This window comes from Motacilla alba, chromosome Z (assembly GCF_015832195.1).
Source record: "Motacilla alba alba isolate MOTALB_02 chromosome Z, Motacilla_alba_V1.0_pri, whole genome shotgun sequence".
Taxonomy (NCBI): domain Eukaryota; kingdom Metazoa; phylum Chordata; class Aves; order Passeriformes; family Motacillidae; genus Motacilla; species Motacilla alba.
Window position 1 is genome coordinate 837,288 of NC_052046.1, and position 140,295 is coordinate 977,582.

The 140,295-nt window shown below is 53.2% G+C and overlaps 4 protein-coding genes across 6 annotated transcripts in view; 1 reads left to right on the forward strand and 3 right to left on the reverse strand.

Annotated features, from left to right (window-relative positions):
• Nucleotides 1–8,592: 8,592 nt before the first annotated feature.
• MAPK4 (mitogen-activated protein kinase 4) lies at nucleotides 8,593–63,503 on the reverse strand. Of its 3 annotated transcripts, XM_038125213.1 has the most exons (6): nucleotides 63,259–63,497; nucleotides 33,143–33,861; nucleotides 21,255–21,399; nucleotides 13,679–13,840; nucleotides 11,412–11,613; nucleotides 8,593–9,415 (listed from the first exon to the last, which is right to left on the reverse strand). In XM_038125213.1, exons 2-6 carry the CDS (start codon nucleotides 33,686–33,688, stop codon nucleotides 8,728–8,730), a joined length of 1,743 nt encoding a protein of 580 aa, XP_037981141.1. In that variant the 5' UTR covers nucleotides 33,689–33,861; nucleotides 63,259–63,497; the 3' UTR covers nucleotides 8,593–8,727. The 3 variants fall into 3 exon arrangements, with proteins under 3 accessions (XP_037981141.1, XP_037981142.1, XP_037981143.1); XM_038125214.1 differs by lacking the exons at nucleotides 8,593–9,415; nucleotides 11,412–11,613; nucleotides 13,679–13,840 and adding an exon at nucleotides 19,512–21,057 and having other exon boundaries at nucleotides 63,259–63,503; XM_038125215.1 differs by lacking the exons at nucleotides 8,593–9,415; nucleotides 11,412–11,613; nucleotides 13,679–13,840 and adding an exon at nucleotides 19,512–21,024 and having other exon boundaries at nucleotides 63,259–63,501.
• A 24,176-nt stretch (nucleotides 63,504–87,679) lies between these two features.
• SKA1 (spindle and kinetochore associated complex subunit 1) lies at nucleotides 87,680–103,494 on the reverse strand. The gene is made up of 7 exons (XM_038124706.1): nucleotides 103,204–103,494; nucleotides 102,164–102,267; nucleotides 101,396–101,520; nucleotides 100,344–100,435; nucleotides 96,682–96,819; nucleotides 91,863–92,032; nucleotides 87,680–88,025 (listed from the first exon to the last, which is right to left on the reverse strand). Exons 1-7 carry the CDS (start codon nucleotides 103,479–103,481, stop codon nucleotides 87,877–87,879), a joined length of 1,056 nt encoding a protein of 351 aa, XP_037980634.1. The 5' UTR covers nucleotides 103,482–103,494; the 3' UTR covers nucleotides 87,680–87,876.
• A 2,599-nt stretch (nucleotides 103,495–106,093) lies between these two features.
• On the reverse strand, nucleotides 106,094–123,122 carry LOC119695884 (tetraspanin-36-like). The gene is made up of 7 exons (XM_038125106.1): nucleotides 122,987–123,122; nucleotides 111,164–111,355; nucleotides 110,210–110,284; nucleotides 109,663–109,758; nucleotides 109,236–109,388; nucleotides 108,208–108,291; nucleotides 106,094–107,369 (listed from the first exon to the last, which is right to left on the reverse strand). The coding sequence occupies exons 1-7, from the start codon at nucleotides 123,044–123,046 to the stop codon at nucleotides 107,283–107,285; spliced, it is 747 nt and encodes a 248-aa protein (XP_037981034.1). The 5' UTR covers nucleotides 123,047–123,122; the 3' UTR covers nucleotides 106,094–107,282.
• A 9,932-nt stretch (nucleotides 123,123–133,054) lies between these two features.
• CFAP53 (cilia and flagella associated protein 53) overlaps nucleotides 133,055–140,295 on the forward strand; it is a 20,397-nt gene continuing 13,156 nt past the window's right edge. Inside the window, exons 1-3 of the mRNA XM_038125638.1 lie at nucleotides 133,055–133,409; nucleotides 135,703–135,932; nucleotides 138,091–138,267. Coding sequence (XP_037981566.1) covers nucleotides 133,311–133,409; nucleotides 135,703–135,932; nucleotides 138,091–138,267 — 506 coding nt within the window. The 5' untranslated portion in view covers nucleotides 133,055–133,310. The remainder of the gene's footprint in view (nucleotides 133,410–135,702; nucleotides 135,933–138,090; nucleotides 138,268–140,295) is intronic.

Genomic DNA, 140,295 nt, shown 5'->3' on the forward strand with positions numbered 1-140,295 from the left:
AATCAAACAAAAATCAAACAAAAATCAAACAAAAATCAAACAAAAATCAAACAGAAATCAAACAAAAATCAAACAGAAATCAAACAGAAATCAAACAAAAATCAAACAAAAATCAAACAAAAATCAAACAGAAATCAAACAAAAATCAAACAAAAATCAAACAAAAATCAAACAGTTTTAGGCAGGAAACACAGCTATTCCCACCTGCCAGCGGCCGGGAAAGGGCTGCCTTGTGGAGTGGCAGCCCTGGCTCGAGGGCATGGCCCAAAAGGAGATCTTTGGCTGCAGTTCTGCACCCCGACTCTTCAGCTGGAGACAGGCTCCTGCTGGCACTCCGAGTCCACCACCCTGCTCTGCCATGGCTTCCCCCTCAGGATTTCTCCTCCACACGTTCTTTTCTCTGTCCTCAGAGAGCAGATCCTGGCTCTTCTGCGGTGGTTGCTGAGCAGAGAGCTCGGTGGCTCCAGAGGAACCCCAGCCAGGGGTGAGCTGGAGCAGCCAGGGTCTCAGTGCCTGCCCTTCCCTGGACCAGCTGCTGCACAGGGGGGTTCCCTGCAGGCTGCCCCTCGTTTTAGCTTCAGTGCCCTGAGCCAGGTGTAAAGGTACCTTCCCTCCCAAACCGTTCCATGATTCTCTAAAAGCTTCACTGTTGGAAAAGAAAACCAGATCACACCTCACTCTTTTCATCAGTCAGCCTCAAAGCTTTTTTTTTTTTCACCCCCTCCCTCCTATTTTGCAAGCGAGATGGAGGACACGCACGCAGAGCTCAGCAGCCCTCAGGGAGGAGCAGGCTGCAGAGCCAGTCCCGGGGCAGCTCTGCCTGGCTCCAAAGCACAGGTTGGGAACACCAGGGCTGGCTGACAGGAGCTGAGTGTGGGCACAGTGTTTTCACAGGAGCACAGTGTTTTCACAGTGATGGTCCTGTGAAAATCCAGCAGCACGCAGAGACCCCGTCGCTCCTGGGGGAGCGGCTCAAAGTGGCAGACGAGAGGAGGGAGCAGCTCAGCCTTTACTGACAGCTCCTGTGTTCCAGGCACGTCATTTGGAGTGACACAGCTGTGGGAACAGCCTCTTGCCAGCTGCAGAGGTGACACACAGGTCTGCCCACATCTGGCTCAGTCGGCGTCAAATGTCACTCGGTGCCTCTGGAGACACGGAGTCACAGCCAAAGGAGGACACCAGGGCTCCTGCTGTTCAGCTCCTCTGGCAGTGCCTCCCTGGTTAAACATCTCAGCGTGCTGCCCAGCAGCTCATAGGCTGACATTTCTGCTGCCTTTGGGTCCCTGTTTGTTTCTCCATCAGAGGCTGAGGGACGGCACAGCCTGTCTGAGGACGCAGGGGTGACACGGCGACTGCCACCCACCTCTCTGCCGACCCCACTGCCACACCCCTGTCCCCAGCTGGCCTCTCCTGCTGCCGGGGCCGTGGGGCAGCTCCCCCAGGCTCCGGTGGCACTCAGAGGGTGCTGGGGCACGGCTCTGGAGGCAGACGGCGGGATGAGGTGGACATGGCTCAGAAACGCCATGGGCCGTGCGCGGGCAATACCAGGCCCTGATCTGCTGCTCATTTTGGGCAGGAAAGCTGATTCCTCTGCATCCTTTTGTAGGAAGGGAGTGATAAGCTGCCTGGGCTGTGGGACACAGAGCAGGCTGAGTTAGTGGCAGGAGCACTCCAATGTGTGGCCTTGTTCTGCCGCAGTGACAGACTTTTGGGCCTGTAATGAATAGACATCATGCCACCTTCTCTGGAGACAGAGGATTTTCTTCTTCCTTCCTTTCACAGAGGACACTTCCACGGGATACACAAGGAGCATCTGGGGGTCCCTCCAATTCGTATTTAACTGTTCCCAGGGGTGTTCTCTCTGGTTTATGGACATCCCTGAGGACTGTGTGCCCACAGTGGGCAGACAGCAGCAGTACAGGTGTCCCTCCTGCCCTGCGCAGCCTTCCTCACACCCAGCATTGCCCAAGCATTGACCCTGGAGCCTGAGGAGGTGCTCTCAGGTGAGGCTGTGCTCTGCCCCTGCAGGGACTGCTCTGGGGACTGAGGAGTGTTCCTTGGGAGGATGCCAGTGCTGCGCATCCACACACATCCCATGCACCCAGCTCCTACAAAAACATGGACTACTTGCTCAGGGATGGAATAACTCCACCAACAACCACCTCCAGCAAGCTGGAAAAGCAGGTGTCAAGTGCGAGGGGAGCTCAGATCCTCTGTGCATTTCACTTGCGCTCTGCTGACCTCGTGTCTGTTTTACCCCTGCAACAGCACAGAGAAGTCCTCCTAAGGGAGGAGCTCCCATCTCCTCGGGTGAAGGAGGCTGGGAAGACGTGGCTGACCCTTGTCATGAGAAGGCAAGATGGAGCTGTGAGGTTGGAAACTAATCTTCCCCGGTCTGGAGCCCTGATCCAGGAGCTCAGCAGACGAAACACGCGTGTTTATGTGCCCACACACAGAGGTGAGTCCTGCTGTGCCTGGCTGGGTCCAGGCCATGCACACGGCAAGTCTCCACTCCCCTTTCCCCCCCTAAACTGCCGAGTGCTTTGGGGAAGGACTTACCTGGATGACTGATGGCTTCCCAGCGTCCAGCAGCTCCTGGGCACAGGGATTTGCAGAGCACAGCAAGGACACTTCGGGCTGAAAGCGTTTTCTTCCCTCCCTGCATGTTGCTGCTTCCTGGGGAAATGTGGCTGCCTCTGGATCCTCCGGTGGGAGCCGCCGGGAGCTGCGGCACCGAGCTGGTGCCATGGGTCACACACATCGTCCTCACTGAACCTCCTGCTGGCTCTGCAGTGGGTTTAGCTGGCAGGGTGTAGCACACACATTTTATTTCAGCACTAAGCCGCCGTCCTGTGCCTGTTTCAGCCCACGCACAGGGCACCAAGCCTCCGAGAGCAGCGGGCTGAGCTCACAGGCAGGCAAGGCACGGCCGGCTGCGCCCCATTCCTGCTCACAGCCACACGGCTGCTGGTGCCAGGGATGAAGCTCCCCTCGCCACAGCACCTGGCCAGGTTCAGGCTGTTCCACTGACCCCCTCTCCCCTCCTGAAGTGCCCGATGGACGAGCAGGAATGTCCCAGGGGTTTGGAATCTCTGGTGGACACAAACACTTCATGCAGCGTTGACATACACAGGAGTTAACTCTGTTTTTCAGAATAGCCTGTGCTATCAAAGATGTTCTTGGGCATATTCTCTCCAAAGCTCCATAAAAACTCATCTAAGCATCCCAAACCACCTAATTTTCAATGCAACATTAATGAAAGCAACCATTCAGAGATTATTTACTTTATTCCACCACATCCCAAGAGCAGGCAGGGTAAGACCGTGTATGAAAGGGTTGTGTTTTAAGACGGAATATTTAAAATTTAATAAATAAAAACCTACTCTGAATTTAGCAATATGATTGTTATAAACCAGCTTCCCCAGTGCCCAGGTGGCAGTTTAAAATATCGGGGTGAGCACAGCTTCAGAAAGTGAAGATGCACTTTGAGGGGACTCCATTCACCCAAATATTGTACTGCTTCAGAGTCAAACCCTGCCTTTCGAAACGTCAAAGGCAACAATTCACAAGCAAACACCATATGGTGTATTTGTTCTCTTCAATTCCTCTTAGAACCAGCTGAAAAAGAAAGAACATTTCAGAGCTGAAATGTCTGCACGCCACACTATGCAGTGTTCTCCCTGCAAGCTCCCAAAAACTGTAGATGGTGGCATGAACTTGCTCCAAGAGACAGAGCTGATCATTTGCAGTCCAGTCTCCAAAAAGCCCACTTGTAAAATTCACTGACACTACGCTGTGGTTTTGCTCTGGGAGCTGGGAGGGATTTGCACAGAAAAAAAGCTCCCAGGATGTCCCCAAAGCCCCTTTTGAGAGGCAGCTGAAGTGTGTGTTTTTGTTACTGCCGTGGTGAAGCTCTGAAGGCCTGGTTAGTGCAGCTCTGCGACGGTGTAACAGCTGCCGAGTCCCAGCACGATTAAAAATAAACTGCAGCAAAAATAGCCACATATCTGTGACTGAGGAAGAACAATCACTGGCGAAACGACAGAACCATTGGAGGCATCTTTCTGACATTTAAGGGAGTTTTTAAATCACCTTCCTGATGGGTTCCCAGGCTCCAGCCCGTGGCCAGTGCGTGGCTGTAGTGGAAGGGCAGATCCCAGCAAGGAGCCACCAGGAGCGGCTCCTGCAGCTTCAGGGAGGGATTTTCTGCTCCCCGTGTTGCTCTTTAAATTAAACCCAGAACAGCTGGGGCCCACGTCTCTGAGCCCAGGGTGTGCACCCATCCCCGGCCGCCACGGTGCTGTCATCAGCCGCAGCAGTGCTCTGTGTCTCTTTCAATGCATGCCCTCTGCAAACTCACTGAAATACCCGGTGGGTGATCTTGCACCCATCCAGAAGTGATTCTTCAGACTGCATGAGACGCAGATGGCGACCAAAATTCCTCTGAATTCCTCTAAATTCCCTCCCTGCAACCCTGAGTGCTCAGACAGCCTGAACCTGCCAAAACAAAGCTGGGTGAGAAGCAGTCCAACACCAAGAATATTCATGTGGTGCACATCTTCATGGTCATTTTTAACCATGGTCACTCACTTTTCCAACCAGAGTGAATCCTATGATTTGCGGAATTCTGCGGATTTTTACTCCACCACTGGAGTAAACACTTCACAATAAAAACAATAATGATTTATAAAATAATTACACACTGCCACGCAAGGAAGGCTCAGGCCTTACATTTTATTTCTGCAAATGAGAGACAGATCTGGCTTGTGATCAGCTAAGCACACTCAGGTAACAAATTAAAGCCATCCCTCTTATCCCCTTTTCCCAGCATGTGATGCTGAGGTTTTAGAACAACATTAAATAAGAGCTCACAAAGCGAGATGGAAAATCCAGAGTGGCAGCAACACGCTCCGTTTGCTTGCTACCGAGTCCGTTTTACACTTTAATTGTGGGCCCACGAGACAATACTCAAAAGCAAAACTGTTTCTTTCGTGGCCATAAAGAATAGTCCTGCAGGCCTCTGGAGAAGAAGAGACAGCCCATGGGAAATGGCTTCTGCTTTCAGGGGACGTGGCCAGCGCTGCCAGGCCAGGAGAGCGCGGTTTGTGCGGTGCCGAGTTCTCGCGTTCAGCCCCACGGGCTGCTCCAGCTCCAGAGGAGTTCCCAGCTCACCGAGCTGCTCTCCTCCTGTGGTCCGGGCTCTGCTGGCTCCCAGTGCTGGCTGCCAGCTGGCTGCCCTTCTGCAGCGCTGCCCCTCTCCCACCGGGATGGGCTCCGGTCCAGAGCCATGGGCAGAGGGACATGGGCAGTGGGACATGGGCAGTGGGACTGTGGGCAGCGGGACATGGGCAGCGGGACATGGGCACTGGGACATGGGCAGTGGGACATGGGCAGCGGGACATGGGAAGCGGGATCGTGGGCAGTGGGACATGGGCAGAGGGACATGGGCAGCGGGACATGGGCAGTGGGACATGGGCACTGGGACATGGGCAGCGGGACCGTGGGCAGTGGGACATGGGCAATGGGACATGGGCAATGGGACCATGGGCAGTGGGACATGGGGAGCGGGATCGTGGGCAGTGGGACATGGGCAGAGGGACATGGGCAGCAGGACATGGGCACTGGGACATGGGCAGTGGGACCTTGGGCAGAGGGACAGTGGGCAGCGGGACATGGGCAGCGGGACATGGGCAGAGGGACCGTGGGCAGTGGGACCGTGGGCAGTGGGACATGGGCAGTGGGACATGGGCACTGGGACATGGGCAGAGGAACATGGGCAGAGGAACATGGGCAATGGGACATGGGCAATGGGACATGGGCAGTGGGACATGGGCAGCGGGACATGGGCAGCGGGACATGGGCAGTGGGACATATGCAATGGGACATGGGCAGCAGGACATGGGCAATGGGACATGGGCAGAGGGACATGGGCAATGGGACATGGGCAGTGGGACATATGCAATGGGACATGGGCAGCAGGACATGGGCAATGGGACATGGGCAGCAGGACATGGGCAATGGGACATGGGCAGTGGGACATGGGCAGCGGGACCGTGGGCAGTGGGACATGGGCAGAGGGACATGGGCACTGGGACATGGGCAGAGGGACATGGGTAGTGGGACCATGGGCAATGGGACATGGGCAATGGGACATGGGCAGCAGGACATGGGCAGCAGGATATGGGCAGTGGGACATGGGCAGTGGGACATGGGCAGCGGGACATGGGCAGCGGGACATGGGCAGAGGGACATGGGCAATGGGACCGTGGGCAGTGGGGTTGTGGGCAGTGGGACCATGGGCAGCCAGCTGTGGGCAATGGGACCACGGACAGCGGGACCATGGAGAGCAGGACATGGGCAGCCAGCTGTGGGCAGCGGCACTGTGGGCAGCCAGCTGTGGGCAGTGGGACATGGGGAATGGGACCGTGGGCAGTCGCACTGTGGGGAGCCAGCCGTGGGTAGTGGGACCGTGGGCAGCGGGACATGGGCAGTGGGACTGTGGGCAGCAGGACTGTGGGCAGTGGGACCACAGGCAGCCAGCCATGGGGAGCAGAACCACGGGCAGTGGGACCGTGGGCAGCAGAACCGTGGTCAGCCAGATGTGGGCAGCCAGCTGTGGGCAGCAGGACTGTGGGCAGCTGGGGCCATGGGCAGCGGGACTGTGGGCAGTAGGACTATGGGCAGTGGGACTGTGGGCAGTGGGACTGTGGGCAGTAGGACTGTGGGCAGCTGGGGCCATGGGCAGCGGGACTGTGGGCAGCTGGGGCCGTGGGCAGCGGGACCGTGGGCTGCCAGCCGTGGGCTGCCGGGCTGGTTGGATCTGCTCCAGCGTGAGGGCGGCTGCTCCTGGCATTGGAATGTCCCCCACCAGCAGTGAAAGTGCTGAGCTTTAGTTGAGGTATATCAATCATCTGCAACACACCAGAAGCCAAACCTCTGCCTGTGTCCTGTTTCCCCTTTCTAAACCACGCTGGGGGACATCCAAACACTCAAAACAAAGACCAGAGACGAATGGCTTTGCCTTTCTGAGCCCTTGTCCGTCAGCTTCGCCTTCCAAATGCCTTCCCCACCCCTGCACCTGGCTTGGAGCCCATCCCATCCTGGCTGCCTTCACACCAGGGCTGCTGACCGGCTGGAGCAGCGGCGTTTCCATCACCCCGGTGTGAGATCTTCACAGCAGGAACACGTTTTTGGGCTTGTCAAGGCCTACCACAGCTAAAACTGTGCCTGGGCCCAGCAAGGACAGAACCCAGGGCACAGTGAACACTGCTGTTAGTTATCTGAGCCTCATACGAGTTTCTTCACATCTCAGAGCATTTAGCGGATTGCTGGTTAAAAGGGCAGAAATAATGAGCACGGGAGCAGTTAAATGCGGGCCTTGCAGCGCTAAATGCAGCAGTTTCTCTTGTACAAACGTAAGCAGCGCCGCTGTGCCGGGCAGCAGAGCAGCAGGGTGGTGAGGGAAGCAGAGGCTGCCTTGTGTGGCACTATTTACACATCTCCGTTTAAAAAGCTGCCGAGTTGGGTTAAATATAAGTATAGAACATTTCTTCCATGTACAAACTCTTGTTAGCTGATTAATTATTAAGGTGCTCGGAAGTGTGGATGAAAACAGAAGGTACAGTAGATCAGTTGTGTCTTCACCTATTTACACACAGGTGCCCGCTGGCACCAGCATCTTCCACAGAGGCTGGGACAGAAGTGGCCGCTCACGAACCTCATGCCACAGGAACTGTTGTTTTCTTCACCAGATCTTTGCCAGGAGGACAGCCAGTAGTGCTGTGCTTCCTTTCCCAGCAGCAGAGGCGGGCGGGAGCCCTTGCTGGGTGCGTGTGGCAGTGTCACTCCGTGGGACACCCTGCTCCCAGCTCCCGCCCAGCCCTCCCCTTCCCAGCTGGAATTCTGCTGGTCTCGTGGCAGCTGTCCGAGGCAGGGCTCGCAGCAGCACCAGGCTGTGGCACTGACGTGCATGCCAGGGGCCCCCCCGAGCGCTCGGAAAGCTCAGATCCCCGTGCATCCCCTGCTGCACCCCGCGCAGCCAAAGGGGAGATTTTGGTGTGAGAAACCACAAACCAGCAAAATGCACTTAGCAAAAATTTTGTCTTCTCCTCAGGAAAAAAATAAGATAAATCCCCAACAGCCCATCCTTCTTAGGTCAAATGTCTTCCCCATTAATGTTCTCAGAGAGTTATTTTTTTGTCTGATGGCCAAACTCTTCCTCTAGTTCCGTTCTGTGCTGACTGATGGCTGGCAGCACTTTGTTCCATACCTGTACTCACACAGGTGCCTCAGAGGGGCTCAAAGTTTGGCGTTTTGGGAACCTGTCCAACCAGGAGGGTGTCTGACCACACTGAAAATGTTAATTTTTGTCCTGGTCATTTCAAGTTGCTATAGAAAAAAAGAAAGGAAAAGAAACCTATTTGACTGCTGTTTGTAAACCTACCATGTACTGTCGTTTCTCCCCTCGTACATTTAAGTTTCAAACAGGTCCCAGAGATCACAAGGCAAGATTGTTAAGGCAGTGTAAGGAACTCAGTATTTCACTCGCACCTCTCGATCCCCTTAGAAGCACTTCTAAGGCATCAAGGGGGATGGTGTGGTTTGTGCTTGCCTTTCCTAAAAAAGGCTTTTGGTACAGTGTGAAAAGGGGGACACTTGGGCAGTGGCTGCACCGCCCCAGAGGAAGAGGAAGAGGAAGGTGCAGGGGGCTGCGCGGGCGCGGGGCCCTCACCACCGCTCCTTCTGGTACACCTCTGCCTGCACCATGTCCCCGGGGTGCTCTGAGATGCAGGCCCCGTTGATCTCGTTGAGCTTGTTGTCCGGGAGGTCCTCGGGCTTTGTGCAAAGTTTCAGCGCCCTGGAGATGAAGACGTCCAGGTTGAACTCGGGGTCGGTCTCGCCGCTCACCTCGGCGGGTTCCTTGCGGAGGCGGTGAGGGGAGGAGGGCAGGCTCCGCTCCTGCATCTCCGGGAGGGAGCCGGGGCACTCCAGCCCCGCCTGCGTGCTCTTCACCCACTGGGCGATCTCCAGAAACAGGTTGGAGGGCTCCTCCTCCAGCGACAGCTCAGCTGCGGGCGCTATGGTTGCCCTTTTCCAGTGGGATAAATCCAGGATGAGCTTGGGCTCTGAGTAGTGGTGGGGCTTGCTGTCCCTCCACAGCAACTTGTCCAAGTAGGAGGGCGACCCCACTTTGTAATCGCACGATTTCCCGCAGTCGGCGTCAAACACTCGGTCCATGGAGGAGTGGGACAGCTCCAGGAACCTCTCCGAGCTGCTCTGCGAGTATTTCCGCGGGTCCACCTGCGCCTCCTCCGCCGCGGGCTCGGAGCCCGCCCGGGGGTCCCGCTGCACCTCGTCCATGTCGTGCTGCTTGTCGTGTCTCCAGTCCAGGTCGGACGAGAGGCTGATGTGGTACCTGCAGAAGACACGGGGCTGTGAGGCGCGGGCAGCAGCAGTGCCCCAGCCAGCCCCAGCCCTGCTGCGGCTCGCTCGGCCTTCTGCTGGCTGATTAAATGTCCTACTGACAGCACAGACAGCCTTCTTCTGGGTTAGAATGTCAGGGCGTCAGTAATTTTTATTTATCAAGAGCCTGAGGTGCAGGAATGAAAGCTCAACAACCAAACCAAGCGGCTCCTTCCTTTAGATGTCGATCACCTCCCCTCCACTCGGGATAAAACTTGATTAACGCCAATTAACAACCAATCTGCCCCTCAGCCCACAGACAGGGACCTCGGCCGAGCCCTTCCTGTTTGGTGACAGAACAGTAAAAGACATGAACTTAAAACTGACAGAACCAGAGGACACGGTCTCAAGCTGTGCCAAGGGAGATTTAGGGTGGGTATTAGGGAAAAGCTTTTCATGGAAGGAGTGGTGAAGCTCTGGAATGGCTGCCCGGGGAGGTGGTGGAGTCACCATCCCTGGGGGTGTTTAACAAAGCCTGGATGTGGCACTGGGTGCCAGGGTTTAGGTGAGGTGTTGGGGCTGGGCTGGACTCGATGATCTTGAAGGTCTCTTGCAACCTGGTGATGCTGTGAATTCTGTAAATTCTGTGAATCTGTGAATTCTGTGAATCCTGTGAATTCTGTGAACAGCCCCACTGAGGCTGGGCATCGCCAGTTTGCTCTGAAGTCAGGGACCCAGAGCATTCCTGGAGGGTCACCTTGCTCAGTGACAGCTTCTCCAGCCAGCTGCAGCCCCTGACTCGCAGCTCCCTGGCAGCACCCACGGCTCTCCCAGCGCCACCGATCCCCTGCTCCTGGCTGAGCTGCCTGCAGGACGCCTTGTCCCAGCCACTGGGGCCCTGCCACAGCAATCAGCTGCTCTTCAGCTGTCCCGCAGCACACAGCCAAAGTCACCTCCTGTCCCCAGAGCAGCTGGCTCGTGCTGCAGAGCCTGTTTTGGGTGTCCCCAGCTGCGGGCAGGACAGCCTCACCCTCAGCCTCGGGTGTCACGCCGAGGAAGGCAGCCGAGGAGAAGGTGGCACGGTGCCTCCAGCAGCTGGGCTGCTGCTCTGGGGCAGGGGTGCTGGGGCTCTGGGGACACACTGAAGGTAGATATCCTGCTTCCAGCCTTCCTCCCCACCTGGCTGAGCCCCCAGCCCCCACTCATTCTCACCCAGGCAAGGAGAGAGTGAAGGCCAGGGGAGGGGGTCCTGTAGGTAATGTTTTCAACGCTGTGAAACCCAGTGGATCAGGAAGGCGAGCAGATTTAATGCTGCAGGCATCCTCAGCCAGCTCATCCCCCACAGCTGGAAGGAGCTCTACAGAAAACTGAAGCTCGTTGATTCTTAGCTGCTTGTTCTGTCCTGCCTGCTCCAGCGCTGGGACTGGCCCAGTGACTGGGGTAATCACCTGGAAGGTGAGAGACCTCAGCTCAAGGCTTTGAGCTGCTCTAAACTTCCAGCACGGCTTCCAGCAAACCACTTAAACGTCAACACGATTCAGGATTTTTAACCAGGCCCCCAGGTGTGTGGCCTCTGGGGTTACACACCTTGAAAAGCGGTGAATATAGCCCTCCAAGCCAGGCCCTGTTCCCCAAAGGTACAAGAATGACACCATTTTGTACCTGTACTACAGGCACAGAGGGCACAGGGAAGGGCTGCAGAGCCACCTAGGCCCGCATGAAGACAACCTCAGCTGTGAGAAAAACCGAGAGCAGAAAGGTGCTCAGCCATGTGCAGGCTCAGCTTCTGGAATCCAGGAACCTGTGGAATCCAGGATGAGCCTCTGGGCGGCTTCAGCGAGGCGCCAGCTTGGGCTGGAACTACAACATGGCATGAAGAAGGAAAAGCGGGATCTTTCACGGGTCTGGAACAGGCGTGGCGGGACCCAGCCACGTCAGACTCACCAGCCCGGCTCTGCCTCACGCCCCGCAGGCAGGACCTGCTCTGCAGCCCAGCCCTGGCACGGTACCTGTCCCAGTTGGACATCTGGCTCTGGTTGGCTTCCATCAGCAGGATGTCATCGATCTCGTCCTCGATGCGGAACGGGTGCTGCGACACCGGCTCGTCCTCGGGGCACGAGTAGGGGCTCATGTAGGGGTGCTGCAGGCCCATCTCGGCCGTCAGTCGATCCATGGGGTTGAATGTCAGGATTTTCTCCAGGAAATCAATAGCTGCCAGCCACAGACAGACAAGCTCAGACTCCTCAAAGGCTTCCTTGCCACGACGAGCCTCGTGGAGCCCCCCCAGCAAATCCCCCCAAAGGAAGGGGTGAGTTAAAAGCCACCCCCAGGTGGACCCAAACCAGGCACTACTGTCCTTGCTGCAGCCCCCAGGTGTCACCTCCTGCAGCACGGCCACCCCCCCAGCTGTGCAGGACAGCACAGGGGTCACACACACCCAGAGCCACGGCCCCAGATCTCAGCTCAGAGCTGAATCTCAGCCCAGCTCAGAGCTGAATCTCACCCCAGCACTGAGCTGAATCTCACCCCAGCACTGAGCTGAATCTCAGCCCAGCTCAGAGCTGAATCTCACCCCAGCACAGAGCTGAATCTCACCCCAGCTCAGAGCTGAATCTCACCCCGAAAAGGCCCCTGGAAGGCTCTGGGGTCTGACTCCACGCCCTCAGATCCATTCGACAAGCACACTGCGTTTCAGAACTGATTTCACCTCTCAGGCCCAACTGAAGTGGATTAGATTTACTGCAGCCTTTGAAAGCCTTTGGCGTGACCAATGCCACGAAGGTATTTTACCCATTGATGTTTGGAGAATTCTGAGTGGCTAAAATCATTTTAGAAAGACTGTGGTGCGTGAGCTCTTTCTGTGAGGACAGGGAATTTAAGTGCAATTAAACCTAAACGTAGAGGGCCTGCCGTGATTGCTTTGATGATTCCTTCTACTGAGGTTATGTGAAAAGGTAAAATCCAGTCGCTGAAGGTGTTGCTTATCCAGTTGATCCTTTCACGGGAAAGCCCCTTCGAGTTCAGGCAATAAAAATAAAAATAACGCCTTTCTTCAGGTACAGCTTTGTATTGAAACCTCCAGGAGCATCCCCAATAAAGGTGTGACTGCGTGAATGGGACAGTTTCTGCAGGGGCAGAACCCCTCAGCGGGAAGGACAGCCACACGTGCTGCCCCAGAGCTTAAACATTAACCAATTTCTTAAACATTAACCAATTTCCCACTGTCTCCTGTGAGATTACCTCATGGCTCGGGCTAATTAAGCAGGAAGGAGTCAATTGCTCCATAGGGTCACAACAGCGCATTGTGGATCATATATTGTGATGCACCCCGGGTCAGAGAGGCAGGAAAATGACAATGAATTATGTGAGGGGTGTGGGTGACCTTTCCTCCTGCAGCCAGGGCAGGGAATAAATCTGCTGCTGCCTGCTGGAGGCTGACACAGCCCCGGGCACCCGGGGCCCATGGGCAGCGTGTCACCAAGGGCATGCGGGAGACACGCAGGATGCACCTCCAATGCTCCCGAAGCTTTCAACACGAAGCTGTATCTGAAGAAAGGCATTATTCCTATTTTTGTTGCCTGAACCCGAAGGGACTTTCCCATGAAAAGATCAGCAGGATTCAGTCACAGGATTTTACCTTTTCACATAACCTCAGTGCACCCCCGGGCCCACGGGCAGCGCGTCACCGAGGCCAGGCACGGCATGTCTCACACCGAAGAGTCACTCCAGCAAACGTGAGCCGAGCCTGGCCCTGGCCTCTCCCCAAAATCGAGTGGCCAGGCCTGGTTTAACCCTCAGGGGGAGCTCAGGGGAGCACTGGTCAGCGTTCCTGTGTGTGACACCTCAGGAGCGGGGTGTTGGTGAGGGAGCAGTCCCTCGCTGTGCTGCACAGCTGAGCTCAGGCCAGAAGCACAGCGAGGGAACAGACGGCGTTTGGAAAGAACCTCTGGGCTGAGCCCTCGCTCGCAGCTCGGGGAGACACACGGGAAGCCAGGGATGCGCCTCCAAAAGGCCTTGGAAGCGTGTTTCACCCTCAGGAGCTGCCTGTGAGCAAGCTGCAGCATCATGAGCGCTGTGCTGGGACAGGCCACCTGTGCGGGGACAGCAGTGGGGACATCTCAGCTACAGCTAGGACAGCCAGGGATGTGCATGCCCTTTTCCAGCTCTCAGGCCCTTGGCCCTGCAGGACAGCTCCTGTGGCACTCCCAGGAAGCAGCTCCGAGGGCACGGCGGCCGGGAGAAGCCCCGGTGGCCGAGCTGGTGGCCGCCACGGTACCTTCACTGTCCACCTCGGGCAGCAGCTTGCGCAGCGGCTTCCGCACTTCCCACGTGCTGTTGATGAACATGGGCATCACCTTCAGCAGCTCCTCTTTGTCCTCCTGGTGGATAACGGGGATTGTCTCCAGAATCAGCTGCATCTGCTCCAGCTCGTGGCCCCCTGAGCGGGAAGAAGGCAGCAGTGAGGCGAGACACAGAAGTTAAATTGGGGTGGGCGTGGGGTCCCCCAGGCTCCACCTTTAAAGGAATGCGGGTGTCCAACCCCAAGAGGAAAGGTTTTCTGACCGTCTCCCAGCGGCTGCTGGGAAACAAGTCATGGCTCTGGTGGTGACAGTCCCCACGGCTGCCCTGTGCCATTTCATGTTTTCCATCCTTTTCCCTCAGGATGTACTTATCCAACCCCGAGCCCCGCTCAGTGAGGGGACAGCAGCAGCAGAGCCAGGCAGAGCGCTGCGTTAGTGAGTGCTGTTCCCACTCTCCAGACTCTCCTGGATGTCTCCACGGCCTCTGTGGGATTTCCAGCCTCCCACACGGGCAGAGGAGCCTGGCAGGAACACAGAGCCCCGGTGCTGAATTTCTGCCTGCCGGGGGCTGGTTAGAAATGCCCTGTCCTCAGAGGCTGTGGCAGTTCCAGTTGTGGGTTTCTCTGGGTCTGGGTTGAAGGCACTTGAGATGGCAATTCATGTTGGGACTCAGGTGTCTATCAGGAATGGTGTGGCCAGCAGGAGCAGGGAGGGCACTCTGCCCTGTGCTCGGCTCTGGTGAGGGCACACCTCGAGTGCTGTGCCCAGCTCTGGCCCCTCAGCTCAGGAGGGACATTGAGACACTGGAGAGCATCCAGAGGAGGAATGGTGAGGCCACACCTCGAGGGCTGTGCCCGGCTCTGGCCCCTCAGTTTAGGGGGATGTTGAGAGGCTCGAGCGTGTCCAAAGGAGAGCAGTGAGGCTGGAGAGGGGCTGGGAACACGAGCCATGTGAAGAACGGCTGAGGGAGCTGGGGGTGTTCAGCCTGGAGAAAAGGAGACTCAGAGGTGACCTTGTCACTCTCTGCAGCCTCCTGAAGGGTGGCTGTGCTGAGCTGGGGTCGCTCTCTTTCTCCAGGCAACAACAGACAGAACAAGAGGACACAGTCTCAGGCTGTGCCAAGGGAGATCCAGGCTGGAATTGAGGAGGAAGTTTTTCACAGAAAGAGTGGGCAAACACTGGAATCATCTGCCCAGGGAGGTGGTGGAGTCACCATCCCTGGATGTGTTTACAAACAGCCTGGATGTGGCACTGGGTGCCATGATCTGGTTGAGGTGTTAGAACATGGGTTGGACTCGATGATCTTAAAGGTCTCTTCCAACCTAGAAATTCTGTGATTCTGTGTTTATTATTTCTTATCAGTGAAACAGTCTCACTGCTGTGAGTTTGGCAGCTTTTCATTAGAAGGCACAAAATGGCCAACAATCTCTTGTGACAAGGTCTTTTAAGACTAAACTATCCAATTAAGAACTGACACCTGGATTATTTCCCTTTTAACCCAATAACTGATCCCAAAGAGCCCCAGTTCAGACTGTTCTGCCCAATTACAAAATGCCACCCAAACCCATGGAGAAGGAGGAAGAAGCAGCATGAAGAAGAAACCCAGGACCACACCCTGTGCCCTCCATCTTGCTTCCACCCACAACACACTAAAAATCCCAAACCCTCAATTTCTCCCCAGGTGACACACCCACACTGCTCTCTGTAATCCATTTCACACTTCAGTGGATTCCAGTCCATCTTGAAGTCTGGGAAGCTTTCTCCATGAGTGAGGGTCACAGTCAGTGCTCCCATGGGGGTCAGGGCACCCCAGAGCAGACAGGGAAATATTCCCGGTGCCCTGGGTTTCCACAGGAGGCAGGAGCAGCACGGAGCAGCCGGGGGCAGCCCAAACAAGGGGGATTTTCGGGCTGCCTGCCGGCCCACTCACGAATTTCAGGCTGCTTCAGTGTTGAGCTGCGCCCGTCCCACCCACGACGAGGAGAGTCAGCCTCATGGATGGCCAGCTCTTCTGGCCAGCCAGCAGGGAGGGAGGCTCACAGGACGTGGGACAGCCTGCCCTGAGGCAGCCCTGTTCCTGTGGAGTCCCGGGTGTTTGCAGGGGCTCCCCTCCGCAGCCCAGAGCTCCCGTGGGTCAGCACGAGTTCTGCAGACTCACACCCGTGGAGCTTGTTGGAAGCCAGGGCACAGGGAATATTTCTCTGGCTGCTCTCAGGGGTCCTGACCCTCAGGGAAGCACTGCCTGTAGCCTTCGACCATGGAGAAGACTTCCAAGACTTTGGGATGGATTGGAGTCCACGTATGTGTGAAATAGACAATAGAGAATAGCGTAGTTTGTCACAGGGTGAGAAATTTACAGTTTTGGGGTTTTCGTATAGAGGTAGATAGGAGGCAAGATGGAGGATCTTGGGCATTGTCTGAGCTTCTTTTTCTTTTTCTTTTTCTTTTTCTTTTTCTTTTTCTTTTTCTTTTTCTTTTTCTTTTTCTTTTTCTTTTTCTTTTCCTTTTCCTTTTCCTTTTCCTCCTCCTCCTTCTTCTTCTTCTTCTTCTTCTTCTTCTTCTTCTTCTTCTTCTTCTTCTTCTTCTTCTTCTTCTTCTTCTTCTTCTTCTTCTTCTTCTTCTTCTTCTTCTTCTTCTTCTTCTTCTTCTTCTCCTTCTCCTTCTCCTTCTCCTTTTTCTTTTCCTTTTCCTTCTTCTCCTTCTCCTTCTCCTTCTCCTTCTCCTTCTCCTTCTCCTTCTCCTTCTCCTTCTCCTTCTCCTTCTCCTTCTCCTTCTCCTTCTCCTTCTCCTTCTCCTTCTCCTTCTCCTTCTCCTTCTCCTTCTCCTTCTCCTTCTTCTTTTTCTTCTTCTTTTTCTTTTCCTTTTTCTTCTTCTCCTTCTCCTTTTCCTTCTCCTCCTTCTTCTTCACCTACTCCCTTTCCGCAGTGCTGGTGGCACCGGGCGATCGGGTGGGGGAAGCCGCAGTGCAGAGGTAGAAAGGTAGAGATCAGGCACATTTTAAGGGCTGATTGGATAAAGCAGCTTTAAAAGACCTCGAAACCGTGCCTCTTGTCACCATTTTTGCTGTGCTTTTCTGCGCGCCAGCTCTGGTGCGGACTGCGTGTCGGATTCTGATAAGACAACAAGGAACAGCAGCCTCGAGTCTGAAAAAAGTCCCGTGCACCTCTCAGTGCTGGCACAGAGCTGTTAAAAGGAGATTGCCCCCCACCAGGGGAGCCCGGGGGGCCCAACAAGAGCAACCCACACAGAGCTGGCCCCCAGCACAGCCCCCGTGGGCGAGGGTGGGGACAATCGCGATGTTGGCGAACCCTTCTCCCATGCTGGCCACTCTCAGGCCACATGGCACAGCTCAGGCAGCCCCAAAGCCAGGCTGGCAGAGCCCAGCTGGTCACCACCGCACACGGCCGCTCCACCGACGAGACAGAGCAGCAGGAAAAGCAAAGAGGACAAAGGGAGGGACGCCCTTGGAATCAATCCCGGGCAGATTAATTCATTTTCCTACAGAAGAACTAATTTTAGGTCGCTCAGAGATTCACAGCGTGACTCCAGGGGAACTAAAGATATCTAGCAGGAAATGAACACCTTGTTAGCCAGGCTAATTCCCCAGCTGTGATCAAAATTACAGGGTGACAAAAGTCACAAAGCCTTCGTGGCTTTTCTCCTCCCAGAGCAGCCCCAGCCACTGCTCTCTGAAGACACCTGGCAGCCAAAAGACACCTCTGTGTTTAGCCACACAAAGAAGCTGCTAACGCAATGCTGGAAGCCTTGAATTATGGCTCTCAAGAAACCCCGTTCTCTCCCATTATCCTCTATTTATGGAATTCCCAGGGACCTTTTTCTGAAGGTATTAACTCCTGAAAAGGAGAACACCAGCCAGCGGCAGAATAAACGCAGCAGGCTGCTGCTACCCAGGGAGAGAACGAGGAGCTCTGCACCACGCCTTGGGAAAGAGAACCTTCTCCAGGCTCGCAGCCAAGCCCCAGGGAAGCACCCAAGCCCTGGGAGCAAGCCCTGATCCCATGGGACAAGCCCCTGTGCCATCTCTAGCTCTGGGTCACAGGCACAGCCCCACTTGTGAACTGTGGGGTTTCAGCCCCGGATTGGGGTGAAAGATGGAAAAGTCTCTCCTCCAACCCGTGCCTTCAAAGAAAGACTCAGTAGTCTTCTGTTGTCCGGTCTCCAGGTTGTTTATTGTTGGTTATCTAAAAGATTCTTCTCCTGAGCTGCTGTGGCCCGTTCAGCAGCTCAGACAAAGGCACACTGCCCTCCCAGGGGCTGCTGCCATCTTTTATATCACACATTACGTGTTACATGTTTATATTTTTCCCAATACCTACTATCCATATTGAATGGTGACTTTCTACTCTAAACCAATCTGTGAGTGCCAACATCACCAAAGACATGGAGGCTGGGAAGGAGAAAGAAAGAGGACAGGGCACACCCAAGTCCCTCCATCTTAGAACTCCTGACCCCCATGTACAAAACTTGGACCCCTGCATTCAAGGCTTAAAACCCCCCTGTACAGCACTCAAAAATCCTTCCTTTCACTTCGTGACTACTTCTACAATACCTAAACTTGTGTGGCTTGTATTTCTTCATACAGATTTGGTAATTTGCTCCACGGGCTAAGATCAAAACCCCACGTGTGTCTTTGGCTGCTGCCAGGGTCTCAGAGCCCCCTGCCAGTGGCTCTGGCCATCCAGGGCACCCAGAGGGATGTCCTGGGGTCCCACAGTGAACCCCACGGAGATCTGCAGGGACAGATCTCTTTTCCTTTTTCCTCCTTTTCCCCCCACTTACTCCTGCTTCCCCTGCTGCTTTCAGTGGGAGAGACACTGGAGGGAGCTGCAGCTGCTCAGCCAGGGACGCTCTTCCCTGTTTTCTGCACTGCTGCTGCAGCTCTGCCGAGGCCTGCAAGCCAGGCTCCAGCTGCTGAGGATGCGCTGCTTTCTGTGAGCTGTGGGACAGCCAGGCTTGCCGCGGCCCCCCGAGCTCTGCCAAACCCGGGGCACACAGGGAAGGGCCTCTGCGAGGGGCTGGGCTCCCCGTTTGCTGCACGTCCAATAACTCGTGCGGGAGAACGGAAGCAGTGAGTGACATCCACTCCAAATAACCAACCACCTTCATTCACCTGCCTTGCTTGAGCACCCCGGACAGACTACCGAGTTAATTATATTGATTTATGCTAAGCACTCCATTTAAACTGCACTCTCAAGAAGCCATTTACCCAGGGCAAGGCGAGCTGCAGGTTGGAGGCTTTCTCTGAACTACTCTGCTGTCATTTCCCACGGGCGCTGGCTGGCCACGCACGGCTCTGTGAGGGTCTCACCCTGCAGGAGACAGGCTGCAGCTCTGTGAGGGTCTCACCCTGCAGGAGACAGGCTGCAGCTCTGTGAGGGTCTCACCCTGCAGGAGAGAGGCTGCAGCTCTGTGAGGGTCTCACCCTGCAGGAGACAGGCTGCAGCTCTGTGTTCTCACCCTGCAGGAGGGAGGCTGCAGCTCTGTGTTCTCACCCTGCAGGATGGAGGCTGCAGCTCTGTGAGGGTCTCATCCTGCAGGAGAGAGGCTGCAGCTCTGTGAGGGTCTCATCCTGCAGGAGGGAGGCTGCAGCTCTGTGAGGCTCTCACCCTGCAGGAGAGAGGCTGCAGCTCTGTGAGGGTCTCATCCTGCAGGAGGGAGGCTGCAGCTCTGTGAGGGTCTCACCCTGCAGGAGAGAGGCTGCAGCTCTGTGTTCTCACTCTGCAGGGAGGGAGGCTGCAGCTGGCTGGGCCGAGCTCCTTCTCCCAGGCCAGGAGGAGAGGAGCTGCAGCAAAGGCAAATCCGTGTTGCTGTGCTGGTGTTTGTGAGTTTTAGCTGCTCTGAGGGGCTGGGCTTTACCTGCCTCCTCTCTGGACAGCAGGAGATGAAAGACACCATGGGCACCCTGCCTGCTGCCAGGCTCCTGCCCTGGCCCTGCTCTGCCTGCTGGCACAGGAGGAGGCCAGGAACAAGGGGCAGGGGGCCAGAACCTCCCCTGACAATGACATATTTTCAAAGCCACCCGAAAGGAGCTGATATTTTGAGCTTGGTTTTGATCCACACCCTCTAACCAAGCATCCTGCCAGCGCCCGGGGATTATTAAGTGATTTCACTGGGCTGGAAGGCAGAGAACAAGGGATGCTCGCAGCGTGTGCCTGGCTGAGCCCAGCCCGCGGTGTGCCAAACCCCACCTCTGATCACCAAATCACCTCAAACCACCTCTGGACTCCACCTGCTGAGGGCTCTCAGGAACCGCCTGGGGAGCCTCCTGCGTGGCTGCTCTGGGGCAGCTCGCCCGGGCAGAGGACAGATCAATCCCACCCCAGGGCTACTTCTGCCCCTGCCTTGGCACAAAACGAGCTCAAAGCACCACCCTGGAGACCTCAGTGGCGTCAGCCAGCGTCACTTACGCCGTGGGATCCGCAAAGAGCAAAAAGAAACCCAAGCTGGGGCTGGGAGAGGGGTCAAGCACAGCAAGTGGAAAGCCAGAAATGCTTGGGAGCTGTGCTGGGGTGGCCCGGGGAGCTCAAGAGGCAGCTCTTGTTTTGCTGTTTGGCGTGGGGAATAAGAGCATGCAGCGTCTCCCAGCAAGGTCAGACAATGCCTTGCACGTGCAGACGTCCCTGCTCCTAGAAGGCATCCCAAGGAAACACCAGGAGCTGACAGGTTAAACACACACTTTTCAAAGCTGAAACCCCCGGGCTGGAAAGCTTTGGTGAAACTGAGGGCGAAAATAAGGAAGGAAAAGGAGGCAATTTAAACCATCTCTTCATAAGGGTACTGACTGCTTATTTTTAAGCTTTCACAGAAGAAATAAGGAAGCTGCAAGCAGGAGTGGGGAGGCAGCAGCAGAGCAGCTGCAGCCGAGCCTGTGGAGCTCAGCGGCACGCTGAGATACCTGTGAAGGAAACGTCCTCCTCCATTATTAACGGGTCTGGTCATTTATTTACACAACCCTGCAAAGAGCTGCTCGCAGGTGTTAAACCTTGTCACTCAGAGCACCGACAGCACGGAGACGGCCCGGGGGGAGCTCTGCTGCTGCACCCCTTGGGCTGCAAGGGAGCAGCTCCTGCAGCAGGCACAGGGCAGCAGCTCCTCAGGGAATGGGTCCAGGTCCCAGCTTGGGGGGAGGCACTTGGCTCCCGACACAGCATTTTTGGGACCCTACTGAATGCATAGTTTCTTTTCAATGACGTCAGAGCAGAGCTTCAAATGCTGCACTGGTAACTCCTCTCTGTGCTTTTGTCGTCTTCTTTTCTCACACTTCTCCTTTACAGCTGCAATTCGTGCTTACAGGTGAATCCTAAAAACGGGTGGCGGCATTCAGGTGTCATCCCTCAAAGGAAAGAAACAGCTTGGAGACCCCAGTCACCATCCAAATCCATGGCATAGAGTACAAACCCCCTGGAAAAGGGCACCGGTAGCTCCCCTCCTCACACAGGGGAATTCCCTCCGCCGGGCTAGAAAGCCTTGGAATTGGGTAGCAAGGAAGGGGGAAGGAGAAAAGCGAATCAACAGGAGACAGAAACCTACCAGCGAAGAGCATCCTCCCGGTCAGCATCTCGGCCAGGATGCAGCCAGCTGCCCACATGTCGATGGCTTTGGTGTAGTTGTTGGGCGACAGGAGGAGGCGCGGGGAGCGGTACCACTTCGTCACCAAGCCTTCGGAGAGGTAACCCTGGAACAGCAGGGACAGGGCTCAGGACAGGAGCAGGCAGCAGAGCTCCTCCAGCCTGAGCAGGGACAGGAATCAGGACAGGAACAGGCAGCAGAGCTCCTCCAGACTGAGCAGGGACAGGGCTCAGGACAGGAACAGGCAGCAGAGCTCCTCCAGACTGAGCAGGGACAGGGCTCAGGACAGGAACAGGCAGCAGAGCTCCTCCAGACTGAGCAGGGACAGGGATCAGGACAGGTACAGGCAGCAGAGCTCCTCCAGCCTGAGCAGGGACAGGGATCAGGACAGGAACAGGCAGCAGAGCTCCTCCAGCCTGAGCAGGGACAGGAATCAGGACAGGAACAGGCAGCAGAGCTCCTCCAGCCTGAGCAGGGACAGGAATCAGGACAGGAACAGGCAGCAGAGCTCCTCCAGCCCGAGCAAGGACAGGGATCAGGACAGGAACAGGCAGCAGAGCTCCTCCAGACTGAGCAGGGACAGGGATCAGGACAGGAACAGGCAGCAGAGCTCCTCCAGCCTGAGCAGGGACAGGAATCAGGACAGGAACAGGCAGCAGAGCTCCTCCAGACTGAGCAGGGACAGGGCTCAGGACAGGAACAGGCAGGGAATTCCGGGGGAATCCTGCCTTCCCCGGGCGTGTGCTGCTGCTGTGGCCGGCTGGGGCTGCCTGCCCCTCGGGAAGCAGGGACCTGGGGCACAGCAGTGGGGACAGAGGCTCTGCCAGGCAGGGCTGTTTGTCACCATGGTATTGCAGCACCAACTGCAAAGGACAGATGGCTTCGGCAGCACAGACCTGCGGATCACACCTGCCCGAGTCATTCCAGGTCACCTCTGGAGGACTTGGATATATCCTACAAATCCCAATCCCCTTTCACTTGAGACCTTGTTCAGGAAAACAAAAGGGTGAGGGAGGATTGCTGGCACAGCTCCTCACCCCAGCCCCACTGTGCTGGCAGTGAGGATGATGAAGGCAGCTCCTCACCCCAGCCCCACTGTGCTGGCAGTGAGGATGATGAAGGCAGCTCCTCACCCCAGCCCCACTGTGCTGGCAGTGAGGATGATGAAGGCAGCTCCTCACCCCAGCCCCACTGTGCTGGCACTGAGGATGATGAAGGCAGCTCCTCACCCCAGCCCCACTGTGCTGGCAGTGAGGATGATGAAGGCAGGGCAGCTCCTCACCCCAGCCCCACTGTGCTCACAGTGAGGATGATGAGGGCAGCTCCTCAGCCCAGCCCCACTGTGCTCACAGTGAGGATGATGAGGGCAGCTCCTCACCCCAGCCCCACTCTGCTGGCAGTGAGGATGGCATTTGGGATGCTTTACCCCCTTCCACAGGAAGCATCCGTGGGACAAAGGCCGTCACCTTTCAGAAGCAGAGCCCTCCTGCTCCTGAGCCCACCAGCAGATTTGTCACAGCCCTGCTGTAGCCAGGGGATGTGTCCCAGCCTGGGAATAGCCCTGGCACCTCCAGGGGCCCCTGACTGCCACACTGGGGCTGGGCATGGATGGTTGTTGCATTGGCATGGATGGTTATTGCATCGGGATAACATTGGAATATTCATAAGCAGCCCTTTCTATATTAAACATAACACATTAACAGCAGGAGGTAGATTGAAATGCAGCAGGAGCAGCAAAATAAAATTAAATTACAAAGCCGAATTGCATTTAAATGCCACAAAGCATTTGGAGGATGTAAAAATGCAACGACAGCATGAACACAGTTCACATAAAAGCTTATTTGGGAACTCCATCCCTACTGATTCGGTTCCAGAGATCGTTTTCAGCTGCACTATACCCGGAGCTGTGCTGTACAGCATCTCCTGGGATGCTGTAGGATGCATCTCTCCACCTAAACACGAGAGCAGTGCACCACCACAAACACCACGAGGCTGATCACACTCCTCTTCCCCCAGTGCAGGTTTTTGTGCCAATTCCCAAATGTGCGAGTCATCAAGCTTTTAATCATGAAGGGCTTGCTTTTAAAAGAACATTTTAATTTCGGCCTTCTCATGATAAGTTGTAATGGAGACTGATTAAGCTAAGAAGTCTCCTTTAATGCTGCTGTATTTTCGCTAATGCTGCTCAATCAGAAGCAGCACAAAAGGCCCCAGGCATTATCCGATCAAACCACCACTTCTCAGCTACTGCAATAATTCCCAACAACGGAGACGCTGGTATTTATTGGGGAATCCCAGGAAAATAAACTCTGAGGCTAGTAATCCAGGGCAATTCTTAGCTGGAGCCATTTCTTCCCTCTCCCCGGGAAGGAGTGCCACCCTCCTTGTGGATTTAACACCGCTCATGTCTTTCTCCTCTCTGACAGCAAGAAGGATCTGAGTTCTCGGGGGTGTCTGCGCCATGCAAGATGCATGAGCAACACACTGCAAATATCTCCAAGCCACAACAAGCCAAACATTTCCCTCCCCTCACATCTCGGAGAAAATTCCTGCAAAAACTCTCCCAAATGGACACACCTTCGACCTTCCTGCTGCCACGTGAGGCTCCTGGTGGTGGTCAATTCTCACCGCGATTAATCCTCCCCTCTCCTGCTGCCCCTCACGCCAGGTCTGACTGCCATCTGCCCACTTCCATCTGCTGGAAAACCTTGGATTGCCCCCAGCATGCCCAGGAAGGACCCACGGAGAGGAGGAACCTCCAGCTGCTCTCCATTCCCCCACTCGTGCTCCTCAGAGCCGGACTCCAGCACTGAGGTCCCCACCTCGTGCACCCCACCATTGACCCCACCTTGTGGACCCCAGCATTGAGTTCTCCACCTCATGCACCCCACCTTGGAGTTCCCCACATCGTGGACCCCAGCATTTTCCCCACCTCATGCACCCCACCATTGAGGTCCCCACCTTGTGGACCCCACCACTGACACCACCTTGTGGACACCACCATTGAGTTCTCCACCTCGGGGACCCCATCACTGAGGTCCTCACCTTGGGGACCCCAGCATTGACCCCACCTCATGCACCCCACCATTGAGGTCCCTACCTTGTGGACCCTAGCATTGACCCCACATTGTGGACCCCACCATTCAGGTCCCCACCTCATGCACCCCACTACTGAGGTCCCCACCTCGTGGACACCACGATTGACCCCACCTCGTGGACATCAGCATTGAGTTCTCCACCTCATGGACCCCACCATTGAGTTCCCCACATCGTAAACCCCAGCATTTTCCCCACCTCGTGGACCCCATTATTGAGGTTCCCAGCTCATGGACCCCACCACTGACCCCACCTCACGGACCCCACCACTGAGGTCCCACCTTGTGGACCCACATTGACCCCACCTTGTGGACACCAGCATTGAGTTCTCCACCTCAGGGACCCCACCATTGAGGTCCCCACCTCGTGGACGCGAACACTGAGGTCCTCACCTTGGGCCCCAGCATTGACCCCTCCTCATTGAGGTCCCCACCTCGTGGACCCCACCACTGACCCCACCTTGTGGACCCCATGATTGACCCCACCTTGTGGACACCAGCATTGAGTTCTCCACCTCAGGGACCCCAACACAGAGGTTCTCACTTTGGGGACCCCAGCATTGAGGTCCCCACCTTGGGCCCCAGCATTGACCCCACCTCGTGGACCCCACCATTCAGGTCCCCACATCATGCACCCCACCACTGATGTCCCCACCTTGTGGACCCCACTACTGAGGTCCCCACCTCATGGACCCCAGCTCCACCTCATGGACCTCACCATTGATGTCCCCACCTTGTGGACCCCACTACTGAGGTCCTCACCTTGGGGACCCCAGCATTGAGTTCCCATGTCGTGGACCCCAGAATTGACCCCAACTCATGAACCCCACTACTGATATCCCCAACTCGTGGACCCCACCACTGACCCCACATTGTGGACCCCATCATTGACCCCACCTCGTGGACCCCACCACTGATATCCCCACCTCGTGGACCCCCCATTCATGTCCCCACCTTGTGGACCCCCATCCAGGTCCCCACCTCATGGACCCCACCACTGCCTCCCGGGGCATTCCACACCAGGCTCTGCGTTATCCCTCCCCTTCCTCGGGGTGGGAGGGATACAGGGTGGAGCGATTGGAGGTTTGGAAATCGAGACTTTTGCGACCTGGCTCGAGGTCCTGCTGGGGGCAGCACAGCCTCGAGCAGTGGATACAGCCCTGGCACATTTCCCTGGCTAAAACCTGGGCTAGATCCCTATTTTCAGAGAATGCCCGGGCGCCTGTCCTGCCGCCTGGAGGAAGCAACTGCAGCCCCGTGGACGAAGAGGTTCTAGGGAGAAACGGCACCGCAGATTTGGGATCCAGGATCGCCAGGTCACTGCCACGGGACCAGGACCCACCTGCACCTGGGCTGGGCACGCACTCAGCCCCACCTGTGGGGCCAGGCTGGGCAGCCCCGGCGCTCCTGGCCATCGCCTGAGCAAGGCAGGGCTCCAGCACAAGGATTTCTCCTTTATGCAGATTCAAGCAGACAGAAAGACTGAGAGCCGAAGCCTATTAATTAGCACTAATTAAGATGGAACATACATCTTTGTGACAATATTCGGCACAGCGCTTTCTGCACTGAAGAATCTCTTTAAGAAACAACATAATGGAGTTAATTGAAAAATAGAAGTAGTTTCAAGTCTAAGCCCTTCCATGCTATATTGTTGGGTTTTTTTTTTGCTTGCGATTTTCAAGTATCATTTTCCTGCTTCTCCTCTTGCCCTCCCGGGTGTGTGGCAACAGCTCCGGCAATCTATAAAGGTGGTGAATTCACTACAGGTAGGATTAGCATCAAGTCCTATCAAGCAGCACAGCAAGGGAACTGGGGAGCAAAGAGAAATGGATGTTTTTTCAAATTCTTTACGCAACACATACTCTGCGTTTTGCTTGTAAACACCAGAAAGATAAACAATTCTGGGCAGGGGCTGCTGCATCCCGGTGTGGCCCTGGCGACAGCACACCGAACCTGCCTTCCAGGGGCGCTGAGGGAGTGGCAGCACACGAGGAGCACGGAGCTGCTGGTGCTCCAAACCCACCCCCATCCAACCCCGGGGCTCCTCTCCGGAGCCGGAGGGATCCAGGGGCCATGGGAGTTCAGGATGCACCTACTGCAAACCGAGCAGCCCCCACGCCACAGCGCAGGGCTTCCTCCAGGTGTGTTCCACACCAGAATCCGCCTTCCTGCAGCCAAAAAGGCGCAGAGGTGCAGACCAGGTGCTCTCAAACTGGAGATCCATCATGATCCGAGCACAGCCTGCGTATCCGTGCCGCCAGCCACAAACACGGTCGGGATTTCTGCTGCTGCGCCCGTGGGAGCCGGATCAGCTCCTGGTGCAGATGGGGGGGCTGAAAATAGCAACAAAGCCCAAGCTTTTGGAATAATCCTGGAGCAGCAGCAAGCTTCTGCCTCTTCACAGCAGGGTTTTTAACCTCATTTTATAAAATGCAGGTCGGGCAGTTCTAGGAGGGGCTGTGGGAGACGCCGGGTTTGCGGGAATGCTGTTCCACAGGAGGACAGCCGAGCGGCTGCTGTGTGTGGCCCCGGCAAAGTGACGGGCTCTGGTTTTGGGAGGGCAGAGGGCATTCATCCAGCAGCATGGACCGTCACCGGCCTTGGAGGCAGGACAAACGAGCTGGGGTCACAGCGGGGAGGTCAGCACGGCTGCACGGGGGGCTGCCAGGGCCCAGGAGGTGTTCCTGTCCACAGGAGCACACAGCCCCGCAGCCTCACCTCCTCTGAACTCCTCCTCACCACCCCCCAACTGGGAATTCTGTCATTCCACCGGATGGACTGGAAGCGATTATGGTTGTGCTGAACAGCAAGTACGGAGCTTAAAGGAGGACTTCAAAGCTTTGAAGGTGGTCTGCGAAGTATTTCCCACAGTAACTGCCCCTAAAAGGGCTGACACACCTCCATGGCGTGGAGCTTCTGCCAATTCATGGCGGAATGAATCCTACCAACAGGCAAAGGGAGAGCAGGTCCCTGGAACGCCGTGCCGCTGTCCCCAGGTGCTTTGGAGCACTCGGAAGGGACAATCTATCTTGCACAACACAGGGATGATTTTGGTTCGTGGTCATGTCACCCAGGGAGGACACGCAGCGAGTCTCTGTGTCCCCCTCAGCAGAAATCTCCTGTCCTTCCCAGGCAGGGCCACCCCAGGCTCTGCCCGGCGCTGGGGGTCCAACTCAAACTGTCCACGTGGGATGCACAGTGGATGATGGATGGATGGATGATGGATGGATGACGGATGGATGGATGGATGATGGATGGATGATGATGGATGATGGATGGATGGATGGATGATGGATGATGGATGGATGGATGATGGATGATGATGGATGTATGGATGATGGATGATGGATGGATGGATGTATGGATGATGGATGATGATGGATGATGGATGGATGATGGATGGATGATGGATGGATGGATGGATGGATGATGGATGGATGATGGATGGATGGATGATGGATGATGGATGGATGATGGATGGATGATGGATGGACGATGGATGTGATGGATGATGGATGATGGATGATGGATGGATGGATGATGGATGGATGATGATGGATGATGGATGGATGATGATGGATGATGATGGATGATGGATGAATGGATGGATGGATGGATGATGGATGGATGGATGGGATGATGGATGGATGATGGATGATGGATGGATGATGGATGGATGATGGATGGATGATGATGGATGATGGATGGATGATGGATGATGGATGATGGATGGATGATGGATGATGGATGATGGATGGATGATGGATGATGGATGGATGATGGATGATGGATGGATGGATGATGGATGACGGATGGATGATGGATGGATGATGGATGGATGGATGATGGATGATGGATGATGGATGATGGATGGATGATGGATGATGGATGGATGATGGGATGGATGATGGATGGATGATGGATGATGGATGGATGATGGATGATGATGGATGGATGGATGGATGGATGGATGGATGGATGGATGATGGATGGATGATGGATGGATGGATGGATGGATGGATGGATGGATGATGGATGATGATGGATGATGGATGATGGATGGATGGCTGGATGGATGATGGATGGATGGATGATGGATGGATGGATGGATGGATGGATGGATGGATGGATGATGGATGATGGATGGATGGATGGATGGATGGAATGGATGATGGATGGATGATGGATGATGGATGGATGGCTGGATTGATGGCTGGATGGCTGATAGATGGTGGATGGATGGATTATGGATGGGTGGATGGATGAATGGATGGATGGCTGGATGGATGGATGCATGGAGGGGTGGGAGATGGGAAGCAGGCCCAGGAGCCTCTGCAGACACACAGGCAGGGACAGGTCCGTGGGTACAGGCCGGGCCCCTCAGCTGCAGACAGAGGGAGCACTGCAGAGGATTCTGGTGGGGAAGGCGGGATGAACGCATTCCCCAGGGGGATGAAGCGTTGTGAGCAGGAAATGCCCAGCTTTGCCTGTCCTGCACTAGGATAAGGACCTCGTGGAGGCTGGGAATGCTCCTTTCCTCACCTCCAACCCCCCTTTGCTCACCATTTGGGCACTGAGGTGCAGGGCCAAGTGTTCAAACCACAAGCAGCAGCAGCCAAGGAGAAAGGCAAGAATGTGGAGATGTTCCAGAGGGATAAACTCCCAGGGATAAAGAGCAGCGTGGTGGAAAAGAGAGGAGCCTGCACACCTGGCTGGTGAGAGCTTTGGGAGCATGAGAGAGAGACATGGATGAGCAGGATCAGCTCCTGCTATGCCTGCTACTCTGTGTCTAAAAGAGATCTCTGCAAGTACCTGAGCCTAGACCCTCACCTGCCTGAGACAGGGCTAAGCTTTCAGGCCTGAGCAGCCTGGGAAGGTGCAGACCAAGATCTGGATGTGACCTTGGCAGCTGGAAATCCCCTTTTTTCCCTCTGGAGAAGTTTCAGACAAAGAGATGTCCCCATGCTGCTCTTACCACATGGAGAAAGGTATGAGCAGCAAAAACAGCCAAAGGGCAGGAGAGACAGAGCCAAAGCTGCTCTGCTTTGCAGCTGGGGAGGCCAGCTCCTCGCTGTGCCTCAGGACACCCCAGGGCTGGGGAGCTCTCCCCTTCCCACCACGTTATCCCAACTCAGTATTCCCAAGGGCTGGGGAGCTCTCCCCTTCCCACCACATTATCCCAGCTCAGCATTCCCAGGGCTGGGGAGCTCTCCCCTTCCCACCACATTATCCCAACTCAGCATCTCCCAGGGCTGGGGAGCTCTCCCCACCATGTATTCCCAACTCAACATTCCCAAGGGCTGGGGAGCTCTCCCCACTATGTATTCCCAACTCAGCATCTCCCAGGGCTGGGGAGCTCTCCCCTTCCCACCACGTTATCCCAACTCAGCATCTCCCAGGGCTAGGGAGCTCTCCCCACTATGTATTCCCAACTCAGCATCTCCCAGGGCTGGGGAGCTCTCCCCTTCCCACCATGTTATCCCAACTCAGCATTACCAGGGCTGGGGAGCTCTCCCCACCATGTATTCCCTACTCAGCATCCCCCAGAGCTAGGGAGCTCTCCTCTTCCCACCACGTTATCCCAACTCAACATCCCCCAGGGCTGGAGAGCTCTCCCCACCATGTATTCCCAACTCAGCATTCCACAGGGCCGGGGAGCTCTCCCCTTCCCACCACGTTATCCCAGCTCAGCATTTGGCTGAGGAAAGTCACATAAACAAGACATCCTACCAGGCAGGGGCTCTTAGTCAGGGGGCATGTGTATTCCAGGCTGTGTTTAAAATTCTGCTCACGATCCAGCGCGGCTCATATTTGCCATTTTAACACTCAGCAGGACGGTTTGGGGCTTGAGAAACATCAGGTCAGAAGAGTTGTGACCTTTGAGACAAATAACACCACAACCTGCAATCGTTTGTGCCAGCAGAGCCCGGCCATTAGTGTAAGCACATTCCAGACACAAAACATGCCAAGAGAAAAAAATCCACACGCTCAAGATGACAAAGAGCTCTCAGGAAAGGCTCTCAAGAAACCATGGGACAGAGGTGCAGCTCTGAGGTTTGGATCTGCTGGGTCTTTGGGGTAGTTAATTGCCCAAAGGGTGCAGGATTTCATCTGTCTGGACTGCGAGAGTCCCTGCTCTGCTCGGGCTGATGCCTTGGGGAGGCTGCCTGGAACAGAGGCTAGCCAAGAGTGAGAGAATAAAGTGGGTATTTGTTAACGACCCTCAATAGGTGCACCTTGGGCAGTCAAAGCCTCCTCGAGGCCTCACCCAAGGTGGGCGACGGTCACGAGATTTTCACACAACTTCAAGTTTTGTCTATTTACATATCAGGGGTTAACCCTCCAATTACAGCTTCAGGTAATGAAGTCACACACCCTCAGTTTGCTCCCCTCTCCCAACTGACTTTTGTTTTTACTTTTCAGGGCCTGAGGCTGTAGGGCATCCTTGGCTCTCAGGCCTGGAGGGATTGCTCTGCCTGCCCAAAATGTGAAGACGGCACCCAACACTCTGTATGGAGTTTAGAGCAATGCACTGAAGCAGTACAGCATTTGAAAAATATAAAAGATAAAACTCTAAGGCACTGGTGGGGCCCTGGGGTGGAGGCCCTACAGCCTCAGACTCGGGATGCTCCACTGCTCTGCCTCCTGCTGCAGAGCACGGAGCTCATCAATCTGAGTGACTCTTGCAGGAGAGCGGAGCTTGAAAGAGAGACACGGAAAGGAATTGATTTCCCCGAGCCATCTCTGAAGTGCTGGACATCAAAGGCAGGGCTGACCCACACCCCATCCCGCTGTAGCCCTGCCTCTGCGGGCCCTGGCACCAGCCCTGGCAAACCCAGCCCTGGCACCCCCAGGGATCCCCAATGTTATGACATTGTCTGCTGCTTCCAGCTCTGCTCCCGAGCAGCATCCAGCTTTCTCTGCTGGGTGCTGCAGCATCCAGCTTTCTCTGCACACTCAGAAGGGCTTTTTTGTGCTGATGCTCCAGCCTCCCACCCCGTGAGGAACTGGAGATGCTCGTGCAGTGGCGTCTGGCAGAGTTAAACACCAAGATGAAGCTGCAGCCCTTGACAGCTCCTTCCACTGCACGGGCTGTTATTGAGGCAACAGAGAATTGCTAAGAAATAGCAATAATTCTGCAGCAGACGCGAACAGATGACTCCTACCCTGATCCCACAGTCCTTGACAGAACAATGTTCCTTAAATCAGAGACTTTCTGTGTTCATGTAGCCTGCCTTGTTTGCAGGGTTTTATCTGGGAGTTACCTGACTTTGAACAAACAAATCACACTTTTGAAGAGCCGGGAGCCTCTTCCTGAGCTGGGCCATAAATAATGAGTGAGGAAGGGAGCACAGAAAGGGCAGCCAGAGTGACAGGGACCCTGTGCTTGCTTCCTGCAGCCTCATTCCTTTTCCCCAGGCTCTGTTTCTCCCCACAGCCCAGACTAAATATCCAGAATAAATCAGAATAAATATCCAGATATCCAGAATAAATCAGCTCCCTAGGATCATGAGATTGTCGTTTTGCCATCCTCTGCTGCCTCCCCTTCCACACCTCCCTTCCCAGAGCAACAGGCAGGAGCCCACTGGAAAATGCAAAGCACATTTAAACCTGTCAAATCTGCTGTGCAACAACAGATCCATGGGGGACCCCCCCAGCCTCGCCCACGGACACACCCAGCTCTAGGAAACAGATTCTGCCCCATCTCACCACACTGAGCAGTAGCTTTAACCAGAAGCCAGCTGCAGACCACGCCGTGGCTTTGTGTTCTCCCAGGAACACGTGCAGCCACGGGCTGATGGAGCCTCCGCCACGTTCCTGCACTGCTCAAGAGCCCCAGCCTGGAAGGCAACCTGCACTTCCCACCTGCATCTCTGCTCAGGATCCATTAGCACCAGCACTGTGTGTTACGGAGCCTTCTCACCCACTGTCCCTCCCTCCTTCCCTCCCTCCCACGCTGCCTGCCCGCTGTCAACGCTGCAGGCTGTCCTGGCTGCTCACGTTATTGTTCCTTCCTTCACTCCACACCGAGTGCCAAACAGCAGAGAACTCCGTGTAGTCATTTGGATCCGGACCCCGGATGAAAGGATTTGGCTGAGCCTCAAAGACCCGCTCCTCTCCCACTATGTTAAACGAATGTAATTCAAGGGAAATTGGGTTTTTAAGAAGCTGGTTGGCACCGAAGCGAGGACAAAGCCCAGCAGAGTGGGTGTGGACATGCCAGGTCCCCTCTCCACCTGCTCCCAGCAGCTTGTGCTTTTCAACAGCAGCGGAGCAAGAAACACAGGGCTTAGTCATTTGGGTAAAGCAAGCAAACACACGCCTCCCCTCAGTCCACCGCTGAGACAGAGCGGAATACCCGAGCGTGTGTTTGATGCACACAGTGCAAAGCAATGCAAGGCAGCTGAAGGGCACTCAAACCCTTCCCGTGCCCTCTTTGCAGAACCCTGCGGACCCTGGCAGAGCTCAGCACATGGGCTGTGCCCAGAAAACACGGAAGGCCAGGCTGGATAGGGCTCTGAGCAACCCCTCCTTGTGGAAGGTGCCTCTGCTCGTTGCTGGGGGTTGGTCTGAACGAGCTTTAGAGGTCCCTTCCCACCCAAACCGTGACTCCCTGGACATGTGTCACGGCTTGGGGCAGACGACCCAGCAGGGCTCACGGTGCCCAAAGAGGCTCCAGGACCAGCTCCCCCAGAAGATCCACCAGGGCCCATCCACATCACCCCCCTGTGCCGGCCCGTAGGCGCTGCCCACCTTGTGCGAGTAGTGCTGATCCACGATCCTGGCCAGGCCGAAGTCGCCGATCTTCAGCACCAGGTCCTCCGTGCTGATGAAGATGTTGGCCGGCTTGAGGTCGCGGTGCAGCACGTTGGCCGAGTGGATGTACTTGAGCCCGCGCAGCAGCTGGTACATGAAGAGCTTGGCGTGCTCCTCGGCCAGCTTGCCCTGCTCCAGCAGCCGCGCCAGGTCCGTCTCCATGTACTCCTGCACGATGTACACCACGTTGAACTTGAAGAAGTCCCCGCGCAGGTGGGCGCCCTTGGGGCCCAGCACCTCGTAGACCTTGACGATGTTCTCGTGCTCGAGGCGGCGGATGATCTTGATCTCGCGGAAGGCGTGCTTGACGCTGCGGGCATCGCCCAGCGTCAGCTTCTTCACGGCCACCTTGCGGCAGCTGCGGCTGTCCAGCGCCGACAGCACCAGCCCGTTGGCCCCGAAGCCCAGCGGGCGGAAGTTGACGAAGCGGCAGCCCAGGTCGTAGCCGTACATGCTGGCCAGGCAGTCGCACTTCTCTGCCATCGCGCGCCCTTCCCGCTCCGCCGCCCTCGTCACTCGAAAAGCCGGGAATGTCCCGGGGCTTCCAGGTCAGGGACGCGGCGGGAAGTCGGGCGCCTCATCATTGCTCACGGGTGCCTGGGGAGGGGGCTCGCCCGGAGCCCGGCGCTTCGAGGCGACACAGGGTGGAAATAAATCTGAGGGCACACAGAGAGAGAGAAAGAAATTGTTTTAAACTGGGTGAGAAGTCAAGAGAGTTTCCAAGCAGCACAGTAGAGAAGCACAGCCCGGAGATGTCTGTCAAAGGAGAGGGGTTCTTTTTCTTGAGATTAAAAAATTAGCACTACTACATCTTTGAGCTCCTGCCTTGCTTCCCTTCCCCGGGAGGGGAGGAGAGGAGAGGAGAGGAGAGGAGAGGAGAGGAGAGGAGAGGAGAGGAGAGGAGAGGAGAGGAGAGGAGAGGAGAGGAGAGGAGAGGAGAGGAGAGGAGAGGAGAGGAGAGGAGAGGAGAGGAGAGGAGAGGAGAGGAGAGGAGAGGAGAGGAGAGGAGAGGAGAGGAGAGGAGAGGAGAGGAGAGGAGAGGAGAGGAGAGGAGAGGAGAGGAGAGGAGAGGAGAGGAGAGGAGAGGAGAGGAGAGGAGAGGAGAGGAGAGGAGGATCCATTTGATGCCTGTGCTGCCTGTGCCTTGCCCACGTAACAGCTCGCTGACCATGAGCAAAACCGTGACCTTTCAGAGGATCATCAGTTATCCTCTCCCAAGGCACGCAGCACCACCAGCATTTTTCAGCTGCTTAATTTTCCCGTTTCCATTTGTAAGATGCAGAGAGCTGTAACTCTTTCTTTTCCCCTTGGCTGACCTTTTTTTTTTTTTCCCTTTTTAAAAATTTTCTTGAAAACGCTAGGGAGCAATTTGCAGTGGCTGCACAGCGCGTCGCGTCAGCGGCTGCCCGGGCGAACCACACGGCAAAAACAGCACAGAAACGAGGGTGCAAACCCTCCCTCCCGGGCAGCTGAGAGGGCCACGGAGCTTTTGGGTTTGTAACAACCAGAACTGCTCAGGCAAAGAAGGAGATTTGTGCAAAAAGCTTTCAGAAGTGTCCGTGGGGATGCGACACCCCCTGAACTCATGTCCCGCAGCACACATTGGCAGCAGCTCCAGGATGCCATCCTGGGTTCTCTGAAATTACAGCTGAGTTGCAGGGAGGATATGAAGTGTGTTTTCTCCCCCAGCAGGGCGTTAAGAAGCTGTGGTTGGTGCACCCAAGAGGAGCTGGGTGAGCAGCGGCAGCCGGCTGAGCCGTCTCTGGAGCCCGGTCCCAGATCGCAGAGCTCTCTGCCTTTCAGCTGTGCCAACAACTCCTCCGAGCAGCCGAGGAGTCTCTGGCCCAGCTGCAGAGGCTCTGGAAGGAGCCTGCTGGCACCACAGAGGGGCAGAGCCTCGCCTCCACGGGCAAACACCAACATCTGCAGCCAGAGGGTCCCAGTGCTTGGGGATCTTCCTGACAAAACCTGTCTGGCGGCAGGTGACCACGCAGAGGTGGCCGTGGGCAGGGGATGATTTCCCACAGCTGCTGCAGCTGGGAAAAGACAGCTCAGGACCCTCAAAGCGCCCCAGTTTCCCACTGTGGTTTTTACAGCTCGTTTGGGAACAGAACGGGATGAAAGGTCCGAGGCGGGAGGGAACAGCTGGGCTTTCCCCCAGAGGATGAGCGCAAGGCTCTCGGCGCACCACGTCTCCCTGCAGCTGCTCGAGTCTGGAGGAGCAAGGACGCCTGTCCTGCCTGCGCCCGGGCCCCGTGCTGCTCCCAGCCCCTGACGCCTTGCTGCACCCCAGCTTCACCCTTGTGACACCCCCGAGGGTCCCCCCAGGCCGGGGGGAGCTGTGGGACCAGCCGGCTGCACGGGGGCCGTGACCTTGCACAGGGGGGTCCCAGGTTACCAGAGGAGGAGCATTGAAATAATAAAATAACATGAAATAAAATATAAAAAATAAAAATTTAAACAAAATAAATTAAAATAAGGTAATAATTAAAATGAAATAATAGTATAAAATAATGATTAAAATAAAATAAGAGAAAATAAAATAAAATAATAAGTAAAATAAAATAAAATATAAAAATTAAGCCAAAATAAATTAAGATAATAATTAAAATGAAATAATAATATAAAATAGTGATTGAAATAAAATAAGATAAAATAAAATAAAATATTAAAATTAAAACAAAATAAATTAAAATAAGAGAATAATTAAATAATAATATAAAAATCATTAAAATAAAATAAAATAATAAGTAAAATAAAACATAAAATATAAAAATTAAAGCAAAATAAATTAAATAATATAATAATTAAAATGAAATAATAATATAAAATAATGATTAAAATGAAATAAAATAATAAGTAAAATAAAATAGAATAAAATATAAAAATTAAAGCAAAATAAATTAAAATAAGATAATAATGAAAATTAAATAATAATATAAAATAATGATTAAAATAAAATAAGATAAAATAAAATAAAATACAAAATTAAAACAAATTAAATTAGAAATATTAAAATGAAATAATGATATAAAATAATAAAATAAAATAAAATAAAATATTAAGTAAAATAAAATAAAATAAAATAAAATAAAATAATTATTAAAATGAAATAATAATATAAAATAATTATGAAATAAAATAAAATAAAAATGAAAACAAATTAAATTAAATTAAAATAAAATAATCATTAAAATAGAATAGAATAGAGTAGAATAGACTAAAATAAAATAAAATAAAATAAAGTAAAATAAAGTAAAATAGAATAGAATAGAGTAGAATAAAATAAAATAAAATAAAATAAAATAAAATAAAATAAAATAAAATAAAATAAAATAAACTGTGGATCTGCTCCTGTTGTATTCTTCAAGCCAGAACGATGTCTCTGTTAGAGCCCCCGATCACCAGAGCTGCTCCATTAACCTGGCAGAGGGCTCACAGCCTGGTCCTGTGCCCTGCGCTTCCCAGGCCGCGCTGCTGGGACCCTCCTGCTCCCTGGCTGAAGCTCCCAGGAATAACAAAACACCAGGGAAAACATCAAAGGCTGAGCAATCACCCATTGCCGAGGGTGGGTGAGGAAGGCGGCGCTCCAGGGCAGCAGCGACGCGGGGAGGCAGCCGGCTCACAGCTGAAACGGAGGCACACGGAGAGGAGGCAGGCAGGGCAGGGATACCCTCGAAAGAGCATCTGCCAGCAGCTACCGAGCCGCTTGGCAAGCGCTGCCTGCTCCTCCAGCCGGGAAGCAAAAATAATTACAGCCTCTTTTCAACCCAGCAATTATCTAATGCTGGCTGCTGCACGCAAGGACCCAGCAGAGGAAGATGCTGCTGCTGCTGCCAGGGAGCGGGGCAGGCACCAGGGAGGCAAACCTGGGGGACAAAACCAGCTGGGGAGCAAGGGAGCAGCGAGGTGGATAGATCCTGAGGCTCTGCAGGGAAGAGCAGGAGGCTGCCCCAGCGGGGTGACGAGGCCATGGAGAGGGAGAAGGTGCTGCTGGAGGCTCTGAGGACCACGGCAAGGCTCAAGGGCAGCCTGGGAGCCGGCGAGCGACCAGGGGGCTGCAGCAGCAGAGGGGCTTTTCCCCTGCTGGGAACCGCCTGGGCTTCCCCAGCCCGCGCTGCAGACCTGCACAGCTCCTGGGAGAGCGCCTGACCAGGAGGAGAAAACAAATAAAAGTATCCGAAACAAATAAAAATAACCAAAATCTCCTGCTGGCGAAGGGAACTCTGTGAAATAGGGCTGGGATTGGTGTGCTTTAACACGGCGCCATGGTGGCTGTGAGACCCATCTCGGTACCTCACGGTGTCCCCAGCCCCAGCCCCAGCATCCAGCACCCAGCCCCATCATCCAGCACCCAGCCCCATCATCCAGCACCCATCCCCAGCATGCTGCTCAGCTCTGCCATTCCAGGTTTGTGGTGATGGGACGGGATGATCCCAGGCAGCCCTTCCCACCAAACCCTCCTGCTCAGCTCTGCCATTCCGGGCTCGTGGTGATGGGACTGGATGGTTCTGGGGAGCCCTTCCCACCAAACCCTCCTGCTCAGCTCTGCCATTCCGGGCTCGTGGTGATGCGACGGGATGATCCCAGGCAGCCCTTCCCACCAAACCCTCCTGCTCAGCTCTGCCATTCCAGGCTCGTGGGCTCTGGGTCTGGATGGTCCTGGGGAGCTCTTCCCACCAAACCCTCCTGCTCAGCTCTGCCATTCCAGGCTCGTGGGCTCTGGACTGGATGATCCTGCAGAGCCCTTCCCACCAAACCCTCCTGCTCAGCTCTGCCATTCCAGGCTCGTGGGCTCTGGACTGGATGATCCTGCAGAGCCCTTCCCACCAAACCCTCCTGCTCAGCTCTGCCATTCCAGGCTCATGGGCTCTGGACTGGATGGTCCCACCAAACCCTCCTGCTCAGCTCTGCCATTCCAGGCTCGTGGGCTCTGGGACTGGATGGTCCTGGGGAGCCCTTCCCACCAGACCCTCCTGCTCAGCTCTGCCATTCCAGGCTCGTGGGCTCTGGACTGGATGGTCCCACCAAACCCTCCTGTGGTTCTGGCAGCAGAACCCCGCGGGGTGCTGAGCCCAGGTAGCGCTGGCAGGACCCAGAGCGAGCTCCCGCGCTCGCTCCCTCCTTGGCTTCCTCCAGACGCAGTGGAAAGAAACCAAGTTCTGCCTCGTCAGCCTAATTATTAATAATTAGTAGAGCTCTAGAAGCGCTGAAAGGGAAAGCACAACCTATGAGGGGGAAAAAGGGAAGAAAGAGCCATGGTTTTTCTCACAAGCAGAACGAGGGCCTTGGTGCTGCTCCAGGCTGTGTCTCACCCCCGAGCTGAGCCAGGATCCTGCAGGATCCCACGGGAGCGGGAGAGAGGCAGGCCAAGGGAAGGGATTGTGCCCCTCTGGCCCTGGGCTCAGGTGAGAGCCCACCTGCAGAGCTGCCCCAGCCCTGCTCCAACAGCACAAGGACAGGGAGCTGCTGGAGCCAGCCCAGAGGAGGCCACGGAGATGCTGCCAGGGCTGAGCCCCTCTGCTCTGCAGCCAGCCTGGCACAGCTGGGGCTGTTCAGCTGCACCAGAGAAGGCTCCAGGGACACCTGCGAGCCCCTGCCAGGGCCTGCAGGGGCTCCAGGAGAGCTGCCCAGGCACTGGGGACAAGGCCTGCAGGGCCAGCAGCCAGGCAATGGCTTCCCAGGGCCAGAGGGCAGGCCCAGATGGGATATTGGGCAGGAATTGCTGGCTGGGAGGGTGGGCAGGCCCTGGCCCAGGGTGCCCAGAGCAGCTGTGGCTATCCCTGCATCCCTGGCAGTGTCCAAGGCCAGCCTGGGACAGTGGGAGGTGTCCCTGTCATGGCAGGGGGTGGAATGAGATGACTCTGAAGTCTCTTCCCACTCAAACCATTCTGGGACTCAGTGACCAGCCTCTGCCTGCCTCTGCTCCTATCGCTGCCTCCTCCACCCCAGGCAGCAGCAAACCCCCCGGACCAGGCTGAACAGCCTCCCAAGGAAGGCCTCAGATGTGGTTTCCCTGCCTTCCCCATTCTCCAAACCCCACCTGGCTCCTGACAGCCCCCAGGAGCGCCGAAGAAATGCCACCAGCAGTCCCAGTCTCCGCCTGGCCGTGGCTGCTGGAATGAAGAAGTGTTAATTTCCTAATGGGAGCTGCAGTGCCCAGAGTCAGACAGGAAAGGTGCCCAGCTGTGTGGAGCTGCAGACCAGAGCCCAGCAGCTGTCAGGCCAGCCAGGCTGGGCTCTGATATCCACCCAGGGAGCCAAATCCAGCGGGAGCTTCTGGGGAGCTGCAGCAGGGCACGGCCAGCAGCCCCTGCAGCACAGCAGGCAGCGAGACAGCAGAAACAGAGTGTGGGAGCACCAAAGGGGTGTGCAGGGATCAAACCCCACCTGCGCACACCCAGCCTGCTCTCTGTGCCCCACAGAACACAGGGACACCGGGGATCAAACCCAACCTGTGCACACCCAGCCTGCTCTCTGTGCCCCACAGAACAGAGGGACACCAGGGGTCAAACCCAACCTGTGCACACCCAGCCTGCTCTCTGTGCCCCACAGAACACAGGGACACCAGGGACCAAACCCCAGCCTGCTCTCTGTGTCCCACAGAGGCCAGCAGAACAGAGGGACACCAGGGGTCAAACCCAACTTGAGCACACCCAGCCTGCTCTCTGTGCTCCACAGTACACAGGGACACCGGGGACCAAACCCCAGCCTGCTCTCTGTGCCCCACACAACAGAGGGACACCGGGGACCAAACCCCAGCCTCCACAGAACAGAGGGACACCGGGGACCAAACCCCAGCCTGCTCTCTGTGCCCCACAGAGGCCAGCACAACATAGGGACACCAGGGATCAAACCCCAGCCTGCTCTCTGTGTCCACAGAACAGAGGGACACCAGCTCCAGGGATCAAACCCCACCTGCGCACACCCAGCCTGCTCTCTGTGCCCCACAGAGGCCAGCACAACATAGGGACACCAGGGATCAAACCCCAGGCTGCTCTCTGTGCCCCACAGAACAGAGGGACACCAGGGATCAAACCCCAGCCTGCTCTGTGCCCCACAGAACAGAGGGACACCAGGGATCAAACCCCATCTGCTCACACCCAGCCTGCTCTCTGTGCCCCACAGAACAGAGGGACACCAGGGATCAAACCCCAGCCTGCTCTCTGTGCCCCACGGAGGCCAGCACAACACAGGGACACCAGTTCCAAGGGGTCAGAGGGAGTGCTAAGTTCACTCCCAGCCCCTTCCCCCAGTTGCTGTCAGTCCCCGTCGGGAGAGGGGACAGTTCTGGGTGCCCCCAGGAGGCTCACACCAACGCTGCAGGCCATGGATCCCCTAATTTAATAAATACCTGCCATGGCCATCACCCAGACCTGCACCTGAGGGAGCAGAGCCCCGTGGTGCCAGCAGCCTGCCCCGCGGCCACCGGGCACGGGGAGGGACCAGGAGAGGATGGGGGAGCTCACACAGAGAGTCGAACCACCCAGCTAAACAACAAACCACTCTGCATTTAGGAACGGCGCAGGAAACGTGGAGCTACTCCCCGCCGAGGAACACCGAGTGTATTTCACAGACTCAACTCGCCTCTCACTCGATTTCTCACCCGGGGCAGCTCCAGCAGCTGCCTCAGATGCAGAGATGTCATGATGGGTACCCTCAGTGCCATAAAATGCAAAGATGGGGGGGAGAATTGAGAAGATTTCTTTCCTCCTTCCATCCTTCCTCTCTCTCCCCTGTGGGCAAGGGCAGCGTTTGCCCTGGCGATGCTGCGGGGATTTGTGCTGACCTTTCTGCTGCCTTCCTCCTCTGAGGGCTCGGGGTGCCCTCACAGGGCTTGGGGGGCCCTGGGTGCCCTGATGGGGCTCGGGGTGCCATCACAGAGACTCTGGGTGCCCTCACAGGACTCTGGGTGCCATCACAGGGGCTCTGGGTGCCCTCACAGGACTCTGGGTGCCCTCACAGGACTCTGGGTGCCCTCACAGAGACTCTGGGTGCCATCGCAGGGGCTCTGGGTGCCCTCACAGGATTCTGGGTGCCCTCACAGAGGCTCTGGGTGCCCTCACAGGATTCTGGGTGCCCTCACAGAGGCTCTGGGTGCCATCACAGGGGCTCTGGGTGCCTTCACAGGACTCTGGGTGCCCTCACAGAGACTCTGGGTGCCATCACAGGGGCTCTGGGTGCCCTCACAGGATTCTGGGTGCCCTCACAGAGACTCTGGGTGCCCTCACAGGATTCTGGGTGCCATCACAGAGGCTCTGAGTGCCCTCACAGGGACTCTGGGTGCCCTCACAGGGACTCTGGGTGCCTTCACAGCGAGTCTGGGTGCCCTCACAAGGACTCTGGGTGCCCTCACAAGACTCTGGGTGCCCTCGCAGAGGCTCTGGGTGCCATCACAGGATTCTGGGTGCCCTCACAGGGGCTCTGGTTGCACTCACAGGGACTCGGGGTGCCCTCACAGGGACTCTGGGTGCCCTCACAAGACTCTGGGTGCCCCCAGAGGGATCCTGGTTGCCTTCACAGGGGCTCTGGGTGCCCTGACAGGGACTCTGGGTGCCCTCACAGGACTCTGGGTGCCCTCACAGGGGCTCTGGGTGCCCCCAGAGGGATCCTGGTTGCCTTCACAGGGGCTCTGGGTGCCCTTACAGGGACTCTGGGTGCCCTCACAGGACTCTGCTTGCCATCACAGGACTTTGGGGGGCTCTGAGTGCCCTTGTGGGGGCTCTGGGTGCCCTCACAGTGACTCCCTGTGCCCTCACAGTGTCTCTCTGCTGTCACACCCACCCGAGGGTGACACCTGAGTCAGCTTTTCCTCGTCCCCAGCCCCGCTGCAGGGCAGTGGCATTCTCCCCGGCCGGGTGAATCCATCGAAGCCGGGCTCCGAGCCGGATGTCTGTCATTAAGAGGGCCCCACAGGTGCTAATTAGGGCGAGGTGGCGGTGATGTCGAGAAGGGCTGGACCCCAGGGGCCATTACACCTCCTGCCTATCTCGGGTGCCTCTGTCAGCAGCACAACGAGGTTCATTTTCCCCTTCTTCTCTCCACCCCAGCATTGCTCCCCCTCAGCCAAAGCCTTCCAGGCACCTTTGATTCTGTCCCACTGCCCCCGTGGTGCCTTCAGACCTGCCTGTCTTCGGGAAAGCTCTCCAAGCTCCAGCGCAGCGCCACTGAAGCAGCAGCAAACCCTGCAGGACAAGGCTCCTGCTGCTCTTTGCTCCCACGCCAGCCACCGCTCCGAGGCTGAAATTTAATTACGGCAGCCCATCAATAAGCGTGGCTGCTGGTGCCCAGCTCCGCAGAGCATCCCACAGAGAGCCCCGGGGATGGTGGAGTGCCGGGGTGGAGTGGGACAAAGCTCTGCTCCCCTCCTCTCCTGCAGCTCCCGCTGCAAACCGCAGCGCCCGGCTCCCCGCTCTGCGCCCTCCTGCTCGCCCAGGATCTGCCACGGGGCTGGGGGTGCCTGTGCCCCCTTCCCGTGACCCCCAGACCCCGGCAGCGAGGGGCTGTGCCCTGCTCTGGCACCGGGAGCACGGCGGGACACCCCGTGTGGCACAGGGACACATCGTGGGGTGAGAGCCCACGCCAGCAAAACCGGCCTGACCGCAGCAGAAGAAGCTGTCCAGGGAATCACTGAGGCTGGAAAAGGGCTCTGAGGTCACCCAGCCCAAACATTGCCCGAGTGCCACCACGCCACGGCCCCACATGCCACATCCACGCTTCCCAGGTCCCCAAATCTGCTGGCAAAGGCAGCCAATGAGCTGCTCGCCTCTGGAGGATGCTGAGGAACATGGGATGCTCCTGAGCTGCGTGTCCCCTGTGCTGGAGTCTCCAGCAGGGACACCCTGCCCTGTGACCCCAGGGACCCTGAGGGCTCTGGGAGCTGTGTGAGAGCCAGCTGCAGTCACTGGGGACACGCTGGGAGCTGTGTGAGAGCCAGCTGCAGTCACTGGGGACACTCTGGGAGCTGTGTGAGAGCCAGCTGCAGTCACTGGGACACTCTGGGAGCTGTGTGAGAGCCAGCTGCAGTCACTGGGGACACTCTGGGAGCCGTGTGAGAGCCAGCTGCAGTCACTGGGACACTCTGGGAGCTGTGTGAGAGCCAGCTGCAGTCACTGGGACACTCTGGGAGCCGTGTGAGAGCCAGCTGCAGTCACTGGGAGCCATGTGAGAGCCAGCTGCAGTCACTGGGACACTCTGGGAGCTGTGTGAGAGCCAGCTGCAGTCACTGGGACCCTCTGGGAGCTGTGTGAGAGCCAGCTGCAGTCACTGGGACACTCTGGGAGCTGTGTGAGAGCCAGCTGCAGTCACTGGGACACTCTGGGAGCTGTGTGAGAGCCAGCTGCAGTCACTGGGACCCTCTGGGAGCTGTGTGAGAGCCAGCTGCAGTCACTGGGACACTCTGGGAACTGTGTGAGAGCCAGCTGCAGTCACTGGGGACACTCTGGGAGCTGTGTGAGAGCCAGCTGCAGTCACTGGGACACCCTGGAAGCCGTGTGAGAGCCAGCTGCACTCACTGGGACACTCTGGGAGCTGTGTGAGAGCCAGCTGCAGTCACTGGGACACTCTGGGAGCTGTGTGAGAGCCAGCTGCAGTCACTGGGAGCCGTGTGAGAGCCAGCTGCAGTCACTGGGACACTCTGGAAGCCGTGTGAGAGCCAGCTGCAGTCACTGGGCTGCACTGGGACTCACCCTCGCAGCCTCACTCACGGGAGCTGCAGGGCTGATCCCAGCAGCCTGCTCTCCCAAAATCTGCTCTCAGGGGCGCGCCACTCCCCTGGCAGCCTGGATGTGCCCAGAAACAGCCACGCAGGCTGCTCAGGGGGGATTCTCCTCCCCTGAAAACACCACTTATCAAAATGTCTGCTGCCAGGAGCCATGCAGAAACTCATCAGCAAGATGAGCTGCCACCTGAACCCCAGAGGGGAGCAAGCAGCACTGTCACAGGAGGGCGAAATCCTCATCAGCCTGGGGGAGAAGCCAGGGGGAAAAGGCAAACTGAAGGGAAACAGCACAAAACGACCCCAAATCCTGGTGTGACCAGCAGTAACACACCGCTTTCCCATGCACTGTGGACAAGCAGAGCAGCATCACTCAGCTCTGCAAAGCCAGCTCTGCTGCCCAAACCTGACTCAGGGAAACAGGAATTCTCCTCCTTAACAGCTAGGGCAATTGTGGACAGGCCAAAATACACTCAGAGAGAAAAAAAAAAATAAAAGGAGAAAGGAAAATCAGACAACGCTCATTAGCTCACAGAAAGAACAGAAAACAAAGAAGAACTTGCTGACACTCACAGGGCTTTAGGCAGTGTGGGAAAGCCACCCATGTGTCCCTGAGCAGGCAGCCAGCCCTGGTCAGTCAGCCGTGGAGGGGCTGAGCAGAGCCCAGGCGTGGGGACAGGCCTCATTTCCCGCTGGGACCCAGCACGTGGAACAGCTCTGGGCTCGGCTGTCTGCACCCAGACAGCCACCAGACAGACTGTGCCTGAACAAACACGGCCAGGCCAGCCTGCCTGGGCCAGCAGGGCCACCCTGCTGCCTGCCACCTGCCCTGGCACGGCCCCGTGCCATGGGGACACCCACCTGTGTCCCACATACACACACACACACAGAGGGCTGCACGGCCCAGCAGATTGCTGTCCCTGTGCCTCAGCCCCAGCCCCTGGTCAGCCCCAGGCCCTTGGCAGCCCCAGTGCCCCTCCCTGGCCAGCCCCAGTCCCTGTTCTTGGTCAGTCTCTGTCCCTGGCCAGCCCCAGTCCCTGTTCTTGGTCAGTCTCTGTCCCTGGTCAGTCCCAGCCCCTGTTCTTGGTCAGCCCCGGTCCCTGTTCTTGGTCAGTCTCTGTCCCTGGTCAGCCCCAGTCCCTGTTCTTGGTCAGTCCCTGTCCCTGGCCAGCCCCAGTCCCTGTTTTTGGTCAGTCCCAATCCATGGCCAGCCCCAGTCCCTGTTCTTGGTCAGTCTCTGTCCCTGGTCAGTCCCAGTCCCTGTTCTTGGTCAGTCCCTGTCCCTGGTCAGTCCCAGTCCCTGTTCTTGGTCAGTCCCTGTCCCTGTTCTTGGTCAGTCCGTGTCCCCGGTTAGCCCCAGCCCCAGTCCCTGGTCAGTGCCTGACCCTGGTCAGCCCCAGCCCCTGTCCCTGGTCAGTCCCAGCCCCAGCCCCTGTCCCTGATCGTCCCCTGTCCCTGATCATCCCAGCCTCAGCTCCAATCCCTGTCCCTGATCATCCCCTGTCCCAGCCCCTGTCCCTGGTCAGTCCCAGCCCCTGTCCCTGATCGTCCCCTGTCCCTGATCATCCCCTGTCCCTGTCCCTGTCCCTGGTCAGTCCCAGCCCCTGTCCCTGATCGTCCCCTGTCCCTGATCATCCCCTGTCCCTGTCCCTGGTAAGTCCCAGCCCCAGCCCCTGTCCCTGATCATTCCCTGTTCCTGGTCAGTCCCAGTGCCTGGTCAGTCCCCTGCCCCTGTCCCTTATCATCCCCTGTCCCTGTCCCTGGTCAGTCCCTGTCCCTGGTCAGCCCCAGCCTCATCCCCTGTCCCTGATCATCCCCTGTCCCTGTCCCTGGTCAGTCCCAGCCCCTGCCCGTGTCCCTGATCATCCCTGTCCCTGTCCCTGGTCAGTCCCTGTCCCTGTCCCTGTCCCTGGTCAGTCCCAGCCCCAGCCCCTGTCCCTGATCATCCCCTGTCCCTGTCCCTGTCCCTGTCCCTGGTCAGCCCCAGCCCCTGTCCCTGATCATCCCCTGTCCCTGTCCCTGGTCAGTCCCAGCCCGTGTCCCTGATCATCCCCTGTCCCTGATCATCCCCTGTCCCTGTCCCTGGTCAGCCCCAGCCCTGCCAGCTGCGGTTCCCATCCCGCACTTTTGCTGACTGACAACACATTGATTTAAAACCAGCAGAATTATCTCCGTTACCAAAAAAAAGCAGTTCCTGGAACAGATGACTCAGAAGCCTCTCCCCTTGCCGTAAATCAGAGCAGAAACATGATACCTCATGGGGGCAAATCACTTTGCCCTTTTGGTTTGGCACCTACAGCCTTTTCTTCCAGAAAAAAAAGATATTAGAAATCCACTCTGAGCCAGCACTTTGTCCAAGAGCTGAGCCTTTCCTCCCCGGGACGCCACGGTCAGGGCTTTGCCTGTGTTATCACTGGAGGGGCTGGACGAAGATAAGCAAAAGCAGGATGGATATTAAGAAAATAACTTTTTGAAAAAACATGCAGAAACAGCCCTAGAGGGTTTCTTACTGTCTCTGAGAAGCCTGTGTGAGGAATTTGCCCCAAAGGAGGTATGTGCAGCATGTGCCAGCAAGGCAGAGCCATGGCAGAGCGGCTCCTCCAACCCTCCATGGGCCCCAGAGATAGGTATCTCTGCAGAGAGAGCCCTGTCCTCTGCAAACGCTGCTCTGGGATCTCGCAGGAGTGCCTGCACAGCCGGGCTGTGCCTCCCTTTAATCCTTCTGCTCGCTGACAAACCTCCCCAGCTCGCTCTGGGGCGGGATGGCTCGCAGATCCGCACGCTCGGCGTGGGCAAACAACCAAGAGGGGCTTGATGGAGAGGGAAAAACCCGCATTTGTCTGCACAAACCGTCTGGAAAAGGGTTCCACCCTGGCTGCTGTGCCCCCCCAGGATGGCCCCCGTGCCCTCTGCTCTCCCAGGAGCCGCGCCGGGGCTCGGTGGAGCTGCAGCCCAGCGTTGGTGCCTCCCGGGAGCAGCCGACAGCAGAGACACCCACCTGCAGTCAGCCCTCTGGCCAGCTGTGGCCAAAGGGACCCTCCAGCGAGGCCACCGCTGGGCAGCAGGGCCATGGGAAGGGACCTGGGTGTCCTGCTGATGGCCAGCTGGATCTGAGCCAGCAGTGCCCCAGAGCCTGGGGGACAGCCCCGTCCTGGGGACAACAGGGACACCAGCGAGGAGGGGCACGGTGCCACTGCTCTGCACTGGGGCTGCCGCAACGTGAGAAGGATCTAAAGCTGTCAGAGAGTGTCCAAAGGAGGGACACGGGGATGGGAAGGGTCTGGAGGGGCCATGTGAGGAGGGCACCTGGCCCATTCGGGTGGAGGAGACAGAGGGGAGAGCTCGCTGCAGCTACAGCTTCCTTGTGAGGGGAAGAGCAGGGGCAGACACTGATCTTCCTTCAGGGGTGACAGGAACAGCACCCAGGGCACGGCTGGAGCTGTGCCAGGGAGGTTTGGGTGGGATATCAGGGAAAGGTTCTTCCCCAGAGGGTGCTGGCACTGCCCAGGCTCCCCAGGGAATGGGCACGGCCCCGAGGCTGCCGGAGCTCCAGGAGCCTTTGGCCAGCACTGCCAGGGATGCCCAGGGTGGGATTGTTGGGGGTCTGTGCAGGGCAGGAGCTGGGCTGGGTGATCCTGGGGGGATCCCTTCCAGCTCAGGGTATTCTGAGATTCGATGACGATGGGACAAGGCCACAAAGCACAGCCAGAACCGAGCAGAGTCACAACCAAGCCCAGCCAGCACTGAGCACACGGAGCCCTGTACCCCACACTGCCCAGCCAAGGCTGCCCAGGCCTCGGGGAGGACCCTCAGCAGTCTGCCCAGATGCAGCAGGGCACAGGAAGCACAGCAGGGCTTGGCCACTTCAGCCAGTCCTTGACCCGAGCACACGGAGCCTCTCCTGGGATGTGCCCTCTCCCGGGACGGGCTGGACCTGCCTTCCCAGCCCAAACTGCCCCGCTGCTCCTCGCTCAGCCAGCTTTTGCGTTCCACACCTCCAGCCTGCCTGGCGAAGCTGGGCAGGTCCTCCTTGGGCATCACTCAGCACCCCAAAATCCGCCTTTTCCTTGGGCTGAATCCCTGGAGAGAGGGGCTGTGCCACAGCGGGACAGCGGGAATCCCACTGGACGTGTGGCAAAGCTCCCCCTCCTCTGCTCTGCTGTAAGAAACCATCCCTGCTGCTTTAATGCTGCCCAGTAATTTTGGGAGACCCTGCTGCACAGGCATGGGGTGCCAGTGGCCAGCAAAGCTGAGGCACGGGGGCAAAAACGCGCTGGCGTCGCCACAAACAAAGCAGGACATCTCCTAGGGAATCAAAACAAAAATACTGCTAGGTCCTGCCCCTAAAATAGACCGGCCAAACCCAAAATGTGCTCCCAGCGACTTTTAGCCACCCACATAACAGGCAGGGAATAAAAGGCTTTGCTGGAGCGCTGCTAAGGCTTGCTGTCAGTATAATCACCGACTGCTATAATGAGATTACACGGATTAGCTGCATTTTAAGGAAACATCAATGAGCCGGACAGCCTTTCTAGGCAGGTTCTTAGAGCTGCACAGGATCATACCGGAAAAACCAGGAGGCTATTTTTAGAAAGCATTTCTCCAAATAACCTGGCAGGGGTGGGGGGGGGGGGGATCACAAGGCAGCAGAGGTGTGTTGATGCGGGCAGGAGCTGAAGGAATGAACCCTGCAGGGGGAAACACGTCCACCCCTGCTCTCCCTTGGCCGAGCTGCACCAGAAATTCATTGGGCTGGACACAGGCTTGTGTTCCTCCCGTGCTGAGCTGTGGGTGGGATCAGGGCTGGAGGGGAACGGGAGCACAGGAAATCCCAGACCCTCGTACCCACCCTCATCTTCTCCCAGCAGCCCTCAGGATTTAAGAGGAACTCACGGGCAATCTGTTTTGTTTTTTTTTTCATTGCTTTTTGTCCTTGGAGCTTACTGCTACAAAATACCCATCAACCACCCAAAACAAACTGTGCACTACGTTTTCCAAAGTCCCCCACTCTTCCTTTCCAGGATGGATCCAGCCCTGGAAGCCTTGGGGAGCTGCAGCCCGGATATTTTGCTCCCTGTGTTCTATCCAGCCATAACCCTGCACCTCGTTATGACTCAGCCAGGGCTTGTGAATAAAACCCAATTAGGGATTAAACATCAGAGCAGCACAGCAAAGGGATGGCCCCTACCCCAGGCAGCTCACAGCCTGGGATCTTTAGCTCCCGCCGTGGTGAAGTGACAAAAAATAACCCATTAAGAAGTCACTTTAATTGCCTTGCCAGTGGTTTGCACAAACTCCAGCTAAAGCTGGAGGTAAAAATGAATTAAAAGCCTTAAATAGAAAATTCTCTTTCACTACTCCCACCTTTACCCTTAAATTTTAATGGGGTTGTGGTGAGGGAGGAAGCACATCCGGCCAGTCCTCCAGCTCCCCTGCAGGATGGACCAGGCTGGGTTCTGCGGGGTTTGCTCCACCACGGGCTCCTGTGCAGGCACCCAGGCTGCCCTGGGACACCCAGGCTGTCCTAAACACACCCCAGGCTGTCCTGGGACAGACACCCAGGCTGTCCTAAACACACCCAGGCTGTCCTGGGACAGACACCCAGGCTGTCCTAAACACACCCCAGGCTGTCCTGGGACAGACACCCAGGCTGTCCTAAACACACCCAGGCTGTCCTGGGACAGACACCCAGGCTGTCCTAAACACCCAGGCTGCCCTGGCACACCCAGGCTGTCCTAAACACACCCAGGCTGTGCTAGGACAGACACCCAGGCAGTCCTAAACACACCCAGGCTGCCCTGGGATACCCAGGCTGTCCTAAACACACCCTGGCTGTCCTAGGACAGACACCCAGGCAGTCCTAAACACACCCAGGCTGTCCTAGGACAGACATCCAGGCTGTCCTAAACACACCCAGGCTGCCCTGGCACACCCAGGCTGTCCTAAACACCGTGGCTGTCCTAAACACACCCAGGCTGCCCTGGGACACCCAGGCTGCCTTGGGACAGACACCCAGGCTGTCCTGAACACACCCAGGCTGTCCCAGGACAGACACCTGGGCTGTCCTAAACACACCCAGGCTGTCCTAAACACACCCAGGCTGCCCTAAACACACCCAGGCTGTCCTAGGACAGACATCCAGGCTGTCCTAAACACACCCAGGCTGCCCTGGGACAGACACCCAGGCTGTCCTAAACACACCCAGGCTGTCCCAGGACACCCAGGCTGTCCTAAACACACCCAGGCTGCCCTGGGACACCCAGGCTGTCCTAAACACACCCAGGCTGCCCTGGGACACCCAGGCTGCTGCCAGGCACAGCTCAGGCAGCCCTCAAGCTCGCATTCCCCAGGCCAAGAGAGCCTTAACCAAGAGAACAGCATTTAGAGAGTGAGCCCTGCACCAGAGTCCCCCAGAGCCCTGTGAGTTCTGTCCCACCTGAGGTTTGTGCTCCTCAGCCACTCCCAGGGCAGAATCCCAGAGCACTGGGGGCTAATGTGTCCCAAACACCAACAGCTGCATGGTGTGGAGCCAGCCAAGGATTTTTGGGAATAACAAACAAGGGCTTGGTAGAAACACACCAGAGGAGGACCAGGAGGTGGCTGGATGAAGGGGCCATATGGAGGCAGGGCAGCGTTTTCTGGGACAAACCTCCTGGGGCTGGCTCCTGCAGAAAAGCACAGGGGGGAACGAGCCCATCCAAGACCCCAAAGCCTCCAACCCGTTTCCAGAAAGGTCTGAAAGAACCACTGGGAATGAGAACTGACTTGCACAAAAAGTGGGAAACTTCTCTATAACGTTTTTGCCCGGGGGTTTCGAGCTGATGAGCTCCCAACACCCCAACGTTACACCCCAGAATAGCTCAGCATTCTTTGGAGGGCATAAAAGGAGCAGGAGGCTGATGTGACAGCGTCAGGAACAAAAAAGGTTTAATAAAGGCAAAATAACAAACTCAAACCGATCCAGGTGCCACAGATTGTGCTCCTGGTAAAGACACCTCACAAAACCCATTTGGTTTCTTTGTTCTGTCCTTTTCTACTCAATGGCCCAGGCGGGACCTTTTGGCTCATGGCCAATTAGCTGTCCCCAAACTTGAGGTGAAGTCCCCAAGGTCCTATCAGTGATTTTCCTACCTGATCACCGGGAGAAAGTTCTGGGCTCTTTCCTTTTTGGGGGACAGAGGAAGGTTCTGTCACTCTGTCCACAGGGGGCACATTCCTACACTTCTCCCCAGGGAGTGGAAGATTTAAATGAGCCCCACGAAGCCCAGGGCCCCAGGACATCCCATCAGCTGGATCCACACAGGAGTCTGGACTGCTGATCCCTCTCTTCTTCTGCCTCACTCTCTCTCTTTCCTTCTTTAATCCATCTCTTCCCTTTCATCTTAGCCCTTCATCCAACCTCCTCTGCAGATCAAGCACTCACACACCAACTCCCATGCCCAGGGTGCAATCCACCCAAAATCTCTGCGGGTTTTTGTCGCTCCGTTCAGCCTGCCAGTCCTGGGTGCTCCCTCATCCCCCGCGGCGGCACAGCACGCACAGCACTTGGTGTCCCAGCTGGCTCGGCAGGAGAAACCTTCCACCACCACCCTTCTGGTGAAGAGAGGGACTCCAGCAGGAGGTGGGCAGAGGTCTGGGAGCCCAAAGATCCCTCAGGGGATCGCAGCCCAGCGCTGCCTGCCCGCTGCCAGCTGCACAAGGATCACCTGAGCCGGCCTGACCACGCTCCCCACCCAGCCTGGAGCCCAGGAGGGAGGAGGGAGCGGGGCAGCAGCTCACAGCACAGCTGGGAGGGAGCTTGCTGGTGGTTTTGGGGTGATCTGCTCTGCTCCCAAACCTGGTGGTTCAAATGCAGGCTCAGAGCACGGCCTTGCTAAGAGCAACGCAGTCTAGCTCAAGCTCCAGACCCACAGTGCCCAGCGTTTATTTAGCTAATAAATAAACTCTGAAACGTCCCTTCTGCTCTGCCCAGCACTGTGAAAGAGCTATCAGGATGGAGCAGCTTCACACCTTTAATCCCTTCCTTCACATTTGGCTCCAGTGGGCAGCAGCAAGACCATTTTGCAAAAGGAATCGTGCCAAGGAAACCTGGCTCAGGGGTTTGCTTTCTAAGTCCCAGAGACTCATTTCTTTCCTCCCCTTTTAATCTCTCTTGCTCAAAAAATCCTCATGTTTCCGAAGCATTTTGCAGCTCTCACGGCACTTTGCTGGGATGAAGGAAAGCTGACACACATATCACGGCAGCAAAGATTATTTTTTGCTGTCTGAGTAGTAGCAGGCACGTGAGATTTGTTCAGATAAAGGAGGTCAGAGTCGGAAATGAGCTTAGATTCCAGGCTGTGAGTCCAAACCATTGGGAGATTTGGCGTCTCCAGGGGGCCAGGCACTGTGCAGCCCCAGCAGGAGCATCGTGTGTCAGCATCGCCCCGCAGAGAAGGCTGAGATGAGCACAAGCACCAACCCGGGCTCCTCCACGGGGAGCAACGAGCTTCCCAAACTTTGCTGTGGCTTTCTCCTCCCTGTCTGACCCTGCCACGCCAGATCCTGGGATCTGCTGGAGCACACAGCATTCTCACGTCCTGGAAAGATCCTGCCAGCGTTATCCTCCCTGTCTGATCCTGCCACGCCAGATCCTGGGATCTGCTGGAGCACACAGCATTCTCACGTCCTGGAAAGATCCTGCCAGTGTTATTACAATCGGGATTTCCTCCCAGCTGCTTCTCTTCCTCCACAACACGCCCTGTGCTTGAAGCAGGCAGCAATTAGCTTTCCAGCTCAGAGAAATATGATTTTTTTTTTTTAACCTTAGACCCATCTTTAACAGAAGAGATCGGGGGAGGCGCTCCTAATGACTCCACGAGACAAAGGCTCTAAATGCCTTTCCGGAGAGCAGGCTTGCCTGCAAGCACAGGTGTTAAGGAGGCTGTTGGAGCGCGGTGATCCCGCTCCAGCCCTCCCCGCAGCCCTCTCGCCCTGCTGATCGCTGGTATTTACCGAACGTTCCCCGGAGCAGGGAGGGACAGGCCGTGCCTGTGCAGCCGCGGGGACGCGCAGGTGGCCGGGCACCTGTCCCGTCCCACCCCCAGCAGGGATTTTGGGAGCAGGTGCAGCCAGCAGGGATTTTGGGAGCAGGTGTGGCCAGCAGGGATTTTGGGAGCAGGTGCGGCCATCAGGGATTTTGGGAGCAGGTGCAGCCAGCAGGGATTTTGGGAGCAGGTGTGCCCAGCAGGGATTTTGGGGGCAGGTACAGCCAGCAGGGATTTTGGGGTTGGTGTGGCCAGCAGGGATTTTGGGGGCAGGTACAGCCAGCAGGGATTTTGGGGGCAGGTACAGCCAGCAGGGATTTTGGGGGCAGGTGTGCCCAGCAGGGATTTTGGGGGCAGGTACAGCCAGCAGGGATTTTGGGAGCAGGTGTGCCCAGCAGGGATTTTGGGGTTGGTGTGGCCAGCAGGGATTTTGGGAGCAGGTGTGCCCAGCAGGGATTTTGGGGTTGGTGTGGCCAGCAGGGATTTTGGGGGCAGGTACAGCCAGCAGGGATTTTGGGAGCAGGTGTGCCCAGCAGGGATTTTGGGGGCAGGTACAGCCAGCAGGGATTTTGGGGTTGGTGTGGCCAGCAGGGATTTTGGGAGCAGGTGTGCCCAGCAGGGATTTTGGGGGCAGGTGCAGCCAGCAGGGATTTTGGGAGCAGGTGTGCCCAGCAGGGATTTTGGGGGCAGGTACAGCCAGCAGGGATTTTGGGGTTGGTGTGGCCAGCAGGGATTTTGGGGGCAGGTACAGCCATCAGGGATTTTGGGAGCAGGTGTGGCCAGCAGGGATTTTGGGAGCAGGTGTGCCCAGCAGGGATTTTGGGGGCAGGTACAGCCAGCAGGGATTTTGGGGTTGGTGTGCCCAGCAGGGATTTTGGGGGCAGGTGCAGCCAGCAGGGATTTTGGGAGCAGGTGTGCCCAGCAGGGATTTTGGGGTTGGTGTGGCCAGCAGGGATTTTGGGGGCAGGTACAGCCAGCAGGGATTTTGGGAGCAGGTGTGCCCAGCAGGGATTTTGGGGTTGGTGTGGCCAGCAGGGATTTTGGGGGCAGGTCACCCTCGCCTTGTCACCCTCGGCGGTTTTGTGTCCTTTTCAAACAGGCGGGACAAGCCCCTGCCTAACCAGGCTGGGAATGTGAGGCGAGCCCTCAGTCTGGAATATCGAAAATGGCATTTTCTGGCAAGTATAAAGCCCATCAAGATGCCCTCTGTGACCTCCCTGGCCCTTGCTCGAGCAGAAAGGGGATGACCCAGAGATGGCACCGTGCGCGTCTCGATCCCTTCATGGTCACCACCAGCCTCTCCAAGCTCCCTTTCCCAAAGGAGTCTCACCAAATTTCACATTTCCCTGACTCTACCCCCAAAGCACCCAAAGCTGACATCAGCTGTAGAGAGAGCCCGGAGGGGGGGATAAGGAGAAAGGACAGTTTTGCACTGAAATGTAGCTCCCTGAAGTTTAGGATTCGGTGGCACAGGCTGAGGGAGAGAGGAGCACACCCCAGCCCTGTGCTAGCACAGCTGGACGCACAGCTGGCCCCAGAGCTGCTGCACAGCTGGCCCCAGAGCTGCAGCACCCCTTTCAGCCCAGCAGCGACTCCAGGAGCTACAAGACCCCTCTCCATCCCACAGGCATTTCTGCTTCCCAAGAGTTCCCTTTCTGGCTCCCCCGGGAGCAGCTCCCTGGCCACTATTCCCAGCTCCCAGCTCTCCTGGGCAGGAGGACAGGCCGTGCCTGCTCACTGCCTCACTTAGAACACATCATTCCTGCTAATTTACAGCATTCCTGCACTCGGCCACGCTCGGCCTGGGAGGTTTTGTGGAAGGGAACTAAGCCTGGCCTGCTCGTTGCAAGCTCTGGATAAAGCCTTTCTCAAGTTGATACAACCTCACATCAAAAAGAAAAAAACCAATAAACAAACAAAAAACTACAGAGAAAGGGGAATTCCCAGAGAGCAAAAGAACTGCAGTTCTAAAATTATCTGAAATAGTCTCCTGGGTACAGGTGCCCGAGTACAGGTCGGATCCACTGCTTGTAAGATAAATGCCAACCAGTGACAGAATTCCAGAGCGGCTTAGGGTGGAACCGACCTCAAAGCTCATCCAACCCCATCCCCTGCCATGGGCAGGGACACCTGCCACTGTCCCAGGCTGCTCCAAGCGCTGTCCAGCCTGGCCTGGGACACTGCCAGGGATGCAGGGACAGCCACAGCTGCTCTGGGCACCCTGGGCCAGGGCCTGCCCACCCTCCCAGCCAGCAATTCCTGCCCAATATCCCATCTGGGCCTGCCCTCTGGCCCTGGGAAGCCATTGCCTGGCTGCTGGCCCTGCATGCCTTGTCCCCAGTGCCTGGGCAGCTCTCCTGGAGCCCCTGCAGGCCCTGGCAGGGGCTCGCAGGTGTCCCTGGAGCCTTCTCTGGTGCAGCTGAACAGCCCCAGCTGTGCCAGCCATCCTCTGATCATCTTTGTGGCTCTCCTCTGACCAGGATTCCCCCTGGTTCGGGCCTCAGGAGCTCCAGCACATCCCTGACCTGATGAATTTCCCTGGCTCAGGTCCCAGGAGCACAGCTCCGACCCCCAGAGGGTGCAGCCCCTTCCTCACCCGCCCATCCCAGCGCCACTCCTGGGACGCAGGGCGGGAATTACAGCAACCTGGAGCAAAACCAGGAGCAAACCAACCTCACTGGGCACCCGTGGGGAGAGGGGCCCGGCGCTGAACCCAGCCAAGCTCCACGCTGCGATCCCGGCAGAAACGCACAGACAACTGCCTTTTTTTCCCCCCCTCGTCCCATTCTCCTTGATCTCATTTCAATTGGAAGCGGTCCCAGATGGATCTGATCCCGAGAAGCCCAGCACCTACCCTCTGTCCTTGGAGTCATTTTCAGCCGGGACCTGTTTCCACCCCGGCGTTCCCTGCCCTGGCCCCTCGCAGCCGGGGAAAGGGTTTAATTTACCTTTACCCAAAGGCGGTTTGCGATGGTTCAGAACTTTCCGTGTCCCACAGCGGGGGCAGGGGCACTCAGTGGAGCACAGAGCCCGCACAGGGGGATTTCCAGCCTGGCTGCAAACCCGGGCCTGCCTCCAGAGCTGCCAGAGCACCCGGCCTGGGGGCTGGGAACACCCCCAGGGGGATCACAGAGCCAGGGGAATCACAGAATCACAGAATTTCTAGGTTGGAAGAGACCTTTAAGATCATCGAGTCCAACCCATGTTCTAACACCTCAACCAGATCATGGCACCCAGTGCCACATCCAGGCTGTTTTTAAACACATCCAGGGATGGTGACTCCACCACCTCCCTGGGCAGATGATTCCAGGATTTGCCCACTCTTTCTGTGAAAAACTTCCTCCTCAATTCCAGCCTGGATCTCCCTTGGTGCACCTCGAGACTGCGTCCTCTTGTTCTGTCAGTGCTGCCTGGAGAAAGAGACCGACCCCAGCTCAGCACAGCCACCCTTCAGGAGGCTGCAGAGAGTGACAAGGTCACCTCTGAGTCTCCTTTTCTCCAGGCTGAACACCCCCAGCTCCCTCAGCCGTTCTTCACACGGCTTGTGTTCCAAGCCCCTCTCCAGCCTCACTGCTCTCCTTTGGACACACTCGAGCCTCTCAACATCCCCCTAAACTGAGGGGCCAGGGCTGGGCACAGCACTCGAGGTGTGGCCTCACCATTCCTCCTCTGGATGCTCTCCAGTGTCTCAATGTCCCTCCTGAGCTGAGGGGCCAGAGCTGGGCACAGCACTCGAGGTGTGGCCTCACCATTCCTCCTCTGGATGCTCTCCAGTGTCCCAATGTCCCTCCTGAACTGAGGGGCCAGAGCTGGGCACAGCCCTCGAGGTGTGGCCTCACCAGAGCCGAGCACAGGGCAGAGTGACCTCCCTGCTCCTGCTGGCCACACCATTCCTGATCCTGGCCAGGAGCCATTGGCATTCTTGGTCACCCGGGCACACTGCTGGCTCATGTTCAGCCGGCTGTCAGCAGCACCCCCAGGTCCCTTTCTACCTGAGCACTGTCCAGACACACCGTCCCCAGCCTGTGACGTTGGCAAGGGGAGCAGCCTTGTTCCCAAAGGCTCAGCCTCCCCAGCTCATTGCTGCATTCCCCAACCCCATTTCACTCATTTCACAGAGGAACAAGCCTCGCTCAGGGCTGGAGATGACCTGCAGAGCTTCCTCTGGGGAGGGATTTCAGAAAGGCTTAGGAAGCCTCCAGCTGGGAGCAGCCTACACTCCAGAGCATGAAATTTGATTGGCCTTTTATCTTGGTTTGCACAGCTAATTGTTGCAGGTGTATCAGTTGCCATGAAATTAATCCCGCTGTAAAATCAGGTGTAGCCAAGAATTAAATCGCGCAAATAAATCCGGGCAGCTGGGACAGATGGACACCAGCAGGACTCGGCTCGGGGGGATGGTTTGCTATTCCCTGAATTCAGGGGGGCTGTAAAACACGGCCAAACCACTTTCCCGGGAGTCCACAGGGACCGGGAGTGCCCATGGCTGGCCAGGAGGGATTCAGGGCTCGGGCAGCAGGAGCTGGGTGCTCACCGGGCAGGTCAGGCAGGTGAATGAGGCAGCCCGGGGCTCAGCACACGGTGAGGGTGGCTGGTCCCCCGAGCAGAGCACACACCCAGCGCTCCGCAGAGCTCCCTGCTCCTTCCCTGCCTCCTGGGAACGCCCCAGGAGCCGGGAAGAGCCGGCGGCTCCGGGCTGCGGCAGCGGCGTGGGCTGGCCGGCTTCCTACGGAGCTGAGCGCTGTGTATAATATAGAAACCCAGCCGCCTGTTCCAAGCACAACCACGCCGGCTGCTTTTTAAAGACAGGCTCGGCTCGGGTGGAAAGTGCTGCAGGAATAAGTTAATTCCCCCCGCAGCCTCCCAGCCAGGGGAAGCTTTCAGTGGGGAGATCTGGGAGCTGGTCCCGCTGCTGATCCAGCCCCGGGACAGGGAGTGATGGCAAGGTCACCCCGGCACCTTTCAGCCGTGCTGAAATCGGCTCCTGTAAATCCTCACAGGCAATCCTGCCTGGAAAGCCCTGGAAGCAGATCAGTGTTTAATCTCAGCCGGGCTGGGGCAGCACTCGGTGGCCTCCGGGCAGCACCTGGCCAGCTCTGAGGGGTGCCATGGTCACCTGGGGGAGCAGCAGGAGGACATCGAGGCACAAATGAAGAGTTCAGCGTGCCAAAATAGCTCTACCAAGCGGAGCGTGTGATTTCCTTCCTCAGAGGCATCAGACAGTCACCTCAAGCACCGAGTTTCACTCTTCTACGTGCACAGGGACATCTTGGCCAACATCCATCACATCCACACACCCAGGGGGGCAAATAAAAACGCCACCATGCAAACAACTCATGAGTAACCGCTACCAGGCCCGGGGAGCTCACAAATCTTTGGGATGAGAAGTCGCTGCTGGCACAAGGAAGGCGTCACGTTTGGGCGTTAATTGTCCGTGGAGTGGCAGCAGGTCTGCGTGACAGGGACGAGGCCAAAATGAACTGCCATGTCTGATGCAAGTCTTCTTCTGTTATAGTTTCCTTCTGCTGCTCTGCTGCTCACGGGAACGGCGAGCCCAAAATAACGGCGGCAGCGTATGACTTCAAAAGGGCAAATTTAAAAAAGCCCAGAGCGGTCGCTGGCATCAGTGAAAGCAAGGAACCTGCTTAAAGCTTCTACCAAAGACCCCAAAAAGTCACAAACCTGGAAAAGCAGCGGGATTCAAATAATGAAAAAGCCATTCCGGCGAAAATGAGAGGTGGGAGATGCATGGGAACGTGATCTTTCTAGGCACAGGAAAGGAGAGAGAAACGGCCCTGGAAAAGTGTTGGTGACTGATGGGGACCTCTAAAGGAATCCATTAAATCTGTACGGCTAACAGAATTAATTGAAAAATAAGGCGCTTTTTAAGCATGCCGGGAGTGGAGGATTAGATATCTGCCAGATTCACTATTAGGTCCCATCAGTAAAGCTGACGGAGCAGTTGCCTGAGAGGACCAGGGGAGCCCACAGATCAACCACCACGTGCACCCCGCTGTGCCAAAGCAGGGCTTTTCCCACCTGCCCCCTGGGTAACCTGCTTTAAAACCCCTTCGTGACCCCTCAAGGCCCCTTGAAGACAGAAATCTCAGTGCTGCCGGACATCTGCCAAAATAAAGCACTTTCAGACCAACCTGTGGAAACCTTGTGTAGTCAAGAGTATTTGGGTAAAAGGCAGGAGCAGCAGGCAACCCGGGGTCAGCTCCAGCGAGAGCAGCAGGACAGAAATTTCAGGTAAATACACGAACTGGAGACTAAAAATACAATTCCAACCAGCCAGCTGAGTTTCCTGGAATTAGGTCTATTAAGGAGGCTTATTATCTATCTAAAGGCATTGTTGTTGCCTCGACACAGTGTTTGCCCACGTTCCTCCAGAGCACAGAACACCCTGAGGATGAATCTCACAGCAGGTGTGGCTGAGACAGCCCCGGCGTGGCTGCTCCCCGCGCAGAAACAGCATCCAAGCATCTTCCTCGGGGATTTTTGTCACTGCCCAGCCCCATCCCTGACTCCTTCCCTGGATTGTATTACATGCAGACCTCCAACACGAAAAGCCGCAGAAACTCACGGAACTCACGGATGGTTGGTTGGTCGGTGGCCCGAATCACCTCCGAGAGGTGTCACCGTCGGACAGACCATGGGTTTGTGTCGCAGGGAGATGCGTGGGGCCAGGACAGAGACCTCAGGGCCAGGAAAGGTCTGGGATGAGCACGGAGCATCTCCCGCCTAAGGCATCAGCACAAAGCCGGAGCGGGTGGTCCCTGAGGGCGCGGTCCCTAAGGAGCCAAAAAAGCGAGCTCACACCCAAGGCTGCGCCCAGAAGACACCCGGGCCACACCGGCCACGTCCCGAGGGTGCCACAAAAACCCCGCGGGGAGAGGGGACAGCACCCTCGGGCTCCTGAGGAGCGGGCAAGGAGCAGGGAGTGACCTCCGAGTGACCTCCGCGACAAGGACACGGCAACATCCCCCCCCCGCAAGTCAAAACTAGATAAGTTCAACCTTGAAATGAGATAGCATCTCTCCAGAGTGAGAGCAATTAAATGCTGGCACGAGGTAGGGAGGAAGGGGGTGGAGGGAGGGGGACTCGCCGTTGCTCAGAGCCATTAACACAAAATTAACAGGCTGCTTGTTTAACCCGGGCTTCTGCTGCCTGCGAGGAGGATGAGCTGCAAATGCTTCCCTGCAGTTGCATTTCTGCAACACCTCCCACCTGGGGGGCGGGGGGGGGGGGGTGTGGAAAGTTTCAGGAGCGTTTTCTGTGCTTGGGAAGAGTCCTGAGTGGTAGGAGAACAGCAGGGTCATGCTAAAAAAAGGAAAGATCAAGGCGGAAAGCCTGAAAACCAAGGTTTGCAAGCGCCGGGCGAGATTAATCTCGCTTAAATTTAGACCTCTCAAGCTCAGCTATCCAAATCAGAACCAGCACCCGGAAAGGCATTTGCCTGGCCTGCATTATGAGGCTTTCCGAAGAGGGAAACAAGCCTCGTTTGGAGGTGCCTGTCCCCCCTGTTTGATGGGGGACAGCTCGGAACAGACCCTTTTAGGGCCCTGAGCAAGGGCAAACAAACAGCACCCACTAAGGCAGCTCCAGCCACAAGCGAGTTGGCTCACGCAGCCTACAAATCTGAGGGGTAATTCCAGCCCAGAATGCCCGTTCTGGAGATTTTGCCTGGCAGCCCAGCACCCAGGGGGCAGGAGCAGGGTGAGGAGCTAGTCCAGCTCCTTCCCGACTCTGTTCTCGGCGTGCAGAAGAGACAAACACGACCCTCTGCATGGAGGACTCGGCCTGGGGAGTGGGAGGCTGGTGGTGATGTTCCCAGATCGACGTCGTTCTTTCCAAACGCGCATCATTTGATCGGGATTTCGGGTTTTATCAGTCCTTACTAACAGGCTGGGCTCAGCTGCAGGAGGGAAAGGACTGCGGTGAATCACAGTCACAGGCTCGTTCAGGTTGGAAAAGCCCTCCAAGATCACCGAGCATTAACCTGGCACTGATAAACCCGCCTCTGACTCATATCCCTAAGTGACTCCGCTCTGCTTTGGCTCCAAGGCCAGGGCAGGGCACACACTGATCGCTCTCCCAGGCACAAGGGCATCAATGGAACGGGGATTATCGCGTCCCTTAGCCCCCTCCTCTTTTGTAGGGATGGGGAATGCTGATGTTCACCTGCTGGGTGTGAGATTTATCCTCGCAAGTCCAGCTCCGGCCCTTATTCCCGCAATAGCCTCATTACAGCCCTGACCTCCTTTTCCCTGCAATCCTTCACCCACAAACCGCCACGGGGCTTGTCACCTTCCACCTGACAGACACCTGTCCAGCCGTGCAAGGCCAGTGCACTGCAGGTTTGAGCTGCCACCCCCGATCACATCCAAGGGGCTGAAGAAGACGTCCCTGTCCCCAGGCCTCGTTCTGCACCAGGCTGTCATCCTGCTCAGACCAGGAGAGGGAAGAGCACTCTGGTTTGCTGGGAAGTTCCCAGCGCCAGATAGGATTAGTCGTGTCTAATTAACTGCGAGGAGCCAGCGGCACAGAGCTGGCTGCAGAGACAGACCCTGTCCCTCGGCAGCAGCCAAGCTCTGCGTGTCCACTACCGAGCCAGCTGCCTGGACAAGGGAAACCCTGGACCCTGCACATCCCCTCCTGTGGCCACCACGTCCCCAGGCACACAGCCAGGCAGGCAGAGGCACCCCAACACCTCAGACACCCAGCAAAGGCTGAGTTCTGCACGCACACCGCAGCCTGGGGACCCTGTCCCCTGCCCAGCCCCACGCCTCGGGGAGGAGGCTTCCCCTGGGCAGCCGTGTGGGGACAGCCCAGCGGAGCCACTGCCACGCCAGGGGTAGGTTTGCCTCCCCCTTCCTGGTCCTCGCACCACAGCAGCCCGGCAGGGATGTCCCCAGCCAAACTCACCTTCCCCACACGCCAGGCATGTCCGAGGCCATTAATCCTGGATTGTCACCACCTGCCACCTCCCGCTGAGGGTCTGGCTCAGGTGAGACGAAATAAACCCGACCGAGAGCAAGCACAGCCTGCCTCGGAGCGGGGCAGAGGGACAGGAGCAATTTTCTCTCTCTGGGCACAGGGAAGGGCTCTGGGGACCCGCCAGGCATGCCGACACGGGGTTTGGCTGTGTGACCCCACGAGGCTGCATGGAGGGACACACAGGGCACAAGTGGGACACGCAGGAGCTGCATGGCCATGGGGCACGAGTGGGACACGCAGGAGCTGCATGAGTGAGACACACAGGACCTGCAGAGCCATGGGCGACACACAGGAGCTGCATGGCCATGGAATAAGCAGGACCTGCATGGCCATGGGACACGAGTGGGACACGCAGGAGCTGCAGAGCCATAGGGCACAAGTGGGACACGCAGGAGCTGCAGAGCCAAGGGCCACACACAGGACCTGCACAGCCATGGAATACGCAGGAGCTGCATGGCCATGGGACACGAGTGGGACACACAGGACCTGCAGAGCCGTGGGGCACACACAGGAGCTGCAGAGCCATGGGGCACGAGTAGGACACACAGGACCAGGATGGCCACGGGGCACGAGTGGGACATGCAGCACCTGCACAGGATGGGACACACAGGACCAGGATGGCCATGGGGCACAAGTGGGACACGCAGGACCTGCACAGGATGGGACACACAGGATCTGCAGAGCCATGGGGCACAAGTGGGACACGCAGGAGCTGCATGAGTGGGACACACAGGACCTGCAGAGCCACGGGGCACGAGTGGGACATGCAGGACCTGCACAGGATGGGACACACAGGACCAGGATGGCCATGGGGCACGAGTGGGACACACAGACCCCGTTCACAGGGGGCGTGTGGGCACACAGGGCGGGTCCAGCCCATCAGGGCACCTATGGATACAGCCATAGGTACATGATATCCTGGATGGATACAGCTCACGGGGACACCCCGGGGCACGCACAGGGCAGGTACAGACCCACAGGGACCGCGGGCACACGCAGCACGCGTGGACTTGCACGGCACGCGCGGACACACACCGCCCGGACAGACAGATGGACAGGGCACACACAGACAGACAGACAGGGCACACACAGACACACACCACCCGGACAGACAGATAGACAGGGCACACACGGACAGACAGACAGGGCACACACAGACACACACAGCCCGGACAGACAGACAGACAGGGCACACACAAACACACGCAGCCCGGACACACAGACACACGGGCACGGACAGACCCGCGAGGCACGGACACACAGACAGGGCACGGCGCCCGAGCAAGCCCACAGGGCACACAAAGACGCACCGAGCCCGTGTCGAACAGCGGAGAAGCAATGCCGGTGCCTCCGCTCGCCCTCGCACGCAGCCAGCCGGCGCTCCCGGCGGTTCGAATCCCTCCGTTCCGGCCACGGGGGTCCGGGCCACGGGAAGGACGAGGCGACACCGGCGCCGCTCCCGGGGACGCTCCCGCGGGCGGTCCCGCACCGGGCACGGAGCCGCGCCCGCCCCCGCCCGGCTCCCCCCGCCCGCCCCCGCTCAGCGGCAGCGCCCGGAGGGGCTCGGGGGCAGCGCCGGGGCCGCCGCACTCACCGGGGCCGCCGCGCTCGGCTCCGCCATGGCCCGACCGGCACCGGCACCGCGCCCGCCCCGCCTGACGTCACCCCCGGCCCCCGCCGCGCCGGCACCTGCGGGAGGCGGGGCCGCCGCCGCCAACCCCCCCAGCCCCGGGAGGCACCGCCGGGCTCCGGGCATCCCTCGCCATCCCCGGGAAAACACGCTGCGGAGGTCGGCTCCCCCCCGGCCATCCGCGGGAGGAGCCGCCCCAGGGTCCCCCCCTCCCTCGCCATCCCGGGGAGAAGCCGCCCCCGGCATCGGTCCCCCCATCCCGCTCCGGGGAGGGACCGCGCGGGGCTCCGGTCGTCCCTCGCCATTCGCAGGAAGAGCCGACGGAGGGGCGCGGAGCTCTCTCGCCATCCCCGGGAGGAACCACCCAGGGCTCCGTCCGGGCATCCTTCGCCATCCCCGGGAAGAGCCGCCCCAGGGGTCCGCTCCCCCTGCTCCCCCCTAGCCATCCCCGGGAGGAGCCCGGCGAGCCCGGTGATCCCTCGCCATCCCCGGGAGGAGCCCGGTGATCCCTCGCCATCCCCGGGAGGAGCCCGGCGAGCCCGGTGATCCCTCGCCATCCCCGGGAGGAGCCCGGTGATCCCTCGCCATCCCCGGGAGGAACCGCCCAGGGGATCCGCTCCCCGCTCCCCGCGCCCTGGAGGCGCCTCCGGCGCGGATCTGGTTCCCCCCTCCTGCCCCAGCCCCTGCGAGGAGCCGAGGGAGGGACATCCCGCCTGGCCCCCGCCTCGGGGCATCCCTCGCAGCGGAGGGTGCTGAGCGGCCAGACCCTCCTGGCTGGACGTTCTGCCCTTTCCCCTGCCCGTGCCCGAGGTGTGTTCGCTTATCAGCTTTACCCGGCGGGTCTCCGGCTCTGCCCCGAGCCATCGCCCCGCGGCACCGTTCTGGGGCCCGCGTTGGCCCCGGGAGCTTGGCAGCGTGCCCGTGTCCCTGCGCTCCGGGGGTGTTCCCGGCCGAGGGGGTGTGATGGATCACAGGTGGGGCAGCTGAGCTCTTCCTACCCGCGGGTGCCTTCACCCACTGAACAGCCTCGAGGGAAAAAGGAAAAGAAAAAAAAAATCACCGTACGCTGTATTTACAGTGTGAAAGAGCAATTAAAGGAAGCTGCTTCAACAGTCTAAGTGGAGGAAGCGTGATAGCTCAATAGTTATCGATCCCCTCCAGACAGGCATGCTGCTTTGTTGGAGCTGAAGGAACCCTGCCTGATGCAAGGGAAGTGGCGAGAAAAAAAATAAAAAATGGTCCCGTAAATTAAAACTCCCAGGGAATTACATGGGAGGAAACGAAGGTGTATAAGCAATTTCTGGTGGCATAGCAATCTGTAACTCTACTGTTTTGCTGTCTAGGATTAAAATGAATGTTCCATCCGGTTACCCCGTGAGCAGGAAGGTGTTTAATAGTGTGGATGGAAGGGTGGAAACAGAGAGCAGAAAGAGGAATAGGAGCACAAGCAGTCATAGTTAAAGCCTCCCAGGGAAACTGCCCCCGTGTGCTCTCTTTTCAAAGGGTGGAGGTTATTCCCGTGCCTGTTGGTCCCCAGGTGACAAACAAGCAGCCAGGGACACTCGGGGGCATCCTGGGGCCCTCCTGGCAGAGCCCAGTGCCGAAACACGGGGCTGTTTGGGCGAGGGTGCTCTCACGCTGGGCTGCTGTGTGGCAGCATGCTCCGAGACGCCACTGCAGCAGAACACACGGCGACGTGCCCTGCTCCCACCCCGTGATCCTGGTCTGGCCCAGCAAAGGACACAGTGGGGACAGGAAATACCTGGCCATCCCAGCCTCAGGCTGAGGCCACAGCACACAAACCCTGTGCCCTGGGAGGCTCCCAGCAGCTGCCCTGCTGGAGTGAGGCAGGATCTGAGCGCTCTCCCTCCACAGCCCTTTGGGGTCTCTTTGAACACCGGGGCCAGCGAGCTCTGGAGTGAGGCCAGAGGAGGCCACCAAGATGAGCAGAGGGCTGGAGCGCTCCTCCCGTGAGGAAAGGCTGAAACAATTGGGATTGCTCAGCCTGGAGAGGAGGAGATTTGGGGGTGACCTAGTTGTGGCCCTCCAGGAGCTGAAGGGGCTGACAGGGAAGATGGAGAGAGAGCAGTTACAAGGGATGGAGTGACGGGAGAAGGGGAATGGGCTCAAACTGAAAGAGGGCAGGCCCAGATGGGATATTGGGCAGGAATTGCTGGCTGGGAGGGTGGGCAGGCCCTGGCCCAGGGTGCCCAGAGCAGCTGTGGCTGTCCCTGCATCCCTGGCAGTGTCCAAGGCCAGGCTGGATGGGGCACCCGGGGACAGTGGCAGGTGTCCCTGCCCATGGCAGGGGCTTGAAGAAGATGCTCTTCAAGGTGCATTCTGCATGATTCCCTCTCACAATCAGCAGTAATAGCACTGAAACACATTCAGATTTTCTTTCCAGCAGGTAGGCATCGGTTTGGTTGGCCGGAGCTTGCCTTGGGCGAGGGGACAGGGTATTTGGGTGTTTGTCACCAGCACTGCAGGAAACCAGGACAGCACCTCGCAGGACCTTGGCAGCCGTCCCCGGCGCGGGGAACAACAAGCCCTGGCAGTGCCCCGGGCTCTCACACCGCCCTGGCAACAGCGAGGCTTGGCAGGGTCAGCGCCCGGCCCGGCACAAAGGGGCTCTGTGCGGAGCCGTTAACCCCCCATCCCCGCCGAGCATCCTCCGGCTGGCTCTGCACCCCCGGCGCTCCTCCCGGAGGTGGGAGCCGCCGCTCCTGGCCCGCGGTGGGTGCCAGGGCGCCTTTCCAGGCGGGATGGAGACCGACAGCACGACAAACAACTTAATTAAACACCGCGGAGCCTGACGAGATAATCGCGGCCGCTGACTAGATAATCTGCGCGGCATCCTCAAGCACGAGGGGTCGTGCCTCTTTTCGAGCAGAGGAAGGAAAGCTCTCAAAAGCTGCCGGGGTGCTTACATCAGTTTCCTGGTGATCGGTGGGGAGGGACCCGGCACGCTCGATCAAAGCCGGCGGTGCCGCCGCCTGGGGTGGGTGTCGGCGGCGGGGGCTGCGACCACCTCTTTTTCTCACCCTGGCGCTGTGGTTTTCGATCCAGGCTCTCTCTCTCTCCGCGGTGTGAGGCAGCCACAAGCGCAGGTAAGGCAAATGCAGGAAGGCGTGGCTTTAGTCCTGCCTTGCCAGGCGTGATGCTGCCTTCGGGGAGAGGGTGCTTATCCCCGCTACCTCCATTTCTGGCGCTGATTGTCGTGGACAGAGGGAGCCTTTTCGTCACCCAGTCACAGCCCGTGCAGCCTGAGATTCCCCCCTCTCACAGGCAGAGAAGCCTCAAGGCTCAGGGGGACGCTCAGGCTGCTCTGGGGGGCTCTCGCCCTGCCCAGGGCTGGATTTCACCGTGCTTGTATAAAAATGCTGTCACGCTCACTGCGAGATGTTTGTCTTGCACAATATCCCCCTGTCTCCCATCACAGGATGCATTCAGCCTCTTTCGGGGGTTAAACGGCTGGCTGCTAAAACGAAAGGGACTCGAATGTCTCATCAGGAACGAGTTTCAGACGTCCCCTGCCAGATCCGGGCGTGCTGACTCCGGTGAAGTGACACCAGTCAGGCTGGCACTGTCCCTTCCCGCTGGGTACAGCACACTCAGCACATCCCCCTCGGCACCACCCCTTCCAGACACATCCCTGGTACTCCATCAGCCCTCGGAACTCCGTGCAGAGCTGGTCAGACCTGCAGCAGCACACCCTGGGACGGATCTTCAACGCCTTCACAGGCCCGGACGCCACAGGCAGAGAGCAAAGACTCTTCTTTTTTCGGAACAAATACCATAAAATGAAGAGCTGGTGTAAAATCAGCCGCCTTTCCAGAGGTGCTAGATCCTGTCTGCTGGGCAGCATCTCAGCGCCCTTGGGGAAAAAAACCACATTATAAATCAACACTGAGGGGGTTGCCTTCTCTCTACGTGGATGGAGAACCCTCAGGAATTGCTCTCCTCATATCAATTTCCTCACAGGCTTCTCCATCAGAGTGCTGACCATCCCCAAGCACGGCAGGGTAGGGGGAAGGGGATGTAAGGGCCAGGATTTGTGAGTGAGGCAGCTAAAAAAGCAAACAGTGTTTCTGTTTGGCCTCCTCTGCCAGCTGCAGGCTGCCTACCCCACATCCACACGCCGCTCGCTCAGTTTTAGCTTCCCTCAGCACTTGGAGCTTGCAGCCCAATTTCGTTCTGTCAGCTGTATTATTAATCAGCAGGCTGCAAATTATGTTGCTGTAACCCACGTACTTTTTACATTTTAAATTGAAAATGAAGCAAATTGGCGCATAGTAAACAAATCCCGGCTTTCCGGGAGCGGGAGGCGGCTGAGCAAGGGGAGCTGTGGGGAATCTGGGGCCAGGGCAGATGGGAGCCCATGGAGAACCACCCCGTCCAGGCTGGAGAGGCACTGAGGGGCTGGAGCGTGTCCAGGGCAGGGAACGGAGCTGGGAAGGGGCTGGAGCCCCAGGAGAGGCTGAGGGAGCTGGGAAGGGGCTCAGCCTGGAGCAAAGGAGGCTCAGGGGGGACCTTGTGGCTCTGCACAGCTCCTGCCAGGAGGGGACAGCTGGGGGGGTCGGGCTCTGCTCCCAGGGAACAGGGACAGGAGGAGAGGGAACAGCCTCAGGCTGGGCCAAGGGAGGTTTAAATCAAATATTGGGAAAATTCCTCCATGGAAAGGCTTGTCCCGCCCTGGCACAGCTGCCCAGGGCAGTGGTGAGTCCCCATCCCTGGAGGGGTTTAAAAGCTGTGTGGATGTGGCACCTGGGGACAGGGGTCAGCGGTGGCCTTGGCAGTGCTGGGGATGGTTGGACCCCGTGGTCTTGGAGGGTTTCTCCAACCTAAAGGATTCTGTGAGCCTTTGATTTCAGCCCAGCCGGCGCTCAGGGAGCTGGGTACAGCGCTTGCCTGAGCCACTGCCTCAGCCTCAAACTGCTCTGAGTGAGCAGCTCCCCAGACAGGGAGAAAAAGGACAATGTGAAACGTTTAAAGAGCCCTTCTGACTTCCTAGCCTTTCGTGCAGAAAAAGGACGTGCAGGAATACCGAAGGAGAGGCTGATTGATGGTCGGACCGGCGCGAGCCTCCCGTGCCCGTGTTTCACATCCAAGCCCTCGTAAAGGTCAGTTTATATTTCCAGCACACAGAGCAAAAATGCCATTTAATAATGCACCTTTTTTTGCCCTACCTGTTGCTCAGAGGCGCCTGGCTCACCAGGGCTCTGGCACAGGCTTGGAGGTGGTTTGCACGTGGGTGTAAAGCTGCTCTTGAGTGGTCCAGCTGCACTGGCCCTGGGTTAGTCACACCTCTGAAACTACACCTCTGAAACTGCTCTGCCTTCGCACTGCTGCCACCAGGCAAAGATGAATTCTCCAGGGAAATGTGTGACAGCAACGTGTGATCAACTGCCCCAGAGCAGCGTTAATACAGAGGAATAAAGTGGAAATTAAAAACAGCAGGACAGGAAAGCGCCGTGAGTGTCAATCTGGGGAAATAAAACCGCTGCGACTCGCCGTGTGCTCTGTTCAATCCTGCTCACACGCTCCCGTTTCTCCCCCGAGGGCCATAAATCAGATTGATAGTCAAACGTCGGTGTCTAGGAAGCAGCTGTGCAGGTGGGGAGCCGTGCACGGAGTGAAGCAGCCCCACCCTGCACCCGTCGGGTCACGGTGCTGCAGCACCAGTGCTGCTGCAGCTCTGGGTCAGTTAATGGAACAGGAGGAGAAGGAAACCTTCAAGGAAGCTGATGCTAAACTGGTGTCAGTTTGGGAAATCCAAAGCTTGGCTCTTGACTAGTTCTGTTGCCCGTGAGGTGGAAGGAGCAGGCTGGGGAGGGGTCTGGGGTCCCACCGGCACAGAGGACATCACCATGAACACCAGCCTGGGGGGCAGGCATCCCCTTCCTCTGTCTCCTCTCCTTTGGGACAGCTCAGGGGCTGAGTCTGAGCCCCTCAGAAGGGATCAGCTGCTGCTGCAGGCCTGGCTCTCTTGGTGCTCTGGAGCAAAGCCAGCAGTGTGTGAGGACCCCCTGCCCTGCCCAAGCTCTGGGCTCAGACCACTGCTGGACACCAGGACACGAGCCAAGGCACCTCTGGGGTGTCCTCTGGGGACACGGCTCCTAACACAGTCTGCCTCTTGGAAACAGGAATGCTTCCCAGGAGGAGATGCCAGAGCCCAGGAGCTGCCAGGCACAGGTGAAGACCTGCCCTCAGCCCTGGCAGCTCCCGCAGCGCTCCGTGAGGGATGCAGAACTGCACAGAGCGGCTGGAGGGGCGGGAGATGCTTCGGAGCAGCCCCGGATCCAGGGATGGGTGGTGTGGCAGAGGATGGCACGGAGCAGATGGTGCGGAGAATGAAGGAGTGGTGGGCAGAGGTGGTGTCCAGACAGGGAGCTCCTGGGGCTGGGTCTGTGTGGAAAAAGCGATATCACAGCACAGCCCATCTACTTCTTATTTATTGCAAGTTCTTGTTCACGCTCTGTGCCCACACAGTCTGCCCCTGCTGCGCTCCTTCCTGTCCCACAGCTGCCCCCAGGCCCCCCGGCATCCTGAAAAAACAGTTTATTCACTTCTCCCTCCATTTTCTCACATCACATCTGGTTTAACGCTGGTACTGGGGCACCCACCCGCCACCAAGCCAGGGCGGGGAGCACTGCCACTCACCAGCTGCGAGGGATCCCAGCCTGCTCCTTCCACCTCACGGGCAGCAGAACGAGTCAAGAGCCAAGCTTTTGACTTCCCAAACTGTCACCAGTTTAGCATCAGCTTCCTTGAAGGTTTCCTTCTCCTTCTGTTCCGTTAAACTGACCTAAAACTGCCAAGGCAAAGAAAAAAGATGAAGTCTCTCCCGCGTCGCAGGCAGCCACCTTTGTAAATCCTCGGGAGCGGGCTCGTCACAAATTCCTGGCACCGGGGGACGCTGCTGGCGCAGCTCTTCTCTGCCCACCCACATCCCCACCACTTCTCACCTCCTGCTGCTGTTTTTTAGGTGCTCTGTAAGCAGCCAGAGCATGCTGGAGCAGAGGCAGGACCCCCCTGAGGTGACAGCTCCCAGCTCCACGTGCTCCATCCAGGGATGGCCTCATCCAGGGAGAGCCCGGGCTTTGCCACAGCCCCTGTCCCAGCCCAGAGAGCGCCAGGAACGTTTTGTGCTGAGCAGAGGGAGCACCCTCACACCACAGCACCCCCTGCCTCGCCCAGCATCCTTCCCTGCTGGCCACACGGGCCATTTATTCTGGCACATCGCTCGTTAATGAAGGCTCTAATTAAAGGCTCTAAACCTGTGCCTGCTCATGGCCCCCACAGCTCCTGGACACCGAAGCCAAAATGGACAGGGAGAGCCCAGGCACAGCAGGAAGGCCCCGCACAGGTTTGTGGGGTGCAGATTCACAGTTCTGGGTGCCCGGATCAGCTGCGTTCCTGACCGTACCCGCGCCAGAAATCCAGCCTCAAGAAGGAAAAGGGATGGCATTGTTTCAGAGGGCGTGTTGCTCTTTCTGAAAGCAGAGGCCTTTCTTTTGCCATGGCTGCCCCCAGAGGATGCCCAGGTCAAACAGCACCAGCTCAAAACTTCTGCTCCCCCACCCTTTGGAGTAAATCCCTTCCAATGCCTGGATCCCAGCTGAGCTTTTACAAAGGAGTTATCCCTGGAGCAGCTCACCCACTCGCCTGGTTGTCCATGTGCTTCGCCAGCTCCCAGCATTTGCATTCCTGGTTGTTTGCAGGACTGAGCCTGCAGAAAACACGCAGCCTGGTTATCCATTGCATGGACTTTCCCGAGGCACTGCTCCAAGTTATCTGGGAGAAGCATGGGAAGCAGAAGAGAAATAAAAATGGGAGTTAGTCACGGTCTTCCTATTTATTCATAGATTATTTTACACTCTGCTAATTAAAACAGAGCACGCTTCAGAAGGGGAGCTGCCTCCCTGAGGTCCCAATTAAGCAGGATGGCTTTGCAGCAGCCTCGGTGGGTGTCTGAGGGGCTGGGGCACAGGGGCTGATGGATGGCACTGCTGAAGGAGCTGTCTGAACACGTCCAGTGACCTCCTGCAGCCCTCTCTGGGCAGGAGAGGCTGGATCCTGCGTGCCGGGAGATGCTTTCTCCTGCAAGGAGAGCCCAGATGAGGCGTCCTCCGGCCCTCTGTGCTCCAGATCCAGCGCCTTGGGAGTGTTCCAGCCTCAGAAAACACCGTGCCGAGTGCACAGCAAGGTGACTTTTTTTTAAACTCCCTCAAGACTGGCCGTTTTCCTGCACTGCTGTTCCGATTGCAAAGAGCGGTTGGAAGCTTAAGAACCTGTTTTGGAGGTGATGGAAGCTGCCCAACCTCCCAGCCTCTCTGATCCCAAGACGCACTGAAGATGAGCAGCATCCTTCTGCATTAGCCTTTCCATGGGGGGGGAACCCACAAGCCAACCCCAAACACTCCAAATCTGGGGATGCAAAGGGCTCCGGGAGCTGGCACTGACCTCCCTGCAGAGAAACTTCCCAGCCCAGCAGCATCTGGAAGTCTCATGGGGAGAACACTTGAGATAATGCCCAAGGCAGCCTTTAATTGACCCTGCTGTGCCTTTTCTGGAGGTTCTTAGCTGAGAGTTCACAAGGGCACGGCAGGCAGCGAGGCAGAGCTGCTCTCTTCCACCCCAAGCTGAGCACATGGAAGTACCCTACATCCAGCCCCATCCCTTTATCCAAGCCACACTGCTGCCTGCTTACCCTGGGAGGTCAGGGACTATCACAAATTTCCATGCCAAGCGTGTAATTTACTAATAAAACTTCGGGAGTTCTTTTTTTTTGGGACTTTCTGATTGTGCAACTCCTTTCAACCACGAGCATTTACAAACCTTAGGTGCTCCCTTGCAGCAGCTCGCCCTTCCAGGAGGTCCAGCAGCCCAAGGATGGGATGTAGGCAGCGATGCTGTGGATTGCAGCACAGGAAAATTTGGCTGCTGCTGAGATGCTAATGATGGCAGAGCTGAGAGCCTGCCCTTCCCCACCAGCTGGGGCTCACCAAGCTGGCAAGCCCTGGCCATCCCTGCCCCAAAATCAGGCATGGCAGATGGGGCAGGGCTGGGCTGAGGGTCCCCAGCTGCCCCAGTCACCTCCTCCTCACAGGTCCCTGGAGCTGGATTGTGCCACAGGAATTATCCAAAAGGCAGCAGGAGGCAACTGCTCACACCTCCTGGCTGTCTTCTCCTGGTGGCTCCAGGCACTGCTTCTGTGCCTGGAACAAACCAGCAAGCCTCGTGTGTCCCCACTGGTCCTTGCAGGAATGCTGCTGCTGTGTGGGACACGTGGGCTGTGCTCCTCGCTGCCTCTCCTTTCCTGGGTGTCTGCAGGCAGAGTGTCACTGTCCTGGGGCACGGCTGATGTGGGGCTGTGCTCCTCATCCTGGGGCTCCCACATCCTGGGGCACAGCTGATGTGGGGCTGTGCCTCTCAGCCTGGGGCACATCCTGGGGCTGATGTGGGGCTGTGCTCCTCAGCCTGGGGCTCCCACATCCTGGGGCACAGCTGATGTGGAGCTGTGCTCTCAGCCTGGGGCTCCCAGTTCCTGGGGCACAGCTGATGTTGGACCCCTCAGTCTGTAGCTCCCAGTTCCAGGGGCACAGCTGATGTTGGACCCCTCAGTCTGTAGCTCCCAGTTCCAGGGGCACAGCTGATGTTGGACCCCTCAGTCTGTAGCTCCCAGTTCCAGGGGCACAGCTGATGTGGGGCCCCTCAGTCTGTGCCTCCCAAGGCTGTGCTTTTCCTCTCAGCGCCCCCCAGGAACAGTCAAGCCCTGTCCAGTTTCACCAGGACGTGGTTTGTCCCTGGGAAAGGGTCTGGATCAGGCAGGGCTGCTTTCATGGGAGCTGAGGGCAGCATCAGTGCCAGCTCACAGGGATGCACAGTGCCCTGCATGCTTTTACAGTGCTGGTTTCACCTCTCTGGTCCTCCCAGGCTTCCAAGACGCCTCCAGCTGAAGAACAAACCAGAATTACCGGCGGGGGCACTGGTGCCAGGCAGAGCCTTTGGTCTGGAGGAGGCTCCAGCTGCCAGAGCCAGTCCTCGAGCAGCCAGGGGAGCCTGGCCAGGCTGCTGGTGGAAGAGGCAGGACAGCCTGTAGAGCACCTCAGCGTGGCTGTCACTAAAGGCCGGTGACAGTTCCAGCGACGAGGCCTGAGGAGCAGGAAGGCACTCCAAGAATTTTTTTTTGTGTGAGGCAGATTGACCTGTAACTCGATGTTTTCGGCCAGGGAAATTCTGTCTCCTAGAGAAACTCTGTTTGTATACTCTCTGTGTGCTTGTGGGCTGCTGCTCCCACCAGCTGAGGCTAAGGCTTGGCCTTGTCGGAGGAGAATAAGAGGCTGGAAAAGCTCCCGTGAAAAGCACGAGCAGGCTGAGGAGCTTTGTGTCTGGGTGCTGCCATTAATCAAGCTAATTCACATAAGTGAGCCATTCAAGTGATATTAGGCCCAGCAAGAGCAGACAGAGAAAATTAATTAAGGCTTTGGGAGAATAAAGAAGGCTCCTGAAAACACGGATCAGGTTTCTGATGGTTTCTGTGGGCACATGTAGGAAGCCAGAAAACCAGAGGGAACTGAGGGCCCAAAGCCCTGGATGCACCTGGGGGTCAGAGCACAGAGGATTTCATGGCCACACCAATCAGCAAGGACACTCCAGTGTCTGGATCTGGGTGCATTTTGGTGCATTTTTTAAAATGAAGTGGCTCAGCTGGGGATTTCTGAGCACTCTTTTGTGGTTGCTGGGGTCAGAGGTAGGAATAAATTAGAATTCACCGTCTTTGCAAGAACCCTCCCTGCAGACACCAGTGCCACCACTGCCCAGTTTTCCTCCCGGGCATCATCCCCCAGATGTGGGCACAGAGAGGAGCCAGAGCTTCAGCCCCTTTCCTCGCTGCTTTTGGGGTGAGAAGACATTTGGCAGACCTTTTGTATCACCCCACACCAGGGTTAGGTGGAAGGGAATAAAAAAGGATAAGAAGTGAAGATAAAGGATGGCTGCTCAGGCCACCTTATCATTCCTTTGTCACCTCCCTCTGTGTTCTTTGCGCCTTGCAGTGCCATTTTGTAGAGGTGGGAAAAACAGGAATTGCCTCCCCCAGCCACCAGGGCAAGAATTCCCTGCCTGGGCTCCCCATCCTTCACGGGAGACAGCCTGGCTTCTTCCCATGCTGCCAAAAAGGCAGGACCTCAGCTCTGACTGGGTGAGAACACCCCTGCTGAAGGCAGATGAAGGGAAACACCGAACCCAGCAGCATCAAAACAGCTCACGGCAGCGCCGAGCCGAGCAAAGCCTTCCAAAGCCTGAGCCTTGATCCTGATCTGCTCCTAAAGTTGGCTCTACGGAGCTCTGCAGGTTTGCGTCCCGCCCCCACCTCTGCGCTGCGTGCTTCCAGCTTTCAAAGGAAAGGCTGGTTTGCTGTTTTCTGATGCTGCTGGTAGCGTTTTGCAGAGCGTCTCTCCCGTGCTCTGCTCCCAGGCGATCTTCCCGAGGCTTGTAAAAAAAAAAAAAATCCAACCACGGGGCTGCAAATCCACATCCGAGGGTGCAAATCTGAAGCTCAGGTGGGAGAGGTAGAGAGGCACATGGAGAAGAGCTCCTGCAGCAGCACCTGCATGGGATTTGGAGGCAAGGAGCCCCAGAGATGGCGGAATTGCCCGTTTTTCACCTGCTTCCCATTTCTTCCCCTCTTCTGGGCACAGGCACCTCAAAGCCACAAGCAAGAAGAAGCAGAGGAAGTGCACAAACCCGGAGGAAACCCCCAAATCACAGAAGGTGCACATCCTGCGTGCTCAGATGAGGGCCCAAATTAAAAGTTGCCAACCACTAGCAATGGAAAGATGCCGGTGGGAAATCCACCCCTCTCAGCCTGGTGTCCGTGGCCATGAGTGGGGTTTGTGATGCTTGGCCCCACAAATGGTGGCACCGAATTCCACCGAGCGAAGTGGGAAGGCAGATTCCAGCCAATTCCTGGCTGGGGAGACCCCAGGACGAGGAAGGGGAGCAGGTCTGGCTTAGGGAAGAGGGGGAGGTGCAGGGCCAGAGCTCGCACTAAGCAGCCTCCAAGGCCAGGCAGAAGGATGAGAGGTTTTTGTCAGACACGGCTGGATTTAAGCTGAACATTGGGAGAGGTTTTTTTCCTGTTAAGGCAGAAACATCAGGGCATCAGGGCTTCCCGAGCTGAAGGGGCAAAGGTGGTTTCAAGGTAGAGCTTGTCAAGTTCATGAGCAAAAATCATCACTCCTCAGGCAGGGATTTGCAAGGCTGGAGCATTGGGGAGCGTGAGGAGGTGGCAGCCAGGGACAAAAGACTTTGTGTGCAGCCTTAACCACCTGCTCTGCTCGTGGTGTGGCCTTGGGAAGTACTTAAACGCCTTAACAACTCATCTTCCTTCTGTACAACAGGGATTACGCTTCTAACCCACGCCCAGGAGCCACCCGGGGCATTGAGGCATCGTCAGGAGAGATCCCCTCCCGGCTCCCGCTGCAGCACAAAACATCAGCGACCCGGGCCGAGCCAAATAATTTGTGACAGCTTGCGGGTGGGACCTGCAGAGCGCCTGGCACAGGTGCTCGACAGAGAGCTCAGCTCCTACCCGCACGGGGAGAAGCCCCAGGAACACATCCCGGCTGCCGGAGCCCCTGGAACACCCCCAGTAGGGAAGGACGAGCAGCCGCGGGGCAGCCGGGCACAGACACCCCTTCATCGCTCCAGGATTTTACCCGCGGGCAGGGGTCCCGCCCGGCACCCGAGGCTGTTTAAATTTTAATCGGCGTGCGCTGGTACCCGAGCATCCCCTGCCCGCGGTGTTGCCATGGCGCCTCCAGGCCGGCGCGGGGTAAAGCGGGCTGCGCTTGTGCTCCCCGGGCTCGCAGCGCTCCCCGGAACCGCTGCTCCCCTGCCTCGTGTCCCGCTTCCTTACCAGCAGGGGAAGGCCGCGCTGAAACCCCCGCCGTTCCCAAATTTCCCGGCTGCCCGGGCCAGGAGAGCCCCGGCGCTGGGATGGGGATGGATCCCGGGACAGGACCCGCTGCAGGACCAGCGCTTGCCCAGCTGCTCATATGGGTATTTCCATCTCCCATCCTCGGCGCGCAGCCTATGGGCAGCTCCCGGGGCTGCTTCCCAGCGGGAAGAAGCTCCCGAGCCTTTCTCTCCTCAAGCAACCGAGCGACGAGCAGAAGGAAACGCTGCTGCAAAGAATAAACACAAACCCCGAAGTGTTTCCAGCTGGTAACAGTCAGGATATTATTTAATTAAAAACCTCTATTAAGATCAGTGTGATTTCCCAGAGGGAAAACACATCTAAATGATTTCAGCAGCTGGTGCTCGCCGCTGTCGCGGTAAGGCAGGGAGGCAGCTCTGCCCCTGACACCCTCTGCACCAAGCAGTGATGAGAGGAGGAGTATTTTTAATGCCATTTCTTTGTGCAGTCAGGTTACAGGGCCACCTTCGTGTTGGTGAGTCTCCCCAGGCGGCAGCACGGGCTGAGAATTCACAACCCATTTATTCAGACATGCTTAAACAAGTAACCTCAACTCAAGGGTTTTTTTTTTTTGGGTTTAGAGGGATATTGCAGGAATACATTACTGGGCATTGCTAAAGAGCTGGAAAATGTAATTTTGATTTAAGCTCATCCAAAGGCAGATAACTGCAGCATCTAGAAGAGCAGTTTTCCTTACAAGCATTCCTGAAACTCTGACCAGACAGGACAAGCCATCCCAAATTATTCTAATTAAATAAACCTGCTTTATGCACCATAAAAGATGTGGGTCTTGAGCAAAGCCTTATACAGAAATTAGAAACTCTTGTGGCAGCAGGAGGGAACCGAAGGGTCCCATTAATCCCTTAATTTCATTTATTTCCTTCCTCTTTAGCAAGGGTGCAGAACGGGCTCGTTAGACCTTCGATCCAGGCTGCCAAGACAACCGGCACAACCACGCTCTTCCCAGATGGAAGCAGACAAGAGACTAGCAACAAACCTGCTCTTAATTAAACATTTGTCTTGCAATTACATACTTCTGTGCAATTATCGCCATCAAGACAAACACCAACTGGATTGCAGCAAGAGAAGACAGACAGTGAAGGTTAATGGGCCTTTTTCCCCCTTTGCAGTCATTCCCCAGGTCTGGCAGAGGGAAGGGCAGGACGTCCGGAATGCCGCTGCCACTGCAAGGGAGGAACAAGCCCGTTCCAGGAACAATTAGCCTGAACTAGCAGACTCTGAAATTACATGTCTGAGAGGATGGATGATGAGTTCTTTGAGGTCTTGCTGCAGGCTCGGTGCAGCTCAGAGCGTGGCCAGCCGCAGTGCTCCTGCATCATTCCTCTGCACTCCCACCTTCCCGGGTTTCTTTACCCTCCAGGACCCACCACTGAGGGTTCTGCATCTCTCTCTACACTGAGTGAGCCCAATTCCTTGATTTCCACTTTCACCCCTCCCTGGCCATCACTTCCATCTCGCAGCTTCTCTTGAATTTCTCCTACCAGGAGCCAGGACCTCACAGGGAGAGCCCAAGCCCAGTCCTCACCGTAATTAGGAGAGTGACTGACTGCTTTCTATTTCTAACAGTTTGCTAGACCAGATCCTATCGGCATCCACTCTGCCACAGCCACACCAAGGGATTCCTGCTTTAATCTGTGGTCTGCTGTGGCCGTCAGGTCTCCTCTGACCTAGCACTGCTGGCCAGCTCATTCCCAACCTCTGAAGTGACTCATTCCCACCCCACAAAGCCTCTCTTTCCCATGGGTATCTCTGCCTGCCATCGCCCCAGGATGTGGCACGAGGAGAAGGGGAGGCAGCATTAGATGCACGAGGTAGGGAAGCAGGGATGTCTGGACGCTGGATTTTAACAAATTTCACCAACACAGCGCCTTGAACACCTGGGTAATTCATTGCATCTGCTTATAACCGAGGACAAGAGGATGCCCAGGTAAAACCCATGAGTAGCTAGACAGGGATTCAGCACTCTGACATCCCTGCATACCTGCGACACAGCTGAAAGCACCACAGAAAACCAGACTACTAAAACAACTAGGATCATGTGGGTTATTAAACCAAACGTCTGAACGGTTTGAATAAACCTCAGACTCGCACAACAACCGAGTCGCGCTTAGTCGGGGCTGCTGCTGTGAAATGAACCCCCCCAGATGGACAGCGCAGGTCCCTCCCTGCTCAGAAAGAAGGATTTTGCTGCTGTAAGAACAAAGGGTGCAGGCAGCAGCAGCCTCGGCGTGTTCCCAAAGGCTCACCCCGACGCGCTGAGCCACAGCTGAATTATTTATGGGCCGTGGGGCTGAGGAAGGAGCACACAGGTGGCGACCACCAGGCCAGCAAATCCTGCAAGGCAGCGCAGCTCACATCCACCAGGCAGCTCGACCAGCTCCTGCTCGGGCCGCAGGGAAATTTAATTATTTAGGTTTCTCAGCTGCTGCATAAATACCAAACACGAGACATGAGCTCATGGCTGGAGCGCTGCTGCTCAGCACAGGGCGAGAGGAGCTGCGTCAGCAGGGACGAGCGAGCCGAGGCTGGCCAGCACAAAAAAGGAGGTGGGAACAGGAGCTGGGCTTCTCCCGGGAGTGAATTCCCTCCGAAACCTGGGAAAAAGGGAAACAAAAAGGCGGGGGGAAAGGGCAAACCTTGGAATTGGAATCCACAAGGCTTCTACTAAGCGTGAAACAGCCTTAAAATAATGCCAGGAGAGCCCAAGCAGCTTCGGTTCAGGAAGTGGTGAAAAGGCCTGGACTCCTCATCACTTACCAGTCTCACATCAATTAAATAAGACACGCTGCTCAACTGAAACAGACAAAAAATTGTGCTGCTGCTCACCACTATGATATTCCACTGGTTTTTCTGCATTCGGTGAATTAATGATGAATAGAGGAAGTGGGAAAACCAATTTTCCTAGTGCAATTCTCCATCCCTGGAAAGTGAGACTACCACCTGAAATACAAGTACGCTGAATTGGTTTCGATCCCAGCTTTCCAAAATACTGAGTTTTATTCAGCTTTGGAAGCAACACATGCAGAAATAAACTTTTTCCATGTTTCTGTCTGTACAAAAAATGTTACAGTACCTCTGCCTGTACATAAACCCCAGTGCATTTAAAGCTGTTTTGTTTAAACAAGTTTTCCTGCATTTTAACTGCATCCCAATTCCCAGGAAATTCTGTGTGACACAGAAGTTAGATTAAAAAAAGAAAAAAAGAAAAAGCAGCCACTTAATAAGGAAGCACCATTTTAATGTGGGAAATGATTAGCCTAATTATGAGGTATTAAGCTTTGCAAGTGCTTAACTGTGTATTATCCTGGTCGTGACACACACAGATCCCAAATTCGACATGCAGAGGAAGGCAAACAGATCTTTGATGGCAATCACTGTGGTTTGTCTGGATTATTCAGTCCCACGAGGCACAGCATGCACCATCCTGGGCAAAAGGCTTTATACTTTTAAATTTAATTTATACTTTTTACTTTTTTTTTTAAATTTATACTTTATACTTTTTAATTTATTATATATATATTTTTTAAATTAAGAGAAAAATCTGTCAAAACCTTGTATGTGGGAGAAACCTTTTCCAGCTCAGTGCTCTGTGGCATCCCAGTATCCACTACCTTCTTTACCCAGCTCCCTCACGCAGCTCTTGCCAGCTCTGCTCAGTATCAGCTCCCTGCAAGCAGAGATCCATGAATGACATGAAATGCTCCTTTTCTCTTCCTCCTCATGGGCTCAGTGAAAGGGAACATGTGCTCTCACAGATGGAAATCGCTGCCTCCTGAAACAACACGCAGCACTAAATACTCAGGGGTACGAGCTGCTCCCAGCATTGATTTCTACAGATAATTATTTCCATTAGTGCCTCCTCAGAAGAGGAGTTAGGGAGAACAAAAAGATTATTTATTTATATTTTTTTTTGGCCTCAACTGACAAAACAACAAAGCAGCAGGAACAAAGAGCATTTTAAAAAATCCAGCTTGGTTTTGTCTCAAATTTTTGGAGGCGCGCGCGGGGTTTCTGAGGGGAGGAAAGCCAGCTCCCCTGGGATGCGTGGTGCCTTTCCTGTCGCAAGCAGCCCAGCCTGGCAGCTCCTGAGGCCCTGCTCCTGCCGGGCAGTGCTGCCTCGCAGCATCCCTCCCTCCCTCCCTCCCTCCCTCCCTCCCTCCTCCACAAAGCTGTGCTTCGTGTCAGGTACCTACAGGCAACGTGTGATTGTGGTATGTGTGGAAACTGATCATGGGACGGTTAAAAGATGAATTCTAATAAATAACCGAGGGAGTAAAGCATGGAAGAAGGCCTTTGAACTTATCCTTTGTTCGCAATTAACCTTTGTAGCATCTGGATTAAAGCTTTAAGGATGTTGCTGCTGGACAGGAACTCTCTGCACGTAGCTAGGCATTGAACAGCTTTGCAATAATCACTTCTTGAAGTAGAATTTTAGAATATTGCTTGTAGTAAGGAGCTTTGAAACTATAGCTTTAGAATATATATAAAAAGTAAACATGTTTATCTTGACGCCTTAACAAAACAGTAAAAAGCAGCTTGAGAAGGGAAGGTGAACATCAACCCAAGGATTGGTACCTTCAGCCAAGGGAAGCTGGACATCACTGCTATGAGATTTATAGTCTTTGCAATTAAAAGGTGGGCCAAATCAAAGCTGGGAAGCCTCTTTCTTCTTTCAGAAGTCGGACCCCACCATCTGGGGATACTCCTTTCTGGGGTACATCCTGAGAAAAACTAACTCACAATAGCCTATAGAATTGTGATGTGAAAATTGGGAATTGAAACTGCTGAGAAAGTGTGTGTGTACCCCTAGAAATACCTGTGAGCCTCAACCATCAGTGTGCAGCTGGAGGGAAAACTTCCCCCACTGCACCCAGCGCTGTTTTGCTCATACCTTACCACATTAATTAATAAACTGATTGCTGCTTGAATATTGGCCTAGTCAAGCTTCTTATTTATAACCATTCCCAACCACCCGGGCGGGATTCCGCAGACACCTCTGTCATCTCTGCCCAGCCATCCACCACATCAGGCAGTCACCAGCATCGCGGGGCCCCTGCTTGTCTCGGCCAGCCCAGGAGGTGACTTGGCTCCCAAATCCCACATTCATCTCCCACCCACTCTGTTCTGCACAGCTCCCGCTGCCCGGGGGGCACCGAGCCGCGGGGGTGAAACCACGAGCTGAGGAGAAGAGATGGAGGCTGTGGGAAGATCACAGCTCCCTCCTGGCTCGTACATCAGGCAATTAAATTGGCGTGGCCTCTGTTCCGTCCCCTTGTTTTTGGCAGCTGCCACCAGCGGCTCGGCCAGGGGCTGCACATGGGCTGTGCTTTCAGGGGTTTTAAATCTGTTTTTTACCCACAGCTGTGGCTTCTGCCTGCTGGTGAGCTATTCAGGGAGCACTGGATGGGCAAAAATCAGAGCATGTCCTGCAGAATACAGCAGTTTTTTTGCCTGGAGGCAAAGGTTTTGTCCCCCAAAATGCCTTGGACACACCAAAAAAGCTCATCCAAGGCAGGAGACAGGTGCTCACCGAGCCCCTGGTTCAGCAGGGAGTTGCTCTTTTCCAGCTCCCTGGCCAGCGTGAGCCTTTGGAGGAAGAGAAGTGGAAGGGCGCAGTAAATGACCACAATCCATGGGCAGAGCTCCCTGGGAGAAGGAAAGCACAATGTTAGGACGGGGAATTAAAATAATGAGCGCATTTGTGAGAATCTGCCCGAGGGAAAATAGTTTAGAAAATTAAAAACTCCATAGTAACAGACCGAAAGCTGTTAACGAACATCTAATTAAGCAAAAACTGCAATCCCCACAACAAAACAAGAAAAGGAGGAGAAATAAAAGATAAATTCATGCGGCAACCAAGCATACCCAGAGCAAAACAAGTACTAAGGAAATTTAAAAAAAACAAACAAAAAACTGTTCAGTGACATCTGAAGAGAAAAAAAACCCTGACAATGAGTAGGCAAAACCAGGCTAATGTTGTAAACTATCAGGCCTTGCTTTTTAATACTCATCAGAAGCCAAGGACAATCTCTGGGGTCCTCAAATATATTCCAATAAAATGCAGAGTGGAGACCACAGCTTGGATCTCTACATTCCGGAGCAAAAGACCAAAAAACAAAACCCCAAAATGCAACCACATGAAATGCAAAAAATGCAGAGCACACCAAGGGAATCCAGAACCTCGTCAGAATCCCTTTATTGACAAAGTTCAAAGATCATTTTGGGGTATTTTGCACATTAAATTTCATGTTAATGCTGGCAGGGTACAAGAGGAGGCGTTTTAGATGAGATGTTGGGATAACAGCAGATATGGGCTCTTGAAAGAAAAAGAACACTGCTTTTCTTATCAAAACAGGTTTTATTATTTGCAGAGTTTATATTTATCACAATAGATCCACTCGGAACGTTACTACACTAATAAGTAATTTGAAAGCAACCTTCTTTAACAAAAGCTGTAATAAAGACTTCTATAATAAAAACAGGACAAGTTTGACCTGAATTTTCATGATTAATGTGAATATTTTCACTTCAAACCCCTACTGTTTCAGGCCACTCTGAGTCTCTGAGGGAAAAATCTGGCTGCATGTTGGAGGTGGAAAAGCACAGGACTAACAGAATTACCAATCACTCTGGAAGTCTTTGGACCACCTCAGATCTTCCTGTTCAAGTGGTGTAGAAAACTCCAAAATTTTACAATTAGTATAAGAAGAAAGATTAAGAAAAGGAAATCTGGAAATTGGTTTGAGGCATTGGGAAAAAAAATAAAATCAGATGCTTCCTTTGAGCAGCTACAGAATCTTAAACACAGCCTCCAACTCATGGTATTGGTTTTAAAAGACAGGTGTTGATGTGACCTGTCCTCCCAGGTTGCTCTCCTCCATTCCCTGCTTGCACTTTTTGGGCCCGAGGCTGCAGCACTGTCCTTGGTTCTGGGGCTGGAAAAAGATTGTTTGTGTGACTTGTCGGGTCTCAGCCCCGGATTGGGGTGACCCCAAAAGATGGAAAAGTCTCTCCTCCAACCTGTGCCTTCGAAGAAAGACTCAGTAGTCCTCTGTTGTCTGTTCTCAAGGTTGTTTATTGTTGGTTATCTAAAAGATTCTTCTCCTGAGCTGCTGTGGCCCGTTCAGCAGGTCAGACAAAGGCACACTGCCCTCCCAGGGGCTGCTGCCATCTTTTATATCATATATTACGTGTTACATGTTTATGCTTTTTCCCCAATGCCTACTATCTATATTGAAAGGTGACTTTCTACTCTAGACCAATCTGTGAGTGCCAACATCACCAAAGACATGGAGGTTAGGAAGGAGAAAGGAGAAGGACAGGGCACACCCAAATCCCTCCATCTTAGAACCCCTGACCCCCATGGACAAAATCCAAACCCCTGCGTACAAGGCTTAAAACCCCCCTGTACAGCACTCAAAAATCCTTCCTTTCACTTCAAAACTACTTCTACTACAACACCTAAACCTGTGTGGCTTGTAATTCTTCATACAGAGTTGGTAATTTGCTCCATGGGCTAAGATCCAAACCCCACGTGTGTCTTTGGCTGCATGCCAGGGTCTCAGAGCCCCCTGCCAGTGGCTCTGGCCATCCAGGACACCCAGAGGGATGTCCTGGGTTCCAACATGACTGAGCCGTGAGGAGAGCTGGAGGAGAAGACTTTACATGAAGTTCATGGTCACACACTAGTGCAGTATGAATCTGGAAAATGTGAAAGCTAAAACTCAAGGCATCAGTGTCTGCCAAGGAAGCTGGGGAACACGACCCCGTTCCCTCAGAATTATTACAACTTTGGAATTACGGGGCTTTGAGGCAAAGAGATGGGTGGAAGAAGGACATATATATGAACATTTATCTCTTGTTGGAACTCAGGACGTCCCTTTGGCTGCCCTGGATGGCTCCAGCCCCTGACTGGGGGCTCAGAAACCTTGGCACAGAGCCCAAGAACCCCCGTGCCTTCGATTTTAACCCATGGAAAAAGTTACCAACTTTATATGGAGATCTGCAAGCCACGGAAGTTTCAGTAGAATAATAATAGTTGTCACAGGGTGAAAAGTAGGATTTTGGGATTTTTAGAATGGAGGTTTGGGGTCCCAAGATGGAGGGATTTGGGCGTGTCCTATCCTTCTTTCTCCTTCCTAGCGTCCATGTTCTGGGTGATGTTGGCACTTTTAGGTTGGTTTAGAGTAGAGACAGGCTGTCTAACACAGGTGATAGACATTGGAACAGAATTGTAAATATAGTACACGTAGTTTTTAGTATAAAAGACAATACTGGCCAGAGGGGGGCATGCAGCGTGCCTTGGACTGACCTGCTGAACAGACCTGGGCAGGCCAGAGAAAGAATGTAAGTGATAAGGAAAAATAAACAACCTTGAGAACTACAGCTGGAGACTCCTTCTTCAACTGTCGAGCTGGAGAAAAAAAAGACTTTAAACACATCTCGGTGTCATCTCAACCTCAGAGGCCCCGTCAGTCTGTGTTTAGTAGAACACGCACAGGAAGGTGTTATAGGTAACAACCAAATTAGGCCGAATCAATAATTTGAGAAAGTCAAATGGAAAGTTAACAAAAAAGGAAATAGATTTTATTTTGTGAATCGGATTACAATCTATGCCAGCCACAAATCAAAGGAACAGAGCCGAGCCCGGGACCTGACTCTGCGTGAACGCAGTTCTGACCCCCTCTTGCATCAGATCTGGTGAGTTCACAATGCTCGTTCTAGTGAGTCCAGATTTTATACTATTTTTCTTGCCCGGAGCCAAGCTTCTGTTGTTCTCTTTCAGTGAATATTCATATTGTCCTCATCCTCTGTCCGGTGGTAGAATTCTATCTTTCGAGCAGACAGAACAGGGTCCAGAGAGCCATTCCAATACTCATGTAGTCCCTCGTCTCCTGTCAGGCGTTGGAAGAATCCTGTCTCCTACTTGGACAAAGCTGCCTTGGAATACACAACATGCGTCTGGGAACGCGTACATGTAAAATAAGGGTTACTGGAACCGAGCATTCACACGCTAGTCGGGTTACATGCAACTGAGTATTCACATGCCAGTCGAGTTGCCATCCTCGGTTATCAATGGTCGTTATTGGCCGATGATGGCTTGGGCACTCTGAGACTCCTCAGAATTTCCCTAGGAGCTATTCAGCTACTCCCCCTTCACTTGCTAATTTAGATTCCTATTCAGTGAGCACCTGTGGATGCTACATTCCAATGAGGTGACCGGTTTCCCAACTCCCGTGAAAGATTTCTAAAGGTCTGGGTGCTTTTTGTATCATACTCTAAAGCGCGATTAAATATATATATTTATATAGATACATTTCCCTAGGTACAAACCTATTTATTCGAGCACGAATTTTAATACATTTATTACAATGGCAAGCAAACAGACAATGACACCATCACACACAAACCCAGCCCCGGCGCTCTCAGCCGCATCTGCTTCTCCTGCCGGTGCAGGTCCGGCATTGCCGGGGTGGTGAACTAAGCGTGGCAACGACCCCAGAGCCTGCCAGGAGCCTGCCAGGAGCCTGCCAGGAGCACAGGGCTCCGGGCACTCACTGGGTATCGGTCAGGTGAAAGTGGAGCAAAAAGCTGGAAGCAGCGGCAGAAAATTGCAGGACTGGGCAGCGGCAGCTGGGCTCCGTGAGCAGCCAGGAGATGATATCTCCCTCTGGAGGGGTAAAGGTCCGGGTTTTCCCCTGGGCAGCAGCAGCCTGGCTCCTGCAAGCAGCCAGGAGATGCATCTCTCCCTCCAGAGGGGCCAGGGTCTGGGTTTTCCCCTGGGCAGCAGCAGCCTGGCTCCCATGAGCAGCCAGGAGATGATCTCTCCCTCCAGAGACGGTCAGGGTCTGGGGTTTCCCCTAGGCAGCAGCCGGGCTCCTGCAAGCAGCCAGAAGATGCATCTCTCCCTCTGGAGGGGGTCAGGGTCTGCCTGGGTTTTCCCATGAGCAGCCAGGAGATGATCTCTCCCTCCAGAGAGGGCTGGGGTCCCGGGTTTTCCCTGGGCAGCAGCAGCCTGGCTCCCATGAGCAGCCAGGAGACAATCTCTCCCTCCAGAGGGGTCAGGATCTGGGTTTTCCCCTGAGCAGCAGCAGCCTGGCTCCCATGAGCAGCAGGAGATGCATCTCTCCCTATGGAGAGGGTTGGGATCCTGCCTGGGCAGCGGCAGCCTGCCTCCTGCAAGCAGCCAGGAGATGATCTCTCCCTGCAGAGAGGGCTGGGGTCCCATGTTTTCCCTGGGCAGCAGCAGCCTGGCTCCTGCAAGCAGCCAGGAGATGCATCTCTTCCTCTGGAGAGGGTCAGGGTGCTGGGTTTTCCCATGAGCAGTGCAGCCTGCCTCCCGTGAGCAGCCAGGAGATGGTCTCTCCTTCCAGAGAGGGCTGGGGTCCGGGGTTTCCCCTGAGCAGCGGCAGCCTGGTTCCAGCAAGCAGTCAGGAGATGATCTCTCCCTCCAGAGTGGGTCAGGGTCTGGGGTTCCCCCTAGGCAGCAGCCGGGCTCCTGCAAGCAGCCACGAAATGCAAGCAGCCAGGAGATGATCTCTCCCTCTGGAGAGGGTCAGGGCCCCAGGTTTCCCCTGGGCAGCAGCAGCTGGACTCCTGTGAGCAGCCAGGAGATGATCTCTCCCTCTGGAGGGGTCAGGGTCCCGGCTTTCCCCTGAGGCACCCGAGCAGATGGAAGGGTCCCTCCCAATGAGGGTGGGTGTTGGAAAGGTGCCAGTTCAGTGGCTGCTCTCACAAGCAAAGGCTCACCCATGGTAAGGAGAAGCAGTGCGGGACAGAACTCTGCAGCAAAACCCAAAACCCCACCTGTCTCCCCTCCCATGTCGAGAGCACACGAGAGCCGAGCCCAGCCCCTGACCTCCAGCCCAGGGAGGTATCTCCTGGTATCTCTGCCTTTCCCAAGAGAAATACTCCCATCTAAGGGACAGTAGAAAACTGCACCCCTTTTCCTCCCCACCCTACAGCACTACCCCCCCTGCCACATCTTCTGTCTTAAATATCCATTGTTCCCATCTCAGGCAACAAATGGGAGAAAAATTCTCTGAGAGAAAGAGGAAAAAAACCACTCAAAAACACAAAAGGACCAAAGGAGCATGGTTAACATACAGAGAACTTTACTTTTTTTACTTTACTGACCAGAAAATTTGCCCAGCTGACTTTCTGGTTTGGGTCTGTAGTTCCTCTTGACTTTGCACAACAAAACTCAAACACAAACACCACTCCTAATTTAGGGGGGGTGCCTGAAAACCCCTCCCTGTTGCTGTCTGGACAGCAGGGCAGGGTGTTGGGGAGCTGTTAGCAGATGACGTAGCGGATGAGCCCCGAGCCACGAATCTCTCTCACTCTCTGGCAGTGCCTCAGAATGCTGAGGATGCTGTGGAATCTCTTGTCCAATTTCAGCTGAGTGAACTCCTTGATATCATCCTCCACGATGAAAAATGCTCCTGGAAAACAAACAACGGTTTTGTTACAGAAATGGCTCTGCTGTGGGATACACTCAGCATTCCACAAGTGACAGCACTGCCTCTTCTTCATAATTCCACAATCTAAAATCCATAATTCTACAGTCAGTAGGATGGTTTCACACTGTACTGGGAACTTTGTTCTACTTTTAAAACGTGTCATCAGAAAGAGAATTGCCAGCCTTCCCCTGAAGTTCCGACACTGCATCATCCACAGGCCCCGCTCCGTGAGCTCTGTCTCCCAGCAGGCACTCAGGTTCTGGAATTGGATTTTTGCCATAAGGACAGAGCCCTGCATGCATCAGAGCTATGCAGCCCACCATTCCCTTGACTTATATCAGCTTTGGAAAAGAATAATCCATCGTTACTTAAGAAAATCACAGGAAAAGACTAATCACTTGCAACAGCATCGTCCCTGTGTCTCCAAGAAAACGGCACAGTGAAGTCCTGCACCAAAGCTGAGAGCTCCCCCCTTCTTGTAGTTGATTAACTACTTCTATAAGCAAATTGTCATTAAAATTCAGGCTGCCCAGGGCACTGGTGGAGTTACCATCCCTGGAAGTGTTCAAAAAAACCATGTCAATGTGCCCCTGGATGACACAGCATAGCGGTGAACATGGTGCCCAGTTGACAGTTGGAATTTTTGATCTTAAAGGTGTTTTCCAACCTAAATGATTCCTGAATTATGTGTAGTATCATGCTTCCAAGTCTAATGGGAAGGAGGACACAAGGGTAGGGGTGTTTCAGCTTAGAAAAAGAAGATAGCATTCTCCCTCGTTTTATCCTTAACACTGAGGCAGTGACATCTTAGAAAAAAATGGAGCATCTCTTCCTCCTGTTAAGGCCTTCCAGTTTCACTGGGATATGGCTGATCCAAGCTGGAAAGCCAAAGCTGCCAGTAAAGAACTGAGGTCCAAGAATTACGTTTGCAAGTGCAATGTCCCCCAAAATCTTGCTCAGACAGAGCTGAGAAATCACAGATCACGTTTTCTCACAGCCTGGGCCTCTCATGAGAGTTGGTGACACACGTGTCCACAGGGAGTAGAATGTTCCAGAGACAGTAACTGTCAAAATCCAGAGATATTTCCCCAGAGAGGAACTCTGCTGGAATCTCAGAGCTTGTCGCGCCACCAAATCCACATACAGATGAGAAGTAGGAAGTTTGTTTACCAGGAAAAGAAAGAAGAACTGCATTACTGCTCAAAATAGAAAATGGTCTCAAATAGAGACCATTTACAACTTCCAGGGACACCAACACACCCAAACAGGGCTGGGAAGCCAGGCATAACCTGCCTGCTGCCTTCACAGTCTGTTACATCAGAACATCCTGAATTTTGATAAAACAGGATTCTGTCTTATATTTGCTCACAATCCAGAGTGGCAACATTCAGCAGAGCAGGATCTTTTTGGTGAAGAAATCAGAGCGGGGTGAAGGGCACGTGGTTTGGTCCACGTGCTAAACAACCAGCTAAACTCACTGAACCACCTGAGTGGCTGGGAGTGACCCTGATAAACAGGCAGCAGCTTCTCTCATCTTGAAATCAGAGAAGAGGTCAGCTGGCAATTGGCCCAGGCTGAGAACCAGTGGGAATCCTAAGCAGAGAGACACTCACAGGAGAGATTTAAACAAACAAATCAATGAATGCGGAACGTCATTCTGAAAAATGCAATGGATAAAGACATTTAATCATTTTGTGCTGGCCAGATAAGAACCATCTGACAGCCTGGCAGGACTTTTCTCTAGACTTTCTAAATGATTAATCACAAAAAAAAAAAAACCTAAACAAAACCATCTAGCACACAACCACACACGCTCTATCAGATGCTGAATGTCCTAGTTTCCTAACAGAGCTTCCCAAGATAAACAAGAAATAAAGACCATCTCTCAGGTACTTAGAGAAATTAAGCACTTCAGTTTCTCAGACTTTAGGCCCCCAGCTGACAGAAGATTCTCTGACCAGCTGTAGCTTTCTCAAGCTGCTAGAATGGCTTCTTCACTGCAGCCAAGACTACTGTGGATCACAGCACAGGCTGAGCAGCACTCCAGGCCCAAGAGGGCCCTTCTGCTGTTCAGCCTCTTTTCTACAGCTCTGGGCTCAAACTCTTTACTACTGTTCTGAGGATAGGAACAGTGACACCAAAAATGTACTGTAAATTAAATTGATGAAGCCAGTATTTTAAAAAATCCAGATTAATATAAGCTGCTGTTCAACTGAGGCACAACATGCTTAGAGAGAAGCCAAACCAAGTCAGTCACACGAATTTATCTAGCTGCATGTGCTTGGAATGATTTTAATAAAGCCCTTCACAACAATGACCTTTGTATGGCAGCTGAGATCTCATCTGGAGTCCTGTGTCCAGCCCTGTGGCTGCAGCATGAGAAAGACATGGAGCTGCTGGAGCCAGCCCAGAGGAGGCCACGGAGATGCTGCCAGCGCTGAGCCCCTCTGCTCTGCAGCCAGCCTGGCACAGCTGGGGCTGTTCAGCTGCACCAGAGAAGGCTCCAGGGACACCAGGGACACCTGCGAGCCCCTGCCAGGGCCTGCAGGGGCTCCAGGAGAGCTGCCCAGGCACTGGGGACAAGGCCTGCAGGGCCAGCAGCCAGGCAATGGCTTCCCAGGGCCAGAGGGCAGGCCCAGATGGGATATTGGGCAGGAATTGCTGGCTGGGAGGGTGGGCAGGCCCTGGCCCTGGGTGCCCAGAGCAGCTGTGGCTGTCCCTGCATCCCTGGCAGTGTCCCAGGCCAGGCTGGACAGGGCTTGGAGCAGCCTGGGACAGTGCCAGGTGTCCCTGCCCATGGCAGGGGGTGGAAGTGGCTAATATTGAAGGCCACTTCCAACTCAAACCATTCCAGGATTCTGTGTTTATTTCCAGGTCTCAAAGTGCCAGCATGTCCGTCCATGAGAACAGAATTCCTTTCCTACAGCAAAGGTGTGTTTAGAACCCAGAAGTCACTGATGTCATCATCATACTATAATATCCAGAGCCTTGAAGAGCAACAAAACCAAAGGAAGGAAGGAAGGAAGAAAAAGTTGCAGTTTATCTTCAGGGCATTCCTGAGTACTCAGTGAATGTTCAGAGCAGAAGTTCTAGCATTCTGTCAAGGGCTAAAACAGAAGGTGGGTGCCATGGTGTTGTCAGAGACAGCTGCTTTTATGTGAGACAGAAGACAGTTTGCTCCACTCTTTATGCCTGAACTTGGAAACATGAGGGCATTCTAAGGACATCACCAAGCTTGACATGTGCAGTACACCCCTCCAGGAATAATTACATACTTGTTCTCAAGAGGAAAGGCATGCCAAAAAGGAGATTTTAATATCAGAGATTTACTGTGCCACATGTTTTTTGGAAAAACTAGCCTGTAAGTGCAAATTACTTTTCAATTGAAAGAAAGGTATTTTGGTTTTCACTCCTATCCTTTTAAGAGGAGAAAACTTCTTAAGATTATCAAATGGACTTACCTCTTCCACAAAGCCACTGCAGCACAATTTATTAGCCAGATTTCCCAACTTCAGAACAAATTTTTAATAGTTCATGTCCAATCAAGTTTAAGACCTGAGAACACGTTTCTGTGATTTGGTTTTCAAACTAAGTTTCCAGAACCTGTAGTGATTCCAAACTAAATCTTTGTGCACTCAATGTTTCTGCCATGACACACCATCAAAGGGACATATTTTTCAAGGAAAACATTCAAAAAGTGAGCCAATCACTATGGAAAACTCTTCAGTCAAAAACACTGAAAAAAGACCAGTATTTTTATACTTCTGCTGCAACATCCAAGTGTTAAGGGTTTGGTTCTAACAAAGGAAAAAAAAATACCTTTTGTTTCTTTAGTTTCCTCTTCTTTGAACCTGTGGTAGAGGTTTCTGACTGGTGCACTCATAGACTTCAAAGGCTGATACAAGATCATGTACTTGCCCACCACGGCCTTGTTCATCTCTTGAACAACTGTATTAATCTGATCATACGTTATACGGCCTTTCAAATAGCTGCAAATAAAAATAAGAATCAGTAACCAGGGAGTCACAACGTTCTGTGTTTATTCTTCTCTTTCATCTGCCTCAACTGAAGAAGCCAGTCCTAGTTAAAGGCAGTTTCTCCTGTTTTCTATTAATGAATACATGTAGTAGTTAATTCTGTTCATTTCCTTGATTGCTTAACAATCCTGAAGGTAAAAAGGCCATGACAGAACCTAAACCAGAAAGATAAAATATTAGAAAGCAAAATCAAGAAGCAGAATGCATTCAGTGCTTAAGCTGAAAGCTTAAAGCTTTTCAAAATGGAATAAAGGTTGCTTTTATAGCGTACCACTTAAACACAGAAAAACACAGTAACTTTGCAGAAAACAGCATGAAATGAAGTGTTTGCCTAGCAGCACAACTTGGCTCATATTATCACCACAAACAAGCTGTGTTTGATGTTACTGCCATTTATTGTTTGGCCAGGGCACCAAACAATCCAGCAGCAGGCATGGAGCAGGGCTGGAGCGCAGCGGCCCCGTGCCCACCATGGGCCCCTTTTTAAATTTGTTTGTTGGTTTGTTAATGTTTGTTTGGTTGGTTTTTGCTTTGTTTTTTGGTTTTTTTTTTTGATGTGGCACTCGGTGCCATGGTTTAGTTGAGGTGCTAGGGCATGGGTTGGACATGATGATCTTGAAGGTCTCTTCCAGCCCAATAATTCTGTGATCATTTGGGGTTTTTTGAAGAGCTACTAGTTGTGTGTTGCCTTCTGTAGTTGACTGTGCAGCCTACTGAGCTATGAAGATAAGGTTCTGCACCACCAGCATCCATTTCTGAACTCTCAGAGCATTTCATAATACTAGTACTAGAAGAATAAGGTCTGTTGATAACAGCCTAGAGGTACAGGAAGCACAGGAGATAAAGAACAAAGCGATGTGGAAATACCAGAACACTGGAAGATTTGCAAGTAAGGCTATTCAGTATTTATAGATGTAAAGCCATGCCTTCAAGGAAAAGGAACTGTGCTGCACACTGAGAAGCCATTATATAAAAATGAAATCTGAAACTCAAATGACAAGCAGTAAGCTAAATACAACACAACCTCCCCCCCAACCCAAGAAATGGCTGTAAAAGCAACCTGCACTGTCCTGTGGCCTTCATTCAGTTGCTTCAACAAACCAAACCTGGCTGTTTGTGTTTCATCCAATATTGGTTTGCAGATGTGAGGAATTACACACGTGTTACAATTCAATTTAAGAATGAACGCTCTAGGTCAGCAGAGCAGGTGGCTAAAAGCTGTGGGACAGCAAGACTGGAAAGATCAATGAACAGCAAGTTCCTCCCTCGTTTTAATCTGAACAGACAGGCTCAATCTTTGGAGAACACACAAAGAATTCAAAGCAGAAGTAGATAATCAATTACAAGTTCAGTATTCCAAACCAGAATTCAGACAGGCATTCTGCAATTGCCTACTCAAAATGAGTGCTGTGGATTTCAACGGCAGCCAGTCCCTGCCAGGCAGACAGGCCGGCGAGCTGCGTAAAAACTGAATTCAAAGCAATTGCTCTGCCTCCAAACTGGGTTGGAAACTTAGTAGCCACTAAGTTACTTGCAACCAGCTTTCAACTTTACTGCTACCGCGATTAATTCAGCGTTGGAGGTGCAGCCATCCCGTAGCTATAAAAATGCTCTACTTTGCAGGGTAATAAAAGCAGCACTACCCCCCCTGACATGCAGCCGCAGCAGGAACACAGCCTGTAACCACAGCAGGGCTTTGCCTGCGTGCATTAACTGCTGCTCATTGCTCTCTGTGCCTCCCTGCGCCACAGGGGAATGTGCAGAGCGAGGAGAGCTCAGCCCAGAGGTATAAAATACCTTTATTTAAGTTCCTGTGCTCCCACTGTCAACACACAGACAGTGAACGCACTCAATAAAGCCAAGGGAGCACCTCAGCACATCCTGAAGCTTAAACAGGACTGGGTTGCCTAAACCTAAAAACAAATGTTCTTTGAGAGGCCCTCAGGCATCCAAGATGCTTTAATCTGAAATTAAACCCTGTCAAAACCAAATGGAATTTTTATTCTGTGCATAACTAAGGATCATAAAAACTCCAGCTGTCCCGCAGCCCTCTCATGTTTCTACCCAACCTTGGCTGGCAAACCCGTTAATGCTGACATTTATTTCAGTCCATACTGAAATATAAAAACACAAAGTTGAGAAGTTCCAAATTCAGGCATTTAATTTAGATTTAAAATAACTTTAAAATCTGCTTCACTATTCCAAATGCAATAAAATTCAAAACTCTTCTAAAAAAGATCCAGTCAGTTTCTTTTTTTAATCCATAGAAGCCCTTTTTCAAAGCATTTTTTTTCTATACGTATGAAAACCAGAGCACAGTGCTGTGTTCCTCAGAGAAAAGAATAACATCAATATCTCACATACATACCACTCTAAAAGAGATAAAGCTTGTAATGGCCACCCCCTGCCCTCTCAGAAATGGTTGGGCTAAAATAGCCATGTATTCTCCCAAGCCACCATCTTTTGAGACTTGTAATGAATGCACAGAATCTAAAATGCTTTCTGCAGTAAGATTTTCAGAAAGGAGCAAGAATTCTAGACACAGAATAAAGCAAACATTTTTCCTCTGCCTCAAAGTCAAAAGTTAACAAAGACAGGTACTGTGAAACGTCCTTTATCCTCCTCCAAAAAGCACCTTCCTGCAACAGATTTGAAGGGTAAGATAATTTGCAGGTTTTTTATTGTGCAAAGTGCTCTGTTTGATCAAGGTGCTCCACATCTGCCCCCTAACACAGCGTGTACCTTTGCTAAATGCCAGCTGCCCAGTCCTAGGACTATGAAGTCACTGAAGCCTGTGTTCCTTTCAGTGTTGTTAGGAATAGATTTTCCTTCATGTTCAGCACAAAGCAAGTGAAATCAGCCTCAATTTTTCAGTGACCCACCCCCCACCTCCAGTGCTCACCTGAAGAAATGGGCCCTGAACCAAGTTCTCATTCTTCCAAGAGAATACATTCAGCGTAAGAGAATTCATATTATAAGTATTTGCTGCTTAGATTTGGTCAATCAGTATGTGAAATTGCAAGTACTCCCTCAATCTTGTACTACAACATTGCCAGGCAACAGAAATACTGGTAGATTAATAGAGCTATGTAAATTCATGTAAATTTTCCTCCACAGAACAAACATGCTTCTCCCATCTGAATAAAATTAAATTATTTCTAGAGCTCTACCAGCACAGTCTAAGCTGCAACCTTTCCATGATGGGTACCTTCCAACACAGCTGCAACATTTCCACAAGGGGTGCCTTCCAACTCTGCTTATTCTGTGGTTTTGTGAATCTCTGATGGATAGGAAGAGGATCCATCTGGCCTCTGTCCCCATCCTCCATGCCCATGAACAGCACAGGAAAACCTTCCACTTTCAAGGGTATCCATAAACTCCCTGAGGTGGGAAAAGCCCTCTGAGACCATCAAGTCCAACCTTTCCCCCAGCATGGCCAAGGTCACCACTAAACCATGTCCCCAAGTGTCCTTCCACCTCTCTTGTGATGTGGAAGATCATAGCCTTAACTGGAAGTTAAAACAATATTTGTCTGGAATGGTCTGTGTCTATTTTTCTTGCCACAGCAGAGATAAAGACCAAAAATCCCCAGGCTCCAGCTTTATCCTCCCATAATTTCATCAGGAGAGAACTACCTAAGGGAGTAAATCCACAAAATACCTGAGGTGTTCTGCAGAATGAAAATACCAGGTGTGTGCTCTTCTAAGAAGTCCTTTATCATTAGCTCAACATTCAGGATAAGGAAGAAAATGGGCATTACTCACCTGACAATTTTGAAGGCTAGAGAAAAAAAATTATTGGAAAGCCTTAAGTAAAGTACAGACTCAAAACCATATTTCTTACTGAAACAGGTATTGTTAGGGAACACAGTAAATCTAGATTCTCAATAACTATTCAGCCTTAGGCATCAAGAGAAATTTCTTCTTCTTGCAGAAACATTTACCCATGCCACCCAAATGTCATTTAAGAAGTTATTCCTATATGTCAGACTTCAGACAAGGATATCCATTAATCAGGTCCTGATGTTAGGGGAAAATACCCACAGCTTTCTATTCCAGAAATTTGGGAATTACAATTACAAAGTGTTTTTTTTTTTTTGTTTGTTTTAACAAGTCTGATTGCTCTTCCTGTCTCAAAACAGATTGGTAAGTCAAGACTTGAAGTTTCCAGAAACCAATATTTGGGTCAAATAAAACCAGCATTTACCACTGTTTTTCTTTCTATATGTAAACAAACCCTCCATGTTCTGAGGTGATGGCTCTTTTTTTTTAAACATCTGTTCACAAAACAAGATGAGGATTCACCTGTTAGCTAATAAATCTCTCTTCATACAATTACAGTGGCTTTTGGGGTAAGAGGTTTGGGTTTTAACTGATCAGTTTTCATCTTCCCAATACCAGCATGAAGAGGAGCCCAATTAATACATTCAATTTTCAGGTTTGCTAGCAATGCATGTAAGCCATTTGGAGCTATTGTCATGTCTCACCCCATCAAGTATTTAATCTCTGTCAGTCCCAGCTCTGCAAGAGGTCAGTCTCCCAAACCTATGTGTGCCACCCAAACTGATATGCCAGGGTACAAAGGAAGCCAGGCTTACTTACGCAGGAACACTTTCAAACTCCTCTGTGGTTATTAATGCTGCTTCTTTAATGGCTTTTTTCTCTTTTGCAGGTTTCTTCTCAGATTTGGCTTCTACAGCCTTTGTTTGTCCTTGGTGTTTCACAGTTGGCACGATGTCGCTGTAAAATGAAGGAATAGTCAGTGCACAAACAGCAGGTAAGTAGGAAGGAGAATTCCACCACACTGCTTAGTCACAGACCTAAGTTCCAGCCTGTGTGTTAGGCTGGATCAATGCAATTAGTGATTTTTCACAAAAGAAACATCAGTAAAGCAAGCCTACTCTGTTTCAAATCGTATCCTTCAGCTGACTTAAGCACAGCTCTTGGTTTCTGTGCTACAGAGGCTGCTAGCAGGTGAGCTGGAAGCAGTCCAAGTGCAGCATGGCACAGCTCAGAATTCAATGTACCATTACATCTCACACAAGGCAAGGCCTGGCTTTTTATCAGATAAAACACAGCCCAGAGCTGCAGCCATAACGGGCAGATTTGAAATACTTCACAGCTCTTTGAAACAGGTTCAAATCTTAGGAAGCCTGACTCATCCATTAAACTTTTGAAGCAAAGAAATTCTGTATCACCCAGCAGACACTTTTAAACATATTTTTAGGCAAGATCCAAAAGGTCAAAGAACTTCCTGATTTATTCCTGATTATTAGAACATTATTTTTATAAATTCACCCTTCCTCTAAACCCTCAGCTTAGAGCCTCAAACCCCAAGGGATTTGCCAGCCACCCACCCAGCTGCTCCTCAGCAGGACAGCAGAGGTGATGGATTTGGCCAAATACACTGTCACCAGAACACATGGGCATCACTGGGATGTGCAGCAGAATTAAGTAAAGCTGTACAGAGCTGACCTGGACAAGGAAATAATCCTCTGCTTGGATCTGACCGCCCCACAAGAGATTAGTGCTGCACGTGGGGTCCCACGGCAGTGAACAGCACAGCAGTGCCCCATCTGTGCACCCCAGGGCCGGGACCTGAGGTGTCACTCGATGTCACCCCGAGGAGCAGAGCGCCATGGACAGGACAGGGAGTGCCACCTGCTGGGCTCCCACACCGCCTGCTCGCTGACACAGGGACTGGAGCGAGCTGTGACACTGCACAGAGCCCTTCTGGCACCCAGGACAGCTGCTGCCAAACTTGCTCAGATGTCATCGTCTGAAGAGCATCTGTTGGCATCTGAACAACAACAACAAAATGAATGCTGTCTCCCTGCAGCTAGCAGGGAATGTCAGCAAATTGAGGGAGAGGAGAGGGGGGTGCATTTCAGGTGGTGGTGGAGGTGGGTTTGGAATGAAAGGATAAACACAAGATCTAAGGGAAGCAAGTTCACATCTTGAAACTTCATTCCTCCCACGCACCAGTCTCCTGCTCAGTCTCCTGTTGTCTATCCCACCGCAGCAAACCTTTTCTAGATGATTCCCATATCCAGGCACCCTTCCTTTGTATTCCCACCCACTCCCTTGCCCCTGCAGTGCTGCGGTGGGGTGGTACAGACACAGTTCACCACTGATCTGAACCATGAAAAGGAAAAGCTGATGCTTGTTTACAAAATCTGGCTCTGGTGGAACGAGAAACTGAATCTCAACTAATACAGGGGATGCAAAGAGCTTGAGAGATACTGATCTTGCTTTTTATTTCAGTGAGATTCCTCTGGTAAACAAGAACTGAAAACCCAAGGATACAGGAGAGAAACAATAGCTAAAGCCATGAATTGCTGAGTTTCTCTGTGTGGGTGTTTCCATTTTCCCAGGGACTCCAAGACCTGTCTCACCAGCATTCAAGTGCTCCTCTGCTTTCTGCATTATCTCACAAAAATCACTCAGCATTAATATTGACAGCCCCACACATCGGGGAACAGAAAGGGAGGAGGTCAGGAGAGGAAGGTTTAGGGAAGGGGCCTGAAAACATATTTACACTGATACAGTGGGTTTTGAACAATTACATCCCTTCTTACACTTCCTTGACCCTCCACTGCACAACACAGTGAATACCAAGAAGTGACAAAATGGGGAAAAAAGAAGAAAGTGTGTTTTGACAAATGGCATCATCATACAATGTATTATTACTCAAGAAAAACCAGCAACAAACTGACAGTGACAGAAGAGCAGCTGTGAGCTGGCTGAGCACAATCTGTGGAAAATTATCAGAAAAGCTTGGTTGGTTTTATATATTGTGGTTCTCTCTAGAAAGGGAAGAACTGGCTAAAGTCATATCACAATTAACTTCCTAATCACAAGCAGGACAAGATTGTAAGGAAAACTAACATCCCAAACAATCTTTTGGTGTGAGAGGTGGCAGAATCACGGAACAAGCCTCATTTACATCTAAACAATTTCCAGGAGCTAACACAAAGTTAAGACAAAGGATTTCCCACAATAAAAAAGTAAGTTATGACAGGAAGGCAGAACCCAAGTGGCAATTTCTGGGAAACTTCAATTCTTACACACATACACACACAAAAAACAACATCTAAATTGAAAAGGAACACATCACCCCTAGAGACATTTTGAGAGGCTGTTTCCTAAACTGAGGGGTTCATCTCTAAAGGGTGAGAATAAGAAAAAAGCTTCTGCACAAGTCATCCCTTCACCAGCTAAGAACAGTTTCAATACAATACCTACACCAGTGACCATATTGCTACCCACCAACAAAAATTGCCATTCATTTTACTCTTATAGAACCCTCTTTCCACACGTTTAACCTTTTACTTTGCTGGAATACGCCTGTCATGTTTTGAGACTGAGGCTTGTGTGGCACGAGGAACCAGACCAAGTGAGGCTGGTTGATTCAGGGCACATACTGAGTTCACACTAATGCATTGCCTTCTGACAAGCTGCGAGGTGGGGAAGAAACTCTGGGATCCCCAGATAATAAAACTCTGCAGGAAACCCCACCTGACACACACTAACAACACTCCATAAAAAAAAAAAAAAGCAGCTCCAACAGGATGGAGAAAGAGATGAGTTGAAATGTCTTAGAAGCCTTCCGAGTAACATTAATTCAATTAATTAAGCAACATTAGTTATGTTAAAACTGTTAATTCACATACTTGTCATTATCACACACTTGAGCTCCTTGACTCTGAAAAGCTTCTTACCACAGCCCTCTCCAAGGCAAGGGGATGTCATAGCTAGCTGAAATAAATGCAGGATTTCTACAGGGAAAAGAGAACAAAACTACCACAAACACAATTCAAAGTCCCACAGAAAGGCGAGCGAATCAGAGGATTTTTGGTTTTTAATTGTATTTGGAAGGGCAGTGGTGAATTTCAGTTCTAGCGACCCAGCATTTGGGTCACTAAACATTTAATGAGTAGGCACTGCAGTTACAAAACTGGTGTGTTTGTGATTCTAAAGGAAGGGATGCTCAGACTCAGAGAAGCACTTGCTTTCTACTACATCACACCTACCCCTGGAAGCTCCCATTGGAACAACCTGGGATTTTACAGACTCGACCTGACAGATTTGTTGGGGTGCTAGCACAAGCCTGGACAATAGCCAACTCCAGAATCAACAGACACTACAACTTTGGCTCCCAAAGTTCCCCAGTTAATGTGGGGTGAAAGGAGCACAGCTGTACAGGGCTGCAGCTGGACAGTGCCAGGAGCAGCCCGAATCCTCCGGGCTCAGGTACCACATACCAGCTCTGGGGTGGTTTAGGCAGATAGCGTGGAATGTGTTCAAGAATGTGCTGTGCTTCCTTCTGATCCCTTTCAGCAGCCTTCTGGATCTCCTGAAATTAATATCAGACTACATCAGAAATCTCATCTTACTAACATCAAGAAAGTAAAATCAGGGCGATACTAAATTAACTTTCAGTTTTTTTAAGAGGCGTCTTTGTTTCCTCCCCATCATCTTACCTCCTTATCCAGTAATTTCCCCAGGAAAACCAGTAAAGATACAAAGGAAGGAGTGTCTGTCCTTACCCTCAGAATGCCAGAGAAATTTGAGCAGGCAAAAGGAACTTTAGCAATACACCCTGGGCAAGGTCTGCTCGGGGAATGGTGGTGCTGAAGATGAGCTACTGTAGTAAACTCTCCTCCATTCCCCAAACAACATTTACACAAAAGACTTAACAAAGGCACTGCAAACACACAGTAAAATAACAGACAAATATTCTAACTGAGTACTTGGTGCAGCTATTGCAAAGATGTGTAAGTAGAACTGCTCTTTAGATCACCACATCTATTGCGATAAAGACATGTTTTCAAGGCCAGTGACAAAGACATGATTTCAATGTACTTAGGATGAAGGATGGTAGACTTAGATTAGATATTAAGAATAAAGTCTTCCCTGGGAGGGTGGGCAGGCCCTGGCCCAGGGTGCCCAGAGCAGCTGGGGCTGTCCCTGCATCCCTGGCAGTGTCCCAGGCCAGGCTGGACAGGGCTTGGAGCAGCCTGGGACAGTGGAAGGTGTCCCTGCCCATGGCAGGGGGCTGGGACTGGACAAGCTTTAAGGTCCCTTCCAATTCAAACCATTCTATGTACAAGCCTTGAAAATACAATTTTTAATGTTCATTGTTCTGGAGAACTGCTTGACAAACCACCAGCAAGGCTGTGCCAAGCCCCAGTTTCTCTTGTAAGCATATGCATCCAAACATCACTAAGAATCTAGGGGAAAAAAGTGACATACATATCAGAGACTTCTTTGAATCTTTTGGTATTTTACGAACAGGAAAAGAAAAAAAGATTACTTTGAGTGAATCTTTCAGTTTTTCTTGCTGTTTAATTTCACTTTCCATTTTATTCAGGAGATCATGTACAAGGACCACCTCATTCTTTATCTTATGGAGCACAGGCTTGCGGGAATCATCCTCACCTGTAAAAGAGAGAAAACTAAGCTACCAATTCTCCAAGAAAAAAACAAAATCCAATATTCCTCCCCTTCACCAGCAGGGATTATCTGACTCCCTGCTCCTCAGCCACCATGTCCATCCAGGAGAAGCAGCAAGCCAAACTTGCCAGCCTTGTACTCCACGCAGCCCACAGAGTTCATGGAATCACTTAGTTTGGAAAAGCCCTCTAAGAGCAGGTCCAGCTATTCCCACAGAGCACTGTCAAGGCCATCACTAACCTGTGTCCCATGTGTCACAGCCACATGGCTTTTAAATCCCTCCAGGGATGGGGATTCCACCACCTCCCTGGGCAGTTCCAGTTCCTGAGCTCTCTTTCCATGGGGAAATTCCTGCTGTGCCCACCCTGAGCTGCCCTGGCCCAGCCTGAGGCCGTTCCCTCTCCTCCTGTCCCTGTTCCCTGGGAGCAGAGCCCAACCCCCCACCTGTCCCCTCCTGTCAGGAGCTGTGCAGAGCCACAAGGTCCCCCCTGAGCCTCCTTTGCTCCAGCTGAGCCCCTTCCCAGCTCCCTCAGCCTCTCCTGGGGCTCCAGACCCTTCCCAGCTCCAGCCCCTCAGTGTCTTTCCTGGTGTGAGGTGCAAACCAAGCCCCACTGTTGCTCTTGTTTACCTATGTGTCTTATTAGGAGACACTTTTTAATATTTGAAATCTTCATATTGATGTGGAGACATAAATCTTCCAGGCTTGAGGATGTCATATCCTTCACCATCACACTGAGGGGGGAACAAAAATGAAGGCAGGAATTTAGCAAGGGCCCAAGTTGCAAACATTGCCTACAAAAGCAGAATTTTTAGGACACTGATCTGTCACAGAAGCAAAGGGAACATAAATTAAACAGTAAATGGAGTAATTCTTGTTTATCTTATTAAACTGAAGGCAGGAAAGGAAGCACAAAGTGGCACTAGGCAAGGCAATAAGTTTCCCAGAACTTTGGGAAAATGATATCAGTGCAGTGATTCCTCACAAGACTGGGAGCATCCTTATTACATTGAAGTGTGCAGTAAAAAAGGTTGGAATTTACTGCAAAAGCCAAGAACTACGTGGCTTATATAAGGCAGTTTTAGAAGACTGTCTCAGGGAGACTACATCAGATGATTGATGTTTAAAACAGTGTGTTTTTTAAAAATGTAAAAGGAAAAAAAAGTGTTAGCAGAGTTATTAGTGAAGTCTGGAGGCATCAAAAAGAGCATTATATACTGATTACTATATTGTCCATATTAATAGAGTTATTAACCCTATTACGGACAGGAATTGATTAAAAGAAAAAATTATATAACGTGGCTTACACTGTGGCCCGGCACTGAGCGCTCACACAGCTCCCTCCGGCGGCTCACACTTGGAAACTTCTAAAACGTCTTTATTTCGCCTTTGGCTCAACATACTATAAACTACCGCGCTTATTAAATCCTTTCTTAGAGTCCTGCCGCCTCCCCACCCTCCGTACCTGAGCGGCACCAGGACCCTCCGAGGCGGATCGGGATACCCTGAGGGGATCGAGCGCCCCGTTTCTCCTCAGGTTTTACCAGGCCCAGCGCTCACACTTGGAAACTTCTAAAACGTCTTTATTTCGCTTTTGGCTCAACATACTATAAACTACCGCGCTTATTAAATCCGTTCTTAGAGTCCTGCCGCCTCCCCACCCTCCGTACCTGAGCGGAACCAGGACCCTCCGAGGCGGATCGGGATACCCTGAGGGGATCGAGCTCACCCCTGCGCACGGTTTCTCCTCACGTTTTACCAGGCCCAGCGCCACTGCTTCCCGGTCCCGGTCCCACTCTCTCAGAAGAAGGAGAAGGAGAAGGAGAAGGAGGAGGAGGAGAAGGAGGAGGAGGAAGAAGAAGAAGGACGCTGGGGCGCGGCTGCCGCGGCCCGGGTCGAGCCCCGGTTTGAATCCGCCGCGCTCGGGCGGGCGCTGGGCAGGGCGCATGCGCGCTGAGGGCAGCGCCCGGCGCGGGCGGGAAGGGCGGAGCGGGGCCGCGCTGAGGGAAAGCCGGGCGGGAGCGCTGAGGGGAGTGAGGGGAGGAATGCCGGGCGCTGAGGGAGGTTGTGGGCCGGGTGAGGGTCGGTCTCTTCTCCTAGGCAGCCTGGGATAGGATAAGGGGATATGGTCTCAAGCTGCGCCATGGGAGGTTGGGCTTCAGGAGGAATTTCTTCGTGGAAAGGGTGTTCTGGTATTGGAAGGGGCTGCCTAGGGAGGTTTGGAGTCCTCGTCCCTGGAGGAACGCCTGGACATGTGTGAGATACAAAGCTGTGTTTCGTGTCAGGTACACACAGGCAGCATGTGTGCTTGTGATTGTGATATGTGTGGAAACTGATCATGGGACAATTAAAGGATGAATTCCAAAAAAATAACTGAGGGAGTAAAGCATAGAAGAACCTTTGAACTTATCCTTTGTTTGCAATTAATTTTATAGCATCTGCATTAAAGCTTTAAGGATGTTGCTGCTGGACAGGAACTTTTTGCACATAGCTAAGCATTAAACAGTTTTGCAATAATAACCTCTTGAAGTAGAATTTTAGAACATTGCTTGTAGTAAGGAGCTTTGAAAATATAAGTTTAGAATATATGTAAAGGAAACATGCTTATCTCAAACCTTAGCAAAACAGTAAAAAGCAGCTTGAGAAAGGAAGATGAACATCAACCCAAGGATTGGTAGCTTCAACCAAGGGAAGCTGGACATCACTGCTATGAGATTTATAGTCTTTGCAGTTAAAAGGTGGGCCCACATCTGGAGTCTGGACCGCACCAGCTGGGAGACCTCTTTCTTCTTTCGGAAGTCGGACCCCACCATCTGGGAATACTCCTTTCTGGGGTACATCCTGAGAAAAACTAACTCACAGTAGTGTATAGAATTGTGACGTAAAAATTGGGAATAGAAACTGCTGAAGAAAAGCTTATGTGTACCCCTATAAATATCTGTACACCCCAACCATTGGTGTGCAGTTGGAGGGAAAACTTCCCCCGCTGTACCCAGTGCTGTTTTACTCATACTTTACCACATTAATTAATAAATTGATTGCTGCTTGAATATTGGCCTAGTCAAGCTTCTTATTTATAACACATGGCACTCAGTGCTGTGGGCTGGGTGACAAAAGGGGATCAGTCGTAGGTTGGGCACGATCTTGGAGGCCTTTTCCTTTGAGTGTAATTCTGTGAGTCTGGAGGGACTAGGAGGAAGGGCGTGAGGCGGGAGCTCTGAGGGGAGTGGGAGTGTGGAGGGTGTTGTTGATATTAGGAGCTCTGTGAACACCGACACAGAGTTCGCCTTAGAAACAAGACATTATTTATTCAGTGCAGCGTGCGAGGAGGACGTTCCCACTAATCAGCTTGCCAAGGGGTAAAATGTTCCATCTGTCATACAGCGAAATTCACATGAACACGCCTGCTCGCTGCATATTCTCTGCCGACCTAATGCACATTTATTTGGGTGATGTAATCTTAAACGGCTTGAAACAGGCTCTTTCCTTCACTAGGCAAACTCCTCTCGTACAAGTAATTTCACATAGGTTACGTTTACAAAAGGCGAGAAAAAAACCTGAAAGGTCATGAAGGACAGCGTGGGAGGAGACGAGAGGGAAGGGAAGGGAAGGGAAGGGAAGGGAAGGGAAGGGAAGGGAAGGGAAGGGAAGGGAAGGGAAGGGAAGGGAAGGGAAGGGAAGGGAAGGGAAGGGAAGGGAAGGGAAGGGAAGGGAAGGGAAGGAAGGTGGCGGACTGCTGAGGGAAGCAGGGCAGGAAGGCCAGGAGCGGGGACGGGATCCCTGAGGAGAGCGGCAAGGAAGGGCGGAAGGCGGGATCGCTGAGTAGAGCCGGGCGAGGAGGAAGGCGGGATTGCTGAGGGGAGCGGTCAGGGAACGGGGCGGAAAGGGAAAGCGGGATCCCTGAGGGAGGCGGCGAGGGAGACCGGGTCGCTGAGGACAGCCGAGCGCGAGGGGAGGCGGCATGGCTGAGGGGAACGGCAAAGAAGGCGGGATTGCTGAGGGGAACGGGAAGGAAAGGCGAAAGGCGGGATTGCTGAGGGGATCAGGGAGCCGGGCGGGAAAGGAAAGCGGATCCCTGAGGGAGGCCGGGTCGCTGAAGAGAGCCGGGCACGAAGGCAGGCGGGATCGCTGGGCGGGCAGGGTGAGAAGGAGCCGGAATTGCTGAGGAGAGCGGCAAAGAAGGCGGGATTTCTGAGGGGAATCTGTCAGGGAACCAGGCGGGAAGGGAAAGCGGGATCCCTGAGGGAGGCCGGATCGCTGAGAGGCGGGATCGCTGAGGGGAGCGGGAACGAAAGGCGGAATTGCTGAGCGGAGCCGGGTGAGAAGGAGCCGGGATCGCCGAACGCAGCGGGAAGGGAAGGCAGGACCGCTGAGGGGAGCGGGAAGGAAGGGCGGAAGGAGGAATTGCTGCGGGGAGCCGGGCGGGATCTCTCTGAGGCAGCGCCCTCAGCTCTCTCTGAGGCAGCGCCCTCAGCCTCCGCTCCGGTTCCGCCCCTGAGGACTTTACTCCCTCCCGGGAATTGTGACAGCATCATCCACCCCCAACCGCCGCACCATTTATTACTTGGTTGTATAAATTCAGTTTATTTCAGCATTTAACAGAAGACAAAGCCCTCAATAAAAACTCCGTTTTCGACATATACATGCTCGTGCTGGTGTGTCTCCTGTAGGATATTGTCACCCATCGCTGCTTTTTTTTCTCTTTTGGTAGGGATGGAGATAATGAAATAGTTTACAGTGAACCCAAACTAATTTTTTGTCTTATTAGCCACAAATATAAAGGTTTATTTTATTAAGGGCAGGCTGCTTATCTCTCCAAGGAAAGAATCTGCTTTTCCACAATTTCCTGATATATAAAAGCTCACAGTTCCCTCTGTTCTCTATCCCCAAAATTCTGAAGAGCTTATAAACAGATTAACATACAAACGAGTTAAAGAAGGACTGTGTTAAAGCAGGGATACAATCCAATCTGTGTCCAACAGAATTAATGAGAACAGAAATGTACAAAAAGCAGAGCTACGGCATATTACTGAAATTGCCTAGTACAAGAACGTATCTTTTTAATATTGTAGCAGGGAAGCATGGTCAGGGTGAAAATGTGGCACTAATTCCTCCAGGCAAACCATAGAAAAAGGAGGAAGAAAATGTTCAAAAGCCTGCTTCATAAGGAATTTTTAATCTCAATAATTAAGAGATTAAAAATAAACCAAAGAGAGAGTTCTGAGCCCAAAAGCTCAAAACCTGGGGTTTTACATGTTTGCTAGCTGCTCCGAACAACCACACAAATGCTTGTTTTAGACTTCAAGCGTGGGGTTGTCTTGCACTAGCAACCTCTGCAGTAAACAGAATTACAACATGTGACATAAGAAAGGGGAAAAACCTGAAACTGCACAATCACATACAGAAAAAATACTACAGATCCCCATGCCTATGAAGGGTATTTAAACTTGGCATTCACAAGTTTCTTTTGTTTTTTAAACCACATCATGGGTTTGATCTGTGGTTTGTACAGGCAACTGAAACCCCTCCTGAGGTCTCCACCAGTTTATTGATTAAAGGATAAAGTTTCTGCTGCGTGTTTTTGGGGCAGAGGAAAGAAGGTCAGAAGAAAGTTTCTCTCTGGAGCCCACTACACCACCCAGTGCCACCTGTAGTCACAGGTCCAAACTTAGCACAACGTTTCAGAAAGCTGTGGTATGATCACGAGTCAGTTTCATCATCGGGAAGCAAGGTTGTTCTTCTCAGTTTATTAAGCAAACACCCCTGAGTAAAGAGGCTGATACCCACTCTCTTCTTTCTTGCAAGTGAGCACGCAGACGCTCAGCATGCCGAAGAACTGGAAAAGATGGAGTGCACAAGGGACTTAGTCCTGCTGTGTTTCTGTCTCAGTTGTCAGGCTAAACACCTACACAGCGGATGACTTCATCATATGGAAAAAAAACTCATTTAAAAATACATCTGCATAAAGTGTTATTTTTGCATACCAACTCCCTGTAACAGCTCTGGCTGGAGTGTTTCCTCTCTGCTTTGTAACATTAATTAATACATTCACATTAATTACTAGTTATCTTGCCATGGAGGAAATTTCATCGAAAGGATAGGATTGTTTGGGCATAAAATGAGTTCTCCACACTATTTAAGCACACCTTTGGACAAGGACTGACCCAGGCAGTGGCTTCCCAGGGCCAGAGGGCAGGCCCAGATGGGATATTGGGCAGGAATTGCTGGCTGGGAGGGTGGGCAGGCCCTGGCCCAGGGTGCCCAGAGCAGCTGTGGCTGTCCCTGCATCCCTGGCAGTGTCCCAGGCCAGGCTGGACAGGGCTTGGAGCAGCCTGGGACAGTGGAAGGTGTCCCTGCCCATGGCATGGGGTGGGATAAGATGGGATTTAAAGTCCCTTAACACCCAAACCATTCTGGGATTCTGTGACTATGATAAAATAGATTCCACACTGAATTTCCATCCTAAATCCCCTACTATCTTTTGAATCACTCCCATCACTGTGAGGCAGATGAAACAGAGACAGTGGGAAAAACACAAGTGAGGAACAGAGGACTGAGTCTTCTCCAGAGGCAGAAGAAAGCTGTAGGCTGTCAGGACAGTGAAGATGAAAACCACCTGAGATCCAAGGGCAAACAGTACTATGTTCCATGAGGGAACAGACAGAAGTGTTTACCTTTACGATGGCAAACCCCAGGATTACAAGCATGGCATAGCTGATAACGCTCTGCAGCCCAGACTCCAGCTCCTGTGCACAGCCCTGCCATGAAAGAGAGAGGTAAAAACATGTTAAAAGTTGTTCATCCAGCTGGAAGTTTTTATTATTTCCCCCCCAGCTCTCCCAAGGAAGCAGGGCCTGGTAAGGCCTGTCTATGGTCTGAGGAACTCCATTCTTGTCTTCCAGACCTGATGGCTTATTTCCTCCTGCATGAGGGGAGGCACTGACAAACTGCAACGTACTGACATTTGCTGCATCTGAATTTCCTCTAGCTCAGGTCCTTTAAACAAGAGCCCAAAACTCAGAGCTGGAAGGCCATCAATGGTATCTATAAAAGTCAGCTTAGGGCTTTATGCTCCAGACTGGAGAACTTGGTATGGAGTTTGGAATCACAGAATGGTTTGGGTTGGAGGGGACTTTGAAGCTCATCCAGTCCCACCCCCTGCCATGGGCAGGGACACCTTCCACTGTCCCAGGCTGCTCCAAGCCCTGTCCAGCCTGGCCTGGGACACTGCCAGGGATGCAGGGGCAGCCCCAGCTGCTCTGGGCACCCTGGGCCAGGGCCTGCCCACCCTCCCAGCCAGCAATTCCTGCCCAATATCCCATCTGGGCCTGCCCTCTGGCCCTGGGAAGCCATTGCCTGGCTGCTGGCCCTGCATGCCTTGTCCCCAGTGCCTGGGCAGCTTTCCTGGAGCCCCTGCAGGCCCTGGCAGGGGCTCGCAGGTGTCCCTGGAGCCTTCTCTGGTGCAGCTGAACAGCCCCAGCTGTGCCAGGCTGGCTGCAGAGCAGAGGGGCTCAGCCCTCAGAGCCCTGTCATCCTCCAGATTCAGTGTGATCAATCCCAGATGAGTCAGTTTCCCTGCCCCAGATCTGTTTAAACAACTACAGCTATATCCCTAAACTCTGCCTGGCGTGCTTCCCTCCACGGTTCCACCTGTCTCAAAATGAACGTGGCCCAGCTGTGACACCGAGCCCCTCATCCTCACCCGTGTGTTGAGTTGCTGTGGCTGATCCAGGTGCCCGGTGCAGTTCTTGGCCTCTTGCTGGCAGCAGCTCTGAGGAACACTGTTGTTCCCAGTGGAATTAAACCACTGGGTGGTTGTCCAGTCGCTGTAGTTCTTCACCCCGCAGCAGTGAAGCTACCAAACACAGGACAGTGACACAGCAGTTACTATTACATGACATTATATATATGTATTACTAGTTACATTATATATATATTAATATATGTTCATAAATGTGAATGCTGCAAAGCGAGGAGCACCTTCAGCTGCCTGCCTTGGAGAACTTGGAGAACACAGAGCCAGGTTCCAGGATACTGCCCCACTCCTCCTCTCCCCTCCTTTCCCAGCCTAAATTCCTTGTTTAGGACCCAACTGTTCTTTTCCAAGCAACGCCTAAATATTTTCTTACCTGTTCTTGCAAGTAATCTACCACTGTAGACTCTGCGTTTTTGCCATCATACTTCTCAAAGACGGAGCGCATTGTACCTTGCACATCAGTTTTTACCTGTTTAGACAGAGAAAAACAATGCAGATGGTTTCAATGTGAGAGCTGAACATTTTATCTGGAGGAAACTGCAAAGGATCTGTATCCCAAATAAGTCAGGGGGAAAATAAGAAGTAAGAAAAATCAAACAATGTTTTAGACAAAATTCAGGTGGCACTTAGCCAGAATCACGTTGCTGGGTAGAAGCTTGCCACCCTTGATGGAAAAGCTCTCCTTTGGGAGCATCAACAACTGTTTAATCCAACTCAGTGACTGTTGTGATATCTGCCAGGTACTTTATATATTCACTGTGTTCCCAGCAAAGACATCCCCATTCCCATTTGCTCTGCAGGTGGCAAGACAGGGGATGAAGTTAAAAAAAACCAAACATATAAATCAGAATAATCAAACAATGTGAGATCTGTTCTTTACTTTTATGTTGGGTCAGAGATGCTAAAAATTCTTAATTTACCTTTTCCCTGTAAACAAATCCCAAGACAAAAGCCGACACTTCAGCAATGAAGATAACCAGGATAATGGCCAAGAACTGAAAACAAAAAAAAAAAAAGACAGTAAGAGAAAATCCCACAGCACTTGAATTCAACTGCACAATACACTTCACATTAATTTACAGCAGTAAGTGATCGTTATCTCTTATTGCCTCTCCAATCAAAATAGTTCCCAGAAGATAATTTAGAACAGAAGAAGCTGTAGCTGCCTCACCCCTGAAATTGTTCAAGGCCAGGTTGGATAGGGTTTGGAGCAGCCTGGTTGTATTGGCTGGTCTAGTGGAAGCTGTCCCTGCCCATGGAAAAGGGGGTGGAACTGGACGAGCTTTAAGGTCCAGTCCAACCCAAACTTTGGGGATTGCTGTGCGTGGCTGGCACGATGACTGCAGCTCCACAGGCTCTGTGCCTGATCCTGAGCACTGCCAGGGCACGACCTGTGTGTCCAGCCTGTGGAACACTTCACAAGGTGGATTGCAAAGGGGAGAGCGCACAGATACACCAGCAGCTGAGTCAGGTACATTGTGCGCTGCTTGTTGGGCTCACATTGCCTTCAGAGCATGACCCGGGGCATGAAGCTACTCTGAGTGAACCCTTCTGGATTTTTAAAAGTAATTCTGTGAGCAGTCAAGGCACGAGGAGTAAAGTCAGCAGAGAATCGGATACAGATCTGGTTTGCTTGCTTAGCAAAGCAGATTTCCTCCTGCCCCTTCACCACCTCACTCCTCAAAACTTGCTGCTCCCGCACTCATCTTCCCTGAGCCAGCTGAGGCGGATCAGAGCATCCCGGCTTTAGCTCACTGCACAAACAAGCAGTGCTTCAGCAGCGCGGACCACCACGACCTTTTCCCTTTGTCCACCTCCCGAGGTCCAGCCGGGGGACAGGCGACACCCGCGGGTGGCACCGCGGTGACACTCACCAGCCCCAGGCCGACGCGGGACTCGCGGAAGGTGGCGCAGCAGCCGATGAGCCCGATGACGAACATCACCACGGCCACGCAAATGATGATCGCGGCGGGCAGCAGGGCGTACTTGTCCTGCAGAAAGTTGTCGTAGCTCTTGTAGGTGTTGATGACGTACGCCCCAACATAGCTGAGGCCTGCGGCTGCCGCCTGAAATGCGGTAAGGAAAAGCGATTAGCAGCTATTCATTAAGCCTCCGACCTGGAGACCAATCATGGATTGTTTCTCTAATACAGATTTTAGAAATAATGGCTACAGTGTGCTAAGAGCTAGGTGTAAAAAACGCTGGATCTGGAACTCTTACCTAATCTAGGCATTCAAATTTGAATACAGAGAAGACAAAATTCACTGTATCACCTTGCTAATAAGGCACCATGGGAGCTGAGATGAAAGGCTGGTGTCTGTAGACCTGCATCAGTGTCTTTGCAGAATGCCAAGCTCACACTACTTCCCACCCAAGGCTATATGAGCAGGAATCAGATCACCACAACTTGTTTTTTTGGGGGTTTGTTTTTGGTTTTGGTGTTTGGTTTTTTTTTTGTTTGTTTTTTTTTTTGGGGGGGGGTTGTTTTGTTTTGTTTTTCAGAAAAACTCGTCCTTTGCATTCTCATTAACCACTAAGGCAGGCACAAATGTACTTAGTCTCGGCAAAAGAGTCCCTCCTTTTCCTGGAGGAAACAGATTTCTGCAACCTCTAAAATAATCTCTCTCCCAGAAGGATGTTTTGCTGATTGAGGCCAAGGTAGAGTGCACCAGTGGCAGCTGCCCTGCAGACCAAAGACTTTTACCCACTGGACTGGGTATAGCCCTGGGAACAACCACAAAACACTGAGCCATGCCCTTACTGATGGCACTAAAAAATCCTCTCAGAGTCAGGATGGTTCATCCACCCTCTGTAATCCTGCAGCACAAGGAAAATGCAGCACTCTCCATATTCACATTCTGGAAACTTGAGGGAAACCAGCCAGCTTGTTCTCAACAGGTCACAGCAGGATTTCATCAGGCAGCCTTGGAGCAGTTTGTTACCTCCCCAGCACTGTACATTTTAATTAATCAAACGCTCCTCATGCTGGAGCTAGGACTTGCTAATTCCTTTACCTTGTTTGGCTCTTTCCCCTCCAGCCAGGTCTGCTGCCTGCCCTTCAATTACCTCCAAGTGCAGGAACATCCTTTGTTTCAGACAGCTGCCATCCCATAATCCTGCATTCCTGGATGCTGTCTGTACCCCAGAATTACTGGGGTCAGGTGCACCAAGTGATGAAGCCAGACACTGAGTACAGGACCTGCAAGGCCCTGCTGCACTGGGGCTCAGATACAGCAGGTCCTCTGCAAAGTGGGATACCAGGAAAAGGATCACCAATTCTCAACAGGTTGTTTGTTTTTCTTCTCCACATGCTCTGGGTTTTCAGATATGCTAATGATTGAAGTGGTTGCTAAAGCTTCCTTTCATTTTTCCTCTCTTTGAGGGAAATCTTTCTCCCATTTCCCTGTCTACAGGTGTAGGGTGGCAGTGGCTTTTTCCTGTCCCCCCTTTTTAGGGATGCAGGGAAAAGATGAGACCACTTTATCTCAAAGAGCACCACTGCCTTCTCACTTCACCACAGGAGCGAGGAGTTAAGGAGGAGCAGCCTCACCTCCTCCCCCAGCACTCTGATCCTGAACTGAAAGTGGGACAGGAAAAGTCCTTGGAATGGCAGCAGCAGTGAAGTGTCACAGCAACAGGCCCCTGGCCAGATAATAATCCACACAGACTCCATGTATTCACAGAAGGCTGATAATTTAAGAAATTTATTAAGAAACCCATTGCTTTTTTATACACTAGTTTGCTACAGGTGGAATTGATTGGTCCTCCAATCCAAACACCATCACCATTGGCTAATTAAGAAACCACCCTTTGGTAAACAAATCTCCATAACACATTCCACATGTGCACAACAACAGGCGCAGCAAGTGGAGACAAGAATTGTTTCTGATTCTTTTCTCTGATCTTCTCACAGCCTTTCCCAGGCACCGTTCTGGAAAATTCTGTTTCTCTCTGTGGCCAGAGAGCTGCTGCCACAGTAAAGGTGGAGGTGGGGACTCGTCACCTCCATCCTCCTTTGCCTCCAGTTGCACAAAAGGAATGAAGGTGCATGACTCAAAAAGTGTATCCTTTATTTCTGACCTGGAAGGCTGCATGCATGTGTCTGTCCTGCTCTCTGCTCTGAAACTGCATCATCTGGGCAAGGACAGTCACAGAGGGGCAAGCAAAGTTGTGCCAGGCCCTCACCACCACCACCACCACCACAGGGAATGATTCCTTCCCAATATCCCATCTCACTCCACCCTCTGGCAGTGGGAAGCCTTTCCCCCTTATCCTGTCACTCTAGTGTCTTTTCCAAAGTCCCTCTCCACCATGGGGGAGAAACATTCTTCATTTTTCATCCATACTTCTTTTTCCATCCGTTTCCAGTGTGCTCAACAGGCAGTGCAAAGGGAGCAGCACAGGACATGCTAAAGAACAAAGCTCCCTAGCTGTGGGGAGCTGAGAAAGACCTTGCTGCAAGTAAAAGGCTGCCACAAATAAAGAAAAAAAAAAAAATATAAAGCCAATTCACAAAAGGCTCTAAAGCCACGACCAGCAGAGTTCCATGACTGCAAGACAAAAGCAGGTCTAGTGTTAAGTTGAAGGACCTCAAATATAAAGCACTTTCACAGTAGGTTTTATTGCATATACTCAGGATTGCCTTGTTTCTGGTCAGAGATAAAGCACAACCAGCAAGAATTTTACTAAAGTTTCCAAACTTCTGCTTCCAAGCAGAAAAAGGAAGTGTGACGAGGCAAAACCAGAAGTCTTTGGGAAAAGACTTAAAGGAAGATGACCTTTTTCCCCACAGATACTGCCACAACTTCACCTGTGATTTTTAATTCAGTGTGAAGAATCCTGAAGCCTTGAAGAGCAGGGTCACTTAGGAATAGAAGGCATCACAGCTAATGACCTCTTCCCTGATTTTTGCAGGTGAGTCCCAGAGACAGGTTTTGAAAGCAAAGATGAAAAATACTTCAGAACTTAAATCAGGACTCTTCCCTTAAGCCTTTCCAGAATTTAGGGCAAATCCAAAATCTGGCGGAGGGATTTTTTCACTCTGACCTCACAAAACCTACAGCCCATTCCTAGATGTAAGATGAAGGTGTACTAAGGTGTACTTCTCTAGAAGTACAAGTCATCCTTTGCATTGCAAAAGATGGATCCCAAAGTATGTCTGATTAGGTTTCTATTGGGTCTCGAGAAATAAACAATCCCACAAACACAAAGGCCAGTTTGAGCAATTAGTTTTGAGAACTTGTTCATAACAATTGGTTACAATTTCGAATTAACATTCAACAGCTCTAATTGTATCAACTTGTGAACTTGTTCATAACAGCTAGGAATAGAACAAATTCCTCCTTTTCCACGATTAGTCAACCACCTCCTCGAACCCATCTAAAATGACACGCAATGACGCACAAGGATCATGCCAAGAAATACACTTTTTGCCACACTTTTTGTCGCCGTCCTGCTTGTCAGCGTGCTAGCAGCCAGCGCCCAGCAGGCTCACACAATGTGGGCACAAACCCCGGCTCGGGCAGCCCAGGGTGACTCAAGGTGGGCACGGCAGAAGCACCTCCCCTGGGCCACCCACAGCCACACAGCACCCACCCCTGAGCCTGCCCACGCAGCCCCTGCTGGCTCACCAGCCTCCAGGAAACTGCTGCTGTTTCTTTACAGCGCTGGTGACTTCCTTAAGACAAGATGACGAGATGAGGCGAGAGGAAACTTTGCAAGAAAACCCCTTTTCACAGCTGGGCAACAGAGCTGCAGCAGCCTCTGCTGCCTCACCCCCACGGCTCGCACCCTTCAAGGACCTGGCGCCGGAATCACTCGATTTTTCACATCCCACACCCTTGACAGAAAGCAGAAAAACTATTTGAGCGTGAAAAAAGTGAACTCCTCGGGGCTGAGTGAGAAGAAAGCCAAGCTGTGACAGTCAGCAGATTTTCCCAGGCTGAGGTTTGGGCAGGGCCTGGGCTCAGCTGAGCCAGGGAAGCGGGTGCACAGGGGACAAACACAACACGGGGGGACTCTCAGTCACTCAACACACACAGAGCGCTGTGAATATTCACTCCTGCCCCATGAAACAGAACCCTGGACTGCCTCACTGATGCAGAACAGGACAGCTGCTGGAAAACACTAACTTTATGTATTTTTTAAAATGCAACAAGCCACTGTTATTATATGCTGACGACCAAAAGTCCCTACATTGTTCAGGAGGCTTATAGCCATGCAAATACTTCATGCCACTTAATCACAGACATAGAAGGGGCTGCTTGAAGCTTCCTCTATATCACTGCTCTGAAATACATGCAAATGTTCTATATATATATATATATCTTTCTTTTTCTATCAGTGAGGCAGAACCGGTGCTTTTCCAACCTTCACTTCTCTGTTTTCACAAGCCAACCTTACGTGATGGCTGAGAACAGAGGTTAGTGTTCGTTCACAGTTATCAGCACAGGCTTCTTTGTCCCCTGCCAAACCCAGATAAGGTACAGCAAAAAGGAGCCAAACTACCAGCTATGATGTTAAAAGGCTGCTCGGAGGATTCGGGCTACTTTTTGAAAGGCTTCTCCCATCATCCTCCCATTTCAGAGTCTTGCTTCTATGACTCGATCTGTTACTGCAAACTGGTGTAAGACTTTATTTTGAAAAGGCTGGAAAATTAAAAATACAGAGTAACAAAGCTGTAGTGTTAAAAGGGGAAGCCTAAGAACAGGGTGAATTCCAAATTCACGCCATGTGTCCAGCAAGATGCAGCCTCCATACAGTAAAAAATTGAGGCTACGAGACTTACAGGCATTTCTCCTTTGTCCAATGGGACTTTTTCCCAGAGCCAGCTCTAACATCCACCACAGCACAAAACTCAGGCTGTCTGGATTTTCCCTGTATCATTAACTTTCATGGGCAAAGACAGGTAGAGAAATAATACCATTTTTTCATGACACAGCAAGAGAGGCTGTCTTCTACAGCAAACTACTGCAAAAACAAACTGGAAGTACTAGGAATATCCCCACAAACCCCTTCTGAACCACTGCCACCTAACTCATCATTAGACAGCTCACAGAGCTGCCTGAGTTAATTTTAAGGCTCAAATCCCACTTTTTTCACCAGTATCTTTGCATAGCCAGATGCAAATTATTACTTCAATTACTCTTCAATTATTACTTTGCCAATTACAATTATCACTACTCTGCTGCCCCCATTGTCTGTCATATCCAGAATCAGCCCCCAGCAACACTGGCCTCAGTTACAGCTGCCCATCCTCTCCTTAACACAGAAGACACTCCACTCTTTGTTTTTTGGCTTTTTTTTTTCTGTGTACAAGAATTGGTTTTGATTTACTTTGACAGGTAAATCTTCTGCTCGAAGTATTTTGCACATTTCCTCCATAAATAAATGTATTTTATTACCCAACAGCCAGCTTGCACGGCAAAGGGAATCACTGTCTGGCTCCCTTGCTGATTTATTGTACTACAAGATTTATTCTTCCCATTCACTGCCACAGTTTCAAGTCCTCCCTGGCTGCTGCACTACTCCATTTTCAGGGAGGCAAGAGGTTTTCTAAGGATTCTAGAGGAAAAGAAAGACACTGAGCATTTTTTGAGAAAGCTTTTCTCACTTTATCCTCATTTTAACCAGTTTAAAACTTCCCTTGGCCCACATGGACCAGCCTCCTCCCAGAACTGAGGGTCTCCCTTGGCCCCAGGCAAAGCTGGTTTCTCCCAGCAATGAGAGTGACCCCAACTCAGCACCTCCCATCCCACGTGCACAACTTTCTCTCCCCTTTCCATCCTGGATTTAGAACTCTGCCAGCTGGAAGGGACCTCCTGGCTTCAGCTCCATTTCCTACCCTGCTTACGGTATTCATTTCTCTAAATGATAAATCAGGCACTGCCACGTTTGTGTTCTCCGGCTTCACCCAGGACAGCGTGTGACAGTGCTTTGTCACTGTGGAAAAGGTTTCTGCTGTTCAGAGGGACCATCCTGTGCTTCAGCTTGTGCTCACTGGGCACTGACAGCATCAGCTGGGCAAGGACAGGCACAGAGGAGCGAGCAAAGCTGCTGCCTGGGCACCCTGGGCCAGGGCCAGCAATTCCTTCCCAATATCCCACCTGTCTGGGAAGCCATTGCCTGGCTGCTGGCCCTGCAGGCCTTGTCCCCAGTGCCTGGGCAGCTCTCCTGGAGCCCCTGCAGGCCCTGGCAGGGGCTCGCAGGTGTCCCTGGAGCCTTCTCTGGTGCAGCTGAACAGCCCCAGCTGTGCCAGGCTGGCTGCAGAGCAGAGGGGCTCAGCCCTGGCAGCATCTCCGTGGCCTCCTCTGCGCTGGCTCCAGCAGCTCCACGTCCTTGTGCTGTTGGAGCCAGGGCTGGAGGCAGGATGGGGTCTCCTGTTAGTACACAAACTTGCTGTGTTCCCTCAGATCTTCACGTTGTGAAAACACTGATTTACAAAATAATAAAAAATACTGAACTCAGCACGTTGGCTTTGGATTGGTGCAGAAAGCACCAAAGCTGTGAGCTCCTACCAGGCTGCTCTCGATTCCAGCAGCACCAACAGCTCCAGGAGAGAATTCCTGCCAGTCCCATGCCAGTCATAATCCCCAAACTAAAACCTTCAAATCAGTTTCCTCAGGTGAGCTACAGAGGTGGGACAGAACCCAGACAATTGTTCTGAGCCGCAGCAGACTCACCAAGGTCTGTTACACCTAAATATTCAGCTGGGATGTACAGCTGGGGGGCAGGTTTCAGCCTGCCTTCAAAACACACCTCAGGGCTGCTTGCTGGGTGTGTGGGAAGTGCTTGCTTTTTCCTTTTCTTCCTCAAATGAAAACAATGAGCAGCTGCCAAAATGCTCTGAAAAACCTATGTCTCTCTTTCAGGAGAAAAAATCCCCAAATCTCAACCAACATTTTCTTGCAGTTGACGTGCTGCAAAACCACACACTCAGAGGTGATTCTGGGTGTAGTGGGCTTGTTTTCGAGCTACACTAAATAAATGTCCGCCTTAAGAGTTGTTTTAGCACGCTGCCTTCTGTTCCCCAAGCCTGATTCCAAGGTTATTTTCCCATCCCTAAAAGCCAGCGCATGCCTACAAAACACAAATGGTGGGACGTCCTCACAGAGACACTGTACAGCAGTGCAAAGCCAGGAATCCTGCCCCAATCCCTGCGACTTCTAATGCTTCAACCTCTGCCTTGGGGCGAGGGTGCTGCTGTTAATGACAATCACAGAGGCAGCAGGACCAGGAGGGGGGGAAACCCATTTTCACTTGTCAGAACCCCCATTTCCACTCGCATTCTCCCCAATAAACACAGACTGCAGGGCATGAGCTTGCAGGGAGTGTAACTTCAGCCGAGCACGGATCGATTTATCAGCCAGTGCCAGGCTGTTTTGGATCTGGGCAGGCTGTCTGGACACAAAACACCCTGTAGTTCAATATTTGCCTTCGGAACCACCCCAATTTCTCAACCAGCTGCTCCAGGCTCAGACACCGGGTGCTGCAACTAAACCAAGGTGCACCTAAATCATAGCAGAGGTAATCCTAAATCTTGCTACAGAGGTACTGAAATGGGACCTCTTGAGCCCTTGTAATTACCACAACATGGAACCACAGAATCCCAGAAGGGTTTGGGTGGGAAGGACCTGTAAAGCTCTCCCAGCTCCACCCCCTGCCATGGGCAGGGACTCCTTCCATTGTCCCAGGCTGCTCCAAGCCCTGTCCAGCCTGGTCTGGAACACTTCTGCTTCTCTGGGTAGCCTCACCACCCTCACAGGAACAATTCCTTCCCAGTATCTACCCTGAATTTCTCCTCTTTTCAGTGTGAAGCCATTCTCCCATCACTACAGCTCCTGATGAGGAATCCCTCTTTGGCTTCTTTGCAGCCCCTGTCAGACACTGGAAGGCTGATTTCCACGTGGTCTCCACACAACTTCCTCATCTCCAGGCTGATCACCCTCACCTTCTTAGCCTGTCAGCCTCTGGTTCTGGTGACCTGCACACTGGGAGACCTTCAAAGAGACTGAAGTGCCTTTAGGGATGCATACACAGTCTGGTCATCCAGGGGTCCCTTCACAGCCACAGGGACCCTCTGGCTGAGGATGTTCCTTGGAATCTGCATCACTGTCCCAACACCTCCCCTCTGCTGACCACACAGCACCAGCACCTTCATTTTAAATTAGTCCACGAGGCCCCCAGGCAACACAGCAAAGCCCATTTTCCTGAAAGCCAGGTCAGCTCCACTTCCTGATTTTGGGCAGAACAATTTCAAACAAGGAGCAGCTTTACCCTTTCAAGGCACACTCAGAAGGATCACCCCATCCTGTGACCACTGCATCATGTGGCTGCTCTGCTCTCACCATTCAGAAATGAGCTAGAAATCATAGAATGGCTGGGCTTGGAAGGGACCTTAAAAACTACCGTGGTTCCAGCTCCCAAGGAACCCACCACCTTCCCCTTCCCTTCGTCAGTGTAACCTTTGCAATTCAATACATTGTTCATTAAAAGCATCCAATACATTGTTCATTAAAAGTATCCAATATGTTGTTCATTAAAAGCATCCAATACATTGCTCATTAAAAGTATCCAGATTTCCGACTGAGGCTTCAGAGTAAACATTCCCAAAGCACTCCTTACTGGCATGAGTTGATTTTAAAGCATTCACACATGCAGGAATTTTTCTTGTGGGTAAGTTTATACCTCCGAATCACTAAAAATTCTTTAAAGTGAGCCACAGCAATATAGTGATTCCTTGAGCAGCCTGGTCTAGTGGAAGGTGTTCCTGCCCATGGCAGGGGGCTGCACTTGTTGCCAGCAGATCAAATGCTGCTCTCTCAAACCCCCTGGTTCTGCTGAAGCCTCCCGAGCAGGAACTTGTCCTTATGCTTCTCCTTGCTGTTGGGCAAGTAAAGCAAGGAGGCTGGGGAAGTGCCCACCTCTGCTTAGAACGGAATGGGAAATCTGGGGAAACAGGATTTTCACTGCAGGAACACCTAAGGCAGCCCTCTGGTGATGAATCAGAATATCTGGCACTGGAGGGGACCCACAAGGATGGTGTAAATCCAGCTCCTAGTCCTCAGGACCACCAGTGGATGCCAAACCCCCTCTGAAGACAGAGACCTGCTTAGTGACAGTGAAGCTGAAGGTGAGCAGGGGCAAGGTGCTGGATGCTTTGAGATTAAAAGTGAGGTTAAAAGTGTGCTTTACTGCACATTATACAGAAATACTGGAGCACCAAACTTCCCATCTAGTTTTAACATTCTCAGTTTCTTCCCTTGGACCAGGAAGTGAATCCCAGCATTTCACCTCTCTCCTTCAAAAGGAGCACCATCACTCACATCTCACCCAGCGAAGTCCCCTCAAAAGTCATTGCCAAGAACATCACGGTCTGCTCTGACCCTTCCTCTCCCTGTTTTAGGACCCATGAGATAAACCTGCATCCCCAGTCTTTGCCTGGAGCAGGCCAGCACCCACTTACCGAAACAACCACTCACTGGCACCTAATTGGTAGGTGCTAAAGAGCAGAAGAGGAGGTGGGAAGAGCTCCCACAGCCCGAAGCACCACCTGTGGTCACCTTATAACCTTTAATCACTACGTTTTTGGGAGGGGTTATGCATAGATCCCTCACCCGCAGAATGACCTGTGCGTAGGATGCTGAGCCTGGTGCTCAGGAAAAAAGCTGTTTTTTCACCTCATTTAGGAAGCCCGATTTGTCATTGTGGAAGATCTGACTTCCTTCACTCTGCATGACAACGATCAGATATCCAAAAGAGGATTTTTTGCCTTTTTAGGATATTCTTAAGTAATGACTTCTGTCAAAGAACCACATCTGCACCATCTGCTGACTACGCAGGTGGTGAATTATTTTCCATAATCACTTCTGAGCTGGGAAAGATCTGCAGCATGCAATGTCTGGACATGAATTACTCCTTGGAGAAGGGCTCGGATGTTCTTTGCAAATCCTGTTTTCACAATCATCTGGAGCCTTGTACTTACAGAGCCCTGACTGTTGGAAATGTTCTACAGGAGCATAAATGAATCAGTCCCTGCACCTCCACCCTCCTAAACCAGAATTCCAGGTTCTGCAGTTCTGGAATGTGATTACCACACATAATGTGGCAGCAGCATCTAAATGCCCCTCGTACTGGGCTGCACTGCTCTTACTGGGATGAAAAACAACCCAAAGGGCTGCTCTGGGTCACCCCAAATTCAGAGGGCAGAGACGTGCACAAGGATTGTTACTGACAGTCCATGGAAGAAGACGACCAGTCACAACTAGAGAGTGCTCCAGAAGGAAGGAAAAGCACAGAGACTTTTCTAGGCGGATATAAGGCTGTTGTTTCATTTTCAAAAAGCCAAGCAATGACGCTAACCTGAGGTACACCTGTTCTGAGGCTCAGGGGCTTTCCACACACAAACAGAGGGATGCTGTGATGTTTCTCTGTGGCAGCCTCCGAAAAAAAACCAAAAGAAAATCGGCACAAACCAAGCAGACGCGGTGACATCGTGTCACCTGGTGTGCAGCAGCGACCTGGCCGCAGCTCCATTTGTGCCAGTGCCTCAGGAGCTACATGGAGCACATGCAGCAATAAACTCTGCTGGGGCTCATAAAGGAGGCACAGGACGGAGGGGACGAGCTTTGCCACCAGAGCCAGCAGCAAGTCATGTTTCTACAAAACGGCTCCACACCCCACGAGGCCCCAGGGATTAATTCGAGCAGGATTCCCTCTCCTACCTTATTTTTTCTCTCCCCATGTAGCCTGTCTGTTTGGAAAACTCTGGTTCTTCTCTTCAGGAAGAGCCCCTGCTACACCCAGAGCAAGGGGTGCTGCCACGCTGAGCCCAGCTCGCCGGAGCAGCTCCAGGCCCTGGCTGTCGCCAGCAGGTTGGGGCATCCCTGGAAAAGCCCCGTCTGGAAAACACCCAGGTGCTACAGAGCAGCTGTGACCCCCCAGCCCACAGCCCGACACACCTGGGCTCTGACACGGCCCCTCCCTACAGCAGCACACAAGTCCCAGGGCAGTCCATGGTGATGGCGGGGGTTTTCCAAACTTCCCCATGCAGGCGGAATGCCCCAGCCGGGTTTCCAGAACAATCCCCAGCTCTTGTGAACAGCCACGAGCCCCCAGCCCCGCTGTCACTGTCACCAGCCTCCGACGCTGACACCCCCAAAGCAATGCGGATTAAGCCAAAAAGTACACAAACCACCCTCATTTTCTCACTTGCTTGTAAATAATTATCGCGGAAGGGATGTGGAAAGCAGTAACTGTGCCAAGGACATAGCTGGAACAAAGTTCTCCGCAGTTTTCCTCCCCAAAAGTCTCCTCGCCCCAAACATGGAGCGGAGCCCTGGTACAATGCCCTCGCCCTGCGGCTCCGTTTGCCTCCGATCACAGACCGCGGCTGTAGACTGCTTTAACTAAAAACACTACTAAAAAACCGGGTACATTAAAAACACGCCACGAAGAAAAACAAACAAACAAAAAAAATATAACAAGCTCTGACCTTGTTTTTTTTTTTCCCCCTTAGAAACTTAAACCCCTAAATCTCCTTGTTCATTAAAAACACGCAATTAGGCGTTGCTACAGAGAAGCACGAGCACGCAGCCAGGCTCAAAGCCCGGCTCGCTGCGGGATGGCGGGCACGTCCCGCAGCGGCGTGTCCCCCTGCCAGACCCCGTCCCCCACGGCCCGGGACAGCCCCGCGGTACCCAGAAGGCGAGGCTCAGCAGCAGCAGCACGGTCTTGGAGGTGATGACTCCGCAGTCCATGTCCGCGCAGCTCTGGGGCTCGGCTGCCTCCGCACCGGCCCCGTTTCCCCGGGGCCGCCCCCGGCCCGCCCCAGCCCTGCCCTGCCTTGCCCTGCCCACCCACGGGACGCGTTTCCCCGTGGCCGAGCCGGCAGTTTTCCAAGCAGGGGGTGGGGAGTGCCGGGAACAAATGTCAAAGCGAGTTACTGTTGACTTCAGCGTGGTTTGGGGTTTTTTTGGTGCCTTTTTTTTTTCTTTGTTTTTCCTCAAACTTCTGCAAATTCCCAGCGAAGTCGCACTAAGCCCTGTGAAAAGCTCTCACTGCAGCACAAAGGTTTACATCACATTTGCCTTCCAGGGTTGCTAACCCGCAGCTGTTTCTCCTTCATCCAGCCTGTTTTGGTCTATCTGAAGCCAATCTTCTCAATCACATGCTCCATGAACAGCAGGAATATGTGGATCAGTGGTGGGAATACGTGGATCTGTGCTGGGTTAACAACTGGACTCAATGCCCTGGGCTGAGCCCCCAGCGTGGGCAGCAGGGCAGGGGGGATTGTGCCCCTCTGGCCCTGGGCTCAGGTGAGAGCCCACCTGCAGAGCTGCCCCAGCCCTGCTCCAACAGCACAAGGACGTGGAGCTGCTGGAGCCAGCGCAGAGGAGGCCACGGAGATGCTGCCAGGGCTGAGCCCCTCTGCTCTGCAGCCAGCCTGGCACAGCTGGGGCTGTTCAGCTGCACCAGAGAAGGCTCCAGGGACACCTGCGAGCCCCTGCCAGGGCCTGCAGGGGCTCCAGGAGAGCTGCCCAGGCACTGGGGACAAGGCATGCAGGGCCAGCAGCCAGGCAATGGCTTCCCAGGGCCAGAGGGCAGGCCCAGATGGGATATTGGGCAGGAATTGCTGGCTGGGAGGGTGGGCAGGCCCTGGCCCAGGGTGCCCAGAGCAGCTGTGGCTGTCCCTGCATCCCTGGCAGTGTCCCAGGCCAGGCTGGACAGGGCTTGGAGCAGCCTGGGACATAGAACCAAATGGTGTTAAAGGTTTGTTTCAACTTGAACCATTCTGTGACTTCACAGCACAGGTTTGGACACTCAGAATACATCCCAAACGCTGGAATGTGAGGCTGAACAGGTACAGGGAGAGGTATTGGAATTCAGCGACTGCCGAGAGCTGCAAATGTCGCTTAATTCCCATCAGCCAGGCCTCGTGCTCTTACGAGCAAGCTGGAGGTGCAGGACTGGCAGCCAGGGGTTTGTTTTTCAGAGCAGACCTTTGGCAGCCCGAACTGAGCTGAACTCACCCCTCGGCAGGGCTGCAGGATGCAGCAATAACGAGTTTCCTGCCATTGCCCCTTCCTGGCCAAAATCGCTGTGATGCAGCGTCTTCGGGGGGAGGTGGATTTTGGAGGGGATGTGCTGAACCAGCTGTCCAGCAGAAAAGCAGGAAAGGGATATTATGGACTACCTCTGCCCGCAGCCCATGAATTTAAGCAGCAGCTGCTTTGAAAGGCAGCAGACTGTCTGTGCTGGCTGCTGAAAAGAGAAATCTGCCTGCAGAAAGTGGGGTAAAGCTGATTTCCAAAATTAAATTCCTTGGAGAGCAAAGACCAGCACAAAGCCCGAGTTGAGGACTGCTCACAGAGCTCCTCCTACCAGCAAGGCTCTCTTTGCCATCATAATTTCTATTACAGCACTAAATACTAACAAAGTGTGTAATTGTGGAGTACTTTTAAATTTTAAAAAATCAGCATTTTCACTTTCTCTTTTTTTTGTGGCAGGTGGACAAAGCAAAAAAATTTTAAAAATCACCTGGAAACCATTTCTCCTAGTTTTATAGGAATGATTGGTAATCTGGGGGAAATAGATTGAAGGAAACTGGGAGGGCAAAGTCTGATGTTTGATTTAAAAGGAAATTTAAAGGAATCAAAAAAACCAAAACCAAAACCAACCAAAACACCAGCAAAACCCCACCTTTCTTTAATATCCAGATGTTGTTACCAACTCTGTTACTTCGCTAGAAGTTATTTTTAATTAGAAATATAAAAATGGTAATTTCACAGTGAGAATAAAATGGGATCCTTAAGAAAAGTGATACCACCTGTATGCTGTTTGTTTCAGAACAAAGTGTTGCTTAAAATCAACGGTGGCTGATTTTTTTTATTAAAGGTGATCTAGAACAAAATGTGCCCTTAGAGATGTATCCCAAACATCACAAGTAGCCCTGGCTGTGATATTCTGCACCATTTCCTACCTAATTAATATTAAAATAAAGAGATTCCTGTTGAACATGAGATTTTAAAACAGCAGTAAGCTGGAATTTTCACAGTCAGCTTTGGAAGGGAGCTGGGGAAAAAAGGAAATGAAAACTACCTAACCTGATAAAGCCTCAAAGGAGGCTGTGTTTCCTGAGCTGCTGCCTGCCATAGATCCCTTGCCCTGGGTAAATTGGTTGGGTTTGCTGGATTTCAGTCTGAGACCGGTTTAGGAAACATAGTGGAAAAACAACAGGTTTCCCTCCGGTTGATTTACTGCATGTTCAGCAGTGTGGCTCAGGGGTTTGTAGTGGAAGCTGTAACATGTGATAGGAAAAGGACCTTCACATTTCCCCTTATCCACCAGACAACCACAACATAAAGATAAATTCCTTTCTGCACCTGAGACGACGTATCTGAAAATACGTCTATTTTGTTTTCCTCCTGCTTGACTAAACAACTTGCCAGCTCTGATACTTTCCAGAACTCATTCTCTCCCACCAACTTTGTTTCTCTTGAAATGCCTGGAAACGCAGTGTGTTCCCCAGGGGTTGTAATGAAGAGGTCACCAGAGCTCTCTGCCTTCTCCTGCAGTGCCGAGGCCTTGCTGACTCACTCCCAGCTTGTGATCATCTATTTCTGCCCGAGGAACGGCTTCCAAGTCAGCTGCTCCCCATCCACTTCTCCTCATTGCTCTTGTCCAGGTGGGCAACCCTGCTGGTGTCACAGAATCCAAGAATCCCAGGATGGTTTCACTGGGAAGGATCTTAAACCTATCCAGTGCCACCCCTGTCATGGCCAGGGACTTTCCACTGTCCCAGGCTGCTCCAAGCCCTGTCCAGCCTGGCCTGGGACACTGCCAGGGATCCAGGGACAGCCACAGCTGCTCTGGGCACCCTGGGCCAGGGCCTGCCCACCCTGCCAGCCAGCAATTCCTGCCCAATATCCCATCTGGGCCTGCCCTCTGGCCCTGGGAAGCCATTGCCTGGCTGCTGGCCCTGCATGGCCAGTCCCTTCTGCACCACATCTGATTTTTCAGCCCTCTCCTCCAAATCCTCCAGATCTCTTGGAAACTCTGTTTCTATCGCAGTCCTTGTCTTTAACACCTCCTTGTGCTCCCCACATAAAAATTTCTCTGTTCTCTTCTCCAGGTTATTGCTGAGATTTAAACCCTCAGGAGGTGGGACAGTAACCCAGGTGACACCAAGCCACGGGTGGGGGACCCAGGGGTTGTTCTGGACAGGCCACGGGGATGAAGGTGCTGTGGGGCACAGGGAGGTGTTAGAGGCCTTATATTAAATATACTGTTGCTTTCCCCACAAGGCCTGTCACCCATCACAGAAGGAAATGCAATTGGCATGAAACAGTTTGTCCTTGACACATCTATGTTGCGTGGTATTTCTCTCTGTATTTTCTTCCTGCCTGCAAATGATTTCCCAGTTACTTATTCCATGGTCTCTTTGATGTTGTTAATCAGGAACTGAAGTTAGCTGGCTTGTAATTTCCAAGTATTTGTTTTTTCCCTCAGTCTGCCAGCACCTCACCTCCCTTCCAAAAGCCCCACTCCAAACAGCTCTTAGATGGCTGGACTCACTTTCTAAGTCTTCTGGGAAAAAGCCCATAGCACCAAATTCCTTTGAGAGCCATCAGTTGATAAAACCTCTGTGTAACCTGTCCTTTCCTCATTCTCCCACTGACTTTATCCCTTTTTCCCTACTTTTGCTGTGCCAGCTGCTGATTGTGTTGGACATTTTGGTACCCCCACTGCAATGAGGACAGAAAATCAGTCTCCCATGACTGGCACGTGAGGATGACGCAGAAGCATCTTCATAGTACATGACCTTATTTCCTGGAATCATTTGGGTCTGTTGAAAAGACTCATGGAAAAATAACAGGAAGGAAAATTTACAGTCAGCAGAGATTGCTTTCTAGCTAAAAAGAATAAAATAATCTTTTATTGACATCATAAAATTAGCAGGTAGCCAAGTTTGAAAAACTCAACTCAAATACTTTCACTTCTTCTTTAAACACTCCAGCTGGGTTACACAGTCAGTTCTTGTCTCAGGCGTGAAAAAAGTGTGTTTCCCAGCACAGATATTCACATTTTTGCAGCGGGGAAACCGTTCCTGCCTGGAGTTGGACTATGAAGGGAAGGACTGTGCATGGCTCTCCATCCCATGCCAGCAGAGAGGTCAGCAGGGCAGCATTTCCCTGGAGTGTTCGTGTGCAAGGATCCATGTCACTAGCTTGGAATTCTGATTTCTGCCACAGGCAGCACTGCCCCAGCCCCGAAGCTGTGCATGCAGGGAGCTGCAGCGTGATGCTCTGCTCTGCTCCAGGGACTCTGATTTGCTGGGAGGGGAATTTTGACTTCTCTGCTGATCTCACCCACTTTGTGAGCTGTGACAGAGAGCAGCCAGGCAGGATGTAGGTGGTGAAACCCCAAGCAATGCCTGGTGAGCTTCTCTGTGATACCCCCTTCTAATTACAAAATACAGATAAAAAAACTTGGAGATGTATGGTCTTCCTGGTGAAACTTGGAGCATGCAGGGAGAGTAAGGAGATGTTTCCTGAGATGGATCAGCTCTTGGGGCAGGGAGGTAGGGAAGGACCACAGGCAGCTTTATAAAAATAAAACCGTAAATCTACTAGTAGGATTTGGTCTGTCCTAATCACGTTGGAATTATTCACCCCCCCCCCACACCATGTTCCCTTTTTGTAGTTACCCTTTGCTCTTTCAAGGCTGAGAGAAAGGAAGGAGAAAAATATATTTTCTGCTCGCCTGTGGGTGTGGAGGGAAGGAAGCAGCTGATCCTCCACCCTCCCACCCCCTTCCACCGTGGGGATTTGGGGTAAAAAGGAGCATTTGTGGGACGGCGCCTGGCTCAGACGTGGTCGGGGAAGGACTCTGATCTTTGCACTTCCACATCTGCACCACAGTGACCAAGCAGGACTCATGCACGCAGCTGACACTGCCAGCCATGGCCAAAGGCAGACCTGTCCCGTCAGCTGCCTCCTTCATTCACTCAGAAAGTTCAAAGAGCTCTTTTTGGCCTCCAACTCAAAACTCTCAGTCCTCCCTTGAAGCTCAGAGTCAAATGAATATAAAGGACTACCTGAATTTTATGTGCCAGTGCTAGAAACGTGCATCTTGCTGCCATTAAATTCCATGGGGAGATACATGGACACAATAGAAACATGTGCTGTGTCACAGGTATGTGAATGATGAGTCAATAGAGCTTAAAGCTCCACCACGAAACATCTGTGGGACTCCCAGGCTGCAGAACTTTGTGCCAGCATGAATTTAAAGTAATCACAATGGTGAGAGAGGACAGCCAAGATGCAAGGCTGCTGTCTCAGGGGAAACTGCACAAGAGACAGGAAAAATGTCTGTGAATGTTGGGGGCTCCAGGCATGAGAAGGACGTGGAGCTGCTGGAGCCAGCGCAGAGGAGGCCACGGAGATGCTGCCAGGGCTGAGCCCCTCTGCTCTGCAGCCAGCCTGGCACAGCTGGGGCTGTTCAGCTGCACCAGAGAAGGCTCCAGGGACACCTGCGAGCCCCTGCCAGGGCCTGCAGGGGCTCCAGGAGAGCTGCCCAGGCACTGGGGACAAGGCATGCAGGGCCAGCAGCCAGGCAATGGCTTCCCAGGGCCAGAGGGCAGGCCCAGATGGGATATTGGGCAGGAATTGCTGGCTGGGAGGGTGGGCAGGCCCTGGCCCAGGGTGCCCAGAGCAGCTGTGGCTGTCCCTGCATCCCTGGCAGTGTCCCAGGCCAGGCTGGACAGGGCTTGGAGCAGCCTGGGACAGTGGACGGTGTCCCTGCCCATGGCATGGGGTAGGGCTGGATGAGCTTTAAGTTCTCTTCCAGCCCCAGCCATTCCAGGCTCTGTGATTCCTGCCACAGCCAGGCCTGTGTGGCTCTGCACCAGCTGGCAGGTACTGCCTGTGACCAGCGACGCAAGGGAAAGATTTATATTTAACTTACATTTTTGAAATACATTAGTAGAAGTTCTGAGCTCTGCTGCTGATGCAAAGCGTGTCACTGTGACACACTTTCACATTTATGTGACTCTCCTGCTCCTGACTCAGCCAGTCATGTGGATCTGAGCAAACAGGAAATCCCTCACAAAAAAAAAAAAAACCTCAGAAAAAAACGTACCCAAAAGACACAAAAAGCCAAGAGTCATGGTTTCCCTAAGCAAGTGCTTTGAAGACTGCCTGGAGGAAGAATCACAAGAAAGCCTGGCTGGAGGAACCTGAGATGGTGTGGAGTGTGACCAGTGAGGAAAGCTTAGCGGGATTCAGAACCAGAGAGGAACTGGCAACTTCTGAAAGGCCCGGCCTGGGAAGCCAGGGGCATCTGCAGGACAGAAGGACATTTGATCCTGCAGAGGGAAGGGCGCTGGTGTGCCCAAGCACTGGCTCATGTAGCCACCACAAGCCCAGACAAAGAGAATTGGCAGCCACTGTAGGGAAAATTGTATTTTATGAGGGGTGGGGAGGACTTTGGTTCCCTTAAATAGAGGTAATTTTCCTCCTAGAGGAAGAAGTTGAAAGTTTGTTTTGTACAAAGAGGGAATTGTCCATCAGTTGATACCAATCAGTTTCTCATACTTCCTTGAAGGACAGAAAGGCCCCACTGTCCTTGCCAGATTTTCCCACTGCAGATTTTGCTCCTGAAAAGGGGTTTTTTGGTTTGCTGAGTTGCTCCATCTGTCAGTACTGTGCTGTCCTCCTTCCACACCTTCCCAGCCCTTCCCTCCTGCCAGCGGGGCTTGGAGCACCCTGGAACAGTGGAAGGTGTCCCTGCCCGTGGCAGGGGTGGAATAGGTCAGGCTTTAAGGTCCCTTTGCACCCAAACCACCCTGGGATTCTGTGGTTCTGTGAATATATGAAGTTTACGGGCCATTCCTTTGAGAGAGGTTTCAGGAAGGAGAATCCAACACAGCCAATCCAGAACAATCCATATTCTATGTATATCCTATATCCCATACACATTCCCAGTGAGGAAAGCCAGTGACCAGGGTCCTCTCAGGCATCTAAGTTAAGGAGAATCTTTTTCATCAAACACTAATGAATTGTTTTTTCATCAAACACTAATGTAAAATAAAGAATTGTTTTTTCATCAAACATTAATGTAAAATAAAGTCACAAGCCATCTGCAATGTCTTTGGAATAAACGCAGTTTTCAGGAGGAAATGTTCTCAGAGCTGGTGGAGAGACTTCAAAGAAGAATGGGGGCTTTAGAGAATCCACACATCTCTGTTTATTTTTGGATTTCAAACAGATGGCAGTGCTGCACATTTCTACAGTCTATTACACATAAAGCTAGTTCCTGGTTTTGTGTAGATCTTAAAGACTAAGGCAACACTTCCCATTAAACACACCATAAAACACTAGACAGAACTATAAAACACTGAGAAATTCAGCCCACCCTCCACTCAAATACAAGTTTTTTTCAGGGGAAAGTGATGTGAACTTGTTTCCCTTTCACAAACATCTAAAGACTAAGTCACAGTAGTATGACAGCATTAAGTCTCTACTGAAATAAACTCAAAAGATTCCATTTCAAGCACTACCGTGGTGTATAACACATTCTCCAGTGTGCAAATCCTGTGTATCAAACTGCTGTGTTTGCCTGTGCAAGGATCCCATTGTTGAGACCAAAAGTAATTGCACTGGGTTTTAATTGGACGAGAACAAGCTTTACAGCCAGGTTAAACATTGACCTTTCTTCCCTGAGATGATTTTTTTCAACTTGTTATCAGCCGAGCTAATGTGATTATGTGCAAGAAAGCAAAGTTCTTGGCAATGTGTGTGTGTGTTCCAGAGCTTCAAAGCTTCAGCAACAGCTTTTTCCCGTGACTCCTTTGAGGGCAATGAGCTTGAAGCAATCGCTGATGCACAGCCAATGTTTTACTTCCTGTTTTCCTCCAGCCCAGGCAGGTCTGGAGCCTGGCATCAGCAGGATGTGCTGCAGGAGGTCTCTGTGACACCTGGGAGCTGTGGGTTCACTCTGCTCCATCACCTGTGGGCACAGAGAACCCATTTTTTGTCATTAAATCAATTTCACAGAGTCACAGAAGGGTTTGGGTTGGAAGGGACGTTAAAGCCCATCCTGTTCCACCTCTGCCATGAGCAGGGACACCTTCCACTGTCCCAGGCTGCTCCAAGCCCTGTCCAGCCTGGCCTGGGACACTGCCAGGGATGCAGGGACAGCCCCAGCTGCTCTGGGCACCCTGGGCCAGGGCCTGCCCACCCTCCCAGCCAGCAATTCCTGCCCAATATCCCATCTGGGCCTGCCCTCTGGCCCTGGGAAGCCATTGCCTGGCTGCTGGCCCTGCATGCCTTGTCCCCAGTGCCTGGGCAGCTCTCCTGGAGCCCCTGCAGGCCCTGGCAGGGGCTCGCAGGTGTCCCTGGAGCCTTCTCTGGTGCAGCTGAACAGCCCCAGCTGTGCCAGGCTGGCTCCATAAGATAAGAGTCATTAACTTAAATCCTTTCCATTCCTGTGCCAGCCTGTCCCCACTGATGTCCCAGCACTGGCACCCGGGGCTGCACTGTGTGGTCCCTGATGCCATGTCCGGCAGGGACGGGACCCCTTGTGCCTCCCTTCCAGCTCAGGATGTGTTATGATTCCATGATTAAAGAATACCCCTTGTTCAGAAGCTTTTAGGTATTCCGCATTTTGCCACACGGGCGGGGAGGCACAGGCAGGGGCTGCCCACAGAGGGCAGTCGCAGTGGAGGAGCCCAGGAGGCGCCGGGCTGTGGCTCGGGGTGCCGCGGTGTGGTGGGTTGGGAATTACAGCGGCAGCGCTGGATCATCTGGAGCGTCTCTTCCAAGCCCTGACCATCCCTTGACCTCGGGACACCCCTCAGCTCCCCCGCCATGCCAGGACACCCCTCAGTGCTCCCGCCATACTGAGCATCCCTCAGTGCCCCCGGCCTGCCAGGACACCCCTCAGTGCCTCCACCATGCCAGACACCCCTCAGCTCCCCCGCCATGCCAGGACACCCCTCAGCTCTCCTGGCCATGCTGGACACCCCTCAGTGCCCCCGGCCTGCCAGGACACCCCTCAGTGCTCCCACCATGCCAGACACCCCTCAGTGCCCCCGGCCTGCCAGGACACCCCTCAGCTCTCCCAGCCATGCTGGACACTCCTCAGTGCCCCCGGCCTGCCAGGACACCCCTCAGTGCCCCCAGCCTGCCAGGACACCCCTCAGCTCCCCTGCCATGGCAGGACACCCCTCAGCTCCTGCACCATGCCAGACACCTCTCAGCTCTCCCGGCCATGCTGGACACTCCTCAGTGCCCCCAGCCTGCCAGCACACCCCTCAGTGCTCCCCTGCCTTGCTGGACACCTTTCAGTGCCCCTGCCATGCCAGGGCATCCCTCAGGTCCCCCGCCATGCCGGACACCCCTCAGTGCCCCCGCCATGCTGGACATCCGTCAGCTCCCCCGCCACGCCAGTGTCAAAAATAGGTTAGAAACTGTTGTAAAATAGTTGATAATAGTTAAGCATGTACTGGTAATTTAGTTGTATTGTGAAAGCGGTTAAAAACGTAGTTATAAGAAATACGGTACTCAACGTACCGTACTACACCTAAGTAAAGTTCATCACCCGCCCCCCCGCAAGCTGAACGAGCCAGCCTGGACAGAACTGTAATGGGCCAATCAAGCGCCTTAAACCTTCACGCAAATGAAAGGATCCAAACAGGAACCAATCCAGAGGGACAAAAAACAGGATAAAAAGGGGCATCTGACCCACTGAATTTGTGCCGCCCCAGCTGGAACATCGGCGACATCGCTGTTCAAGAAGACCCAAGCGCCGGCGCTGCAGCGTCCTCGATGGGAACGCTCCTGCTCGACCCTCGGGACCCCATGCTTTAGGCCTTTTTATTACAATAAGTGCTGAAATCTCTTTAGTAGCGGGAGTGTGGTCCCGTTTTTAGCACCAGGACACCCCTCAGCGCCCCCGCCGCCATGATGCCACTTCCGTCCCGCGCGCGTCCCCTCAGCAACGGCGGCGCCTCCATCCGCCATGGCGGCGCGGCCCCCGCCCCGTCCCCAGCCCCCTCACTGCTCTCACACCCGGAGATGCCGGGAGTTCACCGGCTGCGGGCCGCACGAAGTGGCGCTGGTGAGGGGCCACGCCGGGGCTGCTCTGCTCCGGGGAGCTCCGGGGACGTGGGGGCCGAGCCCCTGAGCGGGACCGGCTGAGGCGGGACCCTCTGGGAGCAGCCGGGAGGGGTCCCGGGGAGCTCGGTGCTGTGCGAGAGATCCTGAGGAGTTCGGTGCTGTGTGAGGAGTCCTGAGGAGCCCAGTGCTGTGTGAGGGGTCCCAGGGCGCCTGGTGCTGTGTTAGTAGTCCCGTAGAGCCCGGTGCTGTGTGAGGAGTCCTGAGGAGCCCAGTGCTGTGTGAGGGGTCCCAGGGCGCCTGGTGCTGTGTTAGTAGTCCCGTAGAGCCCGGTGCTGTGTGAGGAGTCCTGAAGAGCTCGGTGCTGTGTGAGGAGTCCTGTAGAGCCTGGTGCTGTGTGAGGAATCCCGGGGATCCTGGTGCTGTGTGAGGTGTCCCGGGGAGCCCGGTGCTGTGTGAGGAGTCCTGAGGAGCCCAGTGCTGTATGAGGGGTCCTGAGGAGCCCGGTGCTGTGTTTGGGGGTCCCAGGGCGCCTGGTGCTGTGTTAGTAGTCCCGTAGAGCCCGGTGCTGTGTGAGGAGTCCCGGGGAGCCCGGTGCTGTGTGAGGAGTCCCGTAGAGCCTGGTGCTGTGTGAAGAGTCCTGGGGAGCCCAGTGCTGTGTTTGGGGGTCCTGAGGAGCCCAGTGCTGTGTGAGGAGTCCTGGGGAGCGCGGTGCTGTGTTTGGTGGTCCTGGGGAGCCCGGTGCTGTGTGAGGGGTCCTGGGGAGCGCGGTGCTGTGTTTGGTGGTCCTGGGGAGCCCGGTGCTGTGTGAGGGGTCCTGGGGAGCCCAGTGCTGTGTTTGGGGGTCCCAGGACGCCTGGTGCTGTGTTAGTAGTCCCGTAGAGCCCGGTGCTGTGTGAGGAGTCCCGGGGAGCCCGGTGCTGTGTGAGGAACCCCGGGGAGCCCAGTGCTGTGTGAGGAGTTCTGAGGAGCCCGGTGCTCTGTTGGGGGTCCTGAGGAGCCCAGTGCTGTGTTTGGGGGTCCCAGGGCGTCTGGTGCTGTGTTAGTAGTCCCGTAGAACCCAGTGCTGTGTGAGGGGTCCTGGGGAGCCCGGTGCTGTGTTTGGGGGTCCCAGGGCGTCTGGTGCTGTGTTAGTAGTCCCGTAGAACCCGGTGCTGTGTGAGGGGTCCTGGGGAGCCCGGTGCTGTGTTTGGGGGTCCTGAGGAGCCCAGTGCTGTGTGAGGAGTCCTGGGGAGCGCGGTGCTGTGTTTGGTGGTCCTGGGGAGGCCGGTGCTGTGTGAGGGGTCCTGGGGAGCCCGGTGCTGTGTTTGGGGGTCCTGAGGAGCCCGGTGCTGTGTGAGGGGTCCTGGGGAGGCCGGTGCTGTGTGAGGAGTCCTGAGGAGCCCGGTGCTGTGTGAGGGGTCCTGGGGAGCCCAGTGCTGTGTTTGGGGGTCCCAGGGCGTCTGGTGCTGTGTTAGTAGTCCCGTAGAGCCCGGTGCTGTGTGAGGAGTCCTGAAGAGCCTGGTGCTGTGTGAGGAGTCCTGGGGAGCCCAGTGCTGTGTGAGGAGTCCTGGGGAGCCCGGTGCTGTGTGAGGAGTCCTGGGGAGCGCGGTGCTGTGTTTGGGGGTCCTGAGGAGCCCGGTGCTATGGGGGCATAGACTGGGTATGTCTAATTTAGGAGGAATTTCTTCACAGGAAAGCCTTGAAAGGGGCTGCCCAGGGGCGTGTTGGAGTCCCCATCCCTGGAGATGTCCAAGGAAGGATGGGATGTGGCACTCAGTGCCCTGGGCTGGGTGACAAGGTGGAGACTTGATGATCTTGGAGCTCTTTTCCAGCCTCAGTGATTCTGTGATTTCCCCATAATTACCGTGGACTCATCATTTGGTGTTAGGTACTTGCACAGTCATGAATTCAACTGAAAAACACGCAAACTAATAGTTTGTATTTTCAGCCATGGATGGTTTTGGTTGGAAGGGACCTTAAAGCTCATCCAGTTTCACCCCCTGCCATGGGCAGGGACACCTTCCACTGTCCCAGGTTGCTCCAAGCTCCATCCAGCCTGGCCTTGGGCACTTCCAGGGATCCAGGGGCAGCCACAGCTTCTCTGGGAAACCTGTGTGGTGCCTCACCACCCTCACAAAGAATTTCTTCCTACATTTAGCCTAATCTTTCCCTTTTTCACTTTGTACCCGTTTCCTTTGTCCCATCACTACAGTTCCTGATGAAGAGTCCCTCTCTGGATTCTCTGTAGGGCCCTTCACATCCTTGGAAGGGTGCTACAAGGTCTCCACGCTTTCTCCATTTCCCTTCTCTCGCAGCTAGCCAAGCCCACCAAAAGAGACCTCTTCGAAGAGACGATTTTGGCTGAGAGGGCGCTGGAGGAGGAGCAGCGTGAGCAGGAGCGTGACCTGCGGGTGCTCCGCCACTACCGCAACGTCTGCGACTGGCACAAGGGCGGCGAGGACAAATGGATGCAGCGCGCTGCCGAGAGGAAGGTCCGGGCAACGCTGCAGCAGTACCTGCAGGAGATCGAAGTGAGGAGAGAGAGGTAGCAAACAAGCAGCCAGGGCAGCGCCCCTGCTGTTTTCAGTGTGTGCTCCGGTGGCATGTGTCAAACACAGTAACTGTGTAGCCGAGGTGGCATTTGGAGCCTCCTGTCTGCCACAAGCGCAGAAGTAGTAGCACTTTCATTGCTTGATTTTTAAAGAGAGTGAAGAGTACCTTGATACAGTCATGAAATGATGGAATGGTTTGGGCTGGAAGGGACCTTAAAGCTCATCTTGTTCCAAGCCCCCTGGCAGGGACACCTCCCGCCAGACCAGGTTGCTCCAAGCCTTGTCCAACCTGGCCTGGAACATTTCCAGAGGTGGGGCACAGAATCATAGAATTCCAGGGTGGTTTGGGCTGGATGGGCTCATCTAGTTCCACCCACCCTGCCGTGGACATCCACAGCTTCTCTGGGTAGCAAAGTGTCAGAAATTCTCTCAGTCCAGTGTCACTGAGGGTTTTGTTGCAAACTCATCAAGCTGATGTTTAGCTCCTACAAATAACACTTTGCAGCACAGTCAGCTGAGAAAATTAAAATTTTCCAGAAGTCTTTCAAAAATATTAAAGGTGAAGCACTTTGCTGCCATGTAAAGAACAGAATTATGCTGTTACTGTTTCATGTCAAGTGACTTTGTAGCTGTGAAGGTCATCAGTTTGGTGTCCTGGTCCAGTGTGCCTTCAGGGGAATTGCAAATGGGTTCCACAGAACCACTGGGATTAGGAGGAACCTCCTGAGATGATCTATTCCAACCCTGGAGTCACCTAGAGCAGGAGTGAGTGTTCATTTGGGTTTTGCTTGTCTCCACACATGGATACTGAATCACCCCTGCGGGCAGCATGTCCAATATCTGACCACACTCCCAGTCAAAAGAAAACAAATTGTTTTCTTCTGTTCATTTGGAACTTCACATGGTTTAATTTGTGGCCCCTTGTCCTGACACTGAGCACAGCTGAGGAGGAGGTGTCTGTCTTTCCTGCATTCCCTCCCTTTAGGAGTTTATGGACATTGGTGAGATCCCTCTGTGCCTTCTCTTCTCCCGGCTGGACAGTCCCAGCTCTCTCAGGAGAGAAGGAACTTTAGGAGAGATCCTCCCATTGGGAGAGATGCTCCAGTCTCTCAGTGTCCCTCTGCTAGGGCCGTGTCCTTGCGGTGCTGCAGAGCCCGGAGCTGGAGCCAGCCCCCCTCAGTGGGGTCTCAGCAGTGCCGGGAGGAAGGATGCCCTCCCTCCCTGGACCGGCTCGCAGTGCTGCTCCTCCCGCAGCACAAGGTGCCGGTGGCTCTCTTTGCCACAAGGGTGCATCACCGGCCTGTGCTCAGCTCGTCTGGCCTGTGCTCAGCTTGTCTGCCGGGACCCCCAGGTCCCTTTCTGCTGAGACCCGGTGGCATTTGTGCTGAAATCGGTGATTTCTGGGTTCTGTACCCCCAGGTTTCTCACTGCTGGGATTAACAGAGAAGTAAATTATGATGTGTTTAAAAACGGCCTATTTGACATAATTTTCTCATCAAAGATATTTCAGGGTGAAGTGTTTTGTGGAGTGATGCTAAAATAGCAAGAGGTCGTTTGAGGGAAGATACAATTATAGATGCATAGAGGAGGGAGGGCATCAGGAAAAAGTTCTTCTCCTGGAGAGCTGTGGGGCACTGACCAGGCTCCCTGAGGCTGCCAGAGCTCCAGGAGCCTTTGGCCAGCGCTGCCAGGGATGCCCAGGGTGAGATTCTTGGGATGTCTGTAGGACAGGAGCTGGGCTGGGTGATTCTGGGGGGGTCCCTTCCAGCTCAGGGTATTCTGTGGGTCTATGCTGAAGGATAACCATGGTATAAAATCTAATTGGTATCAGCTGGTGACAAATGTAGTCTGAGAAACAAAACAATTTGAAGAATGGGGAACTGAAGTCATAAAGCAGCTTTGAAAGTGGGTTTGTAAGGTCAGGAGTTTAAACTGTGCCTGGACAGAATCACTTATGTTGTGCTGAAGGATTCCCTTGATGGACACAACACAAATGATCCCCAAGTTAAAATTGGATGTTCATTTCCCTGGCATTTGCAAGAGGTGTTGAAAGAAGCCCAGTACCCACTTTGTCTTAATAACAAATAAACTATAACTTCGTCCTTTGACAGAAGGATTGATTTAGCCTTTATTCAAATGCTTTCATTACAGGCTCCGTGACTTTCTGGAGGCAGAGGAGAGCAGGCACCTTGCTGAGCTGAATGCACTCGATGAGGAAAAGGCCCAGCAGAAAGAAGTACAGATGAAGGAACAAGCAAAATTACTGAGGGAGAAGAGGGAGCAAGAAAGACTACAAGTGGTGGCTGAAAAACGAGAGCAACAGTTCAGGTATTGCCATAAAAATATCTTACAAAAGAGAATTTGCCCAAAGTAAATATATAGGGACAATTTAAAAAGAAGGTGACGATAATAAACCGAGGAAGGAAAGATGAAAGGGATTGGAACAGTAAGAGATAAAAAATCAAAGCAGTTAATTCTTGCAAGTGTACTGTGTCCTCCTTGTCCCACATGAGCATCCCTGCATTTCCACCTGCCAAGTCAACCCTTTTTTGTAATTCCTGTTCCAGCTTTATACTGTTGGAGTGAACAGGCTGCAGGGAAGGTTAATTTGGCCTAAATCAAGCTTACTAAGACAATATGTCATTAAAGAGTCCTGAAATGTTAAGATTGTCCAAAAAGGCAGTGTTTTTTATTTATTGCATACTTTTCAAGAGTAGCAGCTGCAGCTAAGGGTTTAATGCAGCCTGAAGTTCTGTGCCAAGTCTTCCTGAATGAAAGCAGTAGCTTGCAGGTACTTACTAGGACCTGAGGCCTTGGCATGAAATCTGCCTTGTCCCATTCTTGTAAATCTGGTTTTCCAAGGGAGGGATGAAAGAAAAAATAATGTTATTTAATTGTGATTATTTGAAGTGTCTTTCCCAGTCTCCCACGGTCCTGTGAAATCTACAACACCTGCTTCTTAGTGTGCACTGGGGATAAAAGTCAACATTGGCTCTTACTTGTGCATAAACACTGATTAACTAATTCCACAGATAAATATTTGTTAAAATGTGGGGTTTATTGACTTAGACAGGTGTTAGAAGTACATACACTGCCTAACTTCACATGGTGGTTTGAAAATGTGGCCCTTGCCTTTTGCAGCTTCTGTTTGTTCTCTATCTATCACACAAAGTGTTTAAAACTCACTTTTAAAATGGTTTGGAGGGGGTGCTGCTGGAGTGCATTTTATTTTGTACTTGTAGCTTGTTTTACACACCAGGGAGATGTTACCTAAAGGTAGGTGTCTAAGTGTTGGTATCTTTATATTCACTGGGAATCTGCATTCCTGTTCTATTCAAAACTTCACCAAATCAGGACAGTTACAGGAAACTAAAGCCAGTCCCAAACAGGCTTATCCTGCCCTGTCAGCTGAACTGCACCCCGGCCTCTCCTGACTTTAATTAGGTTCTCATTGATCAGAGTGGGAATTTAGCACATATGCAGATTCCTGTTCAGATGTCTAATTTTAGATATTTTAATTGCAAAATGAATCACACCACTGAACTGCATCATCTGGTGACACATACTTGAACTTTAATGCTGTAGTTGCCTGCCCTGATGTCTCAGGTCCTTTGTCTTCCTAGTGTAGCCCTGTTGATCTATGGGTCAGTCTCATGTGGATATATCATCCTATTACTGTCCTTTTACCTTCCCAATCAGCTCTGGGATCTAAGCCATTTTCACACCACACAGCATCCTGTTAGAAAGTGTTGCTGAACCTTTTCTGTTGGTGTTCTGCTGGCTGCATGTTTTCAGAGGACTGAGAGGCAGTGAAGCCATCTCTCCTCACAGCTGTTGTGGGTGGCAGTCTTGGAGTATCTGCATACATTTGTCTTGTTTAAGTAGCCCCAGGTCTGCTTTTCTCTGGCTGTTAGATGTTACTCTTCCTCCTGAACCATCCTGGTCCAGGCAGAGATATGGGAGCAGGATTTGCTGCTCAGGAGACCAACACTTACTGAGAATCCACAAGCAGGAGTCTGTAATTGTGTCACCACCTGTCCTCTGGAGCAATGACCTCCAATCCTCTGACTGCACCCCCTGGATGTAAAAACTTTTAACATTCACCCCAATATGTTTATGTATCAACTATATAAATATAAAATAATATACTGTACTGGAATATTTGGTACATTATAAAACATATGCACAAACAGAAATTAAAAAGGATGAGGTAAAGATGAAATAAATGCTATTTTTACTTTTTAATTCTATTTGTCAATGGTACAAAACATTCTCTTCCTGCACACCTGCCTCCCTTTGGAGATGATTACTCCAGGGCACACCCAGGAGCCCTGGCAAGTCAATCCAGCAGCAGGT

Bases quoted from the DNA above. Each gene is read 5' to 3' on its own strand.
- LOC119695884 (XM_038125106.1), bottom strand. From the start codon at position 123,046: ATGGACTGCGGAGTCATCACCTCCAAGACCGTGCTGCTGCTGCTGAGC. The intron at 110,285-111,163 runs GTGAGTGTCACC...TTTTGTTTTCAG, and splicing joins CCCGCGTCGGCCTGGGGCTG to TTCTTGGCCATTATCCTGGT. The intron at 109,759-110,209 runs GTAAATTAAGAA...CTGTCTAAACAG, and splicing joins GATTTGTTTACAGGGAAAAG to GTAAAAACTGATGTGCAAGG.
- MAPK4 (XM_038125213.1), bottom strand. From the start codon at position 33,688: ATGGCAGAGAAGTGCGACTGCCTGGCCAGCATGTACGGCTACGACCTG. The intron at 13,841-21,254 runs GTAGGTTTCTGT...CTTCCCGCTCAG, and splicing joins CGGGAGGATGCTCTTCGCTG to GGGGCCACGAGCTGGAGCAG. The intron at 9,416-11,411 runs GTACCGTGCCAG...TGTCTTCTGCAG, and splicing joins CAGATGTCCAACTGGGACAG to GTACCACATCAGCCTCTCGT.
- SKA1 (XM_038124706.1), bottom strand. From the start codon at position 103,481: ATGCGCCCTGCCCAGCGCCCGCCCGAGCGCGGCGGATTCAAACCGGGG. The intron at 102,268-103,203 runs GTACGGAGGGTG...TTCCCCCCTCAG, and splicing joins AGGGTCCTGGTTCCGCTCAG to TGTGATGGTGAAGGATATGA. The intron at 101,521-102,163 runs GTAAACAAGAGC...TCTCTTTTACAG, and splicing joins TCTCCTAATAAGACACATAG to GTGAGGATGATTCCCGCAAG.